General features: G+C 40.8%; 3 protein-coding genes and 1 long non-coding RNA gene across 10 annotated transcripts; 1 reads left to right on the forward strand and 3 right to left on the reverse strand.

The window, feature by feature from the left end:
* Positions 1-9,227: 9,227 nt before the first annotated feature.
* Positions 9,228-19,522, reverse strand: LOC133979233 (retinoblastoma-like protein 2). Its single transcript, XM_062417722.1, has 14 exons — positions 19,431-19,522; positions 15,451-15,573; positions 14,865-14,962; positions 14,437-14,540; positions 14,140-14,277; positions 13,470-13,634; positions 13,062-13,119; positions 12,535-12,614; positions 12,072-12,248; positions 11,791-11,862; positions 11,473-11,536; positions 10,667-10,827; positions 10,356-10,520; positions 9,228-10,236 (listed from the first exon to the last, which is right to left on the reverse strand). Exons 2-14 carry the CDS (start codon positions 15,522-15,524, stop codon positions 10,024-10,026), a joined length of 1,569 nt encoding a protein of 522 aa, XP_062273706.1. The 5' UTR covers positions 15,525-15,573; positions 19,431-19,522; the 3' UTR covers positions 9,228-10,023.
* Positions 19,523-21,392: 1,870 nt separating this feature from the next.
* Positions 21,393-97,242, reverse strand: chd9 (chromodomain helicase DNA binding protein 9). Of its 6 annotated transcripts, none has more exons than XM_062420199.1 (39): positions 97,202-97,242; positions 90,648-92,378; positions 69,135-69,544; positions 57,604-57,712; positions 54,087-54,233; positions 53,362-53,430; positions 53,084-53,139; positions 52,159-52,276; positions 51,694-51,780; positions 51,285-51,422; positions 50,304-50,425; positions 47,947-48,190; positions 45,770-45,946; positions 45,327-45,470; positions 44,027-44,282; positions 43,402-43,612; positions 40,030-40,225; positions 39,643-39,825; positions 38,292-38,480; positions 37,711-37,821; positions 37,372-37,571; positions 36,747-36,946; positions 36,386-36,545; positions 33,626-33,715; positions 32,663-32,766; positions 32,398-32,515; positions 32,200-32,257; positions 31,975-32,023; positions 31,368-31,632; positions 31,019-31,224; positions 29,388-30,263; positions 28,995-29,164; positions 28,659-28,838; positions 27,474-27,648; positions 27,046-27,194; positions 26,633-26,863; positions 26,359-26,508; positions 25,801-25,905; positions 21,393-25,523 (listed from the first exon to the last, which is right to left on the reverse strand). In XM_062420199.1, the coding sequence occupies exons 2-39, from the start codon at positions 92,268-92,270 to the stop codon at positions 24,543-24,545; spliced, it is 9,057 nt and encodes a 3,018-aa protein (XP_062276183.1). In that variant the 5' UTR covers positions 92,271-92,378; positions 97,202-97,242; the 3' UTR covers positions 21,393-24,542. The 6 variants fall into 6 exon arrangements, with proteins under 6 accessions (XP_062276183.1, XP_062276172.1, XP_062276163.1 ...); XM_062420188.1 differs by having other exon boundaries at positions 27,474-27,651; XM_062420179.1 differs by having other exon boundaries at positions 28,608-28,838.
* On the forward strand, positions 72,063-74,011 carry LOC133981497 (uncharacterized). Its single transcript, XR_009925303.1, has 2 exons — positions 72,063-73,420; positions 73,509-74,011. It is a non-coding gene; the product is annotated as an uncharacterized LOC133981497 (long non-coding RNA).
* Positions 97,243-98,768: 1,526 nt separating the features above from the next.
* Positions 98,769-105,013, reverse strand: aktip (akt interacting protein). 2 transcript variants are annotated; one of them, XM_062420247.1, is made up of 10 exons: positions 104,877-105,013; positions 104,053-104,176; positions 102,377-102,585; positions 102,117-102,181; positions 101,808-101,908; positions 101,372-101,460; positions 100,774-100,872; positions 100,017-100,124; positions 99,824-99,884; positions 98,769-99,632 (listed from the first exon to the last, which is right to left on the reverse strand). In XM_062420247.1, the coding sequence occupies exons 2-10, from the start codon at positions 104,098-104,100 to the stop codon at positions 99,528-99,530; spliced, it is 885 nt and encodes a 294-aa protein (XP_062276231.1). In that variant the 5' UTR covers positions 104,101-104,176; positions 104,877-105,013; the 3' UTR covers positions 98,769-99,527. The 2 variants fall into 2 exon arrangements, with proteins under 2 accessions (XP_062276231.1, XP_062276223.1); XM_062420239.1 differs by having other exon boundaries at positions 102,377-102,588.
* Positions 105,014-144,179: the final 39,166 nt, after the last annotated feature.

Consider the following 144,179-nt stretch of genomic DNA (forward strand, 5'->3'; position numbering starts at 1 on the left):
ATTTGACATAACTACCCAGAATGCATTGCGACTAGGGATGTCTGATATTATCGGCCCTCCGATATTATCAGCTGATATTTACTTAAAAATGTAATATCGGGGAGTATCGGTATCGGGTTTTTATAACCGATATTTGTTCTGTAGGCTTCAGCATTTCCAAGCCTGCATGAACCCAGCATGGGACGTTTACCGGCGCGCTTGACGTATAACAACAACAACAACACGCTAGACTCGTGGGTTGCTAACCATGGCTAACAAGTTCATAGCGTCCACCGCCATGTACACGAACACACAAACAGAAATGAGGTTTACCTCCTCGTTGGCATTTTCTCTGTTATGCTTTTGGTCTTAACAGCTGAGAGGAGCAAGTGAGAGGACGCTCCTATAAAAGGTCCCGCCTCCAGAAACGGGGCTTATGTCTGTGGTTTGGAACTATTTCCAGTATTTAAGTGTGTCCTATGGATAGTAAATTTGTAATTTGCAATTACTGCAAAGCAGCATAATAAATATGGCAGTGCTGTTGAAGTTGTTTTCTTATTTTGCACAGACAGTATTTACATGTGGAAAGCCATGTTGCATTTATGTATGTGTAGCCAGTCTGGCCTATACCTCGGTCTGCTACACTCTCTGCGTTGTGTTTGTGTGTTGAGGAATGAGATGCTGACAACAGCTGGTCTGCTTGGCTGGGCCGAATTTATTTCCTGTGTAAAACACATAAAAGTCAGTACAGCGACCTCTTATGACCAGTCTCGAAATGCACACCTCTCCTCTCCAGGGCTAAAAGCCAAGTGAGTCATAGCATTTACTATGTTCAGTTACATTAAATCAATAAAACAAAATACAATCAATTGTGCAATCACAGAAATATTTTTCCACCCACCAGCAGCAGTTTTTTATATTTTGTAAATTAACAACATGACAAAATAACAAAAAGGGGAACTCACATACCTGTGTAAAACACATAAAAGTCAGAACAGCGACCTCTTATGACCAGTCTCGAAATGCACACCTTTAAAAAGAAAGGTACATAACAACAAACTGCATCAGAACGGTCTCCACGCTCTGGTAGCCTAGCTTAAAAACAGCGACCTAACCCGCTACTCTGAAGTGCTGTACATGACAAATAAAATAAACATACACACTAGAGCAAACATTATACTAATAAAATATAACATATGTGACCCATACAAAATATAATTTGTACTTATATTTAGCGTTTTTACATTTTTACACACTATTAACAAGAACACTCGTACAGTCTTACCTTTCCTCTCCAGGGCTAAAAGCCAAGTGAGGAAAAGTACCGCGAAACAACAGGAAGTGACGTCGCCGAAATGTCAAAGGTCACACAATAAAAAAATAAAACTAACAAAATTAAATCTCCCCAAAAGAAATACAAAAACATTTACATGAAAACTAACCGCAAAACGTGAACAGAAATACAAAATTGGCTTCTTATTTATACATCGGTTACATATGCATCCAGTGGGGCATCACAGTAAAATTAGGCATAATGTGTTAATGCAACAGTAGGAGATATGTTATGTTGTTACCTAATAGTTTTGGTGTAAAAAGCCTGCATATATCGGTATCGGGTGATATCGGTATCGGAAATGAAGAGTTGGGGAATATCGGAATATCGGATATCGGTAGAAAAGTCAATATCGAGCATCCCTAATTGCGACAATGGCGACCTACAAGTGAAAGGATGTTTTTCCAATTTTATGAAAAATTAATAAAGCCTACAAGTCGCAATAGTTGGGGTTGCTCTTAACAGTTTTTAATATTTGCAGTCATGTGAGTGCAAATATTATTATATTATAATTGCAGTCTGTCTCCAGTATAGACAGTATTAGGAAGCAGCATCAAGTTTACAAGTTAGTGTGGTGCCCAAATCACATGCGTTTTTAACAGCTCTTCTTCAAAATGACTGGTCACATTAAAAATTCCAAGACTGATTTGGTCATGTGTTTTTAGGACTGATGTACAGTGCATTCAGGAAGTATTAAGACCCCTTGAAATTGTATTGTTACAGAATGGGAGGAAAAAAATGTAAAACCTTATTAAATATTTATTATACTCTCTTTACTTATCATACTTTCCATATGCTTTTGTTATGTAGGATATAGAACAGAAGGAAATGTGTTTCAAGGGACTTGAACTTGGAATACTCAGAGTTGTTGAAGAGCTTTACTGTTCATATTTTCATACAGTATGCTTCAGTTTTATAAAAGATGTGAGGACGAGGAATAATAGATGAGTTTGGTGAATGAGATTGGCGGCGCTGAAATTTGAACGTACTCAAACCAAATAAAGTGCAGGACAGAACCGAAAAAATGCACACTGCTTCAATGTGTGGTGAAGTGCAAATCATGACAGACCTACCGTGCTTACAGTTGCTAAGCTGTGATTGGACAGTTTAGCAAACAGTCAAAATGGCAAATTGTATACAACATTACCCTTTTTGCATTTGGCTTTGTTGGTGATTTGGTTTTGAAGTAAGTAAGCTCTATTGTTGTTCAAGTTATGCCACACAATCGGTGTCATGTATTCATTGTAATCTAATGAACACAACAACAGTACCTATAGTACATAATGATACTCTTCCAATATAGATAACACAGTCACATCTGAACCCATACTGGGCATACAGTGGTCACCATCCCATGTTTGCTTTTTTTCTTATCAAATTTGATATTTTACAGAGCCCACCCATCCACCTTCATAATAGGAAGAGCTGATTCTGCTGAAGGTCACACCGACATCCGAACTGAATGAATGACATTTAGAGTACAATTTCCTATTTTTCACCATCTTCTTTGAAAGGCGTTACTCTACATCAACGTACCATGCACACATCCACACCTGCACACGACCATACAGAAGGCTTTTGCCTGCCACTAAGCTTCCGTATTTTAATGCAGTGAATTATTCAGTAATGACATGGCAGGTCTTACAGTCACTCTCCTCACACTTTGGAACACGAGATACAGAAACAATCTCTGTGACCTGGATTGGCTCCTTAAACATTTACAGTTTCGAAAGGGATAGAGTTATACATTTTTTGACATTAAAACAAATTGCAATAGAAAAAACTTCAGTACTTAATTATACATTTAGACCATAGCCCAATGAGTCTTTTCAGTCAGTGAAATTTCAAAAATACACAGACACGTTCTGTTGTAAGTAATTTTTTAAATAAAATTTTTTCCTGGCCCTTATGCTCTTGTTGTGAAGAGAATGATGTTTTTTTTCCCTAACCCTGTTGTAAAAGGACATGTCTCTTTGTGCTCCCATCCAGGATAATCAAGTCATCCTTGTCCACATGCCTCCCTGTATCTTTCCTCCAGCGCCCTGACCTTTATCTCCAGCTAAATCTTATTTGCCTTCAGGACTTTATAGGGTTTTCCACTCATTCATAATCTATTTGCAGTGTCCTACAGACTTTTCATTGCTATGACATTTGACAAAAAACGTAATGGTAAAATATTTCAGGCCCTGTATTCATTTGCGTTTGACTTTGAGTGAATCTGCTTGGAAGCGGTGGGTAGATGGATTGTGAGCAACTTTGCTCAAAGGACATTTTCCCCATAGTTCAAGGAGATTACTTTTTTGGATGTGTGCTCCATTAAGCAGCTCATCAAGTCTTGGAAATACTGTAGTCCCCAAAAAATTGGTGGATTTTCTATTGTTTACTGTCCAGTAAAAGGAAAGTCTAATGGACTACATACAAACTGCCTTTAAATGTCAGAATGACTGTGATTCATTCATTCACAGCAGAAAAGCAATGATGGAGAGGAACACAGAATCACATATTCATATAAAGTTGAATCTATATGTAGCCTGCTGGAAATGTCTTCTATACACTACTAACAATGTATTGCGCAGTCCTTGTATTGTGCTCTGCTAGTATACCAGTCCCCCCAGAGATTGAACTTTAACTCTTCTGAAAAATTTCTATACAATTTGCAATGTTCTATGTGTTCTTTTTTGCAGAAATGGGGAAAGATTGCAAGCAAAGAAAATTAATGTGAAAGTTATATATAATCACTTCATGCACACGATACCAAGATATGAAAGGTGACAATTGGTTCAAATCACATGCATATGCAGAAAAGTTGTAGCAATTTAGCAAAATTTAAAGCATTTGTGTCAATTATTGCAATTGTGATCACAATTTCCTGAAGGGACTGTGTCCTGGAAAATCTTCAATTAAAAAAAGTTAATCCAGGCTTCTGAATTGATTACATTTGCATGGGAAGCAAGACATTATAAGCTTTAAATAATGCATGATCAGTAACTTAGGTCAGTTGGTTAGTGGATTTCTACCACAACTGCCAATATTTGTCGTAAAATTGTCTCCAAACCATTGTTCTGTATACTTCTTATTTTTCAATCGTATGTATCTATACAGTATATATTGCATTGATGAGATATAGTACTAAGTAATTATTCATTGAGCCCCTCCCTGCTTATGTTACTGTTGTATCTGTCTACTTTGCATTATGACACGGCACACATGCCGTTTACAATGGCAATAGTAGCTGATTTAACATTTGAAATTAACAAAGCAAGCTTCTTGATAGTCAATTTTGGATTCCATAGTTGTTGGCCGAAAGGACGAATGTTTTATCAGCTGTTAGCTAGTGCTAATGCGTATGCAAAAAAAGGCTACTCCTGACTTTTTTGGGGTTTTTTTTTTCCAGATTATTTGTTTTAAAATGAAAATTGGACTAAATGCACATTTTGGCTACTGTATTCATACATGTTATAATGCTAAAAGACCAAGGCTAAATGTCCCAAAAAGTTGCAAAAAGTGGAAATAACTTCATGTAGCAGTGAAGAGCTAATCATACTGCATCCTAACTATATTATTATATTAAACATAAACATTGTTTCTGACATATGCTCTAACCTTACATAATAGTGCCACATATGGTTAGCTAATAAGTTGTGACTGCCTGTGCAAGTATCAGTTACAACTATAGTTAGCTTGACATGCTAATGTTTGCATCTTACATAAGAGCAGAGCACACTGTTTAATCCATCATTTACACTTTTGCTCTTGTGTTTATGCTTTTGGACAGTTACTGTAAATAAGACAACAGCCTCCAAATTCTTTAGCTACTGAGTATCAATAAAGCATCTGGTTGACAGCCTGCCGTGCCTACAATGGATGTTAAGTTATGATTGAACTACTGCTATCCAGGGGCAAGTTTAGCTAATGATCAACTGCTGTTAGACTTTGATGAACAGTACTTCCTTCTTGTCTTCTGTCTGGAGAAGATGATACATGCTGGAAAGCAAATATGTGTTTTTATTACAGACATAATGAAAAAAACTGCTAAACATTTTCTATGACTGCATCAATACTGACCAGCTTGTAGATAGAAGAAAAGATGTCTTTGTACAAATTGCCTGACATTCAGAAACAATATTTTCCAGAAGGGTCAGCAAAACTAATTTCAAAGAGGTTAGTTCATTGAGGGAGTCTGTGCTATTTGTATTCAATCAAAAGTTTATGGTCCAGCACTCCAAAGGCCTTAGTGACACTTCAGGATCAGATGGTTTGTAACAAGTTTGTTTCAATCTCTGGTGATTTTTTTATACCTCAAAATAAAGACAGCAATGCCCCTCTAAACAATCAGAGATGTGTTCCTGCACAGCAGTGTGAATAGGACGGTCTCTGTAGCCTGCAGTTGTGGGGGTGGTTGACGGGGGTAGGGTGGTTGGAATCAGTGACATTCTTCAAGGCCAGTGTAAGATTAAAGACCAAGGCTGTCGTGCCTCTGATCATATATTCACAAAAGATACCCTGTGAAGAACACATCTTTAAAGAGAGGCTGGCTGAAAATAAGACCACTACTTGTGAATATTTGTGGCAGCCCATTATACATATCATATAAATGGTCCATTACTGAGTAAGGAGATTACACCCCGGGGAGTTTTTTTTAGTTGCCCTTCTCATTTTCTGTTTGCCCTCTTTTTTGGCACAATCCTGTGAGCAGCTGCCTCCAGTGGCACGAGTTTGTCCTCTGTGATGTTTTATATGTGGAAAAGTCATGGATCCTAGGTTTGGATTCAGCCGAGAGAGCTCTATCTCTCTTTTTGATCATACAGAATCACTCCAACGTTATAGCATTGTGGCATTGAGCTCAAAGAGCACTGATATAAAAAAAATAATAAAAACTAACAGCCTTGGGCATAATGTGCAACCAGGAGCATTTATGCAGAAATGAAAAATGTCAATAGTGCTTCCTTCCATAATATTGCCTATTTCACTGGCACATAACACTGGCCTGTGACTCATGAACATAAATTCAGTGCACACACAGTACAGTAAACCGAATAATGATTAATATAACTTTCATCTTGGGTTTGCTTCACTTGGTGTGGCCTTGGGTACTTTAATAGTCATGGCACAGTGGAAAAATTTAATAGCTTGCTACTCTGCATGTCCTTCAAATAAAGTGTTTCCATAATGAATTCTCATTGGTAGATATATACATATACTGCACTATAAGCTATGCGCTATGCCCTTTTTGTATCTTTCATAAGATAGTTCATCAAAAAAAACTGTCAGATCACAGGATTACAGTCCCTCAAAAAAGGGACAGCAAATGGCTAAGCTCCTGAGAAGTATTAATACAATAATCAAGTGTTTCAGGTTGCTCTTAATTCAATTGTCTCTCTTAACATTTCCCGGCTATGTCAATCAATGTGCCTGCCTTGTCTTTAAAGCAACAGAGGAGTTATCCATTCCAGCACCATTAAAACATCAATGTCTCATTTCTGCTAAATGGCAGAGGAAAGATAATTGGCATGTGTGCATGCATATTAATTAACTGATAATGAGACGATAAGGCTCCCTCTCTATCTGCAGGTGTGGAACCACTAATCAATTGGCAGTGAAATGGGGTAAAAATGCGCTTTTATCCCACTACTGAAATTAAAAACCTATTTAGTACCACGTTTTCCAACAAAGTGCTTTTCATTTATCTTCTCCAGCACATTATTCAATCACACTTTCCATTTGTATAATGGTAATATTTTCATGTAATTTCCCACTGCCTCTGAGATGGGTATTTTTGATATGGCTTTGTGAAATGGCTATTCCATTCCAGCTCCATTCACTGGCTGGTAATAAACTTACAACCTATATTTCAGATTAAATGTCTTCAGCAAATGGAGCCAGCCTCAGATGTCCCCTAGCAGACTGGAAAGACCACTTCTGCTCCCTGGTGGTGGCAGGGTGAACTGCTTCAGTGTTTGTCTGTGCCCCCTGGTGGCAAAGACTGAGAAGGACTGGAACATTGTTGTAACCCACATCTTGGCATCGTTTCACTATTTGCTGTGTAAAGCTCTCCCGGTCTCTGACTGTCCAAATGAACAGCACTAGCAGTCTTCTGATATGCAGAGCATGCTATCTAGCTGGAGAGCTGCAAGGTATCCACAGCTGAAACATAAGCTGACTATCTTAAAGGGTCCCTGCTTTAGCCTGCAGCACAATTGGAAGCATTTGAAAGAGTGTGTTGTAACTATCAGCCCTGACCAGAGGTGTGTGAGCGGTTTAGAGGAGGAGGAGAGGAGAGTGAACGTATAACAGCTGTGAAAGGCAAACAAAGGTGATGCAAAGTATGCCGCAGGGGGCTCTGAAGAGATCTAAATGAAGACTGAAAAAGAATATAAAGCCAACACAGGTACACAGTATTTGAATCTGTATATTTATCACAAAATAGTTTTGTTAACATAAGAGCTGTATTTCTGGAGAGGGTTGTGTGTGTGTGTGTGTGTGTGTGTGTGTGTGTGTGTGTGTGTGTGTGTGTGTGTGTGTGTGTGTGTGTGTGTGAGTGGCCGGATCAGATGACACGGAGGTTGATGGACAGTAGTGCAGCGTAGCCTCCTCCTGCTGACAGGCCCTCCTTCACCCTGGACAGGCCAATCTGTACACACACTGACACAGACACACACAGCCCATCTCAGTCACCACACAGCCCATTTGTCATGTCAAATAGCCTCAGAGAGACACAGCGGTCAAGTTATAGAGGTGATTGTATCAAAGTGACCCCAATGTGTTGGTCATAAATTGCCAGCTTTATGATGAGTGGTACCAGTCAAAAGTTTGGACACGCTTTCTTATTCAAGTAAATGGGAATGGGAAACCTTTCACTGGTACTGCATATCCTTGCTCCACTGATATAATTGAGTGAGTGAAGGGATAGTCAACTAAAGAGTAAAATAGAAAAACAATTTTCATGCAGACTGTGAATAAAATTAGATATTTCATGAAAAGTGAAATGATAAATAGCCTCTAGGTTATTTGTCAAATGTCTTACTTTGAGTATGGTGTATGATGAGGGGTAAAGATGACACTCAGCTGGAACTGTCTGCTTTTTCATCTTTGTCTTTCTCTGTTGTTCCATTGGCTTCCTCCGCAGGCGCCTCCTTGGTTGAAGTGGCTGTCTTCGGCCTTTCCTCTGGCTTTTCAGAAGGGTCCACAACCGTGGTGCCCCGGCTTGTGTTGCAGCCCATGATTTAGCAAAATCCAACAGCCTACTGTGCCCTGGTTACCTGAAGAGAGTCCAGAGGTGTGTAGAGTGTTAATACACTTTTCATAACCTTAAAACCTCCAGGTTGTTGTGGGCTCAGGTGCCTTTGTTCTCTATGGCAACCTTGAGACTTCCTGTTGTGCTGAGTTTGGGTACCTGGCTGTGTGCTTTTCTCTCAGGGTTTTATTTTACAGACCTTTGTTCCGCTGCTGTGCTGACTTTCTGTAATCACCTGCCAAGCAACATTGGTTGACAATTAACTCAGTAACGTGCCACTACATGGTTACTGATAAACACTGAGGGGGATTGTGTGTCAATCAAAGGGCAGCTATGGTTACCAATTTTTTAACAATGGTTAGTTATGTGTTGGGAGTTTCCATTGACATATTAAAGCTAGAGGAATTTATTAATTTTATTTGTCACCAGTCACACCACCATATCATAGCAGATTCTTGTTTACAGGTCTAATGGTATCTGAAGGTACACAATAAAAACTGTAGATAGTTTGGTATATACACATCTTTGTGGATTCAATGTAATCCAACCACCTTTGCTGATAATCACTGACATTCTAATTATATATAGGATGATCTAATTTAATAATAGCATAACAAAGAGACACAAAGACAAGACATATTAACAAATGTATATTTATTGTTTATATTACACTAACTGCTTTTCAAATACTGAAGCGTACATAGAAAGCATTATCGTTCACAAATAACATTGGAATATTTGATGATTGTGTGTGCATTATTCAGGCAGATTTAGATTTCTCAAATCTGTCTAGATACTTCATGTGCTGTTGACTTAACTTCCATGGTGGTCTCAATTCTGCTCTTTCCCTTCATTCCTGTGAGAAAGTGAAAATGCTGTCTTCGCAATGTTTTCAACATAGCTCATCTTTTAAAATCTTTAAACATGTTTTTTTAAGCTTCAGTGCAAGATAAAAACATGAGAAATGCATTAAAAATTGGTTTATAGTGACTCCCTGTAAACTTTGGATTGTCCCTCAATTATTTACATGAAATATCCTGGTGAAGTTTGACTCATGTCTCCATTAAATACTGTAAGTGGCTGACTAGTTTGTCCCAGTTTAACTGCAGTTCAGACTTATTTAAAACATTTTTTAATTAAAGAAAAGTCAACCAAGTACGTTCCAGCCATGCCCTACAACAAATATATACACCACCATACACTTGCACCAGGCAAATGCCCAGTATGTTTACAGTCCTGTAATACTGACCACTGAGCTTCTTCAATGACACCTGAGCATTTAGTGTCAAAGAAGTGAAGAGCAAAAGAGCAAAAAGGAGTTTTAGCTCAGACTGAGGACAATACTTTTAGCAAAGACTTTGGCCCAAAGGAACACTTAACAGATAATTGATAACTGTGAAGGAGGACGAGACTCAGTGCTTTCCCCTAACACCTGACATTGCTGGAGCAGAGTGAGATTTCATGCTTCTGGTGCAGGTTAGAGTGGATAGGGATGGTTCCCTCTGTTAGCGCGATCGTCCACCACGTTCCTCAGTCGCCTCTGCAAGACTGACTGATCGTCCAACCTGAGCCTCTTGGCTGAAGGGCCATCTTCTCCCTCCTCCTCCTCCTCTTCATCCAATGTTATCTCACGGCATCGCCTGGTGGGTGACCTGCTCATCTTGATCATTTTGTTGATCTCCCGCAGACGCTGTGGATGAAATTTATAACAATATTCCACTAAATCAGGATGAAATCAATACTTTAGCTGTACTAAAAGTTCTCAGTAAGTAAGTAAATGAAAATGTATATCCAATATCTTCAGTCTACCTCTGAGGGGCTGGAGCTGAAAAAGTAGCTAAGTCCAGGTGTATGGGAGGAAGAGGTTTCTGGGTTGAGTGGTGAAATGAAGATGAGGTGGCTGCTGGAGAGCCTGCATCTGCGAGGAGATGAATTCGGCTGCCTGGGGAATGGGGACAGAGGAGGAGTGTCTCCCTGCACAAGAAATACACAGCATGGGTTAGAAAAAATCCCATCTAATATATGTTATTACAACATTTCACATTTTTACGTATTGGCTTTTTGAGCTTCTCGTCTTTCAAATTCCAGAAAAATTCAGACACTTAAAATGGCTCACTTACCCCAGAGTTCAAGGCAAACTGCTTGGCAAAGTACTGCATCTTTGTTGTGTAGATCTGGTTGTAAAAACAGATAAGATTGCCCCTCTCCTCTTGAGAAGGTCCTGGATAATGTGTGGATGGTGTGTTGGGGGTAGGGATGCTGTCCCTGTGTGCTCCATTATCTGTAATCAACAATATAATAAATGATCACACCTCATGCTGGAAATAGTGTTTCTCCTTATGTTGCTGATATGGTCATAAAATGTAAGTTACTGTGGTTGCTTCATGTGTTATAATTCTTCAAACAATGAGGCATTGCTTTTATGTAGCTGTGCAGCATAATGCTTGACTTGTGGCTGGCCCTGGATACACTGTATAAACTTGGAATATGGTGGAGGAGCAAAATTGTAGCCAAAGGAAATGAAATATGGGGGAAAAGGAATTAAGGAATACTGTTGTTTATGTGGCAATGTATGTTTTAATTATGAGTTTAATTAATTAACTCATCTTTGGCTGTGGAAGTGTTTCTTCCAGACAAGCGGGGTATGTCATTGCCATGCCAACAGCAGGGTCAAAGCATGTGTAATCTTTTATTAAATTAGTATTGCTTTAGCAACAGTGAGTATCTAAAAAATCGATTAAATCGGCTAAATAAACAGGCATAATTACATAAACACAGATGAATATGGGGGGAGTTAATATATATTCATAAACATTCATACACTGTGTATGTTGTGATGTAGTTGTGCAGGTAATCCAATGAGGTCCTAATTCCACTCATTTACATCATCTTAAAACACACATAAGTGAGAGTGTTTCCTTCTTACTGTTGTTGTTTCCAATGGGATAATTTTCTGTCTCTCCTTGTGAAAGCAGCACATGTTTGCAGACCTGAGGACAGAAAACAGCCTGTGTTCATAACTATATTTTTGAAAAATTGTACCCCTGACATACCTGTAAAAAAAAAACTGTATGTTAATTGCAATTCATCTGTCCATGTGGCCACACAGTTTGAAATTTTACTAATTCCATAATAAGATAAATAAGATACATTTAAAGTCGCACATTTGAATTATCCTATTTTTAAGCAAATCAACTTCCTGATATGTACTTTATTTCAGGTCTCTGTATCAATCAAAACTTACACTTTTGCTGGCATATGGCTGAGACTTGTAGCAGTTCATTATACGCTTGAAGGGTATATTAACCATGGTAACCTGTGAAAATAATGCAAATTATTCACATCTGACACATCAGTTTGATTTTATTAGCAGGTTGTCTGTCTTCATCACTCACAGTGGTAAAAGTGGACAATAAACATGAATTCTTGCAAAAAAACAACAAAAATATATATCTGACACTGTTTCTCTTGTCTGTGGGGAAGGAACCGATTCAACACATGGCCATTACAGATGTAAAAGCCCACCTTTGCAATAATGTAGATGGGACACATGAGCAGTTGGTCCAGGTGTCGGTCAATCATGAGGTCAGAGAAGTGCACCAGAGAGTGCTCGAAGCACGTCCAGATCTTTAACCGCAGCTCCTCAGGAATGTCCAGTGGGGTGCACAGCTCCCTCAGACGCTTGGCCATCAAGATGTAAACCTGAGGCAAAGAGAAAATATGACCACACTAAACATGTCATCTCCAAATATTCACCACAACTACCCCAGAGAAATGATTAAATCCCCATAGTGGTCTCATGTTGAATACTGTACGTACATCTAAAATTATATGGTATTCCGCATCACCAAGGGGAGAAGTGGGAGTAAAAAATCCAGTCCAAGAACTAACGAGAGTATAAATAACAGAGCATACATACATGTGTAGTGCTGAATTTTTGTCATTTTGGCCAGAATGACTTATGTCAAAGCGTGGTAGATCAGCTGACCTTGCGAACAAACACATGGAAGGAGCTGCTTCTCTGAAGCCTGTTTACATCTGATGTGGAATGCTGGTCCGTGAGATCCACTGAGAGAGACAGGATTGATTAGTCAGGACATAATAACTATACTATAGAGAGGTGTCATATATTACAGAAAAATAATGCAATAGGATGTAATGAACAAGAAACTTTTGTAAATTGCAGTTATTGTTAAAAAACACATCTGATTATAGGCATTGTGAACATATGATAAGATATTTTCAGTGCAAAAATGCACCGATTTTTGGCATAGAATTATTGCTGTTACCTTAATGTATACATTGCAATGCTTTGGGTTAGTTAAAGTCTTGTTTCCCCTTTTCAAATAAATATAAATGGATTGATAGAAATGGGTCATATAAACATAAACTGGTAAGATTTTAACATATCAAAAAAGTGAGAAAGAAAAACTGGTTAAAGTTACATTTCTTAATGAGTACTATGAAGCAGTTTGTGTTAATACTGTTAGGTGAAATGCAGTACTCTGTTCATACCTCTTGGTTGGTGCAAGTCTGTATTCTTTGGATCTTCAAGCTGTTCAGGAGACATCACCTGCACATGACAAAAATCCCTCATTAAAGCTCAGCCTGTGAGAAAAAATATACAAGCACTTTTTAACTCTTTGATAAATATCCACCCACTCAGCCATGCTGCTCAACAGAAAGACACATTTTAGTTGGACTTTTAATTCAGTATCTCTCAGAAATGTCACCAGGTAAATCTCATGTTGCTTCACCTTGGAAAAACCTTGAGTCTATAATCTTAGATAACTCCTGTTGCCAGGCTTATTGTGTGTGTGTGTGTGTGTGTGTGTGTGTGTGTGTGTGTGTGTGTGTGTGTGTGTGTGTGTGTGTGTGTGTGTGTGTGTGTGTGTGTGTGTGTGTGTGTGTGTTATTGCCAACCTGTTGGCAGGTAGGCAGAAGGCCCCCGTTGGCTCTGATTTCTTGCCACAACGGCGAGTCCCTGGTCCAGGCTGAGCTCTCCAGAATTTTCTCTTCCACTGTTTGGAGGTGCTTGACTGCAGTGTGAGGCAGCCCTATTTCAGCCCGTAACACCAGCTCAATCACCTGTTAGAACACAGAAAAACCAGACAGAGGATGAGAGTTAGAAATGGTTCAAATCTCAGATCAGACGGGAATCTATCTGGGAAAATGATGCGAGTGCCAGTCAGTAGTGTGTTGATGTTTAGTGTAACTCCAATTTTCTGCCGTCAATCTTTTCTCAAAATAGATCTTATAAAGTATATGTTTGAACCCTTTCTGTCCCCTGTTAACCCCATAAAGTCAAAAAGTGAGTGTCCCACAGAGGACATTTAGTTTGAGTGTTGATTATTTTGAATTGAGAACTGTTGATTTGATTTTCACCCCAAGGGCACATGTGATGCTGAAGCAGCTTTTCAAAACCGTAAGCTCATACAGAGTGATATAGATTTGATGGTTAAATCAATAACAGGACAATATAAGCCATAAACTCCTGGATAGTGTACATTTTCTGCATCTTTCATTAAATATCACAGAGAGAGCCACACATACAATAATGTCCACATGCACACAGACAACTTTGCAAACACACCTTCCAAAAGTGGTATGCTGCTAGTTTGAAGATCTGAAGGACCGGAGGGAAGTTGCATGGTAGAATATTTGAGGTTATGGCAACCTCCAGACAGCAGATCACCATGCAGCAATGAAAAAGATCATTCTCCAGGCTGCCCTGCATCAAACACATCACAATCACAACTGCTTTATTATATCTAACACAATCTGTATCACTACCCTTCTACAGTCATACAGTGCCCCTAGTGGACCCAAAAGGTTTTCATGAGACTGAGCAGCAGTACCATTTGTGGCCACAGGAGGGCAGTTTACTCACTGAGATGTCTCTGATGCCAGGCCTTTTCTTCTCTTGATTGACAAGGACCTCCAGTATCCTGTAATACCAGATCCCAGCCTCACAGCAACACTTGGCTGCCAACTCTGTGAGTAACATCACACAGGTGATGAGTGACACATATCAACAACATGTGCTTTACTCCAGAATGTCAAACCTGTTGTTAAAACAATCATATAGGGATTTAACTTGCTGTAGAGGAGTAGATAGTGGTCCCCTGCCTTGCTTAAATAAATAGTGTTGTTTTCAGTCATGGTGTATCTCTAATGACCTATTTCTAATGAGTTATTGCCATTAATATTGGACATACTGTTTTAATTGGAGTAAAATCTTTCATATATTTACCACCAACATGCAAGTTAATCTAACAATTCTTTGTCTATGTTAAATCACTGGTCGTGTTAGCATACCGTTGGTCTTCTCATTGCCTTTGTGGTGTTGAAAAAATGTGTGGAACATACGACTCAGTCTTGCTTTAATCGCCTCGGTTGGATCTCTGCTGCACTGCCTGAATTAGAGTAATCAAAGTAGTAATGTGATCAGGTAAACAAAAAAGTAGGAAAAGGCAAGGAAACAGTAATCTTTCATATTTATGAATTGGAGTTGGTTGGATGGAAAACATCTGAGAAGTGCATAAAAAACCACACAAACTCTCACTACGACAGTAAATATAATTAATATGAGAGAACACAGACCTCCTAAACTGACCATAATGTTTACAGGCCTTTGTTTCAATGCAAACCACACCGTCTGTGCCTTTTACCAATACACCAGTGATGCAGTAACTAGCTCTTGTTATATTTATGGAATGTTGTAAAGTCTGAAATCACACACACACACACACACACACACACACACACACACACACACACACACACACACACACACACACACACACACACACACACACACACACACACACACACACACACACACACACACACACACACAATGGTAACAATGGTATGAGCAACACTGTGTGACTGTAGCTCTTACTTGAACACAGCGATCAGCCTCTCACTGGGGCCAAACCTTAGCTTTCCCATATTGCCCTGAGGCTTGGTTGCCATGGTGACCTCCACACTCACACAGGATGCAAGTGAGAGCAGGAATGGGTACCTAAAACAAGGAAAAGAACACAATAAAAACTGTGAGGCAATTAGCGCACATGAAACCCTGGAGTACAGTAAAATCAACCACTTAGAAAATAAATAAAAAATAAATGAATGCAGTAAACCATTTATGTATCTTTATGTAGCTTTCATTAGTCTGATTCTATATTTTATAAGACACTAGTCATCATAAAAACAGTCATATAGCTACTGTAATAGAAATAAATTTTGTCTGTATTTTCTGATCACAACAGCTGATTCTTAACAGTCACAAACATCTCTGAGAGGAAATCTTCCCCAGACATAACAGATAACTGTGATGTATGATTAACAAGTTTGTTTATTTAGCCAGTTAAAGAATGTCGACCTGAGTTCTCATGCTCATCAGCAGTAATCATGTGTCACTCTGGATGCCAGAGAAGAGCGTTGACTAGGATTATGAACAAATACTAAGCTTCTTGTGACACGTCGCACATTCAGCCAGGACTCAACACACAACCACAGCAATAAATGGACCTGGCAAACAAGATGGTTTCAGGCTTCACTGTCACTGCGGATGTAAGTTTTTTCTCAAGAGTTTATATATGTGCAGCGTACTTATGATCACCATATTTGTGATTTTTGTCAGCTTCCTTTGAAGTTTATATTTCAAGCTGTATGATGTGATAAATGACTGCAGGTGATGTGGCTCCTTTTTAAAACGTTTAAGTCACTATGGAACCAGTGGAACTAAGACAGGTATTGGAGATTTATGAAAGGTAGAGAGAAAAAACTCATCTTATCTGTGTGTGTGTGTGACTTAAATCACTTTCAGGGACGCACACTAGACATAAGACCAGTTAACTGGGGTCGGCTTGTGCAGTTGGGGAGAAAAGTCGTTTCCCCAGTTGGTAAAACACTGATTTTTGGGTCGGTGGTTAAGGCTAGGGTTATGTTAAGGTTAGGTTAAGGGTTAGGTTCAGGCAAGTAGTGGTAATGCTTAGGGTTATGGAAAGTCTCCACAAAATTAATGTACCACTTCCCAAAAGTGAACTAGGTCAACGTATGTGTGTGTGTGTGTGTGTGTGTGTGTGGTTCCTCCTCTGTCCCGCCTGAATGGAGACTCTGTTCATCTAATGATTCACACATGTGCTGTTTATCATTCCGGGTTACTGTCCTCACAGAGTCAGGCAGACCTCAGTCTCCGGTGTCTGCAGACGACATGTGGTGATGTGTGTGTGTGTGTGTGTGTGAGAGAGAGAGAGAGAACTGTGATTTTGTTTCTTCGTTTGAGAAGTATGCTGGGTTTTTTAGTTTAGTTAGTTTTTATTTTATTTTGTTATATATTATCATATTATATTTTATTATATTTATATTATATAGAGCTGCAACAATTGATCAACTAGTTGCCAACTATTAATATAATCACCAACTATTGTTTTTATAGAAAATGCAGATGACTTGTGTGATGTGTGTGTGTGTGTGTGTGTGTTGCCCAGAATCTAAGTCTCTCTCTGTCACTCTCTATAAGGGACATTTAAGGACATCTAAGTAAACCAATCTGAATCAAATCAAACATTATTGAAATTATTATTATTAGAAGGTCAAAATGTTGTGAATTTAGACATTTTTTTAATAGCAATTCCCCTGATATTTCTACTTAATGTCATCATCATCATCATCATCCTATACTCTAATTTCATCAGAATTAGTAGAAAAATAAAATAATCTTCTTAACAGTTGGTCTCTTTCTTATGGAGCTACTTCAACAGTTACAGCCGGTCAACAGATTGCAAACAGCTGTCTACACTCTCCTTCCTGAAACGTTTCACAGTCCACCTTTGCATATTTTAATTATACTGTAGCTGCAGTTGAAAATAATTTGGTCCGCTTCATAGTGAAGATGAAGAGAAGAATAAGAACACAGAGAGAAAATTATTGTCTTCCCATTACATTTTATCAGATCATTTCAGGGGGCAAAATTTTATTTGATCTATTCATTTATTTATTTATTCAGTGTTGCTTAGTTTTTAATTACAATTTATTCATTATAATGTAGACACACAAATTCAACTGAGAACAAATTAGAAACAACAACAACAAACTGACAGACAAAGGTGAGGGTGTCTACAATACAGATACAAAGTGATCCATTTATGGCTGGTACGTCTCAAGAAAAAGGTTACTATAGTCATACAGTGCATCTATACACTGTCTAGTTGAATTAAAGGAAACATCTGAATAAAAGAGTGCAGAAACATATTAAATGCAGATGCTTCCATGCACCAGAGCTCAGTGAATGGTTTGATGAGTATGAAAATGGTGTGAATAACAAACAAAGGGCAGTCACCAGATTTCAACCCAACTGATCACCTACGGAAAATTTTGGACAAACGTGTAAAACTATATTATCTGACAATATATAATATATCAAATCAATGTTCATCTTCCAAACTATTTAGCGTTGTCTGTGATTGTCTCTGATGCCATACGTCCCTTTTATTATGTCTGGTAAGAGATCTTGAATTAAAACGTATTAAATGAAGGTTGTGTAATATATAAATGAGGGAATATCTTCTGTTCATTAGTTCCACAGACTTGGCAAGGAGCACTGAAGCTGTTGTGGAAGCTCACAGTGTCCTGACTCCATACTAAAACACTTCATGTTAGTTTTCCTTTAATTTCTGTATTATTTTATGTATCTATATTTTTCTATGAGAAGAAAAATACTGTAAAAACACAAAAAAGTAATAATGGATAGTCCACAATTACACACTTTAACAAATTAAATTAGTTCAAACTGTGAGGTAATTATTTACTTTAACTTTAAAAATTCATATTTTGAAATGCTCATTTTATGCCTGCTTTTTATGTACAATGTTAACTAAGTGACTGCAATAAGAATCCGTGGAAGGCACAGAGAGGACAAACACGGGCAGAATCACTGGAATGACTCATCTCCACAGCTGCCGCTTTGAGACCATATGTTGCCAGAATACACCTACAACTAATCCAGATAAATAAGATTTCTGGAATCACTCACACATATGAATCAGAGCCTGTTGTGTTTAGTTTGAGCTTCCAGACCCTGACCATGCACTATTGATTAAAATACACCCTTAAATGTCAAGAAATCTTCTGCTACCACTACTGTCTCTGGTTTGTTTGTCCTGCTTTGACCCCGGAGTGAAAGTCCCACAAAGTAACAAGCACAGGAAAGCCAGTCAGCAGCACAAAACACTGGAAATAACCTAAACTCAGAGGGGATTCATTCAAATCTGTCATGCGTCATTATCTATCTGTCTTTTATCTTTATTACATCCAGCAACTTTATTACACCAGAGGAAAATTGTTACAGGGCTTCTGTGTTGCTTTCGACTTCATCGTAGATCATAGGGGGTTTTATTTTTCTGGTAACAACAAATCACTTTACACTTGAAGGTCTGCTTAATCTGTTGTTTGTGTCTTTAGCTCACGCCCATTTCCTGTTCCCCCCTCCCCACAGGCCCTCAGTGACATCAAAACAGGCCTTGCTTTCACTTTCAGACATGTGCTTCCACATTTAAAAATTTAAATGGTGCTCAGGCTAACTGCACAACACATTTTGTGTTGGATTATCAATAAAACTTTATCTATCAGTGCATAAAGGCCTGGCTGTTATAAAGTTATTTAAAATAGTCACTTATTAACTGTTGAGGGTGGGGGGGGGGGGGGGGTTGGTCTTTCCTGCAGCATGTAGGCACTCATCACTCATACAGAAGTGGATGATGGCAGTCGATACATTATGTGTCAAACTATCTTTCCATTAGTCAGCTGATTTTTAGCTTTGCACAGCACAAGAAACAAAACTCGTTTAAAAGTTCAAACTCGGCAGAAGTCACTTACCAGTGTTGCAGACCCTTGTTGCTTTGGTCGAGGGTTTCCTGTTTTAATGGTGAGAGGGACAGTGCAGTCAACCTGCTGCTGTGTGCAGGCTGAGGAAGTTCAGCCCACTGGCCTCTCACTGCAGACAAGCCCCAACTTGTTTCTGAAGACTATCTGGTTGCACAGCAGCAGTGGAGGTGATTTACACTGGCCACTGAGCGCCACCAAGAGGAGGAGAGGAAGACCTATGAACACTGCACAATTCAAGCATGTACTTACTGAACAGTGAAGTGTTTCCATGAACAATTTGGAAGTTTAATGGAAATTTTTCCTCCAACAACAAATTCTAAAAATTCTATCATTTAGTAGACTTGAATATGGCATTACAATAATTATAGCTATCACACACAGAACTCTGCAGAGCTTCTTTTTGCTACTTGCACTCTGAATATTGGGGCCATGTTAGTAAACTGTGTTTTTTCTGCTGTGTTTTTATTTTAATAAACACATTACATAATAGGAGGGAGAGAGAATCTACAGACGGGTGACAAATTACAGGAAAAAAGTGTCTTAGCAAGGTGCAATGTGCTGCCAAAAAACAGATTTGGTGCATCTTGGCATTGATTCTACAAGTATGTGAACTCTACTGGAGGGATGAACAACGCAATTTCAAAAGATATTCCATCATTTGGTGTTGTGACGATGGTGGTGGAGAGCACTGTCTAACACGTTGGTCCAAAATCTCTCAGTTTGGTTGAGATCTGGTGACTGTGAAGGCCAGAGCATATGATTCACATCATTTTCATACTTATCAAAGCATTCAGTGACCCCTCGTGTCCTTTGGATGGGGGTATTGTCATCCTGGAAGAGACCACTCCCATCAGGGTCCATTAAGATAAAGGTGACCACTTAGAACTAATTTGGATTGATTTGCAGTGACCCTTCTCTGTAAGGGGACAAGTGGACCATGCCAGCAAAATCCCCCTCACAGCATAATGGAGACACCACATCCCCTCATTATAGAGGTCAAGCATTCAGACCTATACTTGTTTAATTAATTCACCTGTCTGCATATCATATTAACAACTTAACCTGCTATGGTTAAGGGTTCAGTTATCTTAATTCAAGAAAGTGCAGTCTCTTTCCAGGAGCTGACAGGTTCTCTATGGTAAAGTTTCATTCTAAGAAATGTTAACTGTCTAAGCACACAGGTAAATAGTCTTTCCTTTGTTGCCTCCTGCTGATCTAAACACTGAGTGAATGTCATTTTAGAAAACTGAGCTTTATAAATATAACAATGTCTACAAAAGCGTCTTTAATTTATCCAAAATGCAGCAGCTAGAATCAGCACCTGATCCAAGAAGTCTGATCACATCTCTGCTAATCTGATGTCTTTACATTGGCTGCCAATACGAGCCAATTTCAAAATCCTCCTCCTGACCTACAAGACCTTAATCGGATTGACTCTCTGCTACACATCCAGCCTCATTGCTCCATATACTCCATCATGTCCTCTATGCTCTAACTGGCCCTAGATTCAAGAAAATATTGCTTGCTCACAAAGACCCCTGCTGTGGAATAAGCTCCCAGTGCAAGTTCGGGAGGCAGGTTCTGTGGAGATTTTTAAATCCTGGCTTAAAGCTCATGATTTTTATCTGTGCTTTGGTCCCTTCAAGTTTTACTGTTTATGTAATGATCCAATTGCTTTCTACCTGAAACTGGTATCCCTGCTTCCCTGTGTGTGTGTGTGTGTGTGTGTGTGTTTGATATCTATACTGTAGGTTGTTCAGTATTATGTCTGTTTTATTCAACCTGTAAAATGTGGTGAGACTCACTGTCTGAGTGATGTTGCATTTGAAGCTGAAGTTAAAAAGTGAGAGAGGAGACAGATTTGAGGAGGAAAAGTGCCAAAAAATGTTCCTGATACTAATGCTTTCTTGAATAAAGTGTCAGACAAAGTAACAAGCAAAGGCACACTTGATGGATAGTCAGAAGAATATGTTTAATAAAAATAATTAAACCTCAGTTTCCTCTATAGAACTTCATAGAAAGTAATCCAATAAATTACAAATGACTTTTAAGATGCTTTTTCCTGCACTACATAAAGAATTATTTGACTACACAGACCACAACTTGCAAATATTACAACTGTCCAATGTAAAATAAAACAATAAGACAAAACTGACCAGAGTGACATTTAGGATATTATCAAGCTTGAAATAAAAATACAAAACCAAATGCTGCTAGTTTTGTCATCTCAGTGAATACATGTATGAAAACTGAAAGAGAACCTCCCTGTACAGCAGTAGTGTATGTTGTCGTTCTCCTTGCATATTGGTCATTGTTTACTTGTGTCTGTGTTGAACGCAGGTTTAACACTGCTTCTAGTTGCTATAGCACTAGCAGTGCATTGGGAATCCTTGTACAGTACAATTTAAGAAAAAAAAATAATAAAATTAAATCACAGAAAAAGCAAAGAAAAGCAAACGAAAGCAAAATATCCAATCTTATGTCTACCTTTTTTTTTGAAAAATCCCATCATTTGTCCCCCCAAGAGGCTCAGCACAGTTATCAATCCATCAAACCCAGCGCTGTGGGGCAACAAAAAGTAGCAACAGTTTTGAGATCAATCATCTACAGCAGAAGTAGCGATGGCTGGGTGTTTGCATAAGGGCACTACAAGTTTAAAGAGAGCAGAGGTGCAGATATACAAAATGACAGTGGCATGTTTAAGTTCATTGCTGACATAGAAAAATACCATACTGTTAGTAATAATATTACAAAAAAATGCAATTGCATTGCAAGCAAAACCCATGAGGAGGTCTATATAACAGGCATACAAGAAAACCACTTTAAAGCAACATTAGAAATCAGATGCGTCTTCAGTCTTTGTGTTTTTAGACCACAGGGTTGTTCATGGTTCACCCACTAGAGAACGATGCTACAGCAAATACTTCAGAACTTAACAGACTGAGATAAGTCAGTGGGGTTTTCTCCAGCACAGAGGAAACCTGCTGGGGCGCCGCCCCCCTCCCCCCAGTCCAAACAAGAGCCCCTGCCTCACCTCAGAGGATAACTCTGAATCTAACAGTCCACTGTGTAACAGCAGTCCTAGAGCGAGCACTGCTGCGCTAGAGAAAATTATAAAAAGGTACTTCGGCTTGAGTGAATTCCAGTGTTTTTATGTGTATCCCCAGCTTAAAATGAACACACGTGCAGAGGTGATGGACAACACGCACAAGCATGGACACTGAGCACTGCAGACGGCTCTGAGCAAGACAGATGTCGAATGAGAGTGAGGTACGGGATAAGGGCACTTCTACATCTAGCTGAGGCTCCGTTCATCAGCGGAACAGAGTCGAGGACTATGTGAAACACACACACACACATGCACACACACACACACACAACAAGCTGCAAACTCCCAGCAACACAAGCTGCGATATTGAGCCCTTCCTTGCGCTAGCCCGTCTGGCACTGTGTAGAATTGAATACTCAAAGACAATGACAATTACTACAATCTTAGCCACAATTTGAACTAGTTTGTGCTTGTGCCATGTGTCTTCTGTAAGACTTTGGTAAACAGGTGGTCATGCAATCCAAAATCCAAGGGACTCCAATTTGCAACAGATTAGCAATGAGACGTGTCTGAAGGTCAAAAACACTTGTAATTAGACTAGTAATGTAGTTTCTACTAGTCATAGCTTGCAAGGGCCCCTTCTTAATACACAAAACTGAGACTGGAACGTTATGGAAGCAGTAGATACCAGGTGAGAGGAGCAGTTCAGCCAAACAAAACACAACACAGTGGAAGCTCTCAGTGAACAAAACAAAATAATGGCCTCTGACACACACATTCTAGCAGGGGACGAGGACAATATGAACATGGACACAGAGAAACACTCCCATGCACATTTGCACAGTGAAGCCAATCCATTTAACACAGCTGAGGTAAGATGCAGTCAAATACGCCGGGGCTGTGGTAATAATATCCATGTCATCAAGAGTCCTGAACTCTTCCTCTACACAGAGACCACAAAACTCTGTCAGGACCTCAAAGGGTCAAAGGGCAGTTTTTGGCACACAGTAAAAGGTTGTTTTTTCTGTCTCCACAGCTGGAGGAGTTTATTAGACTCTGACACCGGAGTCAAAATCAACAGATGTGCAAGTGAAGGTGTATGCCTACTGTGGGTAGCTAAAGTGCACCTTGGGCATGTTGTGGCATGTTTGTAAGGTGATGGTGAGGTTTCAAAATGAGATACCCACGTGAAATCGTATAAATAAATAGAATCACAGCAGAGGATTAAATTATGATCCATTAAAGAAGGAATTTAAGCTTATTTGTTTGATTTACAAAAATAATACTTATACAGAATTTCCCCCAAATTGAAGCCATGTTGAAGAGGGAGCTTCAGGTTAATTCTGTTCCCAGAATGGATGCGGTGAACTGAGAATGTGGGAATGAACTCTTCAACATGATATGAAGGTAAATGACAGGTACAACAGGTGAGGCTGCGTGAGTTGTGCACTGGGGTGGAACATGGCAGACAGAGAATCTACAGCTTCAGTGACATTCATTAGCTGCCCAAGTTATTGCTGACATATCCAACGTATGATCTGCAAAGCATAAGTGTCAAAGAACCTGTAAAAGTATTGACTATTTACAAGAGAAAAGTGTTTGTCAAGTGTCATTCCCCAACCCCCAACAATCAAAATATATTAATAGTACAGCTCAACGAGCATGTTGATGTAGTTTCACTTTTTTAATAAAATTAAATCCTGACATAATTACAATAATGCCTTTTGTTGTTGCAATTGTACATAATTGTGTGGCACAAGTTCACAGAGTTCAGAAATCTACTAAAGTCTGACATGCAAAATGTCTCAAAACAAGACTGTACCTTGTGAACAAACACTGAAATTTTATTTCAGTTCCTTTTAGGTCAGTTTTTTTGCTGTTTTTTTGTTTTTTTGTGTTGTTTTTGTAATCTTTATTACACAACATTTTAGTTAGTTCTTGTATGTACATGTAAAGAAATCGCAACATAAGTGCTGGAAAATCCATATATATGTGAATATATGTATACATTTCTAGGCGATACATAAATAAATTTGTAATTATATATTCATAGATCAGTCCTCGTCACTGGAGTCTGAATTGTCTGAGGATGAAGACGAGCTCCCAGACTCTGATGAAGATGACTCTGCTTTTCGCAAACCTTCAGGACCACTGTTCTCTTTTTGTTCTGCTGACTCCTCATCATCATCATCATCATCATCATCTTCTTCTTCCAAAGCCTCGTCATCCTCGTCTTCCTCTCCGTCTTTCTCTGCTGCTGGCTGCTGTGTCTCCAGTGGCGATGACTGGGAGAAAGCAGGAGGGGTGGGGTCACTGTTTGAGCTCTGCGGCTGTGTGGCAGACACAGGAAGGTTAAGGCCTGGAGTGAGAAGCATCCCTGGGTAAATCATACTGGAGAGTAACAAGGGGTTAAGAGACAGTGGGTGACTGGAGGCTGCCGAGGCAGCTGAAGCACTTTGTGGGGCGGTGGCAGAGGAAGTCACGCTGTAAGTGGAGGAAGGAGTTGTGTTCAAGCCCTCGGTCCTTTCTCCTTTGGTGTCTGAGGTGTTAGAGGGGGCTTTAGAGGCAGACGCCTCTCCTGTTCCACCGCTGGCAGTTCCCTTCACCTTGTCCTCAGATCCCGCTGCACCTTCCTGAGCAGGCTTCCCAAGCAAGCTGTTCATGTTAAGCAGGTTCGGCAATCCTGCCATACCAGACAGCATCATGGGAAACATGGCAGCTAAGTTACTTGCGGCCAAGTTGCTTGCATCGGATGGAAGCCCCATAAGTCCTGCGGTGAGCTGCAGGGACTGTAAACTCTGCAGGTTTTGCTGGAAGGCTTGCAGGCTGGTTAGGTCCATTCCGGAGAGAAGGCCGTTGGCCAACAGGGGGTTCAGGCCCAGGGCAGAGGCTGCTGGGTTCGGTGCTGCTGCTGCTGTTGCTGCTGCCGCCGCCTTGGCCAGAGGGTTCTTAGGTCGCCGTCCACGCCGGCTCACCTCCTCAGGAACAATAGGTCCTGTCAGGATCCTGTCAAACATGCTCTCTGGGAGGTAACCCTGAAAAATGATGCATGCAGGGTTAGCAGAGCCAAAAAAGTCAATAACAGTGTCACATGTTTAAACACACATTCTCATAGCTAGTTGATTCTGTACATTAAACTAAAACTAAGGCAATGCATGAAAGTAATCATGTTCAGTTTTGTTGACACATTAGTTTTCACTGATACAACATTTCAAACTCAACTACAACAATTAAAGTAATAACATTCTTCAGTCTTGATGTGACAGACCCAGTGAAAGTTTTAGTCTAATGGATGCAATATTAGTGACTCACCGACTGCTTGACAACATCTGCCCATTCAGGTGGGACTCCGTACTCTGGGTTCTCCTGAAGGAACCGGCACAGATCCTTCAGGGGAGGAGCAAAGGCTCCACCGACCTACGGGCAAGAGTACAGGCAACATGAACCAACAAACATCATACATATTTTACATTTGGAAAGCACACAGGTACGTAAATTACACTTAATGAAAATATTAGTATTGAAAATATTACATCCTTTACATTCTTGTTCGTAAAAGACATAACAGACCTTTTATTTTATTGGATTATTATTTTTCAATATGTACTGTGTGTACATGCACACAGTATCTCATTTCCATTATAGTTAAGAAATATAAATCAATTGGACAATGTGAAAGCTACCGCAATGCACAACAGAGGTAAAACTGTATTATGCTCTAATGCCAGCATTGGATTATTTCATTATGATCATGTTTTTAAATTAATTTTACATTTTGAATGAAGAAAAAGAAGTAACTGTCTCTTGTCAATATATAATGTTTTCAAAAGTATCTATTTTTTGAAGACTCAATTCCACACACAAACACACCTTGCGTGCGTTTCTCCTGTTGATGATCTGGACTCTTTCCTCTCCTGTCAGGCTGTTCACATCGATCTTGTTGGGGTTCCTACAGCGGTGCCTCTTCTGCTTAGGCCGGCCATCCTGGAAATGGAACTGCATTTGCATCTTATTTACCCCCTGCACATGAAATAGAAAACAACTCGTATAACAAAATGTCAACTGCAGGAAACCTTCTGTCTTTTTTGGGTAACTTCACTGTGACACTACAGAAACATTGTAGAGACAGTAAATAAGGACTCACAGGGATAAAGGCTCCGGTGTCTGCCACAAAGCCGGGGTGCTCTTTCAGCCATTGTTCTAGATCTTTCCTCTTGGGAGCGTCGTCCCCAGCAAGCCGGGTGCCATCTTTGAGGTTGATGACAGGGACCCTCATCTCTGTGTCTGCGGGGCTCTGACTTGAGCTCTGGCTGAAGCCCGGCACAGCGGCTGCAGCCATGCCAACCTGGCCAATACCACCCCAACCTGGAGGCACCTGGAGATACATTGTGCACATTACAGCTAAGCATTATACAGCACAATCAATGTAGTCTTAACAAATTTAGCATCATAATTTGTATAAATAAGCATTAACAACAATCTATTTTTATTTCAAGCTGAACATTTGTACTATTTTCTCATTTCTAGGTAGAAAATCACTGTATTAACACAGCTTACCTGATCAGGGACAGCAGGGACACGACTCTTGTTCATGAAGAGGAGGTCCATCCCCTCCACATTCTTCCTCCTTCCCCTTCGCCTCTTTACCACTGGCTGACCGTCCGCTATTCCATTCAGCCTCATCTGACCAGCAACACCTGGGGGCACTGCAGAGGAACCATACATTCATTTTCTGACTTTAATGAACTGACTATTGTTTTTTTGAAAGGTGTTTCATGAAGTCCATATAATTACATTTCACACCAAATACACACAAATATCTGTAAGCATTACAAATTACAAACCCAGGTGGAAAGACAAGGCTCCCAACTGAAGTCAAAATATATTTACATCACCAAAACTATACTTTGCTGCCATCTAGTGGTGGTACAGGAAAACAGAATGGCTCCATCTTTGGATATTTTCTGTATTTTAAATAAACCCACCGCTCTGGAAGCTGCAGTGTGGCTTGGTGATGTCTGCCAGGCCTGTGTCCGAGGCACTCTGCAGCTCTTGAAGCCGGGCCAGGTACTGCTGCTGCGCCTGGGGACCCTCCTCTGTCTCCAGGGGCCTCTTTAGAGGGAGACCCTGTTTCTGGAAGGTTAACTTCAGACCTCCTTCCTGCTACACATATACAGACAAGAGTCACAAGTCTAGGAAGATGAATAGTCACATACAGAGCTAACATACATTACTATAAACAAGGATAAATGCTATTTTCTCAGACGACTAATGTTGATCACATACTGTATGTTAGCATTTATGTTTGTCTCCCCAGTGATTTCAAGATCACAAAGTAAATGTGTCTTGTGTTATTTTCAACTCTAATGTTATATACTGGTAGGTTTATTGAATTTACATTTAAGTAATAAAATAGTAAAAGATTTTATTAAAAAAAAAATAATAACAGCAAATATTTGTATTTTCTTGTTAGTAGTACTGGGACACGTGACACAATAGGTATTGGCTGGTAGGGCAGTGGGTAAATCTACTGATAGTTTAGATTGTAATGGGAAGCCATGCCAAAGGGAAAGCTGTTGTCAGCATAAAAAAAATCCAGATTTTTATAAATAAACAAGCAGCAGGTGTTTGTGATGAAAACCATACAATTTGGGAAAAGATCATCGCCAAAAAAGCAAGACAAAAGCGAGGGATAGATTAAAGCAGGTCTTTAAGTCTGCCAAGTTAATAGCCACATTGCCTAGAAGCATATTAGAGAACACCCACAGCCGAGGTCTCCATTTCAATCAGATTATAAGTAAGACCCCTCAGTCTAGAGAGGCTTCAGACTGAACCTTATTATATTCTCATGACTGAGTGATTTGTGCTTGTGTAATCACAGCCTCAGAGCCCAATTCAAATTGAGTGTGTGGGAAAAAGAGAGGAAGGCTGCTCTTCAATTAATCTTTCCTCCTGCCAGGCAGTCAAAACCACTAATCATACCCAGAGGAAAGAAAGGAGAAAACCAGAGAAACATGCTGAACACGGCAACTAACACCGGTCATGGCAGCAGAAGTGGAAGGGTCCTAGGATTAGGGTGAAGCAGAGGGAGGAGGGGAGGAAGGGAGAAATCAACATACATCGTTCAGTTTTACTGAGAACTCCTTGTTTTCTGCAACATGCTTGGTCACCTTTGACCCCTTTGGCGAGGCAGAGGGGTCCTCGCACAGGCTGTTGGCGTTGTCCAGCAGCTTGGTGGTGTAGAAGGAGGCCACTGCACCTCCAGGCTCGTAGACCCGGCGTGTTCCTGGCCACTTGCCCTTTAGCACTGCCTGGCAGATGCTGTCCAGGCGGTTGATTATCACTCGATCCTACATTAACAACAGCACAGAAGATCAGCACACTCAAACTGATGACTATCTACTTCTAGTGATGTCTACATAGGATAAACTTGGATATACTGTATGAAGTGTCATTATATATCAATTATAGTGACTGGGTTACACATGTACAGTACAGTGGGTCACCTTTGGCCAGTAAGATGCAGCGAGTATGTACCCTCCTCCCTGGAAAGAATGCGAGGAGTTGTTGGTGATGCCGTTCTCAGCCACGTGGGTGTCTTGTGTTTCATCCTGTGTAGTGCTCAGAGATGCCACACTGTCCTCATCAAAGCCCTTTACAATTGTTGCTACAGGCACTGAGAACATGACAAGACACAGAATGAGACATTAGAGACACATCTGACCCTAACCCTAACTTTTTAGTGTCAAAGACTTCTCATATAGTGCTCAGCTAAACAAAAGTGTCAAAGAGCAGCAGAAAAACACAGAGGAATCTAATTCACATGATATACTTGACAAGACAACAACAACAGTTTAGTTGGTGTTTCTTATATATTAAAAAGGGTTAGAGGTACTCACCTTTCTTCTTTCCTTCCTCTCGCTCACTTTCACTGTCATCAGAAGATGATGAGGAAGAAGAGGATGAGGATGAAGAGCCAGAGGAGCAAGACGATGAAGAAGAGGAAGAACTGGACCCAGAATGTGATGAGGAAGAAGATGAAGATGATGAAGAGGAAGAGGAGCGTGATGAAGAGCTTGAGGAGGAGCCATCTGAGTCGGACTCTGAGCCACGCCTGGCCTCCCTGCGGCCCCTCTTGCTGGCCTTCTTGGGCTTCCTCTCTGAGGAATTGGGAGTGAGAGGTTTCGTTCTTGCTGCTACCATCTGCCTCTCACTGTCCATCCCGTCAGAAATAGGCTTCTCCTCCAGACCTGTAGGAGTAGCTGGCGCTCTAGGAGGACTCCAACTCTCCCCTTGCTTCTCCCTGCTTTCCTCCCCCTCTGAGGCTGGTTCCACTTTGGGTACAACTCCACAGGGCTCTGGGTCTCTCGGGGCAGGCGGAGGCAGTGGAGAGCCTGTCAACGCTGAGCTGGTGGCCTGGTACTGAGGGTGTAGGAGCGGTGTGGATGTGCGTGATTGCTGCTGTGCAGCTTTCGTTTGGCTGTAGTTGCGCTGGGCAGCCATGAAGCAAAGCTCAGGGTCTCGGAGAATGTGGTAATCTGTGCGGCTGACGCCATGCTTGGCAGCACCAATTAGCAGGTCACGGTCATGGGTACCAGCTTCCCACCACACAGGTAAGTCAGAGCTCATCTGGCACAGTGACAGGCGCTCATAGAGTAATGGTTGACGAAGGACCTGCTCTCTCACCTGGCGAAGCAACTCTACTCTGTACAGTGTGCGAGACGCTCGCTCCTCAGTGATGGGCTGGATGGTGAGAGACGGGTCCACTGCGGAGTCTGGAACAAAGACCAAGAGAAGAAGCAGATGTCAGAGAAAGTGTGTGAGAGGAAATAAAGACTACTCTACATGTACAACCCAAAGATGTGTTTGTGCCTGGAGTTTAAACATCACACTGTTTGTCTTTCCACAAATTATTAACCTTATCAGCTCCTCTGCCTCAGTACTGCTGAGCCAGCTTGTTTACAAAGGTGCTACCGACTTCTCACCAGAATAAAACCAATTTCAGCCAGAAATGAGTAAACATGATTTTAAATGTTATAATGGTTGTAAACCAAATATTAAAATGTGTCTGTATAGACCACTGGAACATATTTTATTGATTTAGTTTCCTCTACCACCTGTAAGGTCACAGTTAATCATTTTTTCCCCACCAGTTTGGTTTTCTCTTCCGGTTCATGTTTTTAGTTGTTATGTCTGCTCTCGTCTATCTTGAGTATAAAAGCTGGTGACTCATTTTGAGAAAAGTCTTTGTGTAGCAACAGACCAAGATATTATGCAGTGTTCTGACAGCACAAGTATTCTGATCTCATTTCTTTGTCAGTGACATAAAAAAGTAACTGGACAAGCACATAGTTTCTTGTCATGATCATACTGTCTAGCAGGCTGAAATAATTTGTGTAGGCAACTGTAAATGTCAAAGAAAAATGTTCATGTGGTCCCCTGAGTATCCTTATCTCTTCCCTTTAGTATATAAATAATGATTTGTTTGCATGTGCGTGTTCATGTGTGAATAAGCAAGTAGGCTTCTAACCTCCTTCCTTGGGTGGCAGGCGACACACCTGCCTGCACATGGCGGTGAAAGCACAAAGGTATTTCTGCAGGCTCTCGTCAGTCTTCTTGTGCAGCCGAGCCATGGCCCTGAACTTGGTCCAGTCAAACCGGCCGAGGTCTGGGTCAAAAACAACACCAAAAGTGGAGACCACCCGATAGAAGTCGGCCTCTTCTCGCCTGGTCCATCTGTGGACAATGGAAAATGTACACTTTAATAACAATTTACATGTACCGTATCACATCCATAATCTGACTTTATACTATATCACAGAAACATCAAAGAAAATATTTCTCTCTCAACCAATCATCAATCTGCTCTGTGCACTAACCTTTGTTGGCGTTCGATCTTAGCAGCCATCTTGGGGTTAATGGTGTCGTTGAGTGTGGGGGGCAGCGGGCAGAGCGGAGCAGACATTATCATGGTCTGCTGAGATTGAGACTGAGACTGAGACTGAGACTGGTGGATGTGGAGAATCTGCCGGCTCTTGGTGAAGCGCTGGGAAGCTGTGATCAGACGCCTCAGCCTGGCTGTCAGTATCGAGGAAGAGGGCCAGTAGACACTTTGACTTTGACCATCCGTCACTGGAACTGCATCTGGATAGGAGTAAGTTCAAGAATATTTTTTATAATTCTATTTTCAGCGAGTAACAACACTGCTATAAAGATTTGTCACTGTTAATTTCAGTAAGAGTAATTAAATTTGCAGCCAAATCTGACACCTCATTAATAACAAATATGAGATAGGGTCCAATTTTGTGACAAAGTGCCATCATTTCTATTTTTACAATGTGCCAATTTCATCTTTACTCCAGACCTGAAAAATATTTCTCTAAAAAGTTTAGTGACTTTTCCAGATTGCTGCTGTCTGTGGGAAGCTTGTATTTAACAATTATAATGATGATAATCCTCTGTGGATTACAAGCATCTAATACTCACCTCCAGCGTTGTCAGTGACAACCAAGTCTCCAGGAGAAGAAGCATCATCCTGCATGAGAGGACAGTGTGCATTTATCACATCATATGCAAAGGAGAAATATACAAGATTGTGATGGATTGCATGCTAAATCACATATAGGTTCAAATGTACAGAGGAAATCATTTCTGAGTGTTAACAGGCTTCATCAGAGGGCCAACGTTCCCTTTTATTTCCTGTGGTTTTACCTCCATTTCGTCCTTCAGCAAGGCTGGAGCAGGTTTGTATTCTGGATCATCTACATCGCTGCACATGCAGATAAAATTAGTTTAATTTTTGCAGTTGACAACTTAATGATGACAGTTAAAATAGTATTTAAACTTTAGCCAAGCAAAAATAAAATAAGACCATGTAATGTTTTTCAGAACCAGGTTATATATACCCACCCATCCATGAAATCATTGCCTCTCTGTTCGGCAGCGATGGCCTTCTCATCTGGTCGTCCCACACGGTCTAGGAAGCACAGGGTAGGGTCTGCACGGATAGTGTTGTACTTTTCATAACCTGAGAGTGCACAAGAGGACAGGTAAACACCAGAGTTAGCGAAGGATAATGTAGATGACACTTTAGTTTTATATAATAAGGTAAGAAATAGGACATAAGGACATAGGAAATAAGACATAAGTCAGAGTAAGCACTTAGTTTACTTACCATGCTTGTAGATACCCAGCAGCAGACACTTGTCAGAGATGGTATCCCACCACAAGGTTGGCAGATCAGAATGGTCAGGCTCTGGCACCCAGATCTTTATGTCACTGAGAAGGAGATTCAGACAGGCATGATCGGGAGACCTTTCATACACTTTAAAACACTGCAGTTCAGACTTAGACACAGTTCCTTTATTGCAACATGCTTTGCGAGAGTCAATTATGTGAATCTATCTCTGAGCCCAGAGCTCTGCATATTTTTATCCCACTTTTGGCTGATACAGGCAAATAATGTACACTGGTCCTCTTAAAATAACTTGCTTTTTGATCATGAAATCACTTCTGGCTGTTCAGGAGGCCAACACACATCTTCTCTGGAAGGTTTTTTGTAGTTGTTGTAAAACAACAACATAATAACTGTGAAACAATAAAAGCCCTCTGTAACCTTGCGTGGCGCTTTCCTTGTGAATAGTTTCGATAAAGCATTTTCAACAGTACTGTTAAGAAACAAGAAAAATGCTCATCTTTCACCAGCAGGTGGAGCTCTGTAGCTTTCTTATACATTTGGCTGATCAGCTGTTTTCTTCCTTCAACAGGTTGATACCATATGCTAATGACCACACTCACACTTAAAGAAGAAAACTATGAGGCAGCTATTTCACCTTGATATTGAAACACTATGATTGAGAGTAGACAGCTCAGTCCTGGTCTATAGTGTTATAATAATGCTGCTAAATTTATCTTACCATCTATGTAGATCAAGAATTCCATTCCTGACCGGCAATAAGTTGCCGTCTACTGTTTAATGTGTGACTAGCAAATATATTCTTTGAGCTGTATTGTGTTAGCTGTTTGAAGTGATTCTGCTCCAACCAATAAAAGTTGGAGAATAACCCTACAATAATAAAGCATAGGGAAAGTGTATGTAAGGTAATGTAGCACCTGAGTTTGTCAGAGTTGAGCTCACCTTGCTTCCACGCCGTCTAGTACCTGCTGGGCCTGGCTTCCTATCACCTCCTGTTTCAGGTAGTAGAGCATTCTGACCCTGAGCAGCACCCTGCACACAGAAAGCACACTGGTCAAAAAAAAGTCCTGACCATGCACAAACGCTGAGCGAGCAGAACCCACACACACACACACATACATTCCCAGAGTCACACAGCAACCTGATTAACACAATGCACGTGAATGAAATGAGTAACAAACAGGATTATACAGTGTCGTCCTATCATTTCATTACCGTAACATTAACAGAACACATTACAGTTGATCTGCCTGCATGGTTTTTCTATGAACAGTGTACCGTTATAAATCATTATCTGTACAGGCCTTCCACAGAGCAAGACACACTACATGAGTCACATGACTAATGCATACTGATCATGCCTGATCAATTAACTATCACTGAAGTTGACACTATTTGATCGACCATGCAGGGAGTGGTGAGGGGCTCTGTGGCGAGGCTCTGAGGACTGAATGAACAAGACAGCAGTCTCTCTCTTCCTCTCTCCAGTCATCATGTGGTCGTGCTCTGGCAGTAGATGAAGGCTGGGAAGTCGAGGCTGACAAGGTAGAGAGAGGCTGACTCACAGGGGAGACATTAGCTCTGTGATGCACAGCCAGCAGGCTTTGAGCAGAGACAGAGTGAAGTGGTGGGAATGGCAGTGCGGTGGTTTGCCACGCTGTAACGTCTGGTGTAGCTTGAAATGTTGCTCAATGTAGAAAGCGTTTGGAGTTAACATTTTGTTTAAATACAAAACCGTTTTTTAATCCACTGTGTCATGTCTGTCTGCTGCGGCCCTCAAGTTTTGCTGACATGAAAGCAAAATTTTCTGTGGCCATTGCTGTTTTATTAGCTGTCTTACAATTATTATTTTCTGCTACATCTCAGAGGATGTACTCCTCTGCCATTTTCAAATGAGCACGGCAATTTAGGCAATAGAGTTTTACCTTAAATATGTTTTATAGTTGCAGGTGTCCAGCCCCTGTTGCCAAACTACTCAGTCTGCACACTGAGTTTGGTGTGCTTCGCTCAACAGCAGTGAACGAACTGTGGAATGTCGTTTTGAAATACAGCATGCCAGGAATTCCATCTTTCTCACACTGTAACTCAACTAAATATTGTTATAAATGAGCCCAAAATCCTTCCCTGATTCACTGACAGGACCGAGAAAAACTGCAGTGCTGAGGTCTGTCGGTGTGTCTGAGTGATGGATGTCTGTGGTGACCAGTCTGGACTTGGAGCTCAGCTAAAATCAAAGTCTTGAACTTCCTCCCTTCTCCTTCCTCCACCCTCCTGTGTGACTGGACCCGCCCAGGAGCAGCTGCTGCTTCCTCTGCCTGTCAGCACAGCCCTTCATCACTCCCCTTCCAAGTCCTTTCTTTGTGTGTGTGTGTGTGTGTGTGTGTGTGTGTGTGTGTGTGTGTGTGTGTGTGTGTTGGGTTTTACTCAGAGCGCAGTCATACACAGTCTTTCGGGAGCAAATGAGCAAAGAATGCATGTCATGAGCGTCATACAAAGAATCCCTCATGGTCTGCTCACAGGAAACAATCCGCTGAAAGCCAGCGGAACAGGGAGATGCTGCCTCACTGATGTAATGCAAAGCACCATGACATTGTTTAATTTGCTTTCTCAAAATCCTATCATACATGCTCTAGAGGATTTATCAATAACAATTTCACATCTTTATCACAGTGTGCACTAAAGGTAGTCCTTGAATTACTATATAGCACCAACAAAGTGCTTGAGGCAGAAGAAATTCACAACAGGATTCAGTTTTCTCATTTTCTCTTGGTCTTCCAGATTATTCAAGACTTTTGAAAACTGTCAAAATCATTGCCCACTGCTTTCTAGACTTTCTAGTCCTGTGTAGGAACTCTGTCCTACATTTATGATCCAGTTAAGGAAACCAGTGAACCCCCCCACCCCCAACCTCAGCAGTCACATTCCAGGTCCTCAGAGTGAAAATGCACAAGTCAGCAAACCCTGCTCACTGTGTGTCCCCATTTGCCCGTTGTCACGTATCAGACAATCCCTGGATTCAGCACTACTGGACGAGGAAACAATGGGGAACTTTCTATGGACGCTGCAGTGCTCTGTGTCCAAAGCCCTATGGACACAAGCCCCCCTTTTAAAAAGAAGCAGCTATCTATTTGGCTTTATATCTCAACGGCCTATCTTTCCCCCTCTGTCTGTAAATAAGAGAGATCTGTAACGGCCATTAGCTGGCCTGAAGTCTCATTAAGATTTGGATCAGTCAGCTGGTCTCCATGTGATGCGCGTCCGTTAATGAATCAGTAGAGTGTCGGCTCCAATAGATGTATTAGTGCTTCCTAATTACTGTTGCTTGGAGATTCCGCAGTTAAAATCTGAACCACATGCAAATTGTACTTTCATACACTTAGGCTTCATTCTATTTAAATAAACTGATAAAATCTGTGCTAGACGAGAATAATGACCACCTGCCAGTTGCTATAATAGGATAAAGGTTTAAACACAGACACACACACACTCTCACCCACAACAGATAAAATATCCCAGTGGTAGACTGTTAGCCACCATGTGTGCTGTGAAGTGAGTCAAATCCTGAAAAATACATGACATTCTAACTCTCTTTGTCTCTTTCATCTATTAACATAATTTCTGGTAGCCTATAATATTTATCCTGTGTATTGTGGTTACTACTACTGGTCTTTAATAACCAGCTGGTCATGAGAAAACACCTACTTGTTGCAGTGATGTTTAAGGTGTTTCTTGTAGCCATCATCCTGAAGCATGTGCTCTGGGTTGTGTTTTCTTAGCCACTCTGCCTTGTGGATGTCAAAAGAGCTGGACTGTGTCTTCATCTTCTTACCCTTTCTGCCTCGAGGGACTGGAGCAGACAAACCTAATGGAGGAGGAAAGAGGTCAAATGTCACAGCCCACTTAGAACAACCTCTCCACGTGTGTCGATCTTATCACCTCTCCTTGTACTGCAACAACTTTTCTTATGATTCATCATCTGCAGCCTCACAGTGGCACATTGGTTTTTACTACTATCTGTTTTATGTAGGACAGCTAAATGAAGTTTAAACGTCCTGAGACTAACCCAGGTGATTCTGCAGCTCCTTAGTGCGTCCGTCTTCAGTAGGAGCAATGAGGTCCCACATGAAGCTTTTGATTTTGTCGTCCCCACGATAATGAACCAGACAGTAGGACAGCAGGGCCCTGCAGATGGCCTCCACATCCCACTCTGTCAGCTGCTTCTTAAAACGCCCATGGTTGAGAATATCCTTCCAACGACCCCAGCTGGACGGCAAAAAGGAAAATTTAATTTTGTTAAATGTCTTATTTATACAGGGATTAAATCAAGAAATCATTTGTGAGCCTGGAAAGTTGTGCAGGAAGAAATGTGTACAAAGTATTGAATTAAGTATTTTATTAATTTAAAACTGATCTATGCCTGAAATCAAGCCCTGTTTACAGCATTCACATAGTTTTACAATTAAACTGATGATAACTTTATTCATTTACAGAAAACTGGCATGAACCATTTACAGTGTGAGGAAACATTACTGACTGTTGATGATTTATCTGTCCTGCATTGTATTACAAGTTTTTCATTCAGGTTTTCTGCTTCTGTTTTAAAAAAAATTAGTTCAGTCCTATTCTTGGCCATGGTCAGCACAATTGCTGTGGGTTGATGCTGGTTTAACCAATTTGAATCATCTTACCCATATACAAGCAGGTTTTTCTCTACTCTGAAGCACTCTGTGCGTCCGTAGCTGTTGAGGCGATCGTGGTTTCGCCTGAGTTTAGGTTTGGTCTCATCGTTGTCGCTTTCACCTTCAGAAAGCTCTGCCAGCTCATCCTTGGTGGCGCTGAAGGGCCGCGTCTGCTTTCTGACACGGGGAGTGTCAATAACCAAGCTGTTCTGTAGAGGAGGGACAATCAAAATTTCAGTACAGGGATTTCAGGTTGTATAAAACATGAACTGGAGCATCATTCCACTTCTGCACTGTCCTAATTATCCTTTACTCTGTGTATACTATCATTTGTGGTGCAGTACTTACTCTGCCATTGACCATATCCACATCAATGTCAGCCTTTTTGGCCCACTTGTCCCAGAAGTTGGGGTCATCCAGAGAGATGTCTGTGCGGTTTCCGGACGCCACAAAACTGGCCTGAAAGCAGACATCATGATCAAAACAATTCATGATGATAGTCATTGTCTGTATGTCTAACTATGAGCTGCTCTAGGTTGGCAATCAAAAACAGCCAGTGACCTGTAAAATATATGTATACCAAGTCCTCCCAGATTACGTGCTGAAAACTGGTTGTAAGATTTTCTATTCACATGACTTTCAAAAGACATTGTTGAATTATACAAAACAGATTTATAGTCAAAGAGAGTGAGAGTGAAAAAGCCAAGGCATAGTAATGTTGTGGCACACAGTGCAGTTAAGCTATAATAGATTCTACTGCACTTCATGGTGCAAAATGGAATCAAATGCAATTTCTACTGAGGACCTTTGCATATCTAGATATATACATTTTAAATGCCCTGGTTTTCCATAATATTTACAAACTCACTCATATTTTACATGATATAAAGTGTGAGGGCGTGAAGGTGTGTGGGCGTGTGTTGCGCCACCTTTGCAAAGGTGGATCCTCGTCCCTCAGACTCAATGGTGATGGTTTTTGTCCTGCGCTGGAGGATCTGGTCAATGTCCTCCTCACAGAATTTGGCCCCTTCATCCTCCTCATCCATGATGGCCCCATAGGCACCACGTCGCAACAGATCCTCGATCTCCTTCTTAGATAGCTGCTGCTGCTGCACCGCCTGCGAGGTAAGGACAATATTTAGATGTTAGAGGAAAGAAATTACAGCGGCAAAGTAAAAATAAGTGATATTAACCAATGATATTGCAAAAAATGAACAGTAAGGTATATGTTATATACAAGCTTGACAAAACCGTTAACAGCTAAAAAAAAAGTAGACAGTGTTCTCAGAAATAGCCTGCTAAATACCCAGCACACAAACACACGTTGGATTATTAAAATAATAGTAGCTGCTCTGTATCTAACCCCAACAGCTGTTAAGTATGCAAATGTGTTGAGTCAAACCAGATGTGGCGACCTGCAAACAGCTAACAACCCCCTTATAGTTCAGATAAAACTCAGAGTCACCGACCGCAGCTAAACATCCACCTACACACTTCACACACTGTTTGACACACTCCCTCAGAAAGAGATTAGACTCTAATAGGATCGGTTACACTTGAAGTGGAAATTTTAAGAGTGAGCTCCAAGTTTATGAATGTTTTAACTGTTTGTTTTCTTTACTTAGCAACTTCTTGCTGTCTGAGTTATGTTATATATGAGCTTCTCTGATGTCATTCGGGACTGATGATATCGTAAAGTGTCGACTTTTATTAATGTTGAAAAGACAATCAGAAGAAATTAAATATCTTATTTCTACAACTTCACTGACGCGATGACAGCAGAATAATTTGACTTTAAGAAACATGAGATGTTTTCATTCTGTATGACATGACACAGTAAATGTGTCTGTGAGGACTTTAGTTAAACAAGAGTCGTTCTTAATTTCCTATCCAGATTTTCAATATGATGATAAAAGTAGCTGCGGAAGAGGGTGGAAGAGAAAAGAATTTTAAAATATATTGTAAAATGAGTTTGGTGGGTATGGCAGAGGTATGTTTGGAAAATACAGATAAAGAGGATGACACTGAAGCTGAATTTTGATAAAATAAATCATAGTGTAGCGATCATAATATAAATGATTTCAGTGCCATGTCAGCCTCTCACTGCTTGATGATGATATAGGTAAACTGAAAAATGCCATGTTTAGCCAAGATCAGTTTGTGAAATTGGATTTTATAATTACAAACACTATGTGAAAACAAACACCTCTCTTTGGAAATGAACTGAACATAATTTAAATGACTCCAGACCATTTGGACTGGAGTCATTCTCAAACTTACCCCTCCCCCGGTACCTCCTCCCAGGCTGTTATCTCGGCCACTCATGCTCTGCAGCACTGCTTTGTCCAAGCCCAGCTTGAGGCTGGCACGATCAAACATTTCCCGCTCATACGAGTTCCTGGTGATCAGACGGTACACCTTCACTGCCTTGTTCTGACCGATCCGATGGCAGCGAGCCTGGGCCTGGGAAAACCAGAAAGAATAGTGCAATACACAGGGAAATACATTTTATTTTCGATATCTGCAGTTTAATCTATTTGACACCTGCTCTTAAATAACTGATCAAAATGAAAAATGTTAATTTCTTCATGTAAAAGTCTAACTTAAATAATAATTTAACATTTTGAACATGTATATTTGATTGGACAGAGTGTGTGTGTGTCCTACCTGCAGGTCGTTCTGCGGGTTCCAGTCAGAGTCAAAGATGATGCAGGTGTCTGCTGCTGTGAGGTTGATGCCCAGGCCTCCAGCTCTTGTACACAGGAGGAAAACGAAGCGGTCTGAGTCAGGCTTGCTGAAGCGATCGATGGCAGCCTGCCGCAGGTTCCCACGAACACGACCATCAATCCGCTCATACAAGTACCTGAGAGACAAAAAAAAAAAACGCTGTAACTCCTGCAATACATGGCTTATTTGAAAGATAATTCATTTTAATACTAAACATAAAAATTTGCTCATGTTTGTGTTTTCCTGAGGAGTTTGATTTACTGAATTAAGCTTTTAAAAATGATCTTGACCTGTCATAACTCAAACAGTACTGGACTTGGCCTGGACCTAGTTTTACACCTAAAAAATGGCATCATCAAAGGTAAAACTCTTTCCTGATGTGGTGATCCTCTTTCATCGTTTCTCATCCCCTCCCACAGTCTGACCCCAACCTCCCTGGGGTAATCCACTTCCAGCCAGCAGACACTCCTGCTTGTCTAATGTGGTGAAGTCCTGAGGGCTTCTGTAACCTGCTGCTGAACCTTGTCTAGGTCTGTGCTGTGCTGCACCTCACATGTTTACAATAGTTTAGGGCGTGCTCTGGCTGCTGGAGCGAAGCCAGAAGAAAGAGCAGGAGAAGCACAAACAGAGACATAAAAGCACCAAAAAGAAGAGATACACAAAGACCCAAAAGGGAAAGAAAAGTGAAACAGAAAAGGAGGAGTGAAAAATGAATAGAAATAAAAGGTAAAGATGAGAACCAGAGACCCTCAGCTGTAAATATGAAATTCCTAAATGTTATTAAATCCTAAACCTCCCCCTTACCGTCCATTAGGATTTGGGCCTTGACTGAAACACTGCTGACACAGACAAAACCAGACACACGCAGCAAGGTGAGTGAGCTCACAATATCTGTGTCAAAGCAATGTTGTACTTGAGTTGTAAAGTAGGTTTATGGCCATGATATAAGTGCAAATGTTGTCCATCATTGTTATCAGTTGCTACAACAGGAGTGAATTAAAGCTTTTCATTCACTCCCATTCCAATCCAAAATCAAATATTTAGCACAAACAAAAACAGGAAAAAGACTGATTTCACCTGAATCAACAATGCACAAACATGTAAATTAAAGAAAATCCTGTTAGAATTATTTAGATAGTGAGATTTCTCTATTTATTACCCTGTGATCCTTGAAAATGAACCTTTCGTAGTGGAGCCCAGATTAAATCAGTATGCCAATGCATCTGTGAAAAGGACTGATTTTTTAATGCTTTGGCAAAATAATTTGAGTTTTGGGATCTGTTTAGCTATACATTGGGAGTTAAAGAGGAGAGAAGAAAATACTGCTCGCTGTTTCCCCTGTGGAGCAACTGCTTAATATTCAAAGATATGCAGGAAAGTGAACTGGATACTTCAAATTATCCACATGAGTGAGGATATAAAGGGGTTTGTCTGTATATGTGTGTCGCCTGTGTGTACACACACTTTTTGCCCAGTGCATGCTGGGATAGGTTCCAGCTCCCTGTGACTCAGAACAGGACAAATGGTTGCAGATAATGGATGGATGGATGTGTTGTTTTGAGACTCCATACCTCGAATTGCTAATGCTGCTGGTGTCTGCTATTGCTGCTGCCAACTGCTCTCATTGGCCATTGGCTGTCATGTATTACATGCTAGAACATACTGCTATAGAAATAGAGATATCATGTTCCTAACTATTTGCAGCCATGAGTTATATGATGCTACAACATGTTAAAAGAAATGGAGGGTTCACTGTACAAGTGAACTGTACTTTTTGCAATACATGATTTCTTTTGCAGACACAGTCTTTAATTAAAGCCGCAAGCGGCGATGGCGGGCCCTAGCTCACCCATGCCACCGCGGGGCCTGAGGCATGGCGGGGCTGTGGCGTGAAGCAGAAAGTGAGAAAAAACCTGGAAGGAGACCAAAAATGCAATGTTTCGTTCATCCAGTAGGGGTCAGTCACAGGTAGTTACACATAATGTCTGGTGCGTTCAGGGGCGGCCCCTCATCACTCATGTGAAGTTTGGAGTGAATCGGACAAAGCATGAGGGAGTTATGAGCATTTGATGGTTCATCCACCAGGGGGCAGTAATGGGATGCGTGCAGGTGTGTTCAGGGTCAGTCCCTCATCACACATGTGAAGTTTCGTGGAAATGGGACAAAGCATGAGGGAGTTATGAGCAGTTGATGGTTCATCCACCAGGGGGCAGTAATGGGATGCATGCAGGTGTGTTCAGGGTCAGTCCCTCATCACACATGTGAAGTTTTGTGGTAATCGGACAATGTTGATGCAAAAAATGGCACTTCCTGTTTCCACTAGGGGGCGACATGAGCGACACCCCTATCAGATGGAAGAGGTCTCCACCCTGGACCTGTGTATCAATTTTCATGATGATACGTGTTCAATAAAGCCATCAAAAAGCCAAACGTATTTTCATGGCGAGGAATTGATGGTAGCCACGCCCCCACAGGGACGCCATTACTCGTAGCTTCACAGTGTTCATAATGTAGCTTCACCAACTGGTTCTGCATGTTTTAGAAGTGGAATGAAGTTGATGGGGTCAACTATGTATTTTTCATGAATTTAAGTTCACTTCCTGTTACCACCGGGGGGCGCTATGAGTTACGTGGGAAGTTAATATATCGGGACGTTCAGGGCGGAGCCATCATCATGTCCAGCAAGTTTGAAGCTGATTGGATGAAGTATGTGGGCGTGAGAGCCACTCGTATGTACATGGCGAGCACGCCAAAGTTAGTTGAGCCCTGGCAGACACGCCCTTTGACCTACGGATGCGCAGAGCACAACTTAAGCTCAGCTAGGTCTGGAGATGTTGCGTACCTAATTTGAACTTGATCGGGCGAACGCTGTGGGAGGAGTTAATTTTAGGCGGGAAAAATCAAAACCAAAATGGCCGACTTCTTATTGGGTTGAGGTCATGAGGTCAAGAGGCTTTTTTGCATATGTGGGTATGATACGTATGTGTACCGAATTTTGTGAGCATAGGACAAAGTTAGCAAAATTCCCTATGGGCATTTTTTGACTTTGTAGGGGGCGCTATTCCGCCATTCTGCGTCGACCATGTGCGACCACCCAAAAATATCGAATTTCGGATGAGGCCGGACGTCCGTGCAAAAGTATAAGCATTTTCGCATTTGGGAAAGGGGCGAAATTGGGGCACGAAATGTCGGAAGAATAATAATAATAATAATAATAATAATAATAATAATAATAAACATTACAATTTCAATAGGGCTTTCGCCAGGCGACTTGCAGTCGCCGCTCGTGCCCTAATTATCTGTCTCCATTACCTTCTCTGAATGAGGTAGTCTTCCAAGATGTCCAGGCAGCGCACCATTTGGGAGAAGATGAGCACCTTGTGCCCTCCGGCCTTCATCTTAGGCAACAGTTTGTCAATAAGGACCAGCTTCCCAGCAGACTGCACCATAGCCTGCAGGTGAAAGTCGATGGCAATAGGGCTATACACCTCCCTGAAGTCCTCTAGGATCTTCTCTTCTGCTCCTGAAGTTGCAAAGAAATTGATTCATTAGCATTACTGTATCTTTGTGCTTTCCAGTGTGCACTCAGAAAGATATATATATAGCATGCATTTTAGGAGTATTTGCTTTTAGTGGGATCCTACAGATTTGATACTGGTGACTAATGCTAAGCTGATTCAGTGCAGATGCAGATATCCTCATGTCTTTCTTATGCCAACATCACCAGTATGCTTGATCTGATGCAACAATCCCTTGAGGCATCAAATTATAGTGATCACCATAATCTGCTGAAGTGTGTCACCAGCTCCTCCAAAAGACTAAACAGGAAATTGTGGAATAGAAGGCCTTCTGCAGCTGTGCCTGCCAACATCTCAACTATGTATTTCATGTATCATATTTAAAAATAAAAACAGTCACTTGGAAAGTACCGTCTTACCTTTGATGAGGTAGGGGTGGTTGCAGCACTTGCGCAGCTCCATCATTGTGTTGACCAGGTTGGGCATATTTGCCTGGCCAGCTCCTTTAGCCAGGAAAGAGAAGTTCTTTTCTAGGATGGCACGGTAGTATTTTTTCTGAATGTTGGTGAGCTCGACTTCTATGATGGTTTCTTCTTTAGGGGCCAACTTCTTCTCCACGTCCTCCTTCAACCGGCGCAGCATCATGGGCTTTAAGATACCCTGAAGCTTTTGTACCTGTGGGCCAAAAAGATGAAAGTTTAAGTTAAATAATTCACTAACTGCTACACTTGACTTAGTTTAGATCAGGGATACAAATGGGCTGAAACAAGCTGTGTCACACATGCCATGACAAAGGTTTTCATGTGTTCCACTAAGCTTTCCATTGTACAGCTGAGAAAAATGTTGTATATATATTTATTATTATACTCAGAATTTGATTGAAGCATTTTAGTTAATGTAATGGATAACGCAGAGGCAAATAACAACTAAAAACACATGTAATCTGATTGGAGTAACCAGATACTGAACCACTTATTGCATTTTATATCCAAGCTGTTACATCATTTTATGCATATTATTGATATCTGGCTATAGACTTAATACATTTCTTTATTCCGTTTGTATATCAAGCTTTAAAACCAGTGTATAACACACACACATAACACATCAGTTATGTTGGAATGTGAAAAAGAACCTCTTAACACCAATAGTTTTCTCTATGAAAAGGACTTCACATTCCCACTGACACTAAGAGCTTCTAGTTTTAATATCAATTGCAGAGTTAGCAAATATTTAAACTTTCAGTCTGAGAAACACACTTCAAACTGTTGCAATGCTTTCTTCAGCCTTCCCTTCCTTGTTACTGACTGAAAATGAAATGCCAAATACCAGCAATATGTAGAGGAAAGGTAAATGGCATTTTTCTTGTGAGCAACCGCGTCATTACATGGTCTAACAATAAGTAGCATAATACCCCATTATTTCTTACCATTATCCACCATATGTTGTGTGTGTGTGTGCTGTACAAAATGTCACTGTGGCCTAGTTAGAAAAAGCTCCACTTCGAGGGTTCCATCTGTACCAACAGGATCTTTGTATAACACAAAAAACTGTCTTTCCTTGAAATAATTATAAACCTTAAAGTGACAGACATGGTAACAGAAGCTAAAACTACAGTATTTGATTATTTCTTTTTAAAAAAAATATATATTATATGTTTACTCCGATATCTGCTGCATGAAATGTTAGGGCATGTTCTCCATGAATCTGCAGGCTCACCTGCTCCTCAGTCTTGAGGTCTCCAAACTCCTGCATGAAGGTGTTTTCTGAGGGGAAACGTGCAGGCTCCAGGAAGTGGAGCAGGCTGAAAAGCTCCTCCACTGTGTTTTGGAGTGGAGTGCCCGTCAGCAGGACCTTGTGCTCCTGAAATACGACAAGAGGAGAATGTTTGAGGAGAAAGTGTTTACAATGAGTCATTTGTCAAAAGCACTCCTGAAACAAACTTTTTTCAATTATTGCTTTATTAATGATAATTTCTAACATGTTGTATCAAGGCTTGTGTACTTAATTAAACAGCAAGGGCCAGAGATAATGTTTTGAGCACATCATTCAAGTCAAAACGGATCAGATTAGTTTTTAAACTACAGAATGAAACTCTGCACAACACTGTTATTTGAAATGACTTAATTCCCATTTTCCCTCTAAGGTAATGCTTTACATACCAGACTCATGAGCTTGAAGCCTTCTAGCAGCTTGCAGTTCTTGTTCTTGAGGCGGTGGGCCTCATCGATGATAACACAGCGCCAATCTATGGCGTTGAGCTCAGGGCAGCCTCCCAAGATCATCTCAAACGTGGTGATGAGAGCCTGGAACTTGTAGGCACCTCGTATCACGCGGCCCTTAAGTCAAAAAGGGGAGACAGACTTTGTCAGACTGATTTATAAAACTCAACATATTTAGGGAGGTAATTTTTTGTGTTATGATGCAGCAGCAATAGTGTCTGTTTTACAGGTGAAGGTAAGTAAAATTTCATTTGTATTCAAAAACTGTATTCTGATGACTATGATAATAATTCAGTTGTAAAATACAGAAGAGTTCAGATAGAAATGCTGCAAACACATGCATATTTGTAGAACACATGCCTTACTTCAATTTCAGATTTCATGAGCAATGTAAGAACACACCTCACTGTTGGGAAGCTACAGCACAGTATAACCAGGACACGAGGACACAACCACCAGTCATTATCCTGTTTGTTTATTTGTTTGTTTGTCTGTCTGGCGTGCCATTGCCTCACCCTGCCCCTCCATTTGTATCTATTACCTTGACAACAGTCCTCTTGGGATACTCAGCTATTCAGTAAGACCCTCCCACAGCCAGCCAGCCAACAGACTGCTGTAGAGGAGCCTCTCCCTCTGATACGCCTGAGCAGCACTGACAGAGACTTCCCCTTGGGGGCTGCTATGACATCACAGGCTGCCTGGGAGACAGTCTGGTGGCAGCTCCGCTCTGTTCTACTCTCGCTCGAGTTCATTCCTCTTACGGATCGTCTGAATACTAAGAACTCCTAACTGCCTGTTGCGACACATCACATGGCCTGCCAACCACAGAGAGCCCCTGCCTAAGGCTCACTAACTACCTACCAGCCTACTTATTACTGGCAGGCATGTGCCCCTCTTTGAATCTTTTGTTATATGTGACGTTACACTACAAACCCCTTATTCAGAAAACGTTCTCATGCCCTACATTTTAAGCAGTAATAGGCTTTATAAACAATTAACCTTGATTTCAAAATCTGACTGAATATGAATGTGAAATGAATTATTTTTTCAGCTTTCTTTAAATTAATGTAGCAAGACCCACATTTGGACTATTTAGAAATTATTGTCTGTATGTTGAGCAAAGTTTGGTGATTTGGTGACATGAATGACAGAATCAGATAAGTCACACAAGATATACCTTCCCTAAATGTCTCTCATAATGCTCTGTACATATAATCAACATAGACTTTCTGTCTTACCCGGAATACTCCATCCAATACCACTGTTTTTTCCCTAAGAATGACCGAAGGACCTCTGTAGTGGCTTTATGGCCCTTTGACCAATTAATGCCTGTCCAAAACGTATAAGATATACCTTTCCTGTGCTATATATGAATTTGCTACAATAGTTACTGAGTCTTAGTGTATCTGGCCTTTGTGTTAAACATGGTAATCACGTTCTGCCTGGCTATTCAATATCCGACTCCTGTTGTTTTATGCAGGCCTCCTGTTTTTAAACATATCATTAGATTGCTCACAGGACTTCATGTTGCTGACACTGTGCTGCTGTTTTCTACACAGCACTGTGATTATTTTAATCGAAGTGAATCACTGCCTTTCTTAATAAAAGGATAGATTAGGTATGTTGACATAAACTAAAAGGCCTCTCAAACCTCACAGTTCCATTTGTATTAGATACAGGAAACAAGCTGGAGGCCAAGCTGTGTCTACAACTGATTCTTGTCCTGCTCCTTGAGGAAAATATATGACGGGATAAAGTAAAACAGAAATTCACTGGCTACAACAAGACATGCGCCCTGAGCCTGGAGAGGACACATTGCCAATAAAACAAAGCATAGACACTTTCCACTGGTGTTTGATTGTATTTTTTTCAGAGGGACAAACTGAGAATTGTATTTGATATAATGTATGTGCTGCATTTACCCCTGTGCAGTATGTTTGAGGTTCTACACAACAATTACTCTTATTATATAACACCCTGCTCACACATATTTACACAGGGAGGAGTGAAAGGAGGTGCCTCCACATTAGTGAATAAATCATGCTTGAAAAGCTACCTCCTCTGCTGCACTTTGAAAGTTGTAAGCAAAAAGATCTCTGTGCTTTGGGCTCATTTACCTGTGCATCCCTGAAATACATCTCATACTGCTGGAGCATCTGCCTGCTGACCATGCTCCCGTGATAGACGATGACATTGAGATGGGTCCAAGTATGGAACTCGCGCTCCCAGTTGGCGATGGTGGAGAGTGGGGCAATGATGAGGAATGGCCGCTTGATGCCTGCGCGATAGATTTCTTCTAGGAATGTGATGGACTGGATGGTCTTTCCCAGGCCCATCTCGTCGGCCAGGATGCAGTTCCGTCTGAAAGATATAAATAAAAAGAGTTACACGGGAAGAGGAAGTGACATAACAGCAAGAGAACAAGAATGAGAAGGTAAAAGTGGGGGAGACATTTACAAATCAATGTAAACTGTGTAAAAATTTAACGATTATATTCCTTCTGTGCCATAATATTGTACAGAATATGTTTTAAAGTTGGACCATACTCCTGTATGAGTTATTATGTCTCCATACCACCAGAACATAGTAGTATTCATGGTGAGCATTTCTATTGCGTGTTACAGTTCTTGTACTAGTTAAAATAACACAAACATTGTGTGTTAGAAGAAAAAAGGGGGTGATAAAGATTAAGAAATAGAGGAAGAGGAAAAGGAAACGAGGGAAAATGCACAAAGCACTGATATTAAAAGAATAAAGAGAGAACAACGAAGGAGAAAAAGACCTCATCAGCAGTAATAAAAGGACAAAGAGATGAGATACAACATAATAGCGAATGCAACTGCCTCTGCTGCGTGGTGTACTCCAGCAAACCATTTATTCAGCTGTCCAGTGGGTGGGGGTATTATGTCTTGATGCTAATTGCAACGTGCAGATATTCCCACTGGCCTCTTAAGCAGCTCTCTACTTTTGATGAATCTCTGTGCGTAGGCATACACAAACTCCTGCATGCTCACACATAACAAAGCCGATTCCCAGGGTTAATGCAAGCACACTGACACTGTGTACTCCAAATGTACTCCGCTTTGCTTCTTTTGTGATCGTGGGCGAAGAAAAAGCAATTGTTGTTGCAACAATGTGCACCTTGACAGGAAATTTGACTGTCCTTGCAGGCCCAACCAAATAGTGTGAACACAGCCAAGTCACAGCATGGTCCCACACTCACACTCACACACACTCATTATATCCTTTTGAGGACACTCCTTGACATAATGTATTAACTAGCTCCTTACCTAACCTTAACCATCACATACCAACTACACCAACTACATGCCTAAACCCAACCCTGACACTGAACTGAACCCAAACCCAAGTCTAATCTTAACTTTAAAACCAAGTCTTAACCCTTAAGTTGCCCTTTGATTTTGAGGAATGATCAAGATGTCCTCACAATGCTGGTTTTCAACTGAAATTGGTTCTTTCAAACATAGAAAGATATGTGCAGACACACAAAAACAGGAAAAAGTGATGCATTATTCAATAATGATGGTCCTGATGCAGGGAGAAAAAATTCTCTTGCAATACAAAGCAGCGCATGCAATATAATTCAATCAATTAATATAATGTAGTGTTTTAGCAGCATGGGATTACTGAAAGCAAATATGTAGAGAGACACCTTACATTTTGCTTGAGGTATAAGGTACTGTGTACTAATTGTACTATGTGTTAGGGGTATAACACAAAACCACACCAGTATATCTGTCAGTTTGTCACAGAAACACTTGTATTCATATCTGTATACAAATTTATACCGGAAGTGGGCATTGCATATACCTGATGTTATTAGAAACTGTCTAGTCTGCTTCATTTTTCTTCTTTTACTGCCATTTATAATCTCATCTATACATCTTTAAGTTAACTGCCAACGAAATAACATAATATTTTAACCATGTGCCAATTAATAAAACACTCCTGCAAGAAGCTGCAGTCTATCAAGACCAAAACTTCACACCACAGGTACATTTTCTTTCCGACTGCAGTTGTGTTCATCAACCAAGTCTGAGACCCCCAACAACACTACACTAAAGTACACGTTACATTTACGTATAATCTTATTATTTGCACATCTGTGAACACATACACATCAAAAAAACATCAAACACATGACATGAATGCAAATTCTGTTTTATCATTCCTCACATATTGCATATACTCTTCTACTATGAGCATTTGCACACCGCTGGTCATTTTATGTACTTCATCTTCATACTTATCTGTGCAACATCTCTTTTCATTTTAGAATATCTTTTGCAAATTTGCTATTGTAAATTTCAGGGTTAAGGATTTCAGACACTGGTCTCTGGTACTTTTCACAATGAACAATTCACACCAGTGGCAAACAGTTTTTCCCTGTGTTTGTAGGTGAGAGAGGGCTGTAGGTATGTGCAGGTATACATATGCAGCATTCATAACTGACCTGTTGTACCAGTTGAAGAGGAGCCAGTTGACCCCCTCAAGTTGGTAGTCCCTGAGGCTGTTGCTATTCCTGTATTCCCTCGACTGCTCCCTCTTTTTCCACAGATTGGCCGGGGGTCGCTCCTAAGTAACACATTTTATGATGAGAATTCATGCAGCAGTTTGGAAATTAACTGTGTATTTAAATTTGACATGAAAACATTTCTATGGAAAGCAAAGAAGTGGTATAATATACTTATTAAAGGTAATGCAAGATGAACTCCAACATTTAATGAAAGGCAAAGTAAGAGACAATGAAATAACCTCTAATAAAAAACAAAGTAATATTTGAATTTTTCCAGCTGAAACATTATTCACTGCTCTTGACTGAAGGTGTTTGTGTTTCTCTTAGGTTTGTCCACTTGGCTGCGTGGAGTTTCATGTTTGGCTAATGATACCTATTCATTTGACGAATCAATATGTTATATGGGTTCAGTATAAACTGTGTTTTATCAGTGAGTCCTCCTGAATCAAATTAAGTAACATAAAAGAAACATTAATTTAAAAAAAGTTAATTTTATAAATGTAAGTAATTTTATAAAAGTAAACTCCCTAATTAACAATTCTAACTAAAATGCAAAGAGCCTCCGTCTGTATGTATGTAGTCTCTGACTGGCTGTATGTACGAATGTCTGTCAATTTTCTTGACAACCGTTCATCCAATCTACGTCACACTTGGCATGTGTATTGCTGAGGACCCTTGGAAGTTCAGTGTTGACTTTTAAGTTGTTTGAATGAGCGGTTCTCGAGAAAGCTGCGAGCAGCAATACTGCCGGCCAAGCAATCACCACTTGTGAACAGGCACATTTTGAATAGGCACTGCACTTCTTCCAGCAATTCTAAATCCTATGCCAAAAGCAAAACAAAATATATACAGTATGAGAGTAGCAGAGGAAGATGGAAATCAGATGATATGTGAGGAATGTAGGTGGGCACGGCTCACCACTCTGCATGAGTCTGGCCTGGCTGCCTGCAGCTGCTCAAACTCTTCAATCTTGCTCTGATCTACGTCGTCCTTCAGCTCCCAGGTGCTGTCTTCATAAGGCAGAGAGCACCACTTCACCAGGTAGTACACCACCTCCTACAGCAGGCAGAAATGAATTAGTGCTGAAAAAGACTAGAGCAAGGCCAAGCTCTGCTTTTATAATATTAACAAAGGCTGCAAGGGAGCCTATTAGGATGGCCTTGGGGCACTTCTGAAATACAAAGACATCTCTAGCGTGGAGAATAAAACTGAACGGAATAAAACCACAAAAAAACTGAAAAGGAGTAAAACATGTTCAGGCATGTAGACACAAATAAATACACACTTTAAACAGATGTGATTACCAAATGAAAAGTGTTCAGTTTACCTCCCCCGTGTCTTTGTCCTCACAGTACGACACCTCCAGCACTCTGTCCACCTCTACGTAGTCAGGGTTAAAAGGGTCCTCCTCCATCTGAGAGAGACAGAAAGAAAGATGGGATGGATAGAAAGAGAAAGAAAATGAGAGAGTAACCGTAAGTGCCCACCCACCATCTGGAATCTGAGACAAGTATCAGTACTGTATCAGCTGAGTGAGTAAAGAGATTCAAATATATGCACACAGATGTGCCTTCATACACAAACCAACCAAAAAAAAAATGTTATGTTCACACACACATACAGACACACACACACACACACACACACACACCGTATACACTATACACGCACACATTCCCTAACAGACGCCAAATAAACACCCACCTGTACATACCAAATGCCCACATACTGTAAGCGTATCCACACAAAGATAGTATACAGTATGTCCACAAACACAAACACACAGCCTTACATCTGCGAAGAAGAGTGCCCTCTGTGCTTGTTTCATCTTGAAGCGTTTGATCTTCTGCGGAATCCTCTTGTCCTTCTCCAGCTGCTGCTCTGTGGCCCACTCACAGTGTAGATAGGAGCTGACACCCGCACACACACACAAACACACACAGAAAGACACACACAAATACATAATCAGACCAGGTGGAGAAACCCGGAAAAACAAACTTCTTAACATCATTTGGGGCAACTGCTAAGGCCACCAGGTGTGATCACAGATTGCAAATGTGATCACAGAGGCTTTAATTGACATGTTGATCACAAAGTCGCTGATCTGTATAAAACATCAAATATGGCATGCCATCCTCTTCCTCATCGACCTGAAATAATAATGAACGTGATCAGGCTGATGGCACATTATCTGTCATGTGAAAAGAAATTATTTCTCTGGGAGGCTGAAGCTGTAGACCTGATTCATAAATCCTGATTTTCCACTTTATAATCTCAAATGATAATTTGCTTTAGGAAGGAGTTAGAAATGTTAATAATGTTCCTGAGTTAAAAGAACAGAAGACTGTTTCAAAATGTGATGATTACATACATGGTGATGCTGAAAGATGTCCTAAGGATGACTGAAATGTCTGTATGCATAGTCCTTATTCAGCATTCTTTGATAAAGGACATCTGTTTTCCATTTTAATGTAACTTTAGTTCAAGACTTTCTTTCAAATGTAGGTAGTAGATACGAACAATGTCTGGAACAGTGTTTATAAATGTGTCACGCACATTTAAAATGGAGTTATTACAGGCACTCAACTTGTTTCTAATATTTCATGAATTTAGTTTTATCCAATCTCAACCACTGGTGAAAAATACATTCAATAAAGAAAAATAATACCTGAAATATCATAAAAACAGTTGTAGATGTAAGTGAACGATGTACTTACTAGTTTTTGTATTTTACAAAAAACTCCTCCCCTTCAACCACCACTCCTGGAGAAACCTACAGAGGTTTAAAGTAAAAGAGGAATATAATAATTAGAGACAAACTCAAAAGTAGTTCTTTTAATTTGTTGATTGTGCACATGTCGAAGATCTTAATAAAAAATACACATATCAGGTCAAATAATGTACTGACAATATTTATCTTGCAAAAATGGAAACTTCCATCATGGTTGTGCAGCTTTTAAATATACTAAAAAAGGGAAACAAGAACAGTTATTACCTCCTTCTTGACGATACGAGAGGACATGATTTTGTCAACAATAGCGGCATCCTCCTCAGTAGGATTTTCCTACAAATACAGTAAAAATGCAACAAAAACATTTAATGTCAAGTGTTATTACATGGTCTCCTGGAGCACAAATCTGCATAAACTTCAGGACATTTCATAATGCAAAAACTCAATTGTTCACAACAATAACATAAAACTACACAGTCTGCTCGTCTGAGGCTTCACTTTCCCACTTAGGTTTTTTTTTTACTATCTCAAATTAATGATCAAAGGTTAAGAACTTTTAGGAACTTGCAGACATTACTTTTCTTTAAAATGTTGAGTTCAGCCATCATCACATTACTTCCATCCCAATTTCTCTGCTGTTGCAGCTAAATTTTTAAAAATGGGCAATGAATATGTATTTTCTCTTGTTGTACAGTCATACTGCAGGGGTTCTGGTTTATACGTCACAATTTGGGGATGAAAGGAACAGGCTGTGCTGAAGTTCACTCATCACTTATTCCTGTTGTTCTTCCACAAAATGTGGTTTTGTTTGTCAGTATTGGGGGGAAGCTCCTTTTCCATATTTATATGAATCATTGCCACAAAAGAACAATCCATTGCATGTATAATTGTTTTTAAGCCAACAAATGCTTTTCTTAATAACTGATATGATTCATCAGTAATGGAAATAATGTTGCTCTTTTACCTACCACAGAGCAGCAAGTACTTACTACAAAGAGTTGAACAGCAGGCTGCTTGGATGCTGCCGTGTTGGTTTTCTTGGCTTTGACAATAACCTTGACTTCCTCATCTGACAGGCGGGCCTCCAGCTCTTCAGCATACTTCTTCCTTTTCACCTGGCGATTAGATCGTCTCTTCTACACAAAAAACGGACATGGAGGGAGAAGTTCAGCAGTTATATTTGAATATTTTCAACTGTTTCTTGATTACTTCATACAGTAACTTTGAAACTGAAAAAAACCCACAAAAAACTAACTAACTGACAGTCAGGACCAAAGTTCTGACCACATCATCTGGTACATGCAACATTATATGGATACATATTCTGTACAGACCTTCTGTAGATCAGCAAAAGCTCCCATGTTACACTGTTCATTTAAGTAGTTTGCTTAGACCATCAAGGTTATATCGGCAACATTTTTTTTCATTACTTTTTCAATAATTTTCATTCTGCTAGTATTACACACATACGCAACATATTGTCATGTTTTTAATATATCAACTCATAAGTTGAAATCTTGAGCAGGAAATTACAGGCAGCACAGTACACAATGTTCCCTCAATCATGATTCATGACAGATTTATTATCAAGGTTCTCAGTGTGAGACTACTTCCTGCTTAGCTTAAGCTTCACTTAGATACGTTAAATTATCTGCCGTGCTATTTCTGCAGTTTTCCCAGAATGATACTGGATTTTGAAGGCCAATATCAATATTTGGGAGTCAGATAACAGTATCAGCTAATTTGTTTGATGTTAACACGTAAAACAAAAAATATTCATAATGATCCCTTAAAATGTCCTCACTAAGAATAGAGAACATACAAAATAAAAATAAACCCCTCTGCTGTCTTGTGGACAAACTATAAATAACCTCAAACCTAGTTTGTAATTTCTGTATAGCTATTTCATCAGCCGACACACTGAAAGGATGTATGTGCAATAAGCAGATATCAGCCTGGACAACTTATCAGCCAAAACAGAAGGCTCAGCAACATGTTGCAAAGACATTGTAGTAAAGGTAATGCTACTGAATCAATAGTATTGATCAAACCTTTAATCATCTTAATTCATTCATTGCCCTTATGAATTTGTGAAATTGTGATATAGCACATCACTAGCTATATATTTTATTAACATAATATCTTATGTTGAGAAAATGACATTAGCATAAGTCTCCTGTCTACATTCAAATATCTTTCTTCCAACAACATTGCATTAGTAGCCTCAATGTTGCATCATCAAAACATGAATCACTAAAAACGGTATTTTTAAAATTACTCAACATTTTCGTCACACTAACCCATATTGAAAATGACAACATGAACAGGTCATCATGAACAACCATGACAATGAATAACATTTCAATAAACTATGAAAGAAATCCAGAAGAACAGCATACTCCACAAAAAGGGATTTAAAGGGTTCTTTAAAATCCAGCTTCTTTCTATTCCTTCCTGTCAAGCCTTTGTAATTATCATTTGCGTGGGCTGCTGTATCCTGCATCAATACCCAAGCCCCTCCAAATGATAATATGTAGTTAATTAGGAATAAATGCCACTGAGCCAAAGTTAATTAGGTGTGCAATATAATATCCCCATGGAGATGTAACCTCACATCCCCGAACCCAAGCTGACCAGAAACTGCAGAGTCAAACCTGCCACATGCCATGACACTAGAGCTGAACCCCTGAGGGGGCCATGCTTCTCTCTCAGCTCTCGGCCACGCTACTTTGACTTCTTTTACAGGATCATCCTAAATGAGTCATCAACAGACTGTTTTAATTAAGGCCAGGGGCGCCATTTAACGTAATTATATCATAGCCAACAGTCCGGATAGGACACAGAAGTAGAGAGAGAGAGAGAGAGAGAGAGAGAGAGAGAGAGAGAGAGAGAGAGAGAGAGAGAGAGAGAGAGAGAGAGAGAGAGAAATAGATGGTGGTAGTGAGGAGGAGGAGACAAAGTCACAAGTCATACCCATTCATTCAGACAAGTCCCTCTCTACAAATAAAATGCAAATATCTGTTATGACTTAGTAGAGAGCAAAAGAGCACACAAGACAGAACTGTGTTTGGGATGAAAGACAAACTCAGATGTCACTTACTTTAATTGTCATTACTGACCAGGTCACATTTCATATAGAATAATACAGCAATATTATTGCTCTGTGGGTTTGGTTTGGTCAGACATTAATTGTCCTGTTTTAATGTATATGAATATGAGGGTTTGGCTTGACTTGGACTATAAGTGAGCTCAGAATTATGCAGGTGAAACCTTTTTCTTCACGAGACCACAAGAACATTTTTATCTGACTGTCTACAGTGAAGTATTCCCATAAGAAATGAAAAAAAAAACTGATTGTCTTTTATCTTTAATTATCAAGCATCTGACATGAGACCACACCACATTTATATATATTATGTACACTGTTTTACTTAATATAAATTATATTTTCACTCCCTCATCATTCACATGTAAAATTAAATTTTCCTTTACTTAAATACTAATATGAAAAAAATGTTCCCAGCTTTTATTATTTGCTTCAATTTCTCAGTAATATAATTTTCAGCTCATATCTTTTACACAACTCGTATATTTAACATCATTTAAATTGTTGTATATTGTACATCTTGGAGAATGTCATTGGGATGTACAAGACACATTCTCCTGGCATTTTTTCCCCGCCGTACAAAAATCTCAACTTCAGGTGAGCAATCATTCCTTTTTCCACAATAGTGCCATATATTTAGTGGAAAATAGAACGTGGTGTTTCTTACTCTTGAAAAAAAATGGAGCTAATTTAATTTCTTCAGGTGTTATATTATCAAACAAACACATCCCTGGAGTATTTTAATCTCACAGGCTGCTGTAGCAACAGAAAATGAGAAAAACCAGCAGCATTAAAATACATTTAAAATCTAGCTGCATGCTCACATTTCTTTTCAATACAGTTTTTAAATACATCTAAGATCCACATAAACATTGTCATAATTAGTACATCAGTTTTTTTCTACTTGTTTGAACTTGCATGTGAACTTCATGTTTTCACCTAAATATAAAATAATGCCTCTCTGCTGTCCATTGACTCTATTGTCAATAGAGATAAGAGGGTGTATTTGAGATAGTCACCCACTGCATGACCTCCACCTGAACCACAGAGTCAAGCCAAAGCTGTGAAACGTTCCCCTCTGCTCATCAGCAGTGTAAAGACTCAGACAGACCACACCACTTCACTCATTGCCTTGTACCGGAATGGCAACAGAAACAGGGCCGGACTTTCTCTTTGTTTTCGTCTTTTAGAAGTTTGTTACCACAGAAAATAACACTAAAACCACATCTGAATGAAGTGAGGTATTTAAAAAAACAGCAAAACATAGCTCAATTCCCACTGAAAGTCCAAGTTTTGTGTCAGTTTATTTGCAAAATGAAACTAAATCACTGTCACTGTACTGCATGTTTGTGTGTTTGTTTTGTTTATTTGTGAGTGTATGTACATGTGATGAATCTTACCGAGTCGTTGTCTTTAGAAGTATGCCGAGGTGGACGGTCTTCATCAGACTCCTCCTCTGAAGACGGTGGCTTTCTTTTCTTTTTCTTCCCAATCTTGATGACAATTTTCCTGAGGGAGGGAAAACAGAGTGAACACAATGAAATCCTGTATGTAAAGTTTACTGTCCTGTTGTTTATATAAGTACTGTGTGGTGACTAATGCCTTAAAAGATACTGCTCACAGCTACCTACTAATCACCTGAAGCGACTGACCAGTATATGCATGAAATCTAATCTGTTCTGGGGGCTTGTTTGAACACAAATGAGGTATATATAACTCCAGTCTTTGAAACCTCAAATAAAATCAATGTCCATATCAAAAGCTCTAAAATAGCTGTGACAATGAACACATATTTTTCATCTGGTGGGGTGAAAAAAAACAGGATATAACAATGTGCTCACTGTATCAAATTCAACATACTGCATGTGGATATGAACTTGTTAATTTGTTCGGCTATTCTGCAGGTATTGATCAGCCAGGTGATAATGGCTCACATTAAGCCACTTCTCAAACACTATTTTATAATCCAACTTAAAGAACAATGCTCAGAATCATAGTGACAAAGTTCTGCTTCAGAGAAGTAAGAATGAAAACAATTGTAAATGTTCCTACAAACTAAGCAACTTTTGTAAAATCCTGTCATAGTAACGTAAGGTAAAGTCTAATAATACAATTACATAAAATTGATAATTCTGGTACAACTGGCATTTATTTCAAAATAGAATGTCATTTTGACTGGTAGTAGTTTAGTGTAGGCTAGATGAAACGAAATATACATGTGGACATTTTAACTGCTTTTTATTTAGCTAACAAGGGAACTGGTTGGGTGAAAGTCTGTCTGTACAGGATTAGAAGAGAAGGATGAGTCTGTGTCATCAAAGCCATACATAGACATTACAAAGAGGCTTACATTGCGAGACAGTGGCAGACAAACCAATAGGCAGTGTGTCATCAAAGTCAAACATGTCTTGCAAAAGAAAGAAACCATTCAAACCCATCTGATTGTTTGACAGGAGACTCCAATTAAACAGCCTACTGCAGGTTTGCACCGTAATGCAAGATAGGGCAGTACAAATAGATTTGCTTTTGTTCAACACATTAGTAGCCTAAGTCTATATTCCATAAGAATCTGTGACTGTACATTTGTCAGCATGGAGTTGTTAACCCCAACATACATACAGCAACAGCTTGGGAGGCAGCTGAAGGATACAAGGAAATCGTTTCACATCAAAACATGCTGACAATGGGAGTTGCTGAGGTTTATTCGATTCAGGAATGTTGTGCTTTGCTAAAGCTCTTACTTTGTCTATACATAATGTTAATGCAGTTATCTGTTGTGATAACGACCTGATGCTCCTCACACATGCAGCCAATGCCTCTTTCAAGCCCAGGGCTATGTTGTTGCCGGTTCGATCCTCGGGTCTGGATCATTTTCTGAAATCCCTCTTTGCTAACCGAGTACAGGAGTATCATGTCTACATTTCCACCTGGTCTGTGGTCTGCACACCGGCAAGTCATGTGACCATGCACTGACTACACAGAGACTGAGTGCAGTCTGTGAAGTATCTCTACTCACGGTGCATAGATGACCAAATGTTTTCACACACGTATTTAAATTGAATTAAATTTAGATGTCTCTTTTGTGGTTATATAATTGAACAGGCTGACATCGCGATTGTGATTGGAATTAGATTAATCGTGCAGCAGTAACACCAACACTATTTGCTCGTAATTTGGCCGAAATGTTGTGCATTAAGCTGCCATTGCTACTTTGTGAGTGATAAAATTCCCATTGTGGCTTTATGTACAATTGTAGTACCAAGACAAACTGCTGGGGTGTTTTGGATATCCGGAGCATAGATAGCAACAGATTGCACAATAAATGAACACACGCTTCTACTTTTCACCAGTGCCTCTTCCCCCCCCCCAATTCTGTGTTCGTACCTTTAATACAGAACAGAGGCAGAATAATAGAATGAAAAATCCCTACTTTAAACAGGCTGAGTGAAACAAGCTATAATATATGTTAGCCAACTCAGACACTGTCACATGAACAAAGATTCCCACACTAGCCAATACCTTCTCCTGTTAGCCAACAAGACATTCTGTTTGACAGCAAGTAGGCCCTATATTTGGTGTCTAAAGGTCAGACACTCAGCAGTGTCTGACAGGAAATCAGCCCTACTGAACAACAACTCAGCTTATTAAACAAATCAACCTGACTATTTTTGATCATTTCCACTTCCTAATTTTACATATTAAAACAGTTTTTAAAAAATCTCTCTTTAGTTCAGCTTTCAACTGCGCTGATTGTAGATACTGGTTCTCCAATCAACCCAAATATGGAGAACATGAATAGCCCTGAAGCAGTTATAGTCTGCATGCACCCTCACTCCAGTGCCAGAGGACATGTAAGTAGATCAGAGACCGACACAATACAAAAATGTGGAACAGCGTGTACACTTTTACTGCCACTCTACAACTTTCTGTATAATACAAACATTTCCTTTAAAAAAAAAATTTGCTGACATTCTTCAGACTTGATAAGCTGGTCTAGCTGATCGGTTATGACATTAGCAGCAACACCTGGTCAACACTGATTAGAGTTACTAAACCAAAAAGCCTAACTAGGAAAAACATAAAGAGCTGATACAGACTATAATCTCTATTAAAGACATTTCTGGACACACAAATGCCTACAGTATTGCACTGGATACAGCACATTCCTCCAGCAGCACGGTGCTAAAGAACTGTCCCTTCTTTCTGGTGTCCCTACCCCCTCTGGATGATATTACATTTCACAAATCCTCTTGACAATGACACTTTATGGTTGCCATGCAACGTGCCCTTGGGAGTGTTATTTGGCAATGTGGGCTGCAATGTTCACGGTGACATCACTTCCTGTGAAAAACAACACCAGTGCATGTTCACTGATACTATGAATGGCTGACAAGGGTGCCAAGTGAGAGTGACACAATGAAAAAGAAAATAAAAAATTAACCAGCTGTGACACCCAGAAGAATAGAGAGAAAAACATCATAAAAGCAGCCGAATGGGACAGAACACAATGTTCTTACTCCACCAAATAAAAGCTGGCTAGGATACGGGCCTGGCAGAATAACAGTGTCACATCACCAGGCAGCAGCTCAGCAGCTAACAGCATATAACAGGGCTAAAGCTTCTCTCTGATCCCCATATGGGTAAACCTGAACTGTGAAACGAGATATTTGAGGGCTGTGAAATCATCAATTGAGCCAGTACAGACAGAAAACATGGATGGTGAGGTGGCACCTTGCCTACTGTATTGTAAAGCACGGCATTCACAAGGGCAACATGACAGAGTGAGAATTTCATATGATGAAAACTATATTTTCTACACACACATACAGAGTGAGAAAGAGAGAATAAGAGAGAGAGTGACACAGAGAGGGAAAAAAAACACCAAAAGCACAAGCCACATCTTAGTGATGGTTACAGCCTGTTCCACCCTGCTGCGGGTAACACACAGGACCACCCAGGGGTTTACTAACACCAGTGCATACCCTCCCTTTGAGTCAAATGCTGCCCAACAAGCTGACATACAGTATATTAACACAAATGATAGAGGAGGAAACTCAAATCAGTCTCTTACTGAGAATCTGAAAGCAGTCAGTTTAACTCTTCTATCGCTCCATGTAGTCATATAAACATTTGAAAGAGAATAACACATTGGACAAGCTCACAGGCATATATTCCCCACAACTAAACATGTCTTACAAGATAAAAAAGCTGGTTCTATCACAGTATAGTGCAGAAGAATTATGCATTACAAACTAACCCAGGTCATTTGAAATTAAACCTTTTCATTCATTTCAACACTGTTCACTTGCAGAATAGGTCTCCTTTTACAATCTTATTAACCAGCAACATAGCAGAAAACCTACACCGCATAGTTAGATAGCAGTGTCTGTCAACCAAATGAACATATGACACGTGACTCTGTAAGGGTTCACAAAAAATGACTAAACCGTGTTTGAAGAATTACAGTAATGTAGTGTACTCAGGGTGAATCATGGGATGACAGCAACACATTCAGAGCCTCAAATGTTTTGCAATACACATTGACAAAGAAAAACACACATGGTTTTATGTTACTCAGAATTTCACCCCACGCAGTCCACAGTGCAATGAGCTCTGCACAAGAGTAAGAGGCACATTTCTTTGTCAGAATGGTTATTTTATTTGATGGAAGCCTGCTTTTAAAAAAAGATTTTGGGCCCCATTAAGGCCTGTAAGCAAATGTCAAAGCATTTTGCAGGGAGCTTTGTGAACAACTACCACATCATTTATATTGAACCAAATTAATAAAAGGAACAGAAAGGAATGCAATCAGTCTATCCTCAGTCGTCTGATTAAGTAGTACAACAGTAAAAAAAAATTAAATATGTAAACTATACTATACTATAAATGTTCCACTAGTAATAGTGGAAGAGCAGTCCTACTTTTAAACAACACTACTGGTGTATTAAATGTCATTTAGACATTTCTTCAGGTTGTGTTGGACTTCTTCTTGACAACCATTTAAATGATAAAATATCTAAAAAAAAAAAAAAACTACTCCTAAATTACTCACGATGATCCAAAACTTTTCATCTCTATGATTGATTAAGGCTAACTTCAGTTGTATTTTGTGATAGTTGCTTTGTTTATTCTGACTTAAGGAGGCAATGAAGTGATTGCTTCTCTAAAATTCAAACAGGAAATAACAAAAGGAGATTTGAGTGTTGACAGCACTTGGGTATGAGAGGGAAACTTTGCTTGATTTATGTTTAATTATTTTGAAGCAAGAAATAAAAACAAACGTTTCATTTCAAAATCTCAATGCTCAAAACATATTTCATTTCATTTTCTGTCTGTTTTGTTTTTTTACATGCCATTACTTCAATTATTTCCTCATTAAGAATGTACTGATGCAGACACAAAACTAATATCCTCTGAGAACTTTATCTAATTTCACATCCACACACCATCTTGTTTCATATTTACACTTTTAGTTGCATTTCCACTACTGGCTGCTGTTACTGGAGGAGGAGAAGGTGATTCATTTGCCTCCCCATCAGGATTTAAAGAGGGCATCCAGACATAAGCTTGCATCTCTAATTAGACTACAGCTGGCCCTGATCTGACATTAGAGTGATCCCTGATGATAGGCTACCAGTAGCTCTTTCCTGAGAGTGATAGGCTAGTTGCTGTTCAAGGCTTACTTGGCTCCCATCCTCCTATTGTGCCAAATAACCTCCATCCCTTGTCCCCCAGTGTTGTCCTGCCCTACTTGGCATGCTGCCACTGGGAGTGTATGTGTGAGGGTTTGATTTTAATAGAATCAAGATATGATGAGCGCTTTGCAGGCCAGGACTGCAATGTGATTCTTAAGAATCTCAGAAAGGCCTTCTCCCTCATAGATGATCTACCTCCAAAATACAGATTGTGTGTGACTGATTTGTCTTTGAAACTGCTGTCAAGTGTATGGTGTGTGTGTGTGTGTGTGTGTGTGTGTGTGTGTGTGTCTGCGTGTGTCTCATCCTGAGGGGCTTATTGAGACAGTAGCGCTGGTCCTTGTCAGGAAATCCCCCTTCTTATGAATGGAAGGCTATAATCTCAGTGCCACACAGCAGCATACAACTGGAAACAGTAGTAACAGTACAATCAAGCCCCCTCTCAAAGACAAATAGTGTATCAGCGTAGTGCACATGGCCACACAGGGGATTTCTGCTTTATTCAGCAAATATTTTAAAAAACGGGCAACGCTAACACACTCACAAGAAAAACAAACACACACACACACTCACAAACACACACACACACACCTACATTAGCATAACTTTCAACATTAAGACATGCAACACAAGCCCACAAACATGTTTATATATCACACACAGGCACACATGTGAACACACACACACACACACACACACACACACACACACACACACACACACACACACACACACACACACACACACACACACACACACACACACACACACACACACACACACACACACACACACACACACACACACACACACACACACACACACACACTGCAAGGGATTAACTAGGAAAACAATTAAAAAACAGCTTTGGCTTTTCCTAATGAAAAACTGGAGGAGAAGAGATTAGACAGCTAGCAGGCGAGCACTGAAATATGAACAGCTATACGCTGTGGCATATAGGCTAGACTTAAACCTCCATTTTCTATCATGTAATTGATCTCATGAGCACCATTTTGTTTGATATTTTCCTGCTACCCTGCTGCTTTGTAGTATCAGCATATTTAGAACATGCCTGCTCACAGGAAACATTGGATCCTCTGCTTCGAGCACGCTGGAAGAACCACATTTATATTAGGGAAAAAATGTAAAGGGAGGAGGGGGAGGGAGAAACAAAAAAGGGAATGAGCGGCACAGTGCTTTCATCTGCTGATTATATTAGGTTATTTTTCAGCAGGTAGGCTGCCTTGAAAAGCTAATTCCAGCCTGCAGAGAGCCAAGCCGGGCCTGTAAAATAACCCTTGCCTCACCAAAGGATAAATCCTGTGATACACAAAAAGTACCCTGTAAAGCAGCTTCACACCACAACTAAAAATCTACCAGTGTATTTATTTAATATATTAAACACATGATGATGTTATGCTCAGCATAAATTATTGTCTGCTAGAAATCGACACCACAACTCACAGCAATATTTTCTTTTCCAAAGATAAATGCTCAACACTGCAGTCTGTCTTTTAATGCAAGGAAACTTCAAACCTTGTAAAGACATTTCTAAAAAAAGGACTTTTCTTCATATCAGAACACAATAGTTAAAAAAAGCAGATCACTGACAAAAATGTAACATTTATCTTGAACATGTTTCGAGTCCACCTGTCAAAGCGGCTGGTGCAACCATATTTTATTCGGCTGCTTTCATTCATGTTTCTCATCAGTGAAACAGATTTTACACATAATGAGATGACCCCTAATTCACTTTGCAAGCAGCTTGAAGAGTAAACTACGTAATCTAGGAGGCTCTGATTACCATTTAAATGGAACTGATGATTCTAGTAGAAACCAGGGTGGTCATGACAGTGTGGTGGTCTCAGAGAAACACACCTTTAACTACACAGACAATTAGGATAATAGTCTTATCTCAGGCCCCATTCTCTGCTTAAACAACAATCAAATTCAATGGAGGTGAGAGTCTATACTCAAACCCCAAACACACACACAAGTTTTCTGAAAACAAGCCTGCACGCATCCTCATCCTTTAGCAGAGGCTGTAGTAATGACTTTAGTGGAAGGTTATTACCTCTGCAGCTGAGATGCATTAATATTTCATGGGGAGACCCTGGGTGGTGCATGCATATGAACAGGACTCTACTCCAGTATGAATCTTTCCCTGGAGCTTCTCACCCCACATTAACAACAGAACAACTTTTCCGTCTCGGTAGGTGAGTAGGCACAAGCACCAATGAAAAAAGAGGAACGCCCAAACACTTGACTCGAAAGCCACAATTTTTATTTTAAAAAGATTTTTACCTGATGAAGGTCCAACTTGGATCCAAACGTTGTCCTTTTGAATGTATTTAAATTGTGGCTTTGGATTAAGTGTGCAGTCCATTGGCGCTGTCTTTTAATAGCACTGCACTTATGTGATGTGCGTTATAATTGCAACCGCTTCTGCATAGACACACACAGGCGAGCAAACACACCAGGTCTCATTTAGAGGTTCATCTTTTTGAAAAACACACTTTTAAAACACGAATGTCATTACAAATTCACAACAACAGCTATTCCCTTCTGACTGAAGTGAGCTATGCTGAGACTTGTCACAGTGTTATTTGTTACACCTGTTACGACAAAGTCGTGTTGTATTACGGGTACAATGTTTGTTCCGTTAGGCTAGCGAGCTTCCTCTTGTTTATCTTGTGTCCACATGTACTGACTAGTACCAGTGTAAGATGTTTAATAATGTATGACTTGTGTCTAGAAAGCCCAGTTTCATTTACAGGTATTATCTACTTTTTCTTGGAATTTGCTGTACTTTCATTTAAAACAATACTTTTGGATTATTGTAAACACAATTTATTTGCCTACTTTGTTCTCTTAGCTTCCAGAATAAGTCCAAAGGCAAATGTTGAAAAAGAGGAAGTATGATCTGGTCATTTGGCATTCAGGGCAAAACAGTTGTATTTATGTTTTAGTTTTCCTGTTTACATTACATTGTCATGAACTTGTGACTGATCATGTTCTGAATTCTCATGATTCAAGGCCTGGAAACTGCCTGCCTCAATCAAACTGAACTTGCTGTTTTTGCCACTGACCTTTTTGGAACAGAGGGAGGTTTATTAGCTTAACTTTGTCATAATTGATAAGTAAAGATAAGACTTTCCAATCCTACGTATATTTTTTCCACATCACCGTGGTTATCACATCCATGCTGCTCAGAGTAAGCTTCATCATTACATACAGCTCTTTGGAAAAAATCTACTGCAAATTGTCTGTTCTTTATTATGCCGTTTCTAATTAGTGGGAAGGTAAACACTCAATTAGCACAAGCATTTACTAACTATGAATCTTCACACCTCATATGAAATATTCACACACTCCCACAAGCTTCTTGTCATATACAGACTGAACTTCTTTTCTCAGTTAAAACAAAAAGACCAGTATACAGCTAGACTGCATATAAAACACTAGAAGGCTTTTGATTTGAAAATGGATACAGGAAGTGGCGCCATTCGGCTGACCAATGGTGTAACTTCATCACTCAGTCAGGGACAGACATTAGCGTCTGTCCCTGAAAAAAAAGGGGGAAAAACCCATAGTAAGAGCTACAACAGTAAACCATCACTACAGCCAAAGCCAGAAGACATTATAGGCTGTGAATTCTATAATGAATCCTGTGAAAAGATTTCATCATAACACACATATGTAACCACTGCAGATTTAAGCCACAATATCACAGCATTCAGATTTGACTAGGCAGGACAAACTCTAGGGTCACAATCAGACTTGTCTTGCCTCCTTTGTAAACATCATGCATGTTTGATGCAATTGTGACAATTCTGACTGAAGCTCATTGATGACAATGTGCACCTACAGTCTGCGGTGACCTACCCTGTTTTACACAGACTGGAGCATCAGTGGTCACAGCAAAATGAGGAGTAGTAAGTGAACTTTAAAAGCTTTGCAGTACACTTCCTCTCACTACAAACTGAGAGCATTTTGCTGTGTTGGAGAATTCTAATGAACAAATCACAAAAACTATTTCTCAAGCAAGTATCAAAGGTAATGGCCTATATAGAATTTTCTGTAGGATTGTGCTAGTCTGTCATCTGACCTGAGTGAATTAGTTTGATGTCAAAATGGCTGGAATGCAATGATGTAATGAGGGCTATAAAAAGGATGACTGAAACAATATTAGGCTCCGTAAGCAGGCTATGCTGCAAGCATCCTGATCTGATGCACCTTCCTCATGTAGGCCAAGTAAGGTTACACTGAATAAAAATGGGTTATACAGCTCATTACCTTGTAACAACAAGGATTGTTATCAGTGGTGTGTTTGAATGACTGAATGTAGACCAACTGTCAACCGCTACTCAAAACTAACAAGTTTAAGATTACATTTGATTAAATGCTGATGGTTTCATAAACTGTGTCTCCACGACGGCAAGGTGGTTAGGAGCGGAAAAGATGTGGGTCTACACAGACCGACAAACAAAGGTAGAGTTAAGCTTTCTGATCTCAGAAGTGCTTTGCCTCCAAGTTAAACTACGTGATCAAACAGAGCTTTAATTAAATGATCAAAACTGAGCTTGATGCTACCAGATTAACAACTCTTTAGTTAATGGAAAAGCTCAGAGGCCTGAGTTACTTTGTGCATCACCAAACAAATAAATCCAACCAAAGCTGCAAAGCTAGCGGGACTGTACCACCATGACTGATCCATTCATCATCTCACTGTTCTCCCAAACACTGCCACAACTTTCTCATTAGCTCATCTAATTAATTATGAACGCAGCATCCAGCTAGATATTCTTGCTGACCATTGTCAATTGCTCTCACGGCTGAGTATTCTCAAATACACATTCTTTTTCAGCTGCACAATTTGACATTACCGTGTCTTTACATTCCTATTTTCCTCCTGCTGTCTGCCTCAGCCCTCCCACATCTGCACAAGCTGATATTTCAATAGCTTGCGTTGGGTGTGGCTTATAGCTACACACTGCTTAAAGCCGTTAAATGTGGGGATGGGAGGCGGATTATACTATCTATACATCAACACTGCTTTCCTGAATGCACAAGCCTGCACTGTCTCACTGCATGTAAATGTAGCCTTTGTTTGCTCCTCCCATGTGTATGCTGATCACTTAGGCTGGTTTATTGCTATGGTGTGCTGTAAATTCTGTTGAACTTTGAGCTTCCATCTTGTTCCCCACAGGCAGAAAATGTACGCTAGTAAAAATGCACCAGGAAAATCACCTAGTATCATGAGCTAAATCAGTACAATACTCCACTGCTGCTCTATATTTTTCTATAGATAGATATGTATGTATGTATATGCATGACTCGTGTCACCTTCCTTACATCCAAAAATTCTTAACCATCACTTAAAATCCCTCAGACTTGATGGAATCAGGTTATATTTTATTTTTCAGTTTTCTCCCCTAAGTCAGAGCAATTAAGACAAGTGTGCTAACGCTGCACATCTGCATGTTGGTTTGCCTGTACTTCGTGACATTTTACAGCTTGCCCTTGGTTATGCATATTAACTATAAAGAACGGATGCAAATGAAGAGGCTTCAAGAGAATTTGCTGAGTCCTTAAAGAAGGGAAAGTCTGCACTACACATTTTGTTTAGGTATGGATAAAATGATGGTCAGTAGTGCTAAAAGTATGTTGATCTGTAGAAAAATAAAATGAACTCATTTTAATGTTTTAAATAATCTTATTCTTTCAATTATAACCAACATTTGCTGATAACAGCTTTGCACTGTGTGACATGCTACTTTTCCCTCTATCACACTGATAAATGATATTTACATGTATCATTGTGTCAATTTAAGTATCAACATATGAGAGTGGTCTTATGTAACCTGTTATGTTCATTTTGTTATTATTTACATATTACTAAATAAACTAAGAATCAATATAGAAAATTGTTAATAGATTTACTGGTTATGAAAAGAGATATCATTGCAGCCCTATCTTTGAGCCGAATATGCAAAAAAACAAACAAAAAAACCCTGCTAAGATATGGTAGTACAATGGGGAGTCTAGCTCCTGCAGTGGCACATGTCACTTGTCAGTAGGGCTCATTAAAAGCTGCAGGTCCAGGCTCGCCTCAGGTTAAAAGAAATGCCACGTTTCTTTGGGTAGGGTAGAACTTACTCAACTTACTGGATTCTTTTTTGACAAATGACAATACACTTATGTTTTACAGCAGTGATGGCTGCATGACTACATACCCGATCTTGGCCTTCTGCTTGGTCTTGGAGGAAGGTACAATGCAGGCCTTCCTACAGGCCTTCTCTTTTGGCCTTGCCTTGCCATTTCCTTTATGCTCGCGGTCCCGGTGGGTCTTGTGCTGAGAGGAAGAGCTGGGGAAGCTCTCAGGGCTCATGACCCGGGGGATATTCTTCTCACCACGCTGACGAGCTTTTGCAATTGCCTCTGATATTATCCTATTGGCCTTTTCCTGCTTTTCCAACTGCATTGACTCCATCTGATGATGTGTCCTCCGCGAGGTCCTCTTCTCCGACGAGGAGCTGGATGAGGATGAAGATGATGAGGAAGAGGAGGAGGACGATGAGCTGCTCTTCATTGGGGGACTGAGGACCCGTACCTGGCTACCAGGACCATTAGTGTTCTTTCGAGGCTGAAGAGAGAGGAAGAAAAATCAGAATGATAATTAGCATTATTTTATAGTCTTTAAGTATAAGTGCTAATCAGAGACCTATTGACACAAAAACCTATGGAAGATGACATTTGACCTTTGAAGTACAGTGGAGTGCTTGGGAATGATGTTTTACCACTCACAAAGGAGGACATAGCTTTGACCATCCTTGCACTGACTGTGTTCATTCAAACACATGATGGATTTTGACACAAAGCAGGTGCTACATGAGCATAGATTACCATCACAAATCACCTAATCATGCATTTCTCCACATAAAGATCTATCAAGGAAGATATTTTCAGTCGGGTTTCACAAGAAATTCATCCCACCTCTTAGGTTACTTTTCTGTATAAAAAGATCAGCACACAGGATCGTTCAAAACATGTGTCCATACATTCAACACACAAGCGATGACGTTATTACAGAGAGCATGAGTCTATTCCAAAGTCATGTAGCTCAGCTAATAGATAACTAATACAAGAAAACCGTTTTCTTAAATTACAGAAAAGGGTACCAGCAGTTGTTGTTAAAGTAAGCAGAGAAAAATGTGATTATCAAATATGAAAGACAGGCTTGGTGAAAAAAAAAAAGCAAAACTGCAATGTTGCTGCGGTGTGACCGTTGCATGTATCACTCATTCAGAAAAACACAACCTTCTGATGACTGTGTGAACAACTCAGACAGCAGAGCTTGTTGCTGTCCCCGTCTCAGATGCTGGGGGTGGGGGGTGTACCTGTGTGTCTCAGCATGATGCTCACTTTCACTGCCAGCCTCTTATCTAGCTCTACAAGCAGTCGTTAAGCATGTGAACGGCAGGCGGTTTTTCCAAAGAATTCATTTAGATCGGGTAGGAAGGATTCAAACTCTGAAACCGTGTGACAGAAAACTCTCCGAGCCTGATACGCATGAAATTCTTTGAGGTGGAATAAGCTATTCAAAAAAAAAAAAGGTAGAGTAAACACTGGCTTGGCGTAGCAGGTTACAGTGAGTCTTGCAGACATAAATAATCCAGCTTGCCTGATACGTGATAATATGTGAATAATAGATGGCGTGACTGCAGTTATGCCTACACAAGCGCCTTGTGGTGGGCCTTGAGCCCAAAGGAGAGGGAACCCATAAATGGATGACCTAATCTAAAAATGAGTTGCGTATGCCTACATGGCCCAGGCGCGGCCAGTTGCTTTTTTTTCTCCACACTGCTAGCTAAATAAAGAGAATTAAGCTCACCAACAAAGTGGGGGTGCAGGGGGGGGGGGGTTGAATAACTAGCATTTGAAAAGAAAGGAGAGTAAACACACACACAAACATATACATACAAGAGCTGCATTATGATGTTCACATGTGCAACGCTGCTCAGGCTATTAGGAAGAAATTTACTGGATCATGCTGGAATGTTCTCATTCAAGTTAATGGTTAAAAAAAAGAGGGGGAGGGGTTGAAAGTAATGCTTAAGAGCGGAAGAACATGAGGGCAAATAAAAGAAGCAGTGAGAGGAAGGGAAAAAATATATACGAAAACAGGCTTCTATCAGAGAGGGGGGAGAGCAGTGAGAGGAGAGGGAGAGAAAAGATAAAATGCACCAAAACTGAGAGCACTGCAGCTGTGTAATACATCTATAAATAACTGAAATTACAGCCTGCCAGCACTGCAGTGATTTCAATCTCTCTAGCAGCACGTAGTCCCATGAAAACGGTGGGGACAATTACAGCCCCATGAAAAGGTAGAGTAAAGCTCCATTTGGGCCAGCCAGCTTTTCCCTCGCTCTCGCCCCCTCCTTCCCCTCCCTCCCTTCATTTCCACATGTAGTGTAGCTCTCTGGTGACTGACAGGCTCAACTCATGGAAGACACACACCTCATATACTGTACATAAACTAACAGTGCAGGCCAGCATGGAGAGAGGCACAAAGCTAGGACTGGAAAAGCGATGTATGGTGGTGAACAGGCAGTTGGGGGGGGGGGGGGGCAGAACATACCGTAACTCTAGTGTGCCTTGATAAGGTCTAACACAGCATGCAAATGAGTATGAGGGGAGGGAGGGAAAAAAAGCAGCAATGAGTTCAAGATGGCGGCAGTGCAGCATGAGCCAGTAGCAGAGGAGGTTGTTCAGTTCCTGCCGGGCCCCTCCTCCTCCTCCTCCTCCCCCTTGTCCCTCCTCCTCCCTCCCGGCTCTCAGAGCAGCTCACTTACCCTTCCTCTTGGCCTCTTCACTGTAGACATGGTGTTTTTTTTCTTCCTCTTTCCTCCCCCTCTCCAACCGGCTAACAAAAGCCTTGCCCTTTCGCCGGGTTTTTTTTCTCTCTCTCTCTCCGTTGCTCGTTCAAGCTTTCTCTTACAAAACGCGCTCACTCTTTCCCTTTCAACAGTCGGTTTTTTCTCTCGCTCTTCCTTGAGCGGTGTGTGTATCCCCCCCCCTCCCCTCTCCTCTCCTCTCCCTCACTCTCTCTCCTCGTTGGCCTCCCCTCCTCCTCCTCCTCCCCGGTCAGCTCTTCTTCTCGGGCAGTGTGAGAGCGCTGGAGCCGTTCGTCTCCTCCTCCCCCAGCGGGCAGGGCTCAAGAGGAGCGCATGGGAGCTCTCTCTCTCACTCACTCTCTCTCGCCCTCGTTTGTCTCTTCACAGGGTGATGAGGGAGCAGCGCTGTGGGCGGTAGAGGAGGTGCGTGGCAGTCCAGGAAGCTCTCATTCTGCCACTGCGTGCTGCTCCGCCGACGTCCGGCTTCACCGAAGTCTCCCCTCGCTCTCTCTCTCTCTCTCTCAGTGCGTGTGTGTGTCAGAGTTGCCTTCCCCCTGCCTCCTCTCTCCTCCCCTCTCATTGATTCCTCTTTCCGACTGCCTTTCGCGTGCGCTTCTCTGTGCCTCTCTGAGCTTCTCCCCTCTTTATGAATCGTCCTTTCTTGCTCTTTCTGCTTTACCGTTTCCCTTTTTGGCGTCTCTCCTCGTCCTCTTCACCAGCCCAGTATAAAAAAGGTAGGTTACTCCTTTTTATTACACACCCGAAAAAAGGCTTTTTGTGTTAGCTTGCCTACTTGTTTGGCCGGTTGTTTTTTTCCTCCTTTTTCACCCACTTGTCTTCTTTTCCTCGTCCTCCCCTCGCTGCCCTCCCCTCTCCCTGGCTGGGGCGTGTGTGGCGAGCGCGAGACTCTGGCAGGCAGAGCGGCGGAAAATGAAAGCACAAAGCAGCAAAATGCATCAGCATGAATATTAGAGATGTCGTTAAAACCCAGACTCGTTTTTTCTCTCTCTCTCTCTCTCTCTCTCTCTCGCTCGCTCACTCACACACACACACACTCTCTCTCTCTTTGTAAGGAAGTAGGCCAGCAGATGGTGCTAGCAGTTATTACATTAACTTTCACAACTTAACCCCCAAAGTACTGGATTTCTCCCACACCACAGATTGTCAACATTGTAGCTTTTTTTTTTTGGGTGCTCATGTAGATTACTGCCAGCAATGTTCTGATTTATTTATGGAACAGCATCATCCAGAAGTACATGATGAACAAACAGATGAACACATTCCCAAAGGCTAAAAATATATTCCTGATACAAACAGCACACCAATGTTTAAATATTAGAGATGAATTCAATCTTTCAATACAAGACACTGTAGCCTTACACTGCGCTGAGTCACCAGTGGTGAATTCAAGCACTTGTGGGGTCAAGACCTGGTCATCCTGCTGTGACTCCTCAGAAAAAATGTGGGATGTGCCCAGTACATGCAGCTCTTCCTGTGCGACAGAAGCTATCTTGGAAGAGAGCAGGCCTTTCAGAGGACTCCTGACTGCCTGCTACAGGGGCCATGTGCAACGGCTGGCACATGGTATTGGGAATTATGCAGACACACGGCTGGCCTGAAGCCAGGTACAGTACACAGCACTACTGGGTCAGGCCTGAGTTACCAACAGATACACCTCCCCCACTCCATCAGCTTTTCAATCTTTATTTACAGGGCAGAATCAGCTGAGCATTCCTGTTGTCCAGCCAACAACCTGCTTCACTTTTCATGCAGCTGTACACATCGGGCATATGGGAGTTGTGCGGTTCAACCAGATCTGCTGCCCACACACCAGGGAGTAGGAAGGGGGCATGCTTTTGAAGCCAAGTCTTAACAGAGGTTGGAATTGGGGCACTGATTGCCAAATGCAATACATGCAAAATATTAAATGCTGGCAAAAGCACAAACTGTTTGTTGTGTTCATTTATATATCTATGTAATATGATACAATGACCTCATTCAATTTCCTATATACAATTATTTTGTATTGATTATTGTTGCATAATTTATCATATTGTTCCATTCTGATTCCTCTTACCTGCAAAGCAATAATTTGTTGTGAGTGTATTGTTCAGTTTATTTAAGTGTGTTGTGAAATCTGTGGTTAAGTGTGTGTTGGCTACAACACAATATGACTTAACATTGTGTTTACAACCTAAATAAACCTATGGAACTGACCAACTGGACTCATGTGGACAGCCTTTTTAAAAATATGTGTATGTGTGTAAGTAGACAAGGGGGTGACCACTGTAAAAACACAGATATGATACTGGCGTTGGGAATTCTATCACTATATTGCTGTGTTTTGAGTAGTTTTACATTTTACAGTTGTATATCACTTACAAGGAAAGACGTTTACGATGTGTGTTTGACAATCGCTTTGCTTTCAAAAACGTGCATAGCAGCTGCTGCAGCAGCAGGCATCAGATCCACCTACCAGCCCAGGCCTTGGAGTTTGGACTTTAAAGCAGACCACATGCTTACAGGGAGCTGAGCACTAGCGTCCTCTCCAAACTAAACAAATCCACCATCAGATAATGCCCACCAGGGTACAGCGCTTTGACTAATCACACAGAAACACTGTAGCCGGCGTTGAGTCATATAGGTAGGAATTTAGCTCTTTTCAAATTGACAATTAAAAAAAAAGTCTCGACTCAACGCTCTTCAACGATTGAAATGAAAACAAAACCACGTCCTTCACTATTGAGTCTGCAGTTGGTGTGCAATGATTGTGCATACTCTTGTACTTGCAAAAGCACACGGTGGCCTTCCCACTGTAAAGGTGGAGAGCAATGCTTAGAGAAGCATCAAGTGTCAATTGACACCTACGATACATACAGCTACAACAGACCATTTGATGAAAGGCAAGAAGTGACAAACATTCACAGAGTCTGAGTGGCATTGATAAAGCATTTTCTCTTCGCTGTGTTTGTGTGTCACAACAAGCACAAAGAAAAAAAGCTACTGTCAACAACATACACATGCTTCCAACGGTCACATGGCATGAAGCTATAGCTCCTTGGCAACTGAACAGTTAATATGCAAACAAGCCTGGCAGCTCTGTATGAGAGGGAGTGGCTTCCTTTAAAGAGAGATGAGGGAGGGGAGAGGAAGAGAAGGGGAGGGGAGAAGCAGAGCTGGTGGGTGAAAGAAAGCGAATGGGAAAAAAATGTGTTGGTGTGTGTGTGTGTATTTGCGCATGCAGAGAGATAGGGTGGCTGCAGAGGCACAGGTGTCTGGCTCTGAACACTCCATTACTTCCTCATCAAAGGACCCGTATTAGTGCGCCACCGTTCTCATTTCTTGCCTGTACCACCGTGAGAGTCCCCGCTAACTCACCATTAGGGAAATGAGAGAAGAGAGCTAGCAATGTACTGAAAATGACAAGATACCCAACACCCATCGGTGCTTCAGAGTCTGCAGCAGCATGCTATTCTCATACACAGATGAAATCCAGAGCCAAATGGCTTCTAATGTCACCCAGCGTTAATGGCCACATTATCCACGGTGCAGTGGATGAGAAAAAAATGAGGTATTTTGATCGATTACACACTGCTGTAGACAATACACAGGTTTGGTATGGTTATTGCTCATTTCAACTTTTAAATACTATGCAAAAAAGCAGTAAAACAATACTTGGTTTGAGTAATGCTACTTAAATTGGTGGTTAGAAAAACATTCAGGACTCAGTTTCAAGCTCAGTGTAATCATATACACAAGTGTACCAAAGGCATCATAAACAATATACAATATCCTCGAGGCATCAAACACACACAAAATTATGGGCTACTGTTCTGTAGCTGAACCCTCATCACAGACTTGTAATTTGTGTTACAAGTCTCCAATTTTATCAGCTGATAACATCTGATCTAAAAATATCCCAAAACCTAAGAGAAAATACTTGGTTTGCTTATTTCGTTTGATCATCCTCAAAATCATCAAAAGTGTCCCTGATACATTTCCTGTTAATTAACTAATCATTTAAAATGGACAAAGATCTCCTACACTGACTCTTCCTAGTGTGGGATCAATAATAGAAAAATAACAACCAGCCCTTGCAACAAAGTAGTGCAGCATAATTGCACGTCCATCAGACAGCAACCAGTGTTTCCCTGAGGTTCAGAATTGATTTGTGGTGGTCTGATATCCAATACTTGAGAGTCTGTTTGCAACACAGACTGACAGCTGATTAGCAAAGGCATTTTTCAGGCATGTATAAGACTGACTGAATACATGAATGCTGCAGTCTGGTAGCAATTTGTTGAATCCTCGTCTTAAAATGCAGTTCCTAAGAGAGGAGGAAGTACAAAATATATTTTTAGGGGTTGAGGTTGCTGGCAGATCTATTTGGCCGGGTGTTCAAACATTTATGTGGGAAACACTGTAGCAACACACATCTGTGATTAGGGGATAAGTGATGAAGTCTGAGTTAGTCAACAGGAGAAGCTGCCTTCTTCTACAACTCTGTACAAAACAACAGAATGTCTGATGCCATTACCTCACTTTTCAGATATCCTTTAAAACATTTCTTGGTACTGTTTCATAAGAAAAGGTTTGGGGCCTTCTTATTTCTCCCAGAGATAAAAATATCAGAGATGCCTCATCAACCGTAAGAAGATCTCATACCTATGGCTTGGCTAATAACACGGATTGCACTGTTAAGTTTAAGTGTGATTAGGCCCAACTAATTAGGCCTGAGGCTGGCGGCCAGTTCACAGCTGGGTTGGAGTGTGAGGCAACAGCACGATTGATATATGAAAGGAGACATTACACGCAGCGATGCTTCCTCAACCAATTAATATAGAACCATGTATTAATGAGAGATACAGTAGCTGAGGCCGAGCATGGTGCCCTCTAAAGAAGCTGCTGAGAGTCTATGAGCATTATTATTTGTCTGGGCCTGTTCAATCTGGCCTGCTGTACTGTGACCATGCATGTAATGTCATATTATGCACATTGTGCAGTAGTGGGAACAAATAATAATGATTGCTCTTCAAACTCCAACAGGTACAGGCCAGAATTGTAATGGAAAAAACATTTTGTACTGTCTCAGCCAGTACCACACTTGTGAAAAGATTAAATTTAAGTTTACCACAACGTCTTGTCTCATGCTGCCTGCGCTTCACTGAAGTGGGTTTCCCGCCCTTGCAGCTACGTAACAAGCAGCGCCTCTAAAGTGTAACAGATGAAAGAGGTTTAATCAGGTGACAGAAGTGAAACCGCCCAAGTGGCTAGACGACGAGTGTAACAGACTATTAGGAAACATTACACTTTCTTTTACTTCTTTACTGTGAACAGTTTCCTGACGACGCTAAACCACCACCATTATACTGTCACTACACTACCATTGACAGCTGACTGCTGGTTAACTGCCCTGCCATGCTCAAAAGCACCCGGTCAGCAGTTTTTGAGCTCAGTAAGCAGGTACCTCATTCTCATTCTCATTCTCATTCACCTTCACACACACACACACACACACACACACAACCTGTGATGCTGTTGTGCAGTTTCTTGGCTACAATAACCAATTCAAACAAATACTTTAAGAAAAAAAGAAGACAATTTAAGCCATCAAATACCATCAACAGACAACTCCTAAAATTACTTTTCTTTGGTTTTAAGGTTCTAAGCAGTGACTATTAGTCATATGGGAACTGTGAGCCTATTTCAAAACACACAGCACAGCACAGGCAGTGATATTGCTGCATCCTTTGGGTTAACTTTGCAATAAGCCCAAAATGTAAAAAAGTGAGGTAAGCAAAGTTCAAGTCTAACAACTGTATTGGTCCCAAAAGACACAACAATGCCAACAGACTACCATTCCTTAAGCGCGCGCGTGTGTGTGTGTGTGTGTGTGTGTGTGTGTGTGTGTGCACAAGCCTGCGTCTGCTATATTTATAAAATACAAGCGTAAAGCTCTGAGGTCCATTATCACAAAGAAAAAAACGTAAATACATACAAACAGCTTTTTTCTTTCCATCCTTCCTTTCACACATATTCTCTCTCTCCCTCACACACACACACTCTAATCTTGACACCAGGTTAATTCTATGCCAATACAAATAACTAACTTGTCCCAGTGTAGCAGGGATGTGCCTCACCACTACAGCCCTGCTGCACTCCCAAGCTACTCCAGTCTAACGAGCTTTAACAAAGACAGCCTATTAGCTTTCTATTATGCCATCAGCTAATTGACTCCATTATTTAATCAAATTCAGCACAGACGGCTATCCCTGTTGCTGATAAGAGGGTTTATGAGTGCAGGCGGATCCAAGTGTTGCAGATACAGGTTGTAGGACCGAGTCATCAGGCTAGGACAGAAGTGAACACTAGGGGGGGACTGTGAGGAGAGAGAGCCAATGCAAGGTAAAAAGAAAAGAGGTCTGCCATCACCTTCAATCTCTATCAGTCCATACAAGATTTTATCCTTTTTAGAAAAAAACAAAGGGGTAGTTGGGAAGAGACAACCCACAATGCTGTGTGAAAACCTTACTGTGTGATATATCAACCAGTCTTAAGGAATGTATTAAAATAATTCCACATGCAATAAACTACAATAGACAGCCAATATGACAAATCTGATATCATTCATTTATATTACCAGAAAGTCCGATTGAGATCAAAAATCCACATTAAAACAGAACAGCTATTCAAACACAGTTGCCTTTCCTCAAAAAACAACTACATTGCTCCATCACCACATTCTTCATGATGCCCTTAAATTCTTCAATGGATGTAAATGTTTCTAATTTTAGATCTTTTTCCAGGTTATTCCATGCCCAAGGTGCATGGTAGGAAAAAGCAGTTTTCCACAGACCAATTGGAGGAGTACTTTTCTTCGTACAAGGACACTCTTTCAATGAGCTGAGACCGAGAAGGGTACACAGGTAAGACGTTTACTGAGTATCACTTAATATATATAAAAATATACCAGTGTTGTTGTCTGCAAGTGGTCAATGATGCCCAAGGCACCAAATTATAAAGGTTTCAATGATGAGAAAGGGACTTTTTTAACATTTGCTACATGCAAGATGAGCAGTATGTACACTAAATAAAAGCTTGTCATCTATCCATACACTCAAATACTTGTGCGAGGACAACCTTTTTCGATTTACCATCGACCGTGAATATACTAGATCATTAAGCAACTGTGAGCAAGCCCTTGTGAAGATCATGAACTTGGTTTTCTGAGCATTGAAGAGGTTTCCAGACTGACAAATCTTTCTCACCCCGCTTAAAAACTGGCAAGACCTTCCTAATTGAAAGTCATTTCATTTTCATAATTGGCAACTTAATTACAAATGTATTGAACTGAAGTGGCCTCTTTGCATTTTAGCATTTAAACAGCCAAAAGTGTTTCTGAAATCACTACAGTGTGATTAAAATATGAGAGATGTGGATGGGCGTTGGCCTCCAAAACTCAGATTGACCAAATCAGTGGAGGCCTTTCAAACCTCATCTTAATGGAGGGTTTCTACTGAATAAAAACCACACAGACAAGAGTTAAACTCAGAGACGTGATCTCTGTATCTTAGTTTAGCATTGTCATGACACCTTTTAATTCACTGATAGCTGTGAGAAGCTGCCGTGGCTTGGGTTCGCGTGTTGTGCAGAGTACCAACTCGGACTGGATCTGCCTCAATCAAGCCTGGTGACTGAGAAGAAAACGGAGTGATTCTAACTAGGGCATGTGCCCTTCTTGTTTCTTTAAGTGTCAGCTCAGAGGGCAGTCGCTCAGCAAGATTTAAGATGATATTTTAAGGGCTAGCGCTGTGTGCGTGCGCTGGGTGAGCATGAGCTAAAGTGAAAGCAGAAGGCCATCTATCCACAGAGGGACACCCTTTACAAAAAGTAGCTGACTTCTGAATTTTACACGGCAGCAGTGCCATTGTAGATCCATTCCTATTCAAACACTTTTCATCACTCTGAATGCAGGCCTCTTTCATGCTCAATAAAATAATATACTTAAATCTGTTCTGAGGAAGTCAAAGTACAGCAATAGTACTCATGTTCTCACATTATTTATTGACTTTTGTTGAACTGCAACAAAACATCAGTAGCAACGTGCAAGTTCCCTTTAAAGAGTGATGTGAAATTTATTCTAGGGCATTTTGGAAAAGGTCTTAAAAGTTTCAGATTTATTACAACTTTAATTTTATTTTAGTAGTAAGCACACCAGTAATGTTGGTACTAATCCTTCATTGCAAAGACAAACAGAGTGATAGGTTAAAGATAAACCTGCAGCTAATTAGATTACACTTCGGCTTTGTTTCAAATGTGAACTGGAAAAGCGGAGGTATTTGATTATTACTGAAATGAGACAAGGACTTGAAAGCGGTTGCAGGTGTTGTTTTGCATATTGAACAGCACAAGGCTTTCGTTTACTTAACATGACGCGTCACAAACCAACACTGTGAACGTCCAGGCTGTTCTGTAACGGCGGTTGTTCTGAGTCATGAGGTGGTTCTCTTTGAATCAGAGATGGCACCGCAGGTCAGACACCAGGCAGCGAAGTGAAGCTCGACTGTGCAAAACAAGCAAGCCGTATGATGCCATTCATTAATGGGAACATCTGTGCAAACTGAAGAGTGGAGCTGAGAGGAGGTCCCTTAGGATGCGATAGAGAGAGAGAGTGAAAGAGAGAGAGAGACAGACAGAGGGGGAGGGAGGGATGAGGTGGAGGGGGAATTCAGCAAGGGGCTTACTGCCAGACCTTTACAACTCCTTCATTATTGAAGCACTGCAAGGGGAGAGCGGGGCCAATGCCTGCGTAGAGAAGCGCACGCACACACACACACACACACACACAAGCATGAACATCCGCGCACAAAAGAAGAAAGACAGAGCGGGAGGAGAATCAACCAGCAGCCTTCAGGATTTGACGAAGTAAGGATTTTTTTTCCCCTTGCTCTAAATTCCACAGGGGGGAAATCTTGCGAAGTGCAAGGCAAGTGTCTGTGGAATGAATCCCCGCAGGAATTGTAGAGGTCAGGCACACAGGCTCTCTTCCAGAAACAGAAAGGACATGATGAATTGGATCTGTTATAGTACTAGTGTTCAGATTCATGTTTTCTGTCGAAGTCAAAACTATTTATTACGAATAATTATTTGTTTCAAGCTGATATCCAGAGTGCAACTGATCACAAAACTCATGGTTCAGATTGACCAGTTCAAACAAAAAAAAAAAAAAAAATATATATATATATATATATATATATATATATATATATATATATATATATATATAACTTTGCTTTCCATTTATTCTGTAAAACACTGCTAGGAACGGTTGCCCATGGTCTTAAATGAAAACCACATTCAGGATTTCAAATGATGTTTAAATAAAATCTTGTTAAATTAAAGTGCACTATGAGGCATGATACCTTCTTCCTTTAAACATGGTAGCAAAATGAAAAAAAGTACACGTCCACATCATCAGAACTTGATGATAACTCAACATGAACACAACAAACAACAACACACGTCTTGTCCTGCAGCTTAACTTGTTGAACGAGCCACCAAACAAACTGCACCAATAACGTCAGTTAGGGTAGATAGATAAACAGCATGTAAACATACCTGCAAATGTTACTTCGGACCTTCTAGTTGCTGGTTTGGTTGTGGTTCTTTAAAATTCTCTGTTAGTAACTTGCTGTTTGACCATGACTTGTAGCTATAGCAGTTTGTTTACTTTGTCTCCAATGAGACATTCAATTTTACAGTTCATCTGTGGTTCACATATGTGCCGGACCGTGGGGGTAATTAGTACGGATCACAGATCTATGTTCGGTTATACCACTACTGTGCGCCAATATATGTTCATATACTTCTTCAACTACTACTACTAATACATCTGAAGCAAAACGGTTTCATCAATGGAACCGAAAACGTAGGACTCGCCATTTGCAATTTAATGTCTAAAAGCAGAATAGGCTTTTCTGCTCTTTGCTGGCCCCTTGTGCCATGAATGAGATTATCATGAATATGCTTTGATTCTGTTTTGGAAAGATATGTCTGGAGGAGAAAATAAAGCTTAAATCATGATTATTTTGTGTTGTGTGGGTTTTGTGTACTACTTTACTTTCAAATCACACACAGCCTATTCAGGCCTGCCAACTGACTGCATTGCACATTGAAACTGAGGAAAATGCATTTGAGGCAAATTTATAGTCGATGCAAGGAGTTAATGGGAACCCCAATGTGTAGCTTCATTTTTATAGCGGCGCATGTCAGCTGAATCTAAGTAAGTAACCCTGGAGCCTATACAAGTTGCTGGTATAGATATGGTAACCCTTTTATGTACAAGTATAAATCCACCCTCACACTACACCACTTTAAGAGGTTGGTATAAGACTGATTACTCTGTGGACAGACACTCAACACTATTTGAACTCAGAGAGAGTGGGCTGTCAGAGGTAAGCTGGACTGTTTTACCATCCTTTCATTGCTGCATCTCATCCAATTGTGGCCATGTATATATAGTACATAACTCATTTCAGCGCAGCCAATCACTGTGACAATCAGAGTGATTGCCAGGCTCTGAAACAGGGCAAAAAGAGAGCAGCAAATGCAATCTTAATAATAATGATAATATAACAGAAGTTAATAGAGATGTCCTGAGTGGTTCCTAAAGGTAGGTATCAGAGACGGATGTGGCTGTTTTATTAAGGGATTGGTACTGGTTAAAGTAACACCTATCAAATGACTATCCTTTCATCACTATACTCTACTGTGTTTGTCCACCTCACACTATTGGTTGCAGCGCTGCTCTCCTTTACAACAGCCTGCAGTGCAAGCATTTGGCTTGTAAATTCCACTGAAAATTAGTGTGTGATTGTAAAAAACTACTTAGGCACACCAGTGCGAGTGACCCGAAATTCTGACATCTTCATTGACCAAATACATGGATTCACTATAGGGCCAATTCCACTCGCGCCTGTCTCCATAGCAGGAACTGCCCCTGAAGGACAATCTCCCAGAACTTTTACAGGTTTACAAAACGAGTCCCTGCCTCGGGGTATGTACTCCATGCGGCCCCGAAAAATTCCTGGGTGGGGCTCGAGTTTGACTCGGTGCTGATTGGGTAAACTCAAAGCACTTTTGGTGCGTCGCCTCGGTGACGTCAGAATCAAAACTGTTGCACAACCGATTATCTGACGATCGAAACTGTTGCAGAATGATTACGTCGCCTCCAAAGTCCGGTGAGTCCTATTAAGGTCCTACTCTGCAATGGAGACACAACGGCTGTGAGATGACGTTCCTGTAAAGTTCCCACCTTCTAAATTTTAATGGAAACAGGACTAATGTTGTTAATTACAGTCCCAGTGAAACGGAAGTTAGAGCGTCTAATCTCTGTACTTTGATGTATTTCCCAGTGTAACAGAATATTTGAGAGGTATACACGCGATACATGTTACAAAGGACTATTGTCTCCACACCCACACCTCCTCACCTGTTATTAAATCAGCAAGAGGACGAGGCACAGATGAATGACTTAGACCTCAGCAGCCACATTGTTTTAGAAATGCAAAGTTTGGGTCAGCTGCTATCCAAACACACGTCTCTTCCTATCTCTCTCCATATTGTTCTGTTAACTACTTCAACCCAAAAACAGTAAAGTGACCGTCATTTGATTGAATGAACTTTTGTTAATTCTGAGCGCAACTTTATGACATGCAAAAATTAAACTAACAACTAACAAATTGTTGTTGGGTTTGTGTGCTTTCTGCAAGCTGTACTGGGCCAAAGATCATTTGTGAGGGAGAAATTTCCATTCTGTGACGCTGTTGTTCAGTTACCAGTGGATTGGGTGTTTCTGTGGTTTCAACACCTCCAACTCAGTGATACATCTTTTCGTTAACAAAGTCTATTTCAGGAGTCACATTCTTCAGTTAAACTTTAATTCATATCACATCAGTAATTTAAGCTCAATTTAATAGTTTGAACCACAATCTTCATTATTTGGATTAAGTAACTCAAGACAAATGTGCTTCAAAATCAACAGGCTGCACCTATTGATTCAATTTGTGCAAATTGAATTTACATTGCATATCTCCTGCTAGAATCCAGGTATCATATCTGACTCGGTATTGGCAGATATTCAATATTTAAGGCTTAGGATCAGGGTTAGGCCAGAAAAACTTGATATGGACATCCCTACAAGTTAATGCTCTACATAACAGCAACGGTACTGACTATTAAAACAATATTTAAAAACATGAGCAGAACAAACAGGCTGATTTCTGTCACTGATTGGGTGAAGTCAGTAAATTAAGAGTGACAAATAAGAGGCTGGATTAAACCCCAAACATTACACAGGAGAAACTTTTTCTTCCTAAAACTGACCTGACAAATGAAAAATAGTGGTATAACAGAATTTAATTGATCCATGATCCGTACTCATCGCCCCCAACAGTTTGGCACACATGAACTCTGGATTAAGTACAAATTTTTTTTTAAAGATTTTTTCGGCAGTAACAGTAGACAGACAGGAAACAGGAGAGAGAAGGGGGTGTGACATGCAACAAAGGACCTCCGGCTGGGATTCGAACCGGGGTCGGCTGCATATGTGGCATGCGTTTTAACCACTCAACCACCTGCGCGCCATCGCATTAAAAACAAAGTAAACAAACTGCTGTAGCTCCAAGTCATAGACAGACAGAGAGTCGCTTACAGAGATTTTAAAGAGCAACGACCAAACCAGTATCTAACAGATCCAAAGCAACATTTACAGGTATGTTTACATGCTGTTTATCCATCTAGCTGCTTACTGACATTCATGGTGAACTTTTCCCTGGTGAATGTTTGTGGGGTGACTCATTTGACAAGTTAAGCTGCAGGATAAGATGTGTGTTCTTGTTTGTAAGTTATCATCAAGTTCTAAAGTCACTAAGGTCACAATTTATTGCACACAGTAAAGCTATGCCAATAATAATAATAATAATAATAATAATAATAATAATGATATTACAGTGAGCACTGGTACAGGACACACTTTGGGCAGAATTTGGTTTACATCCATAGTATTTTGTCTCCATTTTATATGGGTTTATTTGTGAATTTGGTCCAAAAAAATAATTGGAAAAACATTAAAATTGTGTCGGCTTTTGCTTTAGAGAAATATACAGTATAAAAATTCTCCCAAGGGGTACTATGGTAAAATAGTTAAATAAAATCTGCAAGTCCAATTTTTATGTAGAATTTCCCAGGCAGCAGAGTGGAAGCACTTTGAACTGCAGACATACTTGCGTAATACAGCCACATCAAGGCAGCAGCGACTACAATGGCAGAAGCGCTGGTGTGTGGTATAGGTATATGGGAGTCTTGCCACATTTTACTAGACCAACCCGGGGAAAGTGCACATTAACAGGAACACCAAGGTGGGCTCTGCACACTGACTGCTGTAAAAGTCTGCTGTGTGACTCAAAGCTGCAATTTTGACATCCAATGAAATATGTCAATAGTGACCAGGTGAATTAAACCAAAATGATTCACTTTTAAGTTGACCTGTTTTGTGAAACTAGATGATAGTAGCCTGACTCACTACATACCGAGTGATGATCAATGATGACGTGCCATTGCCAACAGTGAACTTTTTTCTTTAAAAAGTAAACTTGAGTGAGTGAAATGTCTCGTCATCAGAAACTGGTGTAAAGTACAAGCATAACACTCAATAAACAGTTTTGACTTACAACACGTGCGTCCATGGCAACTGGCTAATGACTTCCTGCGGATGCAAACCTTTCTGCTGAAGTTACCAATCAGTAACCAGTAAGCCAACTGCCAGCTCTTTGGACAATGTGACATTAAGCTCTTTCAAAGTCAAACTGTGTGTTACAGAAAAAAACATTCACCATCTGCTAAAAGAATGAGAAAGTTATTGCAGATACTCTAACTTGAACTAGCTTTACTCTAACTAACCTTTTTTGGATTTTACTTGATATTAAGACGTTTTCGTCAATGAGTTTTTTTTCATACAGTCTCCCTCTCACACTATAAGACGACAACCATTGTTTCAGTAATAAACACAAGGGCAAAGGGGTCATTACCCCTTCATGCCTTTCTTGTTTCCTCTGTTGCAGTCTACACTGAGGCCAATTTCCAAATGATTTTCATGCTCTCTTCCTCAAACTGAATCTTTTTATATCCAGAGGAACTGCTCTAACCACCAAGCTTTCTCCTCTTCAACAGTCAAAGGTTAACCCGAGTTCAAGGAGGTTGCCTCACGTCACAACCAAAGAGCCTCACATTCCAGTCACACACACACAAAAACACAACTCAACATTTGACCGCCGAGAATACACACACAAACACACACAGCCACCAGAAAATATTCAAAGCCATTTTAATCCCTTGAGAAGAAGGCAAAGTGAGAGAAGGGAAGGAGAGAAAAGCAGAATAAAAGAGCATACTTTAAATTCAGACCTACTGTGCAGTTTGGGCTGGCTGAGTTCCCACATGCTCCTAACACACTCAGTCCAAGTACGACTCCCTCCCTCCCTCCCTCCCTCCCTCTCCTCCCCCGGCTCCTCCCGGCCTTCCCCCCCTGCAGCCCCACCCCTTCCGCCTGCAGCAAAGACCGCCTGACTTCCTGTTTACCTCTGACCCCTAGTTATCCCCCGCCCCCACCCTTATCTGGCAGGCCTCCAAGCAGACAGGCTGATGAGGCCGGATGCAAACAGACAGAACACTTGACAGAGCGAGCAGGCGAGAGCGGGCGAGGGGGGGGGGGGGGGGTGAACAGAGAAAGCATGAATGAGACGACCTATCACCATGTGGCCACAGAAGCGACAGGTTTCTCAGAGGTGTGCGTTTGTGTGCAAAGTCTTCATGTGTTTGCGAGCGCGTGTGTGTATGTGTGGCTCATGTGGGTGGCAGGGTGAGGGCCGGGGTGTTGCATGGTGTCATGTTTCAGGGCTGATTATGGAATTGCCGTCCCAGTCTGGTCGGCTGGTTGGCTAGGAGTTATATAAACCTCAGTGAGGTCAGGAAGTAACAAAGCTAGGATGACACACATACGAGAGCCAACCCTACTTGCCAGCGCACAAACACGCACACACAGACGCACGCACGCCCCCTCAGTTGCTTATTGAGCGAAGCAGCTCAGAGGCCAAGGCAGGGTGAGCAGCAACACCCGGTCAGATGAACAAATCTAAACCAGCAGTGCAGACAGGGAGGAGGCACCTGCTCCGTGTCACTGCCAGGGGGCCTACTAGTGGCTACAGCAGCCCAGACTAGCAATGTCCACTCCCATCTCTGCTCCTCCTTTATTCAGCAAGGGAGCCATATAACACTTACATTTACATCCTCAGGTCTGACAAAAATGACAAAACTGCAGAGTGCAATAACAAGGCAAAAAAAAGCTACAGGACAAATCAGTAAATATTGAATAAAACATAGAAGCTATACAACAATGACCCACTGATTTAACATTGCAATCAGCTGACAGTATAAAAGAAAGAAGAAGAAAAAAGCAGGACTTTTTCATTCCTCTTCCTTGTCAAAACCTGGCACCTACATTACCCACAATGCAACATGATTCACTCAACTGTACAAATTCGGATGTGTTATGTTAGTAGCGGCTAGCCTCGAGCCAGCAGAAATGAAGAGCAGGCTACAGAGGTCTGGGTGAGCTCACTTCTCTCTAACTCCACACTTGTAGTCTTCAGTCCTGACTGTTTATTACACTTCATGTAGCTCCCTCTGAAGCCACAAATGGCTTTATACTACTTTTTCACTACTTTGTCACCTGCATAAAATCAGTGAAGTTCCCCTTTAGGCTAAATGTACCCAAGTCTGGACTCGTTTAAAAAAAGATTTATCAACTCATTGAAAATACACTTTAGCAGCAGCAAATCAGGTCAGACGTTTTAAAATATGCTAATATCAGTTCAAAAATATGGTAGCGGGGAAGGAGCAAAAAATGATTAAAAGACCAGCTGCTGACAGATTTAAAAGATTTAAGTAGCAATGTTGGGGACTAAAATCACAGTGGCAAACATCTTTCAGTTTGAGTTGGCAGGAAAGGGTGGTTTACATTGCTACTGTTGCCCAACGCATCTCTCATAACCAACCACACCCAGTAAGTGTATCAAAGCAAAATTAATATAAATTAAGGTTGGGCTCAAGAAAACAAAAAGAAGAATACACTTAAAATGAGCCACAAATGTAGGTCCAAAAAAGAAAGTAAAAAATCACATGTTCACAATTTAAAAATCAAGATAATCAAGCTGTCCAACTATGCCTCAGTGTACTGAGCTGAGCAACAGTTTGCCAGCTTACCCACTGTCAGTAAGGGTGGGAAATAGTTCAATATGTCATTTTATATTGTGATAATGACGTCTGACACAGTAGATCTTCTTGAAACTGTTTACTATGTAGATAAAATATCCAGAACTCTGATTTTGGCTGATCAAATGAATCAAAAACAATGATCACATTGATGTGAAAATCCCATACTGAAACAACTCAGTCATTTTCATTGAATTGCAACATAGTTTCCAACAACCTACACACGTTAAATCTCACAATTATTCCATCTCCCATTTTAACATGCTCAGAGATCTCAAGATATCAGTTCTCTCAGTCACGGCATCATGACCGACTGCTTACTCACATGAGTACACATAAGCATAAAAAACTGGCACCCGGCACAGAAGGGTCTCACTTGAGTGCTTGATGTCTGTGAGTTTGAACTATCATTTCATAGAAAGCCCCTGGCGGTCCAGTTCAGCTGAGTGTTGCTGAAATGACTGGCCAAAAGTTCTACACACATCTGTTCATTTGAATTCAGATCTGTTGTAACAAGGTCGAAGACATTATTTATATTCAATTTAACCTCTGAATACAGCAGCCTGCGACAATGGTTCAATCTTCAACCCCAAGTGCTCGTCGCAGCTGCGGCTGACCATTACAACCATTGAAAATCCTAATTAGCCGCATTCACTGCGGGGGAGTGAAGAGTGGGCAGCTATCCCCTGATGCCTTGCCTGTTCAGCAAACACACTATCAGCAGGCTCTTCACACATCAGTGCACATGAATAGCACAGTCAGCCTGTAAGCATCAACACAGGGCTGGATGTTGACACAGACAGGGAGAGGCTCGTTTGTACGGCTGCGGTTCATGGCCCCATTTCAATCAAGGACCTTTGCAGATGGGCAAATGGCCTGTGTGGATGAGCTCTGGTTTAGACAGGCCACCAGTTTTGTAGTCGCCTGCTGCCTATTGTGGGATAGCTGAGGCAGTGCTCAACACACAGGTTGTGTCTTGGCACATGGTATCGGCATGATTTGGTTTTCAGAGATGGGGGGTGGGGTGGGGTGGGGTGAATAATGCCAATGAGTCTGCTTCCAGGAAGAGGACACTGTTCAGAGAGATTTAAATGAGTCACAAAACTGTAAAAGTGCTGTCATTCAAGTGTTTACTACACTAAGATATGTGCAAATACAGAAAAGGTGGAGTAGGTAAGATAATGTCAAACAACACTTATGTGTTGTCAGTGGTATTGAGTCAGTAGAGGGCTGTGGAAAACCCAAGTGCTCTTATTAAAATGTGTGAATTTCCAACATGTGCACTGTCTAGTTTCCGCTATTTAATATAATATGCTATTGTAATTGTTGGTAACACATATGTTGTTTTTGTCACAACATCACTGAAATCTAACACAAACCTCATCAAAAAAAGAACATTAATGTGTTTATGTCTTTGTTTAAGAGCACAGACCATGATGAAGCGTCTGTTGCTTGTGGTGCTGGACATGTGTCACTTGTGGGCCAGCAGTCTCTGTGGATGCTACTAAGTTACCAGCCAACTGAGGTCCAGGAACTGCCTCAAGCCTGTTACAGCCAGCTAATGCATTCTCTCAGCCTCCCCCTCCGCGACTCCTCTCCCTCTCGTGCTCTTCCTCTCTGTCTCATTCCCTCCCTTTCTTTCCTAAGCTGTCCGTCTTTTTCCATGAGCTACTGCTCTCTCCATCTCCCATACCCCCTCCCCCTCCCTCGAGTGCTAACCACTCTCCTTCACCATGCTCTTTTCCTCCCGCCTGCTCTCTCATACGTGCACATGCACTTGCACACACACACAGACACAGACACAGAAACTGTGGCAGCTACCACAACAGTGTGCAACCTCCCCCACACTCCAGCGAGGCTGTGTGCAAGTGCTTCTGGCTTGCCCTGACCCACATCTTGATATAGCCCTAAGTATGCTTACAGCTAAGTCCTGAAGACACTCCTGCCACTCTTAGCCTAATCAGGCCTGACCTGCTGTCGGCGTACTGGGCAGATAGACAGGCCAGGCTGGACAGACCATTATCATTTTCGGAAGGCTTTCAGGCAGCCTGAGGTACCGCCTCTCCACCTTCCCCCACTCCACCACTGATTGCAGGTTTCCTACTAGACAAACACATGTTCTATCTGGGAAAGTTAGTTAAACATTACAGGACTGGTTGGATTTTGTGCCATGATAAACGGTTAAAAACACAAAATAATATCTTTATGTCAGCAAAGAAATGTTTTCTGTTAGTAAAGAAGAGATAATGCACTTAAAACATCACATTTTTTAATTAATTTCAATTTATCAACCCTCAGTTTCTCTCAGTAATCTATGTATACCAAAAGGAAATCAGGATAAACGATCAAGCATAATATTCCTAAATTATTCTAACATGGATGTATCTTAAAATAACAACAAGTGTGTAACTTGTAGTGAAAATGACAGAAATCAGTGAGTTTGGTGAGAGAGCTCACCTAATAGTTTTGTATGTTTAAAACCAATAATTAAAACAAACATGTTGGTTTGTAACATTATATTACCTTTTCATCCTTGTTCTCAACAGGTGGTGACTTTCTGTGCTCGGGTCCTCTCTCCTGGCTGGAATCAGCCCACGAACAGTTGGATCCATCATGTTGGCTGAGAGCTGCCTCCAGCTGGGGCAGTAAGTCAGGCAGGAGGTCAGGAGGTTCCAACCCCTCCAAGTCCCCATCCTGAGCCCCTGATGGCAGGAGACTGTCTCCCAAAGCTTGAAATCCATTAGTGTTGATGGCCCCGCAACTCTGTGGCTGCTCAGAGGGCAGGTGACTGGCTATGCTGGCGTAGCAGCTCATAGATTCACCAAACATCTCAGAAGACTTGCAGCTTCCCTGGGTTTCTCCAGAACAGCGTAAAGCACGGAAAGGACATTCTTCTGCCTGGCTGACCGGGGTCCTAGCGTGCTGCTGACCCATAACTGAAGTGGATGGAAACTGACATACCGTCCCTGAGAGCTCAGGCACTGTAGAAGTGAGAGGAGCAGCAGTGGTGGTGGGCCTAGACACAGATGCTGATGACAAAGACTGCTGACTAAGACTGGCTATTTCTGGTTCTCCAGGGTAGGCAGGGTACTGCGCCGGTTGGTAGTTGCTGGTAGAACTGACTGAGTATGTGGGCATGGAGTGAACCACAGACGATGAATGCATGGGGAAGGGCAGGTTACGGTCTTCCAGGCCTGATCCAGAGAAGGCTTGACCTCCCCTGTTCAACTGGTAGCTACCCTGCTGCTGCTGCTGCTGCTGCTGCTGCTGCTGCTGTAAGCAAGTGCCGGACAGAGAAGCATTTTGACTATCCAGATAGGTCTTAGTTGGCAGAGCCCTTGAATGAAACCTTGGTCCTCCTACACTTAGCTGGTGCGGAACCTGCTGTTGACTATGGTGAACTTGTTGTTGGCTCTGAGTTTGACTTCCCTGGTGAAAGGAGAAATTATGATGCTGCTGTTGCTGCAGGGACATAGTCTGTGTGTTCAATTGTTGGTGCTGGCGCTGGTTTAGCAGCTGTTGCTGATGACTTTGCTGCTGTTGCATCTGCTGCCGTATTCTGTGCTGCTGTTGCTGTTGCTGATGACAGGGGTGGTGTTGCTGCTGTGTTTGCTGTTGTCTTACATGAATTTGCTGGTTGTGCAATTGCTGCTGCTGCTGCTGCTGCTGCTGCTGCTGATGGCAAAGCTGTTGCTGCTGTTGAGATAAGGGGTGGTACATGTTCCCATTCTGGTCCTGGTTGCCCCACATTGGACTGCTACTGTTACAGAACAGCCCATTTGATTGAGGTACTTGAGTGATGGTGGCATTATGGTACTGGCCATGTTGCTCTGCAATTATACCACCATCTCCACCACCTGTGCCCCCTTGAACAGGAAATGCCTGCCCCATAGGATTCTGTGCCTTCAAGCCAATGTAGTGGTCCATCTGATGACTGTAAGTGGGCATGGCTTGTTGAGCAGATGTGGAAGAAACTGTCGGTATCATGTCTTGGTGCTTCCCCGTCCCTAGAGGCTCCACTTGGAGGGGCTCAAAGTCAGCACTGAGATTTAGCTCATCCACAAGTGACGGTGCTGAGGGGAAACCTTCTTCATCCAGCCCGTCCAAACCTCCAACAAAGAGGTTAGGGTCATCAAAGAAGTCCATGGCAGAGCTCGGAGGGTAACTGGAACCTTTGGAACTCTACTGGATCCAAGCTGGTCCCAATGAGCCTCACTCTCTACAAACCTACAACATGTCCTTTATATTGTGTCCCTGTTCAAAAAAGGAGAGAAAAAAAAAGTTAAAATACAACTTTAATGTGGGAAGATATGGACTGTTGAGTTTACTAACTAATGTACAGTACAGCTGAGGTCTGGATCACAGCTTTCAAACTAACTACAAGCTACTTTATCAAAAATCATAAAAACGTTGCAGATCATTTTCAATCTGAAATGACATGACAACTTATGAAGAATGTGTCCCCACAACATCTATTTTTATCATACATTTCATCATCAGTGATACATGCTTGTAGGTTAGTAGAACTGCACAAATGCCCATCCAGTGTTGAGAAAAAGCTTTGAAAAGCCAGGTAATGGCTAGGTTGGAAGGGTCTGGAAGAAATTTGGTACTGTCAATTATCTATCAGCAGTGCCTTTCATGTGTGTAGCAAAGCAGCTGGTGCAAACCAACACCCCGCCACCAGCAGGTGCCTCTTCCTGTACCCCCTCCCCTTCCACACACACCAACACCTCAACCTCCCCCCCAATCCCCATAACCAATGAAGCTGCCTGTCATGCTACTGCAGAATGTGTGGGAGGTGCAGACAGCTGAATTTCAACAGCTAGGGACAGAGGCAGATGAGGTCCTTTGTGGGTGTGTGTGCGTGCGTGCGTGTGTGTGTGTGTGTATATGTGTTCTGCAACCGCAGACCAGCGGAAGATGACTGACTTACCCGGGTCAGTCATTATGCTGACTTGCACACATGCACAAATAAGCACAGACATTTCTCTACTATCTTAGTATAACTTGTAGATACTTGTATTGCTTTTATTGGCTGATACATTTCAAATGACTGATAGACTAAACACTGAATTTAAGAACCAACTGGTATCATCTTTGTAGCATACCTCTAAATACACTAGTTGCTGTTCATGGGTTTGTTTTTTTCTGTCCACAACCTCGGCAACTGCTGCAGGTGAGATTTAAAATATTAGGTCAAAAGCCAGCAATACATGAGTACACACATAGCTGTGAATCTGAGGTCAGAATTGTTTGTTTTTGTGAGTTGAATCAGGAAGTTTGTGAACCAATTCATTATTTCTACTCTCACAATTACTCAACACTAATCATAATTTTCCACACCTGTTGTAGTTCAGGGGTCTGGACTAACTTCAGGTTTAACTCTTGAGTTTTCAGGTTTACGTCCGTGGGGTACATCACCATGGTAACTAATGCTAAACAGCTAATGTAGCATCTTCAGAGCATCATGTCACAACCTGTCAACACCCTGACCACTGACAAATCATATCACTGGGAAAAAACAAAAGCATCATCATTCCTACTGGATGCCGACATGGACAAAAGTTCTGATTTTAGAATAAAGTGATAAGTAAAAAAAAGCAATGTGTATTTTTATAAGTCAGTGTAAACCGTTTGTTGTTCCAGACTCTCTATTTCCACTCTGGATTTAAAACAGAGCTTCTAGCAAAGAGAGAAATCATTTACGACGCTAAAAGACATAATGAAGATTTTAGCTGAATTTTAATCGTGCAAAGTGACAGCTGACAGTATGGATGATTTTACACTCTGATTCCATCACTGCAGCTCAGAATAACAAACATAAGACAACTGTGTGATGATAACTGGAAATAAAAACTAAAGATTATCTTTGATTAGAAAAATAGCCCACACACTGTTATGATTATAAATGCAACATTTGACTGAGATAGACTTCATCAGTCACTAACTCATTTTTACTACAGTAGCAGAAACAGTCTGGGATTACTTTTTAAGCTTTTGTAACATATTCAGAATGGCTTCTTCATCATCCAACTACATGGTAAAAAAGTTATTTTATAGTTAAGTCATATATAATAATTCCTACATGTATTTTAAGCCTAAGACTACATCTCATTATGTTGCATATTTACAAGCTGTTCATTGAATGACTTTTTTCTGCCTCTAAAACAGAGGTTCTTCCGCAGATACTTGGTGTCACCATTTCATCTCATATTAAGTACCTAATTTATGGTTCTGATATCATTCAAAATCATCAACCCCACCTCTTTCACATGAAGGTGGACAGGAAAACCTAGAGTTGACTGCTACTTATTTTAACCCAATCATTAACACTATGAATCATTTCAGGTGTCATACAGGAAGAATCCTACGAAAAATACAATTATACATTTCTTATCAGTAGTTCTGTTGAGGACCAAGACCAGGCTGTAAAATGCCACTGGATAAATATGAGCACTACACTTGACACTTGATTCACCCCTGACACCAATTAATTTGCAGCACTACATTCTATTTCCATCGGTCTAGTCTCTCAATACCAGACAATCGGAGATCTTAGCCCACCAAAGTCTGGGGATTTCTAATTGCACAGTGGTTGCTCGAACAGCGGCGAGAATGGCTGCTAACAACCTACAACAAAATGATGCTCTCTCCCATTCTTCTCCGTAGTGTAACCACCCCCAATTTGAAGGGCCGCACTTTGGATTGATTCTGCAATGTAGGGTTGTTGGGTTTTTTTTAACTCTGTAATTGTTTCCCCCCAGTTTTAACAATAAAACCTGCGACATTGTCCTCAGAGTCTATGAGTAACTAACTTGGGAGTCTACCAGCAGTCCATTCAGAATATAGCAAAGAACTTTAAATCATTTGAAACATGAAGCCTAACAAAACTTAACACACATTCTGCATGTAATTCCTGGTAATACTCGCTGTCATGCAACCAGGCCAGGACCATATAATATCAATATCCCCACAACTAGCTCCCAAGGAAAAAAAAAAGTTCACACAGGCATGAAGCCACTCCTGTTTTTAGTTTGGGTTGTGCTTCCAGCTTAATGGTTCTCTTTTAGTGCTTTGTTTACCAAAATCCGTTTTAATTGGGGAATCACGTGACTTACTCTAAATGTGATATTCCCACTTACTAATATGTTTTTTTAGCCTTTTTGGACACTGATATTAATAGGCATCATACTGTTGATCTGTCAACACACAAACCAGGGTGCATGTGCTTACTACATAAGAGACAGACAATTCTGAAGAATTAAGATGGAACAACTGTGCATCATTGCCACAGAAATTTAAGGACCGTCTCAATTGATAATTTAACCATTTCTAAACCTTGTAGAGGGGTTTTCAAGTACTTAAAGAGTTGTATCTTTGCCTTGGGATTATGGAAAATAATGGTAGCCATTGATCAATGGTAATCATTTAGCAAGCAACATTTGGGTGTGTGCCAAACATAAGGCAACCTATCAAATGTTTCACTTGGAACACTTAATGAACAAAAAATGTATGTCATGGAAATTTGTCTTATTTGAAATTATTTCCAACACCTGATTGGCAAATATTCACTGTTGGTGACATTCACAGCAAATCTGAGACAGAGCCAAACCCAGGTTGAAAGCTACAGGTGAAGCAAACAGTCCATTCCAGTTACCAGTAAAGTGCTGATAAAACAGCAGGTAGCACATAAAAACTAAATGTAAGGTGTGTGTGGGGCGTTTTTTAAATAACACACGCTCAGCTACGCAATCTTTCCCATGTGCCCTGAATCAGTGCTGCATATCCGTGAGCCTGCCAACCAACCAAGCCACTGCTAACCTTTAAATATCCCTCTGTGGCCCAGAGGCACAGACCAGTCCTCCCCCCACACCCACCCCAACCCCACAGCCTGTCGACTTCCAGCTGTTTCCTTCATAATCGTGACGCTGTAAGCACCATCCAGGCACGTGTAGTTTACCTCGTGCCTAATATCAACAAGAATTGTGTACATAAACTGTCCCGATCGAGGTCGCCATTAAATCCAGGACACATGGCCACTTTGTGCGCACCTCAGTCAAACAGCATCAAAACAACAAGTAGTAGCAAGGTTGATGTAGGAAAAAAAAAAAAGTGGTAGCTATTACTAAACGCAATTTTTAAAACGCGTAAAGTTAACCAAAGTATTTCTCTCACTGGTAGTGCGTTCCTTTTCCTTCAAAGACTCATTCGTCGTGTTTTCAACCCTTTTTAAGGAGTCTTTCTTTCATCCTGGCCAGACACCGGGCTCACCTCTGAAGTCAGTAGCATGCTCTTCTTCATCTTCGCCCAGCAATGGCTTCAGCTGGCTGCGAGTGGCGGCGTTTGATGAAGCGGCGAGCCGGGCCGGGCTATGTGTTGCGCTCCTTTCTGCAACGGCTGCTCGCCAAAGTGGGAACAAAATGAACCCACGTGGGACATTTGGGTTTGAGATTAAACGTGAGACCCCGGGGATGTTTGAGTTGAGAGCGGTCTAGTTTGGGAAGCGGGATTCAAAAAAGGTGTCGTGACGCTTCCTCACTGAAGAAGAGGAGGGAGGGAAGGAGGGGAGGGAGGGATGTGAGGGCGGAGAAGGATGGAGAGGTCGACATTGATGATATCCGTGATAATATAAGTAGTTTGGGTTTTATTACTGAACGACTCCCGGTGTCGTTTTTTAATCTACAGCTAACGTATTCCCTGGTGCGGTGCTGACTGAGCCCCGGTTGGTTGCTGTCAGTTCAGGACCACCATATGACCACCACCAACGACTACTTGAAAAGCCACGCGCGTCGTCTCTTGCCCAGCAAACAGTGAGAAAGTACGCTGACATTGGCTGTAATATATACTGCGAACTGCGGACAAACTAATATAGACAAGTTTGGCAAGTCGACAGTCTTGTTTCCATCGGGAAGATACACAGTCAGCAAGGCGGTGTGTCATCAGACAGCTGAGGCTCGCCTCACTCACTGACTTGACTGTCAGAAATTTGACAGCTCCTCGCTTGAATGAAACACAATCTCTAAAGAGCAAAATACCTCTCCGAAAAAATCACTTACACGAGTGTCGTTTCTTACCTGAAAGGAACCCCAAATGAGCAAAGTGTTATCGGCGAAGTTGTGACTGTGTTGTTAGTTGTACTCCTGCTGGCGACCTCGGCACAGCGGCTCTGGCGCTGCTGCTGACGTGACTGTGATAACAACGCATTTGCATATTAGTGACCTCCTCTCTGATTGGACCTCTGACAATTTGCCTCAATGTAGCCTTTCCATGTCGCATTCAAAGCCCGCTCTCCCAGTACGTGTGTTACAGTGTCGCCCCCCCAACCAGCACTGGTCAGCGGCTGATTCAATCATGGTTTTAATGTCTGAAGTCCCTGTGTTGACAGAGTGCATAAGATGGCCGCGTCTAAGCCAGAGCCAATCCGGAGAGGTTTTACTTTCGCACATGGAGTGGAGTCTCTCCTCAGAGCACATATGACAGCAGCCAGAGAGCTGCTCTCCACTGTGGGTGCATGTCGACCTCTAGTGGCTAAGCAACATACTGCAGTATCTGTGTGCTCATTATGACTTTGAGAGGCACTTACGGCACAAAGGTATTCTGAAATGACTCATTGAGGTCTCTCCTTTGAATATTTGCTACACCAGTACAATATTGCTATATTAGTACACGCTCATCTATGTGACATGTTTGTAATGTCCTCCTGTTTTGTATACAATGGGTTTTTTTTACTATAAAGAAATATGGATTCTGGGTTAACATAATACCAGTATACAAATATGAGTGATATTTCCACCATTGTAGACCCCCGATGTATTAAATGAAAGTATCCATTACTGCTTTTCCTCACAGTCATTGGCAGATTCATTTCAACATTTTTTAGACCTATAACCTGTCGCAAGTCAGTAAAGCCATTTCTGGCAAACCCAAGTGCAAAAACAGAAAAACAACATATGACTTGGCTTTCAATGGTTTTATTGATTTCAGAGAAAAGCATTTAAATTTCATGTCATCTACACAGTAAATGTCATTCATAAACTGTAGCAGAAATGGGTCCAAACAGAACACATTGAAACCTCACTCGTTTGAAGTTGCCAACAGCCCAAACAGCAGTATGTGAAGTACACTAAGGTTTTGTTACATCTTTGCTTTTCACAGCAACTATAAATAGATCCAACAGGTTTCAGCACCATATCTGTTATTCTCATGTAGTAATTTATTTATGGGGTTCCCACACACTTTAAAAATGCAATCCTATTTCCACACCCTAAGTTTAACAAGTATTGCATATTGAAAGTGACCGGGCAACATTACTATCAGGCCAGATAACTACAGATATGCATCAAATACAAACTGAGATTGGCCTGGAACTACAGAAAATGTGTAGTCTTGTAGTCTGACTAATTCTCTAGTATATTACCATCTGTTGTGTGCTGTTCAGACAGTAGTGAAGAACTAAAACTTATCAAAATACATTTCTTCAGAGCTATGTAGGAATCCTGCAACTTATTTGACATGTGCAGAAAAGATATGTAAGGGAACTTAAGTAACATTTGCAAAGAAAGCAAATAAAAACCAAAATATTACTTAGAAAATCCAAGCAGACACAGACAACTTTTGGAAGTCAAACCTTAGCACAGCATCCATTATTTACACATCAAACCTTTAATAACCGATAGCTAAGATTACATAAAACATTCAAAATGATTTAAAATCAGACAAAATAAAACACAAGCTTTCTTAGCATCTCATTTAAAACCATACCTGTGAGCTCTGCATTTTATATATATATATTTATATTTATATATTATGAACTGTGTAAGACAATAGTTTACACAGGAAAAATAAATCACTGTCCAATAAGAGACAAATATAAAACATGTCCTGTGTATCTAATCGGGCATTGGGATGGGTGAAGATTAAGATATCACACGGCTGTGACTGACAGCTTCCCAGTCTGACAAATAAACAGTCCTGAGCCAATTTCAACAAGTGGTTTAGATCATGTAGTCCACTATACTTACCGTATGAATGCAAATTGCTTTGCTCATACTTTTCATCTCCTTTTGGGACAGTATCTCATCACCTAGCCCAACATGTGCATGGATCCGAAAATATGAATGAGAAAGCTCTTTGATTGCATCACAGCCTAAATGATGTTGCTGAGACATCCATTTGTCATCGTCGATTTTACATATGATACAAACTTTGTTTCCTTACTCTAAAGCGGTTTGAGGAGACGCCTACAAAGTTTTTAAAGCCAAGCAATAACTGTGGAGAGTTAATTTAAAAGTTCTCCCAACTGTTTCAAGGATCCAGTTCGCAAACAGCTGAGGTGAGCCAGAGGCGTGGCATCTGATGCGTGTGCCTCCCTCTAGTGGCTGCTGCGGCGACCGTTCAGGTTCACTGGGGAGGACCGTCGTCTTTGCTGAAGGGCTGCGTTGATCCAGGCTTCACCCAAGACAGCCCTGACACATGCGTTCCCTTGTGGTGATCCTCAGGTCGTCTCTGGAACAACAAAGATAAAACAGTCATATAACAGAGACAGCTCGACCAATCACAGGGCTCATAGCTCACACTCTAGCCTAATAAAACCCCATGGGTTTTAAAACTGGGGGGTGGGTTGATATCACTCTCCAGCTCACACACAACCACAGAGCTCTGAGATTAATAAGCTGCGGTAGTTTTGTCAAACTTACTTTATATGTGAACATTCTCTCTTTTGCTTCCTCGTGAACAGCTGGGTTCCATGGAGAAAAACTGTAACAAATGGATCAGAGAGGGAAAGTTTAGTGTGAAACCAACATCAACATTTTTCACAGGATGTACAGAATGTATTTTCTTGTAGTGGTGACGGTTGTTAAATGTCAAAAATTAGGACAGTCCACCAACCTTATTGCGTAGGGATCGTCTATCTTGGGCTGGTCAAAAAGGTGACTGTTGCATAGTTTCACACTATCCACCACTTTGCTTTTGAACAAATGCACATCCTTTTCATATCTAAGAGGGGGGAAAAAACAGTAATGCCTTGTAAAATGTGAGACATGAGTTGCAACTTAAGTTGTTTTTTTTGGTAACTGTGGAGGAGGTTATAAGATTGTAGAGAAGCTCCTGATATTCTAATTATCAGGAGAAAATAAGGCTTCATTATTAAAAAAGAAAGAAAAAAAAAAGCAGGCAGGCAGCTGTGAAAAATCCTCTGAATATTTACAGTAGTAAAAATCACAAGTTTAATTAATGACTACATTCCAATCAAATAGAACTGAGCCTTTGTTAGTTTTATTCATTATATCTGTGAAGTGACTGCAACAAGTCAAAATGTCTTCTGCAGAGGCATCTACTCAACAACTGTTTAAGAGGAGGCAAGCAGTTCACAGATACAAACCATGTTCTGGTTAAATCATTTAAGTGATTTACATTTGTAACAATAGAACCATTTAGCCAAAATCTAATATTTCATACAGTTATTCTTTGTGCTCAGTGGATAAAAAAACTCAAGTTACTGAGTCAAGATTTGCAATTTCTTCCTATTTAGCCTACTGTCATCAGGGTCCTTAATTTATCTTTGTGTATAACATGTCAGAGAATGCTAATATTGTAAAATAATTTTGTTTTTAAATGAAGGCAATATTCTTATTCAAACACTCACAACACAGCAGCCTCTGGGTTGAGTGGTTCTGTGGTGTTGATCTTGTAGAAAATTGTGCGTGCGTACATCAGGACTTGCCAGATGTGGTTGTGATTCCGTCTACAAATACAAAACAAAAAGGAGGTTGACAACATAATTCATCTTTTGCCAGAATAATGAGTGCATGAAGTAACTGGATTGAGATATTTTTGATCTAAGAAAACAAACACAATATAAAAGTTGTACATATTCTTTTTTTCGTCATCCACTACCAAAAAAAGTAAACACCCCAACATCATAGAACTGTAATTACTATCATAAGTGAGTGATGGAATTTGCTGCAATATGAAATTACAGACATATGCATTTTGAATTATTACTGATATTTGTTTTGATAATTTTGTTCTTTCAGACTAGTTGTCTTTAGTGTAGAAGACGACTTTGCAGAGAATGTTCAGCTGAGTAAACAGTCCAGGAGAAGGACTGACTGGGCTGGACTGGCTCGGGGCGTGTTAGGTGGGGGTGACATTGAGTACAAACAATTAATTATTCAGTTTTCATTCAAGTATGTATTTGGAAGAAGAAAATAGAAGAATAAATTGCATGAGCCTATAAGTACCTCCATTTGGTGAAAGCTCTTCTGACATCAAGCTCTCCAGACACAGGGTCGACAAGTGGATGGAAGACGGGGATGTCAAACACTAGTTTCTGAAATGAGGCAAAGGGAAGAAATAGTCGAGGGTTTTGCTGTTACGTAACACAAAACTTAGTTTCCAGAATCATTATCTAAATGTTTTTGTTGATGGCTCTCAAGAGTACTTTTATTATTTACTCATGATTTTCATCTTTCTGTGTGTACTTAACAGTTTACATAAGACTGTGAACACATTTCCAGTCATGATGCTTCCAGATGTTTAAGATACTCAATCTTCCTAAACTTTTGCAGACTTGGAGAAATCATTTTAACGGTAAGATTTTATATGTTGTCTTGGACCATCAGCAAAAATACTACATGACTGGGTGCATGTTTTAATTCTCTGTGTATGTCTACTCACAGGACACTCTCCATCTGGATAGTTATCTGGAATATACACAGTGAATTTGAAGACTCCATCCTGGTACAAGCCATGTCTGATGAATATGACCCCAAACCACACTAAACAGAGGAACACAGTTTGGAATTGTTACTTTTATCAATACAAGTTAGACTCCAGATTAACGCCAAGCAGTAAATATGTGCAGAAATGTTTCAAGTTTGAAATAACAAAGCTCTTAAAGATTTCAGATAGAATCCAAGAGTGTATACGTTTAATTGGTGTGTATGTGAAAGATTCATTGCACAAACTTTAAAGAGAGGCCCTTACTTAGTGCCGACTTGTAGGATGGCTGGACATAAATTCCAGGGAGTTTCTGCTTAATCACTAGTGTGCTGCAAATCACATGACAAGTCAGATCAATACACACTTATACACACAAAAAAAAGGAGAAAAACATATGTAACCCATTTTTATTTATGCACCAAATGAAATGGACAACAACTATGCAAACTGATTTAAAGGCTAAGTGCAAGTGCAGCCAACACAGTAGTATAAACATAGAAAAATCACATGTGACCACTACTTACAACTCAGCCAGCAGAGAGTACTCCAAGTAAAAGGGGCCATAGGAGGCGTGCGTGCCATTGGCTGACTGGGCTGGGGTGCTCATTGCTGTAGGCTTGGTAATGGGGGCTGCATTCTTAGGAATGGCTGGAAGTTGCTTCTTGCCAAAGGGCAGTCGGGCGGGGCTGGCTCTCTGATCCCCATGCCCACTCTGTTCCTCGTTGTCAGGTCTCTGCTGTTTCGGACGAGAAATACAACAGGAATCTCAACACATCTGCTCTAACACATTTCCTATCTATGTTATAAAAACAGACAGAAGAGACTTATTGAGACCCTGGTTAAAGAAGACTTCTGTTTATGAGCCACTATGTGCAGTCAATGAGTAGAGCAACAGTGTGGTGACCATGTGCTGTGACCAATCTCTCAGGTTACACTGCCCATCTGGTTTGCGGCCTATCAGTCAGTAACAGTGTCTAGACCAGAGCAAGCACTTGTAAGTACAACTAACTTCTCTTGCTCATGCTGTAAAGAATGAGCAGAACAGTTCCAGTGTTACAGTGCATTTCAAGCACACAGCAGCAGGATGTCAGGAATGTATCAGGAAGGTACAACCCACACTGCTGATGACTACAACAAGTATGCCAGGAATGTGTATTGTGAATTGGGCATTAATGCTTCAGATCTAGCATGGACATTCATTGAGATCAGGCTTGACGACTGAATGCTTTTGAAATATTCTTTTGACTAGTCAGGGAAAAATGAAGTCACGCCCATGCTCAAGGTACATCGTGTTCCTCCTCCCTTCCTCATCGTAGTCACACTAACATGCCAAGATTTACCTCCACTCCCATTTGTTGGTACAAGCCTAGTCTAGTACAAACTACCTGGACTAAGTAATAGTAATAGACTTTATTTGAAAACAAAAAGTAATTGTCAAAAGTCAGACCACACCCTCAGCTTTAGTATAAACAATACAGAGATTCCTACGAAAATGAAAACAAGTGGGAACAGGTGCAGGATTGATGACCTCACTTGATTTTCTGATCAAACCATCTGTGGAGGTGATCAACATAAACAGGACATAGTGTCAAACTCATAGAAACTCAGTGATTATCATCTACAACCTGCAATGAAGTTATCACTCCTGAGTACAAGTTTGTACTCAACTCATTTTACAGAGTGCTGGTGACATTTCTTTAGAATGTCACAACTCCACGACAAAAGTCAGTTTACCCTGGTCTGTTTTTTCTACAAAAATACCAACTTAAACACTATATAAAGGAAGCCTTTAAAAGTCTACGTTTATACAATCAAATTCATTTAAAATGAAAGTATGATCTGTCATGTTTTTAAAAAAATGAAAATATAATAAATGACTAGTCCTATAAACATCAAGTACCATTACTTTCAAAATGTACTGTACATCATGTTTGGTTCTGTAAAACACATGATTGCCATGCCCTGTATATTACTGAGATAAAACTTACATAATATGTAAGAAGAAAACTTATATTAAATGATAGTGTGCAAACATAATATGTTTGCACACTATCATTTAATGTAAGTTTTCAGTCATAGCAAAATCAAATTACTGTTAGCTTGGATGATACATTAATTTAAATAAAAAAGTAGTTAAATGGAGGTTGATTAGTTTCCAGTTCTATTAGCCAATATTAAAGTGAAATGTGTTTAACTTTACCTTGCGACTTGTATTGGCAGACATGCTCCAAAAGGGGTTTAGGTTCATTACTCATACAGAGGTTCAGGTTGATGTCCCTCTTTTCTTAAGTAGGTCCCACGACAAGTGCTGTCCGTGCCATCCGCTGCAGCGATGGAAAGAAAACATGGAACAACTAATGAGCTGCTGCAGCTGAGGTCAAACAAACATACAACTAGGAAAAACACACACAGCCAAGCACGTAAGACTGATCTAATGACATTTAGATAACACCCTAGCATCATCTTAACAGCTTTACGGTGAACTTTACAAATATCTTAAAATTAAGTGTAGGCAGAGTACAAGGTGAGAAACGTTACTACGGACTGATTTAAACTTAGGTCAGGGTTTGTTTGGATAACCTAGCTTAGCGTTGAGCTAACTTGGCTGTCGGCAAATAAAGTATGCTGGCTAGCTGTTATAGTGTTATCGGTGTAGGGTGGCAGTAACGTTGCAGAGCCGTGTTATCATTTCAATAAAGCTAGCTGATAGTGTAGAAGCATTTCTAATAGGACATTGTGTTATTGTGTTACAGTGCTAGGTTAGCAAGCGTTGTGAAGCAACGTAACTTTACTTAAACTTGATGTCATTTTAAACGACAGCTGAACAGACAGCATGGCCACATACTTAGTAGAACAATAAGAATATATAATGTCGATTTGATATACTGATGCTTACTTACCTGTTTTCCTTGATTCACTAAACGATATCTATAGCATTAGCTTATGAAGATAGCTTTGGCCGCTGCTAACAACTTGACTGTCCCTTTAATTTTACACGTAGACAGGCGTATTAATGCAACTCACCGTATTTGCTAGAGATCTGTAAAAGATTCCTTCAATAGAGATTAAAACCTGTGTGTCTCGGTCTAATTTCCACAGAAACTGCTCAGCTGTTGATGATTTGTAAAGGTTTCATTCCGGCTAACGCGTTAGCTGCTAGCTGAATTATATGAAACCGGAGTTCAATCTAACTTAATGAGGGGCGTTTCCGGGCATGAATGCGTATTGTCATTGGTCTATCGGGTGAGCCGTTTCCGCATTTGATTTGCTGGCGCTTAGTCACGTGGAAGGGAAAGTGGTTTTAATTTGTTTGACTTTATCATGATTGGTATTATTTATTTTGTGTGTTTATTTTTTTGTTTTTACAATGGACTTTATTGAGAGCGAAAAGCCAAAGAAACAGTGGCTTGCTCTCAATCAAGCGATAAATAAACTCCTTGCTAATTAGATAACCAGTGGTGGCCTTCCTGTCATGTTGATAATGTTTTAATGCTGACATATAATTTGTGGTATTTGTAAAATAAATTAAATTAATTTATAATAGGTAATTCATTTTCCCAATCACTATTAATGGGCATTTTATTGACCAATGTAATCTTGTGCTTTGTTTTGTTTTGTTGTATAAAACCACATACTCAGCTGCAGTCTATTTAGCATGGTAAATGTTCACTTTGTATCATCCATGTGGGTTACCTCAAAAATTAAATAAATATTAATACAACAACAAATTTTGGTTATGATAAACCAAGCATAATATTTACAGTTTAAAACATTGGATTAAATTAATTAAGGATTATTTTTAGCACACTTTCGTGTTCATACTTGTTAAAAAAAAATATTGATACTACAGCATTTGTTACCAGGATCAAGTGCTCTGCAAATATTTTTTAAAAACTGTCTTTCTTGAAATTTTACTTACTTTGTTACTTGCACTTCCTGTATTTTTTTGTATCTTCTCATTCTATCAATATGTTCATTTTCCACACAAATTAACAAAAAGTCCCCAAAAAAGTGCTTTGGGGCACAAATGATACACACTTTCCATTTCTGTTGCCTTCATTGTAATGTTTCGGTGTACTGCACAGCAAAAGTCCCTGGAGGGTAGCGCACATCCAAGCCATCTGTGTCACACATTTCTTTAGCTTTTGACCACGCTTCATTGGCAGTTCACTCTGTTGATTGATTGATTTCCTAACAATTACCCCTAATTATTTTTCTTGGTGAGAAAAAAAAACTAATTTAATGGATGAGTGGTTGCATTAATTGGGAGAAATGACATTGTCCAAGTTTCAGAGTAAATACAAATTATTGACTCCATTATTGTTATCTGATTGTATATTGTCCCAAGTACACTTCACTGACAAAGGTAATTAGTGTCCTGTTTCTTTATTGGGGCAGCCAAGGAGGCAAGGTCACAAGCACTCTTTTGACACGTACAAATCAAAGACCACCTCAAAACAAATACGTTTATGCCTGTTTTGCCTTCATCGACATTGAGATAAAGTGTCTGACACAAACAAGGGTGCAAATATCCACACCATTGCTTTTGTAATGAGTTTTGTGTCTTTGCCATTGATTCTTCATCTAATCAGCTATAGTGACCTTGTTTGGTCAAACAAATATACTAATGAATGTAATTAAGGTGGGGAGATTGGATTAACTAATTGAACGTGTGACCTATAGGAACTGGATTTTATTTTTATACTAGAACATTTTCTATCAACTGCATTTATACTTTAAATTAAAATATATATGACTGTTAAAGAGTTGTAAAGTCGCTCTGTGCTGTTTAGTGCTAAGGCACATTTTTACTCTACAGCCAACTTATTGCACACTTTTGAACAGAAAGCATCATAGCAACATGAGATCGTTTCATATATTTCATGTTGGTCAAAATGTACTGTCTTTGGGATATTTTGCTGTCTGATTGTTCTTGACTCAAAATGTACATATTGTTGTTTCAGCAGCATTTTCCAGCTACAGAACTTCAGCCACAATTCAAATTTGAGATGAAATATGTTCCCTCCTGTCAGTCTATTCCTTCAGAGAATTTTAGGCCCGCTGATTCAGATCTACAATTTAGTTTAAATGACAGTTCAAAATTACAATTGGCATCCCTGGTGAAACCTGTCTTGACAGCAAGGGCATAAAAAAGTGAAAACTGATGACTCCACATCCAGATAATATGTAATAACAATGTTAGTTTGAATAAAGAAAGCCAGATCTAGATTCAAATGTAATATTCGTTTTAGAAATATGAACAACTGGGGAGTAAGGGTTAAAAAAAACATCAGCCAAATCCGTCATATAGCAATAGTCTTTCCTTATCCCTGAGGCTACGGCCTGGCTAAAACCTCAATGCGGCAATTATTTGCTGTAATGACTGCAGTTCAAATAAGCCTGGAGATTTTATTAAACCAAATGAGAGAATCATCTGTGTATTATCACCTTGTGATTGACAGTGACAAGTGTTGGGCAGGCTCGGATGTGAGCATGATGAAGAAGCTCTCAGCAAAGCTCTTGATAATGTTACCCCTGATAAAGTTGCCTGGAAAACCTCAGCCAACAAATAGAGAGGGAAGGCTCCACGCATATTAATTCCAATTGTCAGATCCCTCCAGTGGGGGAGGGGGGTAATCTGGCAGGCAGCCCCGGCTGCCCCTCCATTCACTGACTGGCATTTTACACAACTAATGAAAAAGAAATCCATTGTACTGATCATATGCATAGATTTCACTCTATAATAATGATGAAATAGAAATATTCATAATAAAAGTAAAGGTCACTCGCTGCTGCAGCTAAGCTTCCTAAGCTGCAACCTTTGCAAGAGCAGTTGTCAGGTTCCAGTGATAAAATAGGAAAAAGAGAGAGGCGTCAAGTTTTAACCCTGGAGGGGCCAAGAGGTGAGACACTACAGCCAGGCTACTGCTATGAACTGTAACTGTAGCTCTTGCATCATTTGTTTATCTTTGTCATAACTCAGACAGTGCTAATGTCAGTTCTGTGATGGATCCAACAGGTCAGTCTTCTCCAGTGTCCACCTTAAAGGCTAAGAGGTCAGGCACACAGTTGTGATTTACATAGTCCTCTCTGTGACATACAGCATCAGTGCTAGTGTGTACATTCTTCGGGGATTTGTCTTGTCTAGTTAATAAAATACTGGGAAATATGAACAGCCGCCTCTCCTCTCTTCTCTTCAACACTTCCATCCGGCCTGTCGCTGTATGTAGGTCACCTGGGCTTCTTCAAGCATATGAGCCGTGCAGAACGGGTGGAGAGAGGCATGTCGCACCTCTGAAGGACATTCACAGCATTATTATTGCCCGCCGCGACTTCCACGCTGAGCCCCGTCTTCATATGCATCATACATTGGCATTTATTAGTGCCATGCACTAAGTACAGGCCATGTTATTGAATTTGAATATCAGCTCCTAGCCACATTCGCGGGCCCAGGAAATATATTATATTAAGATGAAGCAATCTCATTTAATAACACCCAAACTAATAAAAGGAGAGCAGATTGGAAATTAAATTTATGAATATTGCTTGGCAGGAGGAGTGATCCAAAAAAGCCCAGCTTTGTCCGTCATATGCAGATATTTCTGGAGCTGCAAGCCCAGGTGCTGAAGATATTTCTCCCCTTAAGTATCATGTTGAGATAGCAGCAGGTATGTTTCGGTCCTTTTGTGTATGTCTTTGTTCTTATTTTCAAAAGTAGCCGGCCATGCTGTTGGCTACCTCAGTCAAACAGGACAGAAGGCTTTTGACAAAATTAAAACATTAATTGTGTGATTATCTTGCTCTGTGCAGCACATTAAAAGCATCCGGCCAAAGGCAAGATGGGGCTGTGATAATTAGCAGTGTAATATTTTGATGCTTATTACTGTATGTGTGATTATTCAGCGGTAACCATATTGCTGCTCAGTTTTGGTCGTCATCATTTTTCCCCCCCTTGAGCTGAAGGTGTATGTCCTGTGGATACAGGATAGAAAAAAAAACTCTAACACCAAGTTATTTGAAGCAGCTGACAACATTTTTTTAAAATTACGTGGCTATCAATTTGAAAAGGCGTTTCCCCTTTTTTTTCCCCCAAATTTTGAAACACTGGCTTTCTGAAGCGTCATTCATCCAACAGCAGCCATATCTGTCTGTGCCAGAGCTTAGCAGCTCAAATTATGGAATGCCACTTCTTCACTTTACCGACTATGCTTCACACAAGCCCGTAATTTTCCCTCTTGTGTCGTTGATGGACAACATTCTGTCGGTCAGTGTTTCAGTGTTGTGTGTGCGCGTGTGTATACAGCAGCCTTTTGCCAAGACATCCGACGGGCCCGGTCCATCTGTGTGTAAATGTTTACTCCCAGTGGAGCTGTGACTGTCACTCACTGCCCAGCCAGCCTAGTGCCAGGCATTGATCGCTACATATATCTTGCTCTGTACTTCCCAAACCTTCATCAACACATGCGGCTGCAGAATTGATTAGCAGCAAGTCAATGACCAAATCTCTTTGGAAACATTTTTATTTATGTGTGTGTTTATGTGGATAGCTTAGAGGGCCATTAGCGGGATTACCTTTGAGGCTTGGCTGAACAACAGATGTTCAAGGACAACTCAATCAATTTGACTTACAAGAGGCTGTAGTTGCTGGAAACAAGTGATAAGTCTGAGAGGGGGGGAAGAGGGGTTAAATAAAAACAGCCTGATAATATACAGGTACAGTAGAATTAGGCCTACAGTAGGCCCATTATTTAGAATTAGCTCAGTGACACGTTCCCCATAAAGAGACCACCCAGATAATGAATTGAAATGTTCTTGATGTTTATAAAATGATATGAAGATTTAGTGGTACCGTTTTAACTATTGGCAGCTTTAACTCCCTTTAAGTTATTGCTTCAACAAGCCCAAGTTAATTATTCACTCACCTTGCATTTCTTATATATATATATGTAGAAATAAAGGTAATCATTTTTACTAAAACAAACAAACTCTGAAGAACGACATATCATATTTATGTGCTTTAGTGTCATTTTGCCAAGTCATATACAAACAAACTCAGTTTGGCCATTTAATATAACAAATACCTACAGTACAAAACATATTTATTAAATGGATTTTAGCCCAAGCAGAATCACATAAGCATAAGTAAAACATTTTCAATATAAGCAGCACCATTCTCCAGAAAGGCCCGTTTTAATTTGTGCAGAGTAGTGCATTCAATTATACAAGCATCTATATTGAATTCAAATGAATGTTTGATATGGATATTTTTTATTATATTTAAATAATCTCGATTCAGCACAAAATGTATTATTTCTCAGAGAAGATCATGTTCTTTCATTCTTTTCAATTTCCCCTTTTCCTCTCATGAATCGAATGGTGAATAAATGTGTTGCAGAGACTCACAATCTGCCTTTCAAGTCCATGCTTATGCTTTCTTATCTGCAAACTTATTAAAATTAAGTCAGAACACAAAATGGTATTTAAAAAGTTTAAGTGAAACAATTTGCATTGGGAGTGTGTGAAAATGCTAATGCATTCTTTCACTAAGCCTCACAATCACTGTCATCCATTTTGAGCTCTGATTGTTTTCCACATGGATGCCTTCATTCATTATTGCAAAATTATAAACATAAAGATATCTCTGTATTAATATTTCTGCTTTTTGTAAAAGCTCAATCAACCATAATGTCCTAATTTTTTCTCTGTGAACCTCATTTTATATTATCTCACTACTCAAGGAATGGATGTCCCAAAAGGGATTTATTTCATTTATCAGGATTATTGAATTAAATTAAACTAGACACTTACCGCAAGCTGAACAGAGGTACCTCATCCACTTAAAGGTAGGCCTGCTCTTCACTGCTATTTAGGCAAACACATTAGGCAGCAAATGCCTTTTGTTAGCTGAGCCTAGGTTACTGCATAATTCATTCATTCATTAAGGAAAAGCGTTAGAAGTGCTTGAGGTAAGTGGAAAAGGTCATGTATTGAATGGATCTTTAATTAAGCTACTTTACAACCACAGTTACACAACTGATGACATATGCATCATGTTTGTTTACAAGCAGAATTAGTGTGTGGAGAGACAATAAGTGAGAAATGATGGAAAACAGGGAGGCTAAGTTTATTCGACCCAGTTATTTGAAATGGAAAAAAAAAAAAAACTCGAAAAACTATAAAAGATGTTCATGTTAGTGCAGATAATGTGCATCTGAGTTTAGGATAATTTCACATGGTATCATTTAAGATTTTTAAACATAACAAACACTCCCACATGCAGATGTTGCATGTCTGTCATAAAATATTTGTCTCAAAAGCACAAACCTCTGAAAAACACAAGTCTGGAGAGATTTTAAAGAACCTGTCTGTTATTCTTGTGTCCGGCAGCAGATGGCAGGCTGTTTCCACTGATGAGCCATCTCTCGGCACAAGCACATGCTGAACTTCTGTACCCCGCTGCTGTGATGTTGGTTTCCCAGACCTCGCTGCTCTTGCCTGTGAAATGCATTCCCATTAAAAAGGCATTTTTAAAGCCAACACCAGTGCTATAACAATCATCTCCCCAAAGCCAAGCCTCCACACCCGGGAGCTCGGCACTGCCACACAGGCAGACATGTGGCGGCTGCCACAAACAAAGGCCCTGTGCTCTCCTCCCCATTCCTCTTCCCTAAGTCTCCACATGGTTACAGGCCAGCCTGCCAGTGACAATTACACCCACAGCCCAGTGTGAGGTCTCACAGAGACCCCAATCACCACTAACAAGATCAAGGCTAACTCTCTATCACATACAACACACATACACCTGCATATGTGTGTGTGCAAGCAGTTTGTCCCCTCTCCCTTAATCTAGCTTGTCTCTCTCTCTTTCCCCCTCCCTCTCTCCTTCTGGCACGCTCTGAAATTATAACACATTTTGAGTGGCTGTGGAAAGTATACAGCTTTTTTAAGAGCAACAAAAATAACAGGGTGACAATCACGCTGTCAGACGTGGCTGTCTCATTTCACTGTATGTCACCAAGTTCAGGGCTTTGTCTTGGTGACACTGCTGAAGACGTACAACAACATGTGCCATTGTTATATGTGAACAATATATTTATAAACGTGAAATGAAAAAGTCACATGACTAGCTTAAACCAAAAAAGACGGGATTATCTATGTAGACTAAGCCCAGTTTTGGCCGCACTTGCCTTTGAAGAAGTACGTGCAACATGCTAAATATTCCTCCCGTTTAGACTTCTGAAACATAGTTTTAATTGGAAAAAAGGCTAAATTACCACCAAGAACTGTCTTTAAAAAACTACTATTATTTGTTTAAACCCTGTGACATCAGTAGTCTGTATCACTTTTTCAAGCAGTGGAGGTATCTGATTGTGTAAGGACACATTTGTTTTATCCAAATTATTCACTGTTGCTAACACAGGTGTATATTTGACCCTGCTTATCAGGCAAAACTGATGCAGACAGGCTGAATGGTTGACCAGTGAGAGAAACCGTACCCCTGTACCCTGATACAGTCAACAATACCCATGAGGCCATGTGTCATGCGGCAAGCAGCCTGAGCAGAGGTTCACATGCCTCCTATGATACCTCAGTGAGAGCCCATGCTTCATGTCCTCACACCAAGCTCTGATGTGGCAGCTTGCTAAATAATTTGTGCTTCTTTACCAGGGTCATTGGATAGAGAATCTGGTCCTTGAATAATTAATAGAGACACAATCTAAGCAGCCGACTTCTGTTTCCTCTTCATTTCAGCCAGATTGTCTGCCGCTGTCCCCGCATTCATAGTGACTCGCTGTCTAATTCATCTGGATTGGAACCTCCATCACAATAATGCTGTAGGCGGACTGGTGTTAGGAGGAGCGTGTCCTGAGCATGACCCACAGGATCTAGAAAAAGAAAACCACACACAGCCACAGAATCTATTTCCATTTTGAGGATAAAAATAAAACAAAAGCCTATTACCGCCACGGCTTTGTTTAGCTACATAATTGCTTTTCATTATTCAGCACACAATTGATACCCACAGTGTAGGTTGAAAGAGGCGCAGTTGTTCGAGTGAGGCTGGAAATGAGATCTTTTATTGATACTGCTGTGTCTCAGATCTGATTCTTACAAGTGCTGAGTGATAAAACTGGAGCCTGATTGTCTGTCTGTCTCTGTGAATACTAATGCCACTCTTCAGGCTGTTAGATGGGCTCGCTGTAGCCTAGGAGCTTGGAGGAGCAGGCTTGTTACTGAAGGAGTTCCCACTCAGAGCATCACACTGGCTGCAAAATCTGGGGCAAGCAAAATGAACATGCAAATCCTAACACTCATGTAACTACCACTGATGTAATGTTTACAGGACTATCTATTCTCTACAGCAGGTGTAATTATATGAAACCAGGTTGCAATCATTCCCTGGATAATCATATCTAAAAAAATCTTTATGCAAAATGCTCTACTGTACCTTGAGTGAATAAGTGTGGAGCATGACTGGCCCCAGTGGGAATCTCACATCCAAATCTGTCAGTTTTAGTGGAATGCCAGTGGTATCATCACTGGGAAATCCGATACCAATAGCCAGACCCATGTCAACGAGGCTTAACTACATTATTTTGGCCTCCAGAACCAAGACTCTGATTCTTATGTGTGCAGTCCTCAAATACTTTCCCATCATTGCAAATCCCACCCACACTTAGCTGTCCTTGTGCTCATCATCGCTGATAACCATCCGCATGCATTTATATCCTCACACTGATTTATTCTCATATTTTGTTTGGAAGTGGTGTATGACCGGGGCCGGTACCTCAGGATAATACCCCAACATGTTTGTCAGGGTCCGTGTCCCTTCAGAGCAGGCATGAATGATAGGGCTATAAGACTGAGGTGCATGGTAAAAAGGACAGTAAGAAATAGAGCTCTATAAAAAAATACACCAAGACAGGAAGAATGACACTTAGCCCTTAATCATCTCTGTGTCTGCAGGGATCCCCTGTACTTTTGTGTCTATCGCAGATAATGGTCTTCCCTTACTTGACAGCATGTCTTTGCCGAGCCGGAGCTCTGTAACCAATGCTTAAGTGTATCAGGGTGACAAAGCGTTGCTAGATTCGGTGGTGTCACGGCTCATCATGTAGTGACATTGCTGACAGCTGTGGTGTTAAGACAGGGAGACTGTTGAATGGAGTTAGAATAGATTCTAGTGCAACAGACCCAACTTCCATAACAATGCTTTCCCTGAGGATCATGCTGCAATATGCAATCCAACAACACCAGCTGGAACCACTGGAAGACAGGGAGGGGAAGTAATGGAAATCTTGGAGTGAAAACCAAAATGCTGCTTCAGTTATTGGAACACATGGGTGCTTGTGTTGCAGGAGAAAAACCAGAGGCAAAAAGAGTACAAGAATGACAATGTTTTTTGTGGGATAGATCTCTCACGCGCTATAGTGGCTGGCAGGCTGTCCAAGTGTACTGGCTCCTTCCTCAGAGGGGAGGGACTGGGAGGGAAAAGTCCCAGCCATCAGTTATAACCGCACCATCTTGAATCGGTCCAATTCCATCAGTTCTCTTCTTTGAGCCTGTCTGAGGAGACATGTCCTTGCCAGGTCCTCTGCTAGTTTTAAGGGACTTCCTGTTTGTCGAAAACAGCACCGACAAATTGTATAATGACAAATGGTGGCCCAAACATCATGGGAGCGTGCCATCTCTGGACCTCAAACTCAGTTGCAACTAATTTTGCCTCAACCCCAAAACAAGCAGAACAACATGACAATGACCAGGCTTTGTCTGTTTCCACGCAAAATGGTCTCTGAGGCTTGGCTAGATGTAAAGGGAGCTATACTTGTAGTTATCCACTTTCTGCAGGGCTGTGAACAGTTTTTAGAATAATGATATGCACAGTGACTCAGAAATGCACATTTTATTCTATATTTTTTACATTTAGGTAATTTGTATAAGCTGAAACTGAAGGCAGAGCACTCACTTTGGCGCCATGATGTGTTTTAGAGACCTCACTACTAACTGGATTCTGGTGTTTATGCTGCTGATCAGAACCCTGGATTAGATTACTGTCATCTTCTATTAGAGTTTAAGATGGGAAGAAGTAATAATGTTTAAAAGTGATGTTCTCAGTCATTTTTCCATCCAGCTGTATCAAATGATACAGTTTTGCCTGGGCACTGCACTGTTGATATATCTGAATTTACAGTGAGTCTGTGGCTTTCCATTGCCTTTCACCTACTTATACTATGAGAGAACAAGGCCACTATGAAGGATATCATCCAAAAATGCTTTACAGTTTGCAATATATCAAAAATGTTATACTGATTAATGGTTGAATCTCTCATTTGCAAATTTTTTTACATACAGTTTACATACAGGGTACATTTGATGAAAAGTTATTTGCTTCCTTGAAGAGTGTTAGACGATTAAACCACTCTCATGTATGTGCTTTAAGTATGGAGCTGGAGACAGAAGGTAATTACTGTAGTTTAGCATAAAGACAGGAAGTTTGCCGGCTGTCAGGGTTAATATAAAGTTTGTCATAGTGACTCTCTTTTTTCTTGGCAAAAGGGCTAAAGTTGTGTGGAGGCAGTGAACTCCACCAAAAGAAGAGAAATATGGTAATTCCAAAGTTTGTACCGTCTGATGTGCTAGCTTGCTAAAGTTGGCCACCGCTAAGCCTATTTTTAAATATTACATGGGTTTGGTCTGAATCGAAGGGTGTGTGAATCGGTTTTGTGAGGGACAGGTGGGTGCTGTCATAGGTGGCCTGCCTCAGCTCAGCCCACGCTCTACCTCTTTGCCCTTTTTTTAGATTAGGCGAGAGAGGCGGAGTCTAGCACTGCCAAGATGATGTCAAGTTATGGCTAGAGCCACCACACAGGGCTGCAAAACGGCTCTTTAGGAAACCTATGGGTGATGTCGCAGAGGTTTTACGCATCATTTTTTACCATTAATTGTAAATCCATGAAAACCGCAGGCTGGCTGCTAGCTTGTTACAATGACTTATTAATTACAGAAGATGCAACAATAGGTTTGGCAGCTGTGGAGTTTCTAAAGGCACCTTTGACAGATATCGGCTATATGAGAAGTGGTATATTTTAATCCTAATTCTTGACAAGAAAGGAAAAAATCATACTATTTTTCAACTATACCTATTTCCTGAACTGGACATCATTGTCAAAATGCTGCATGTGATACTTCATTTTTATCAGTTTAAAGTTTAAGCTACATACCTGAAATGTAAATGCTCGTTAATGTTTTTTTCTTCATTTGAATGATCTGTGTCAAATCCAACCCAGACTTCTGACTGCTATATCTCAACCATACATCAGTACAGTATTATCTTCCTTCTTAGCCCACCACATCACGACCTCCATACCACAAATCGGCTGCTTTCAGAAGCTTTATGTATGTTTAAACAGGCCTCAATAATGATGCTGCTGACCATGTGCTTATATGCGGCTGCTCAACTTTGTCGCTGAACTGTAATGAATGTTGTGGTAATCTATTTCATCCCCCGACCATTAGCAGGCTGTGAATACTCTCTAATACCAGTGCGGGCCTCATTTTCCAGGCCTCTGATCGCACCGAGCAGTGGGCACCTAATTTGCTCAATGAAATGGGGCTCGCGATTACTGAGGCAGAGATTTAATATATCACGGAAAATTAGGTCGATTTTAATAAATTACCCATCCCACTGAATAGTCCACATATGCTTAAGGTGGAGGAGGGGCTGTTGTGCCGATGGGAAGGACTAGCTGCTTTAATATTAGAGTATTAGAGTGTGAGGACAAGTGGTGGAGGTGGTGGGGGGTTGACTGGGGCTACCAGCCGCTCAAATATGTCAGAACTTCCTAGTTTCTTAGTACTAGTTGTGTAGTACTTTGGAGTCCTTGAAAACAGGAGCAATTCGATTGTAAGCTTCATCATTTCAATGGACTTTACAGGCTGCTACCTTTACTTCAAAATAATCTATATTCATAGCTTCCTGGACCTCCCAAAAAGCCACTGGCCTTTCCAATGGCACACAGCAACTTGTCACACAATGCCTCAGTAAATAAAATATGAGTTAGTACATTTTCACCATGTAGCACAGGGTGTATTTTACTTTTACGGCAGCATATTTTGCTCATGATGGAGGGCGAGCGCGAGAGAAGTCAAAATGCCTCCATAAATCATTCCTCGCGTTCTACCTCAAAAATAGTACTCACATGATAAATGCGAGTTTACTGGAAGCATTTTAACTCTGAACAATGAGTCTGTGTGTGTGTGCATGTCTGCGTGTGACAAATCTGGAAGTATTTTATGGTCAGCCACAGAGGCCTCTGTGATTGGACAAGCTATGTCACTCCTGGTCTTAAAAGGCTTTGCACAACAGCGAGGGCATCCGCGAGTCATCCTGCCATTTGTGGGATGAGAAATTCCACAGGATTCACCACACAGTTTGTTTCTATCCAAACTGCTTATTCTATCTGCTGCCTGCTGCAGACACATGATTCAGCTCAGTAATTTGTGATTGTGGTGCATAATCAATATCCATGGCTTTCTGGAGCTTCACACTGACAAATCTGGAAATGGATTTGTTGGTGTTATAGTATAATAGCTCTGAATCACATCACTAACTCCCTGATGTGTGTGCATGAACGTAAGTCAGGCACTTGGGAACTACAGCATGTGAACTGTGAACTTCATCATTTTACTGTGTGAATGATTTGGACAAGATGCAGTATAGTCCTGTGGCAAAGGTTATACATCGGCTCTTTTTACTTCAGTGATAGCTGGATCCACAGTTGTATTATCTTTTATCCCCAGGACAGACCTTGATTTTACCTCTATTGGCCCCCTACTGACACTGTCCCAAGTCAATGTCTGGATTCTGTTTTCTTCTCTATTATCTCTTCAACTAATGTTGAAATAAACTTTTCTCTTCAGCAGTTGTTCATCTTGGACTACTTTCCAAAAATATAGTCTGATTTTCATTATCACTCATTTTCATTTTTCAATTTTAAATCTGCATCAGTTATTTTTTTTGGCCACTTGGAAGCTGTTAACACTGAATTCACATATTATAACCTTATACAATTGTTAGTTAACAGTTGTTGACTTGTGCATCTAACAGACACCAAAAACCAAAAAAATGCTAAAATATGCTAAAACAGTCCTTAGACCTGAAGGGAACTGCAAAGTAGTGAGAAATTTCTCAGTTGGTTTGTCACTATGCGTGACCCCTTTCACATAACATCAAATCAATCCATTGTTAATATAAAAATATTGATTAGAGAAGCTTAAGATATTCATGGTTATAACAGGAATATTATTCAGGGACAATGATTCAAGGAGATGATTATTTACCACAACAAAATGGAGTACATGTGAAGTCATACAAAGGATTATGTTGTGTATTTAGGTGATGCTGCAGCAGTCTTTAAAATTAAACCCAAAAAAGTATCCAACCTAATATCCTACTAAGCAAATTATAATTGTCTTAGTTTTTTTCCCCAACTACTGACGATTAAAGAAAGCAATACATTATAAAGGAATGCACTATTAATATATGTTTATGCAAGATAAAATAAAGAAGAAGAACAAAATAAGTAATATGTAAAGGTGTTTTAATCCAAAGCTTAATTTTCTGTATTTTTTTTATAGATACAGATACAGTTTTGGACTGAAAAACACTTCAGTTATATGTTTACATATTCTCTCCTGATAGTGGATGTTTGATTGTTTATTATAAGCTCTGTGAAAGGCATGCAGGTCTTCAAGAATTCCTCATTTCACCAGATTGCTCCGTCTGTATTTCACAAACCCACTCCAAACAACCTCCCCCTCTTTCCATTCAAGATAAATATGAAACCAAAAGGAGAAATTCATGCTTGAAGCAAGGGAACTAATCTCCCTCCTGCCTGTTTCACTCCTCTGTGTTTAATTGATAGAAATTGCACGCATCAAAGAAAACGCACACTGAGATTTAATGGGCATAAAATGGACATTAGCATTTTAAAGAGGTGGATTAACACATTAATCCGGGCAATTTTCATCCAGCACTTCCAATGAGATCGTCACAGCGCACAGGCTCCTAATGGGGCTTAACTGGCTTTCTGCTTTAGTGCTGCTCTCAGGGATAACACCAAACTTTTAGTTTTTGGAGAGGGGGAAAACGAAGGGGCTTAATTTGTGTGACGGCTCTTTCAGAAGTGAGCTTTTACCTCCAAGTGAACAGACGTTCACATGACACGTTACACAAGTTGCAACAGTGCCACGGGTGTACTCTGCGTTAGTGTAGAGCAGAGACAGCAAAGAGACATGGGTTTCAGAGTGTAAAATTGCCCGTGCCTGAAAAGCCGTAATCAAAGGAGCTCTTGTTGGATGAACATCATGGAGTTGACTTTTCATCCATGCTGAACATATGTGGTTTTGCTAGAAGAGGCACTCTGGCTTGTTTAGTGCAATCACTATCCATACAATAGACGTGAGTACATGATTTTACCATGATGCGGCGTGCTGGAGGGCCTACACAATGCTTGGTCTTGCTTTACGATCAAAGCACATCCGATATGCTCACCCTCCAGCCAGATGAAACTCATTTGGGCTGATTTTCTGAGGCTAAGATCTACAGATGCATGTTGATTTGAAACTCCCACAACCCAATCCCAAAGGTATAAGGACGATTCTGTTGCGCTGCTGTGGATTGTTCTTACACACAACTTGTCAAACCTGAGGAAGGAAGTAGCTGCCAGCAGGTACCAGAGAAGCTGTGAGCTCTGTTTCATGTGTGAGGGACAAACTCATAATAGACACATGTCCTGTATGTACATATTCACACGCATGCACATAAGACATGTTCATACACCAATCTTGCCAGCGCACGCCATCATCAGTAACACAAACTCTCAGTGGTGGTGTTTAGACTACATTGAGCTCTCTTGATGCGATGTGTCCCCTTCAGTGGTACACACTTTCATTTCCATCCCCGAACGGCTGCTCCTCCCTTTTGTTTCGAGTCATTTACACCGCAGTTTATGCACACACAACATGTAAGCCCGCTGTACCTCCATGCAAAGAGAATGTAATGTAGGTCATCAAACAGAGCCGACTGGAGAGAGTGCTGTTGTTTGTGAGCGGCGAGGCAGCCTCCAGAGTAAAGGACTGACGCGAAAGGAGGGGTGTAAAAAAACAACAGAGTTAAAAAAAAAAAACACACACACAATGGAACAAACAAAAGCTTCTTCGACAAACTGTTAAAACGTACTGTGCGTGTGTTTGGGGTGTTGTCACCGGTGGATAGAGGTACAGAAATACGTAAACACTGCTTTCTCTCACTCCCTCTCCTCCCATCTCATGCTCTCCGGTGAATAGTTTATGCTACGTACCTTCTATTCACCTCTCCTGTACTTTCCATCCCATTATCACTCCAACATGAGATTGCACTCAAGACAATGTTAGAATTTTTGATAACATGGATTGTGAAACTGAAACACTGTTTTGAATTAATAAACAACAAAGTCTGCAGCTTTTAGAGCGGAATCCACCCTTTTCCTGCCACTCGCCGTATTATTAGTAATATTATTTTTTCATCCTCTGCCCGCTGTCCGCTCCCATCTGAGTGATATTAGAGAAAGCTCTCAGCTTCCTGGTTGGGAATCAGAGATGGGTGTTTCCTGAAACATGCTCTGGCAGGGTGCTGTGATTTGAGTAACCCCTGCAATCTGCAACACAAATGACATCTGAAGAGACAGGCTACACTCAAAGCATGGTTTCCCCATTCTCTTCGCTACCTTTGTCTGAAAGCCTGCGACATCTCCGTACGCAGGTGCTTATGGCCTAAATCGGGAGCAGCGTGACTACACAGCTTTCTCATCCAGTAAAAGTAATCTTTCACTGCAGTGGACACAGAGAGAAAAGTCTCTTTTGCCAGACATAAATTTATTGCAGTTTTTTAAAGCTCTTGACACTCTGCCATAACCTCACACTTCCCCAACAAATTCTGTACAGTAACTCAATCGGCCTTCCATTTTCAGCGCATTTTTCCAGATAAAGAGAAAGAGACCCCCTCAACCTCCTCTGTGAGAGATAATGTTCACATTCCAATGGCAACCACTCTGTCATGGTCAGCTGTTTCTTGCCAGACAATAAAACACACAAACGCTGTACACTGTTTCAAAATATCAATAGCAACAAGAACCCCAACCACCATTCACCAAAATACAAACCTAACTTTGATGTGAACGATCCATTTTTCTTACCACCTTTCCATGAAGTTCAAATCAAAACCCTGCCTTTATAGCAAACACAACCTGATTTATGTTTCAATGGAAAATACAGAGGAAATTGTTAAGCTAAGAGATAACTTTGGCAAGTATTTGAAATAGTATCAAAGATCTAGTCTCTGTCCTTTGAGAGTAATTACACTTACTGTATCTGCTGCTCAGACTGATTCGTGTTAGCAGCTTGAGAGACAGCCAAGGCACTTGGACGAAAAGGACAGAAATTTATAGTGTAACGCTTGTCTTCTCATTTGCCTTGGCCAGGCTTTCGACAGCCTGAAAAAGCTGGTAAGCTCAGTCACTTTGAACCGTACGATAAGGATCAGCTCAAGTCAGACAGACGCTAGGCTAAGAAGAATCCAATTTTACATAAGGACTTTCAAAGAAGTGCGACATCCGTAATTGAATATAGAGTACCCTGATAAAGTGATCAAAGCGGGGAGCTTGCAAAGTTAATGAAAATAAATAAAGCTAAAAAGTGCATTTCTCTTTAGTGACAGAAGGGTTTAGAAGGATGCTGTTTTATCCTTAGTGCTGAGACCTGTCTTTTAATAAGGATCATAATGAGGAGTTTCCTTAAAAAATATCTAAAAAAAAATCACACGCCTGCAACAGGACAGAATTTGATTAGGACAGCCAGCTCTGTTCAATGTGTAAGTGTGCACGTGTATAAATGTGAGAGTGTGGAATAGATCCATCCATTCCTGATGTGACTCCCAGCAGTCGACAGCTCTGCCAACCGTTGTCATTTTCTGGCAGCCAGATTACTCTTGGGGTGGCATTTTCACAGTTGTCAAGTGAGGATTTAATGGCCAATTATCCTCAGATAAATATATCTCTGCTGAGGAGAGGGAGCCATCGTAGGAGTGGGAGACTATCACTTCTAATTGTGGGCTAAAGAAAGAGAAAAACATGTCTGGTCAAAGCCTCCAGAGACTGGCCGACTTCCTATGTCCCTGCACTGCCACTTCATCATCACCGAAGAAGGCAGTTGGATCCCTTAAAATAATTCCACTGTACTGTAAATCACGTGTTATGCTTACAGCACAAAGTACATGCCGTCGTTAAACAGGGTGTTGCCATCCTCACTTTGACCAGAACCATTCTGTTGATAGCTCCCCCCCCCCAACTGGTGTTCATGACAGGGAAGGAAATCGCTCACTGAGGAGCCTGTTTAGGCCAGCAGGATGAGTGAAACACAAGAATGACGGGATCACGGAACGGAAACATGGAAAACCAAATTTAGCTTCTTGCTGCTCCGATATAGCAGTGACGTCACGACAAACAACAGTCTATCATTAGTCTATGCTAAGAGGTTTTTTTAAGCATTACAGTTTTGTTGCTTGTTCTGTTACTTAATAATGTGAATATATATATATTATATTATATTATTATTATATTAATTATATTATATATATATATATATATATATATATATATATATATAATATTTTTACTGTACAGAGGCCATATTGGAAATCAAATGATCTTATTAACTTTTAAATTTACATCATGCATTTAGCTGGCACTTAAGCTACAGTACAAGGGTCAGCAAACCCTGAGAAAGATTTTGAAGACAACTATTTGATTATATTCAGTACAGTTGTCGACACAGGCAACATAATGGCTCACATTTCATTTGTGGTCTACATGCGTAGCTGTGACCCATGTCTGTGCTTCAAGTTATGTGTGTAACTTCAGAGATTGAGTGTTGGGCTCTGAGCCTTGCCAAAATGCCAGTAACCTATTCTTAATGCTGTGCCTGTACGTATATTTCTTAAATACTGACAGACGAGTGAAGCTGCTGCTGCTCTCCTAATGTGGTGCTTTTGCTACGCACCCAGACATTGTGTAACATACACTACTTGCAACTTCTAGTCTAGTGTTTGTTGCAAAATGCTGATTTGCAACACATGTCCTCAGGAGGTTCTTTAAAAAAAAGATAAAATAGAGCAAAGGGAAAAAAACAGCTAGTGAAGGAAAATAAAAGTATATCCACAACTACATAACAACAGAAAATAATAATCTGGTTTATACTGATTTTCACTCAGGAATGGAGTAAAGTTTTGCTCGAGAGATGGCAGTGACAGAAACAGCCATGGTTTCAGGTTCGAGAATTATACAGACATACATCTCTGTTGCTGGCAGGTTAGCAATGTGTAGATGTCAACAGGGATCGCGGCTAACAGTCTTAGCAGCCTGCACCAACGTCACCTCAGGTTAATGACAGTGACAGTCTCAATCGCTGGGGTGGTGGACAGGATTTAATGCTTCCCCTTTGCCACCAGGAAGTGCTGATAATGATGCCGGGTGGCATGGAGTGTGTCCCTTCTGACATCAGCAATGATTTAAACTCCTGCAATGGTGAGCAAGTTCACACACAAACACACACACATTCACACACAGAGTAGCAGACTGGTTTGTACAAATCACGTCTTACATAACCTATTGACGACTTCTACTACCTTTTACAAATACAGTACAGATTTATCAGCAGCCTGATCTAACCTGCAAGCTGGTTTCAACTAACTTGGGATACAATGGTAAAAACCATTCAAAGTCGCATACGGTGTGCCATAAAGAAACCATGCACGAACACAGTAATTCCCCTGAAGACAAATTAATTCTACTAACTGTGAACCACCACACTAAACACTTTCCAACACATCAACATTAATTATGTCAAATACTGCCTCTAAACTTAAATTTCAACCACTTTCCTTATACTCTAACCACAATAATGTCAAAAAAACAGATATTACAGAATAACACAGATACAATAGAAACTGTAGGCTAAGTGCATTTTGAAATTAGCAGGCTAAATGCCGTTAATAAATTGCATCTTGTATGTTATACACATTTTCAAACCAAACATGGTCTAAAAAGCTCTTTATATCATCTGAATTTTAATAGGCTACTTTGCAGCACAACTAGACTACGGACAGCACTTTACCCAATGCTAAGCTAGCCAGCTAGCTCTGACAAATTGTAGCATTCAAGCGGCGAGGTACAAACGTGACGGCTATTTTGGATAGATTTCAATGGGAGTAATTGGTTTTGTGACAGCAGTGTTCATTTTTTTGCGCAGCATTTTTAAGCTAACAAGCTACCTTGCTAACCAGATACAACCATGTGCAATGACCTGTGCCACACATGTCACAGTCTAAGCATGTCAAAGCAGGAGCCAGACATATTTTATGCACATAGCTCATTATTTCAGATTGTAATATACAATTCAATGGTATTTTTAAAAAGTCCAATTACAATTCAGCATAGGCTGTCACAATGCACACCAATAAGCTGCGAATGTAATTGACTTATTAAACTACTCTTTCTGTCAGTTACTGAACACTGCTGTTTTAGCTCAAATTAGCTTATTGTTACTATTGTGAAAGTTATATTCTTAATTTAAGATGATGTTATGAACTATTATGCTGTTGATTCATAATCTAATCACCAAAATATGACTTATTTGCTTTCTGGATGAGAAGAAGATGAAGATGAACTGTGTTTCTGTCATCCCAAAGACAGCCATCACCTGATGCTGAAATATTTGCTAAATCTTGTAAGCTAAATTGTTTCATAAGTGCACATGCTCACAATATTTCTGGTCTCTAAATTGAGGCTTTGTCTATCCTTCCCTGCTACCTTTCTCTCGCTCTGCCTTCCTGCCTCCACTCTTTATATTTACATTATCATCATTGACACTGTAATGATTGGTGTGATTATGCATGCGGACGGGGCTGTGAACGGGTGTGGTGACACGGTGTTGACAGGCTGGCGCGGTCACATCTCTTCCATTGTCTCAGGTGGGAGCTCTGGTTATGCACAGCCTTCATTTAGATTCGATTACAGTGATGCACGCCTTATGGGTGTCACTTCTCTTCCGCTTCACAATTTAGGTAGAGAGGATGGGCAGTAATTGTGCTACCTGGGTGCCGAAGCCCTGGTGGCAAATCAAGCAGCGGGTGCACAGTGGCATATCGTCTGGCTGCCTTTCCTCAGCTCATTTATTTGCCTCCAGTTGTCAAAGTGGGAATATCACTGTGTGCAAATTAGCTAGCTGGGCCTTCAAGGAGCCGCACTGCCTCTTCCCGCCCACCCCACCCAAGTGATGCCTGTTATGTCCAATTACACACCCAGTACCTGTGATTAGCATGTATAACTAGCAGTTCCAGCGTGAGCACCCATGCACATACACATACACACATGCATACAGGCACATACAAACACAGATACATACAACCTCATTCACATTTGCTTCATTACCTGTGATCCCCCTCTCTGCAGGTGTGGAGCAGTGACTCCTCTGGGTTTTGATCATCTCCTTTAAGCTTCCTAGGGCCTTCATTGTGCTCTGCAGTAGCTGATCGGCTAATAAGTGACAAGCTGCTGTATATATATATATAGTACACATTATATATATTTTATATCACATCTAAGACACATCATTTCTACTTAAAGGCAATGCAGGTGAGCATAGATATCACACTTACAAACAATACCATTATGTGACACATGCCATTATGACACATATTCCCAAAGTAAAAAATCTGCCGGGAACGGAAAGATCACAGTTTCTTCTTCTTCTTTTTCTAGTCAACAGAGTGAATTCTCATCTTGCCAGCTCCAAAGCCTTTGGGTATTGCATATTGCAAATAGCCTACAGCAGTGCAGTTATGTGGAACAGAATACAAAAGCATGCTGGTTTTGGTTGGTTAAAAATGAAATGTTAGATCTGTAGCGTTTACTGTCGTACAGTTGTTGTTATTTCAGTCTGAGGATATTTGTGGCGCGTCTCTCGACATGGTCCGACCAAAGAAGCAGCATTACTCAGGCTCTGGCCACATGTGAGCCGCACATTACGCCGAGCTGCACCGGCCTCTGACCACCCCTGCTCTTAAACTGCAGCGAAAACAAAAGGAGACAGAGTTCAAAGTGGTGTCTGTTTTGTGTGTAGTCATGGTGGCCTGCCGTCAGATGCTTTCATCATATCTCTCAGTGATGCCACAGTGCCCAGAGGGAGTGATGTCACAGCAAGGTCAATGTCAAATATGAAAGAGGGAGCCATGGCTGCCAAGGACTTGTGGGAAGAGACAAATTTAACCAGAAGTGTCCTGAGATGGAAGGCAAGAAGGCACCATGTGGCACATGCGCCAACACGCCTGCACATCAGGCCTGTGTACTGTCAGCCAACTGTAGGCCTCGGATGCAGATAGTCAACCACATGCTTCCGTTTATGTCTCTGTCACTCTTTGTCTCTTCTCTCAGTCTATCTGGAACACAGTCAAATGGACAAAGTGCTCTGTGAACAAAGGGAGCGTTTCTATCCTCAGTACGGCGCTTACTGCTCGCAGCAGCTGTGGAAATGTCAAACAGGGCTGAGATGAGAGAAGTGTCGCGAATCGGATGAAACTGCTGACACCTCATTTCCTTTCATTCCCAGTTCTGAAGCTACTTTTGTCTCAGAATGTTTTATATATGTGTAGGTCCTATCTCTCGTCACTTGTGCTTTTCACCCGACATCAACCGTAGAAACACAACACATGCTAGCACGCAAACGGCTTCTCGTGAGCCATTTGTTCTGCTGTGGTAGCGTGCTCTTTGTTTGAACCTATACCCTCTGTTTCTCCCCCAAACCCACTTTTGAGAGGGGGTACAGGGGGAGACACTGTTTTTCAGACTGGCTGAAGCTCCTCTGTGTGAGTGTGTTGTGATTGCTGTCTCTACTATCACTATTCTTTTCTTCCTGAAACGTAAATCTCATGTTTTAAAGATTCCTTTAATGGGAATCAAAGTCTAAATATTTCAATGCAGCTATTTTATTATTCAGTAGATTCACAGGCATTTCCAGCCATCTGACTGCAAGAAATCCATGTGCCTCACGTCTTAGCGGTGCAGGTACATGTCTTCAGCTGGCAATATTACAAGGATTAGCATGGCATATGAAATATTTAGTGGATTTCTTCTCCCCTCCCTCTAAAACCTAATAAATCAAATGACTGCCAAATGTCATTAAAGTGATGGTCTTTGACTGGGTAAGAGAAAGTCCCTTTTCATATTCAAATTTGGGGTGGAAGAAATGAAAGAGCGGAAAGGTTACTTGGTTTAGCTGACAACCCCCAGTGCCCCTACGCTGGTGGGTGAGGGCTTGAGGAAGGGCAGATGGAAAGAGGAAGAAGGAGTAGGGGGCTGCTGTGACAGAGAGGGTATTGTCTGACGTGCCAGCCGGGCATCCTCGTGGCATTGGTCTCCTGTTGGCGCAGGCAGGGTGTCTGGCCTGCTGTTTTGATTAGTCAAAGATGTTTTTTTCCCCACTTTCCTTTTCTTTTTTCGGGCGAGGTGTCACCTCACAGTGGATCACAGGCAGGGGCTAGTGGGACAACCAGCTGTCTCTGTCACCAACTGTCACCAGCATTGTCTCTCCTCTCTCACTGGCTGAACAGATGACGGACGTTTGAATGGCAGGCACCATTCTGCCTGCCCCCACCTCTTCCACCCCCAAACCCAGCATACAGAAGAATCATCGATATTCATCCCCTCGCCCACCTCCGGCCTCCTTTTCTGTGTTTTGAGTCATTCATATGTAAACGCAGAGATAAAACATATGGTGCTAATTTGCAACAAATCAACAGTGACCCAGGCTGACTTTCTACTGTGGATATTCATAGTGAGAGTTACTAGACGCCCGGCACCTGTCTGTGTTTGAAGCCTTGCCTTATTCATTACCAAAGTGTGCTGGCAAAGAGTGTCAACAAAGGCACAGCAGGCCTATGAATTTGCATTCCTCCTACAAGGTGACATAATGATGTAAATTATCAAAGAAAACTGATTTTTGTGTAAGACGCTGAGGTTGTTGTAATGCCATTGGCGTTGGTCTCATGAGACTATTTGAAAAGGAAATTATAATAGATACACAAGGCACTGTTTGTTACCTTAACTCCAAAGGGAAATCAGCTTCAAAATCATCTGAATGTGAACTCATTGAATGGCAGCTGTCCTCATGTCGACACCTCATCAGAAATGACAACATTGATCCAAGAGGGATACAATGAGCCAAACAAACTTTGATTTCATTCACTTACATCATTAGAACCACTCATAAGGTCACAGCACAAGGAATCAGCTTGAGGAACATCATGAAAAACATATCTGGATTAAAAGGAAACAGCGTTGACAAAGTTAATATCCATTATACATCAAATTGATAATGTTAATTTTGAACACGTCAAAGGTGTGAAATATTCATGTGGAGCTGTCCAAACTTTTTTTTTGTGACTCCTTTACTCTCCGCCTTCTTCTTCTCTTCACGTTGACTTGACTTTCTTCTCCATTAATTATCATGCCCAGGAGGTTTTTCAGGGAGAGGAGCAGCCATCAGGCTGAATCATCTTGACAAGGCGGCATGGCCCAATTACACCAGTGCTCCGCCGGGCTTTGATGTGGCGGAAAAGCAGAGAGATAGGGGCAAATTGCACAGCCATATTATGGTAATGATCTGATTTAATCCTGCCACTAAACTTTATGTAGCTTGTTTAAAGAAGATGCTAACGCTAATTACAGAGGTGCACAGAGGTGCTGGGTGGGATCGGGTGGAGAGGGCTGAACCGAGGGGCATGTGGCGGCGTTGCTGCCGCTGTGGCTGGTGGGAGTTTCGAGTCTACAAAGTGCAGCTCATAAATGTTGTAAATGAAAATGAGACAAAGTGGACTTATTTCCATTTAATTATACATCCAGCACAGGTGAAAAGGTCAGGGGTATAGGAGGGCATGTACGCAGGCTCAAAACCTGTTGGGCTTCCGTTGTTAATTAACACATCTGAGGATGGGAGGTAGAGCAGGTTTGAGAGAACGGGAAAGAGACTGAGACAGGAGGAAAGGGAGTCATGGGGAGGGGGGTTAGAGAGGGGTGTTACAAGGAACGCACGATAATATCAGCCTGTAATTAACTTGTCACTTCAATTACAGCCCCTCAGATTGGAATTGTATTGGGTTATGGCGCCGGGCCCTGTCTGTATGGTTAATTAGTCTGATGAGTAGCCACCATGCTCCTCTCCGCTCTCCACGGCGTCACGCCTGCAGCAACTTAGTTTATTGTTCTAGATGATTGACTAGCATGCAGCGCAGAGCAGATCAAACTCAAGAAAAGGAGCATAGCTGATCAGCCATCAGAGGTAAACTGACTCCATACTGTCCTCTATTATATTTTAATGGCTGTTGTGACTGAGAATGCATTGCTTGCTTTACTCAATCAATTATTAATGTCTTGCTAAAATGTATTATGATCCAGAAAGTACTTTAAATGAGCTTACGCTGATTTTTATCTTCAAACAGGAGGAGACAGACAGAATGGCAGCACCACCACCAATGGCTCGTGAAACCTGAAAGCTTAGCATTTAAAGAATTAATGGATCACTCAAGTTTAATAAGGGAAGTCAGGCTGGCTAGCTAACCTTGATGTGAACCCACTTGTGGACCATTTCAAACTGTTAGATCATTAATATAGGAGCAAAAAGAAAATAAATAGGGATGATGGAAAATAAACTCGAAACCAATAGTATAATTCATGCTGGAGTTTTCTCTGTGTTTTTCTTGTTTATGGGACCACAAGCTATTAGTGCCAGTGGAGATATGAAAGTGAATATAAATATCACGCTGACAAATTGCAGACTAGAGAGCAGTCACAAAGCCTCCTTGTAGGAACAGGCTTATCTTTGATACTGTCTGTTATATTCATAAGAAAAACTGTGTATATATCAATAGGCATATAAAAAGTAAACATAATTATCTGTTTGCATTATACTCAGAAGAAGATCAAAGGTATTAAGCATTCTTAGATAGGTTTTTAAACTTTTTAAATGCAAGTGAAGTGCTATAAATATACATTAGAGAGATAGTTGCAGTATCTGCTATGGTTTGTCCTCTGTGTTACCTCTCTCCGTGAAGATGAGGACATCTCCTGGGACGCTGAAGGCCTCTTTGTAAAGATTCATCACTTACACAGGCAGTTGTGTGTACTATCAGAGCTCTTGGTGTAACTCTTTGAAATCTCACTGTTATGCAGAACTTGCACTTGTGAAGGACTTGTGAAGATGTGTTGAGCATTTTGACACAGGTATAATCCGCACTGGGCCAGAGCAGATCAGTGTGTTTTCTCAGAGTCTCAGAGGAAACTCTGAGAATTCTCACTTCATCGAACACTGTTTAGATTCACAGCCTTTTACATTCATTTAGAGAAACACATAGAAATGTTTGCAAACTGGCAACTATTAAGATTCAACAGAAAGTACCAAGCTTTACTTGACATTCCAGCCACAATTCACTATTCCATGTCACTTTTGTAATTGAAAGGGTTGCTTTATTTTGCTGAATGGATTCTTGTTCATCTTTTGGGTGTAGTAAAGAGTCACAGCTTTCCCTATTCTGTGCTTGCTAGGGTAACCATATTTTCAAACCACCAAACTCCATTCTCTGCTGGGTACAAATCTCTATGTGGCCTACAAATAACTTTATAAGGTAGAACATAAAAAATAACTTCTATCGTAACAACGCTATACCACAAACTGGTCACGAGTTTCCAAAGATTAAATATCAAAACATTAAATTACAATTGTACCTCATTAATAGCAAAAACCAAGAAAGAGCCTTTAAAGAAAGTTAGTACTTTACACTTTGCTGTCTTTCTTTTTAGAGTTTCTTTTTTTGGAGCTCTCTGTTCTCAGAGGAGCCACCACTTATCTTTGACCATCTTAATATAATCTTTTATATCCACATTTTCACTGTACGCAAGTAGAAAAAGGTCTGCTGCAAGGTCTGGTCACTGTACTGCTAGCAGTGTGGCAGATGGCAATTGTTGACTGGTTGCTCAGTCCACCATTTTGGTCCAGACTAAACATCTCAACAACTTTTAAATGGATTGCAAAGAAATGTTGGACATATATTCATGGTGTATAGGGAATTAATCCTAATTAAATAACCCAGTGCTACCATGAAGTTCAGTTTGTGATTTGAGTAAAGGTATTTGGATTCTGGAGATCCCATAAGTTTTCAGTAAACACCATCAGCATGTCAAAATCTTCAGTTTGTCCAGTACTTTAGTTTATGACCAAATACATAGACAACTAATGCCCATCAGCCTCAGCTACTTCATATTTAGTGCTAACTAGCTAAGTACCTAAACTGGTCAACATGTTAAACATATCTGCAAAATAAAGGCGCATAACCTACCATAGGCATTATGAGCATGTTAGCATGCTGACATTAGCGTTTAGCTCAAAGCATTGTTGTACCTATGTACAACCTCACAGAGGTGCTCCTGTGGCCTCTTAGTCTTAGGAGGTGATTGGGGCATGATATTTACAGAGCAAATTATAAAACATTTCATTTTAGTTTGATTTGAAAACCTCCGTTTTGACTTAAAAAAACTATTGTGTGCATATTTTCACGGGTTTGAGAACGCTGCAAAACAAAGTCAAGAGAAGGTGCCTCGCTTGTTTTCTTGTAGGCTACAGTATTGGCTACATGATGAAAAAACAAAGGAAAACAAAAAACTTACATCAGCCAGGACTGCATTTTGAGGACCCTCAGCTAGCCTGTATTACTGCCACATTTATTTCAGACTAATAAGTTTAAAAAGGATATAAAGCGACAATCACTTACACATGTCAAGGTGTGCTACTCGAATACCTTTGTAATGCAGCAATTAAAGCTTTACTCTGATGGCCCATATGTATCTGTGCTGAAGTAATGGTAGCAACACTCAATTGACCACTAAAGGGATAACATTAATCTGTACATCTAATTCAAACAGGAGACATGAGGTTATGTATTTCACTATACTTCATCAGTCTAAACTTGCAGCCCAGATTTAGAAACTGATAGATTGTAATCACTGTGGAATTGCTGGTGATAAAAAAATAACTGTTACACCCTTGTATAAAACCATTGTTTTTCTGTGAGCGCCTGCCATCAGAATATGTCATCCACTTGAGGTTATGGTATCCTGGTCACTGAACAAGTCTTGGCTATGAGGACCAGGGGTGGTGATTGCACAAAGTCATGATGAGGCTTCCTCTCTGCCTTGTTCTCCTACATGTATCTGTCAGCTTGTGGCCTTCAGAACTCAAGCCCAGAAAGTCCTCTGGGACTCGTCTGACATTGTCATTACTGGACAACATACAAATGTTGTGGTTTACAAGATTGAAAACAAAAAGAAATTGTGTTTCTTTTTCTAATTTCAGGAAGGCAGCGTGATTGTGCACATATTTACTGGAAGCGAAATGATCCATGAAAAATGGCTGACCCATCAATCAAATCTGGCAACAGTAAGCAAATGAAGAAAGGCTTGTTGATTAGACTCAAACCCAAGAGAGGATTTATGATTCATCTGCCCGCCACACTGCACACTCTGTTTTTGAGTTCATAGTTTTTCTGTTTTTTATGATTTTCTTCCATATTTTGTTCTTTTTTTACTATTTGGTGCAGTTGAAAGAAAGCACAAGCCATCAGTTTGAGAGAGTGATAATTGTAAGACTGGTCTGGTTCTGATACAGTGGCAGTCATCCATATGAAATCTAACTCACCAGGAATGACAGCAGCAATGGGGAATGTACACCTCATGAATAAAACTGGCATGCAAAACTTCTGTTCCAAAAAGGCTAAATTCAAATGAGCTCTGTTATCAAGCTTCTCCATGGTGGCTTGCCAATGGCTGGACTGCAAGCATGGCCATTATCCAATAGCGCAAACCCTTTGATCAGTAATAACCAATAGTGTAGGAGCATCATGGGCCTAACTGAGGCTAATTCTATTCTTTTCCATTTTGCAACTTGTTTACAAGTTACTACGGAGCCTCCTCTCTCTTTCTGGCTGTCAATCTGTGTAATTGTCATTGACAGCGCAGTTTGGCCCCTGACACATGGGACATGCCCAGAGAATATGATGAAGACAAGGCTTTGGAAAAATCTGAATCTGCAAAGGAATTGGGTTAAAAGACAAAATTAGTCTGACGATTACTTTGCAACAGCGCTGTTAAGTCCATACACACACACACACACACACAAAAAGATATTGAACTGATTAAAGTGTTACTCTTTTTGTCTACTCCCTGGGAGGATCAAACATAGAGGTTCAGCCAACTTCTTTTAGTGCTGCCATAAAAGTGTCCCTTTCCTCACAGTCTTGATGTGAGAGCTGGAGATGTTCAATCACTCATATTGTTTGAAGATTACAATATCTTTATGTGCGTGTACCAAAAGTGCATGTGCAGTGCCAGAGCTGTAGCCTTTGCACTCACCTTCTGTGAATTTCTGTGAACACTTACTGTATGTTGGTGCTACTAAATTTTGAACTTTTATGCACCGTGTGAAAGCAAAACATTGTATTACAACAGGACAATATACAGTACTACAAAAATATTTTAAAACAAAAATCTTAATCTACTCCACAGTCCAGTCTATTCTTAGTTCTTTCTCATGCAATGGGGTAGTATGTTCCCATCAAAAAGTTATGCTAAAGAGAGTAAAATACAATCATAAAGTTGTCACAGTTCACAAACTGTGCAGAGCTGCTTTATGAGATGACGCCACAAATACCAAATCTGTCTGTTATTGCAAGTGACATTGTCATTATGCACTGACACAGCATCCCTGCTCTAGTGGGGCATAAAAATGTCCTACTAAACCGGCAACATAAACACGCTGATAAATTACATTTATATGCCATCAAGCTGCGACATTTGCTGACACCAAAAATGTTTCTCCAGATCTGCCGAGGCGATGGTTCTCATTATCTAGCTGAGGAGTGAGCGGCGCTGGGTTGTTAATGAAAAATACACAGACAGTGACCTTTGTAAAGTCTCCTTGCAAATGACAGAGTTAACAAACTCCACTGAGGGCACAGTGAAAGCTGGAACAGAGGGAGAGGGCCTCGCTGCCCAGGATACACTGGAAGAACTCAACGTTTTACCTGTCTGAATCCTCAGGCTGTCATGTTGGATGGACACTGACGGGGTTAGAAAGGTCACAGTGGTCGCCAACTCCTGTCTGTGCTCCAGAAATCACAGCTGCAGAGGGAGAAAACCTCGGGCCTGAGCTCTGCCCAGACACCAGGGGAGTTGGAACAAGTTAAAAGACTACGGTTTGACTCCGCAAAGAGTGTGGAGGAATTTCTATAATGGCTAATGTCTTAATTAGCCCATAAGAAATAATAGAGCCCAGGACTGAAACACAGCCTGCCAAATCATGACAAAATGGCAGTAATGGTTCACTTGGATTCCTAAAAAACATGCAACTCATTAAGCAGTGGGGTAACAGGCTAATTTCCTATTTTGCAGACAAGGTTTATGGGCAAAATCAAATGTACAATTTAATTAAACATAGGTGTGTCCAGCAGACAGCACATAAAAATGATATTTTGTTTCCTTTTATGTATCCAGATATGCAAGCTAGTATTCTTGTGGTATTATTGTACAACTGTAAAGGCGCATTGAAAAACAATTATAGGATTTACTGCCAAGTATGAAATTAAACCGCCTGTGACCTCTGGGTTCACACAGTCATTTTCATAAATCCATGCTTGGACTGATTTATTGAATGACCTTAAGACGGGTTACCAGACGAATTGTGAATTTGCTGAGTTGATGATGGCACCATGTTTTTATACCACAGCCTATTAGGCTCCTTTGGAGCTTAGCTGATCACTGCTGATGAAAGGGTCAACACAATGACAGTTGCTATATGAGATGCAATCAGCCCTAGGACCATTAATGCAGGGGTAATCATCCTTTATAGTGGTAGCCATTTGTAGAAGATGTACACAGCAATACTAATCTATGCAGAAGAGTTTTAGAAATAATTGTTGTGAATGTAATCAACTTCGACAACCCATGGATGCAGCTTATCACGTCAGGACAATTTAGATCCTGGGTAGTATCATAAATGTACATTCAAATCATCTTGTCACAGTCTAGTTTGATCATATCCATCCATCTGGATCTTCAAGAAAGTTAGGGGTCTAGAAATGATTTTCAGACACGACGAGTCTGTGCACTGAAAACTGTCAGAAGTTTTTGGGAAGTGTTTCGGCGCTTAGTTGAGCACTTTGCTCCATGGCAGGTGCCCTTTCTCACGCTCTCACTAAGACCATATGGGCCCGTCCAGCCTCGGCCTCAGCCTGCACCAGGCCCGCTGTCTGCCAAAGCCCTGTCACACCTGAGTAAAGAAGATCAAAGAGCCCTGCAGTGCCTACAACCACACAGCTGCTGCACGTGCCAAACTTCCCTTCCCTGCTCCACTTCCTTTGCTTTCAGCACATGTGTTTCCAAGGTTGACCACTAATCCTCCATTTATGTGCATTATCGCGTCTCTAGAACTGACTGGAGTGACAGCTTTGGAAACTCTCACCCATGTCGTTGTGTCTTTGGTGATGTTATCCTCTCTGGTTTGTTCAAGCTTTTGGTCTCTTTTTCTGTTTGTTTTTGTTTGTTTGTCTCCCTTTAACTGTGGAAAGCCACATTCAGAGTGAAGGAGCATGAAGAGAAGGCTTCTGCGATCTCACAGAGCCAAACCGTAACCAGTAAGGCATAATTGTCGTTGGGGTTTCCACTTGTAAAACAATGGCTTTGGCCTGCAAAAGAGGCGGCTTTTCATACCAGCCAGCTGAAGAGAAGAGTGTTTTCTGTTCAGCGCTGCATTAAAGCTCCAAATTGGGACTGTCATTAGAGAATTCCAGAGGGACTGCTAACGATGCAAAACGCTGACTCAAACCAAAGCAAGAGAAACCTCTGGGGCAAATAAATATTCTACGTACAGCCATGTATCAGAGCAACAAACAAACAAACAAATTAAAAATATCACTGTCTGATTAAACTGCAAAGAGAAGGGTATTGATTAACACTTGGCTTGCAAAATTTAAAAAAAAATGTTGTCTACCACTTAACAGAACAGACATTGGCGTGAGGGGGGACAACTTGAGATTAAGTTCATGTCTCCTGCATCTCAGTCCTCATCTAGCAAGCAGTCTTTAAGTGATCTTATTGACTTGTGCAGATGCACTCAATTTAAGTAAACTTTTTCTTAGCCAGAAATGATTTGGGGGGGGGGGGGCACTGGGGATCACCAGGGGTTCCTTTAATGTTCTAAGCCACATTAATTTCCACTGGGAAATCCATCATTGTCCTGTACATCAAGTGAAATGGGGATTTATTTGTACTTTGGTACGCTCTTACTGAATTCAACCAAGAATATTATCAAGTGTGTATGATTTATGTAGTTATACTGAATTGCATAGTATCGCAGTATATGTATGTACTGTTGCAGCTTTTCTTCTCACATGTTTGAAAGACGTAAAGTATATGATGAAATCCAAACAGATTAATTGCTAATCCTGACAATAGCAATGGTGTTTATGTAGCCGTGTAACTGAAAAATACAGCAATTATACTGATAATTTACTAATCAGCATCTGTAAAACATGGAAACCATGACAGAGCTCACTCAATCTGCGCCCAATATTTTGTATCAGATGCAGCTGTATGCTTTGAATAAACTATAATACCGTGAAAAAAAAGAAAAAAATTGCCTGCTCGCATAACTGATATTCACTGTACCATTACGGAGACGCAAGCAAGGCCACGCTTTTGTTTTATGATGCAGATGTTTATCAGAAATGAGTCACCGCTCCTTGGCACTAAAAAGCAGCACTGTGATGTACCGGCGTTATTGTCTGACTGCCAGATGCTGCCGTCTCAATTTAATGTTTTCATGACAACTGTTAAATCTCCACGAAAGCCACAGCGTTAGGATTTTCCCCAAGGTCAGATCTGGACCACCGATCCAAAGTTTTCCATACAAAGAGTCACGTTCAAGATGCTGCAGTTCCATCCTGAAATGAGATATCTCATATTTGAATGAAATGATGCCTAACCTTGATCTGCTCACCCACGGTCTCATAGGATGCATGGATGGGTTGTCTTGGCAAAGGAAGGATTCAAATAAAACATGAATGCAATGTGATAGATTAGCTGACTTTAATAAATAAAATACCACCAGTTTTTTTTACTATAACACTTATTTTTAAATATATGACATGAAAGAATAACTGTGTCTGAAATAAACGTTGTACTTAGCGATGACTATTTTTAAAAATCCTTTTTGTGACTTTGCTTCCAAATGTAATAGATTCCAGGTTAAGAGTATATATTTCTCACTGATTTACAACTTATCACTTCAAGACTTCAAAGAGAAGCTCTTCATCAGTTTTGAAAAATAACAGAAAAGCAGCATGGTCACTTTTCCAGGCTGCTATTGGCAAACTATACTATTCCCACTGATTCAAATGGTGTACTATAAATCTACTGGGTGAATGGATTCCAGGGAGCATATCAATTCAAATACCACAAACCTGGCTGACAGAAAGGATTTATAGAATTGTTTAGGGAGACGTTTTAATCAAAAGCAAAAACACAGTTGTGAGACATCAACTTAAGCGAGTTTGACCTTGCTTGTAAAAAGTGGAAATGAAGGAGCCATGTTTCTGTAGTACCTTAATTAAACATTATTGAGCAAAACTTAAAGCAATGCACCAAAAACCCGGAAAATTTAATAATGTACTTTAAATCCCATAAAATGGAAAAGACCTAAAAGTAGGAATATTTGGGGCCAACTTTTATGAGCTATAATAATATTTTATATAAACAATGTACATTGCAGTATTTAAGCCACAAACAGTTCTTGGAAGGGCTGGATGCGTGTCACCATGGGATAATTGGAAACTGCCACACTTAAAGCATTGTTTTCCAACTAGAGTACACAGTAACCTTTCCAAGGTAATAGGAATAGAAACCAAATAATCAATGAAAGTGCTGTTGGGAATATTAGCATATTAATTCATGTTAACATAAACTTTTTTTTTTATCATGTTGCTTGTGTTCTTAGAAGTTGTGGGTTGTCAACTAAGCTGTGAATGGATTGGATGTACAAATAGGAACCAGAAGGTTTAGGGGTCACTTGGAGAGCAGTGACAACATGCCACTCACCAAATCATCTCTAGTCTCTCTAAATGTAAAAATTAACCATCCCCTTTACGCCAACCACAGCGGATTTGAGAGTGGCTGTGCTACACCGTTGTGCAATGCTTCCTTCATAATTCAATAAGGATCGGTTTCACTACAGAGAGCGCTGGCGTCAGGGCAGGGAAATCTTTACAGCAACATGACGCAGAACCAAGCGCAAATGCTGAAGCTTGTCGAAAGGTTTCGATTTTGGTTGTCATGCGCTCTGTGTTAGACTGGGGTTGTGAGCATTTGGTCCGTCGGCTAATGTGTTCGTGTTGGCACTCGCCTTCTAACCAGAATGGGTGCCAGATGTCTTTCTTTTCTGAGCTGAGGACCTGAAGCACGGTGACTCGGAGGGCCCTCGTGCTGCTCCAAAAAACCACCAGCAATGTACACGCAAACTGGCACCATTTAATGAGTCACACAATTGCTTCAAAGTGAAATTACATCCATTTAAACCTGTCTTAAACGTCACCCAAAGAGTCGCAGAAAAAAGTGTCTACCTTCAATTTATAGACGAATGAAAACCGCAAAGACAAAAGTGGGACATGTGCAAGTTATTATGGATACACTCCATTCTCAGTGATGAGAGCAGCATGTATGAAATGGGGGGGAAAGGGAGGGGTGGCATAATCTCTGCCCGGCATATTTGTATGATACCAGACTTTGAAATGGAAAAATCAAAGGGAAGCTTTTTAGAACAAAATGTGAACTTTCTTGCCGTCTCCTCATGACCAGGCATGGTATATAATCATCATTTCAGCTGTTGTTTCAGGCCATCAAAGGCTCCGCACCCGATTACTATATCACAGGTGATCACAGGCAAGTCAGGAGACACGCTCAGTGAATAAAAGCAGCCCAAGAAAAGTACAGTCTGAGCTGCTGACAGAGTACAAAGAGGGCAGATTTTTTTGGCATGTTAAACCTATGCTCACATATATGTGAATATAGGGCTATAAAGCCTTAATACAGCACTTGGGAGTTATGGAAAAAAGTCAGTGCACGGCCTATAGTTAGAGACAGAGAGCCACCATGCCCTAACAGCTGTCCACAGCTGTGTGGGTGGTTGAAACAGTGGCGACAGAACCCACGCTGACATTGGATTTATCCAACGTGGTTGTCAGAGCCAGAACACAGAAGTATACAGCTACGGCACTGTCAATAGCCAACATGCTTGGGTGTGTGTGCGGTGGCAGGCCTTGTAACTGGTGTCAAAGACATTTCCCAGAGGCCCACAACATGCTGCGTGAATTTCTATTATTACCAACAGCAGAACTAACATGCAAGAACACCAGCTGGTACAAGAGACTCAATAAAATTGTATATTAAACACCAAAATGTACCAAAAATTTTAAAAAAAGACTACAGGTTGACAAAAAAATAGAAAGGTGTCATCTTTATTAGGGGTGGGAATCTCTTGGCACCTCACAATTGGATCAAACTCGATTCAGAGGGCTACGATTCGATTCTAAAACGATTATTGATGCATCTCAACGTATCACATCCTCATTTTTCTTTATTACTGCATGGCTAATTTTTCATTAATTGATACAAGAAGTCAGATATATATGAATTCCCTTTTTTATTTAGAAAGTACTTTAAAAATCTGAATCAACATTCAACATGCATGTTAAACATAAATGTAGTCACAGCCCTTAAATCTCAGCTGCCTATATATGAGTAACAAACTGAGGGCGGAGTGAAAAAGCTGCCCTCACAGTTTGGTCCCATCAAGATCAAGTTATTAAGTAATGTTTAGATAATCGATTCTTGACTTTTGTGAATCCATGCAGAGTCGTCCATGTCCACATCGCGATGCATCGTATAATTGAGAAACTTCCCCACCCCTAATCTTTATTGATAAAGAACCCCAACTCTGACACAAACAATGCTTATATGCTCCCAACAAGGCTATTTAAGTGGAAAAGGACTTTGTGGCCCCGTTTTGACACAGGAAGTGGCCTAATAAATGCACTGCTATGCTTTTGATACAACTTCTGGCTTTCATGTCAAGCAGCTGGGCAAATCAGTTGACTTTAAGACTGTAGCTGGGCCTTAATGCCTTCCATGCCTTTGGCCGGCAGTATCACCTTCATTGTCCTGGAAGAAGAGAAAGAGCTAGAGGAAGTAACACCTGGTTCCCCGGAGCCCCATTGAGGCCCCTGGACAGGAATAGTCTGTGCAATGCCACATTGAATGGCTCGGGCGGCGCTCAGCTGCAGCATGAAGTATGTTACCAGAACAACCAGCTGAGCAGATGATCTGAGGCAACAGGCACTTAGCAATGACATTTAAACATCTACATGAGAGGTGGGGCAATGTGGGGAAATGGGTTTATGTCCGTGTGTGTGTGAGAGAGAGAGTGAGTGAAAGAATGTGCTTTGATTGTGTGTCAGGACAAGCAGGGTGAAATCAGGTAACCTGTCACTAATAAATCTTTATGTCCCTAGCATATGCTTTACAGACAGCCCATCTTTCTCTGGCTGTTGCTGTAAAACTATCGTCCACCAGAAGAAAAGTCCAAAAACATTATCTGAAACACACACACACACACGTGCATGGATGACATGCAAGTTTAAATATTTGATCATGAAGGTGGTACCATAACACACACACACACACACACACACACATGCAAGCACATGCTGGACGTGGCACATCAACTTCACAGGCCGTGTTCCTCTCCCATTGCGTTTTAAGTGGAACCACACAGGGCTGCGGCCCCCGTCCACACATCTGGAGGCGCTGCTGCAGAAGGCCACAGTCCCCTCCTCCTTCTTCTCCACAGTCTTCATCATCTTCAGCCCCATTATAAATCCCATCTCACTGTGTCCGTAATTATTCCACACATGCTTATGCAACAAAGCAGTAGCCAAGCCAAATGACAAACAGACCAGAGCTATAAATTAAGACTTGTTTCTTACTTTAATGGCTTGCACTCTCATAATGTTTGCCACTAATTCTGTGCTGCAAAAAGTGGCAACAGTGCACTTTTCTTCCCCGTGCATCACTCTTATTAACACTAAGTATCTAAGCAACAAAGCAAATATGGCGTGTGTAGAAACGGCAAAAAACCATTAGTTTCCCTTTTGTAAATCACGCTGAGCAAAAGGATTAAATGATCCAACGGCTTTAAAGACACAGTTGCCCGTGCAATATTGTTATAATTAGTGCCGTGAATCTTCACACACAAATAACCAAAATCAGTCATCTTCTTTAAGATTAGCGTTTAGAAAACCAGCCAACAAAAAAAACATTTCTTTGGGTAAGAGGCGCCATAAATCCGTATCAAGTGTCAAGCACTTTCTCAATTATGTTCAATTACAGAGAACCGCATAAATCCTCCAAATCTCTCTATTATACCAGTTCTGTTCGTGTCATGACGTACACGTAGTGCTGTAAAAGAGAATTTTCTCCTGTCAAGCAAGCCTTTTGTCACTGTCTAACAGAGTGAGTCCCGACCTACGACCCTCACAGTCTCTCTTCTGAAGTAAAAATATATCAGGCCTCTTGACAATCTGCCCTCTTTATTACAAGGACTTGACATCACAGAGAGCAAAAAGGAATGGGATGAGGAGAGGAGAGGAGAGGAGAGGAGAGGAGAGGAGAGGAGAGGAGAGGAGAGGAGAGGAAAGGAGAGGAGAGTTCTTCTCCAGCCCGAGGCTTGTCACTCAGCCGTACCCAGCACTCACTTAATTAAGCAAGCATGTGGCATGGTGTGGCAACTGCCTGGGTGCATAAGTACATGTCTTGTGGTTTACGCTGGTTTAAGACAGGACGGATGTGGCACTAGTGGCAGCCTGTCTCAACTTGTTCCTGGTATGTTTATTTTGACAGTCAGCTAAGACCCCATGGGCAGGCCTTTTTCGTCCCGGCTGATCCAAAAACATAATACATTTGGTTTTCAGGGACAGAAATAGAAGCCACATTATCCTTCAAATATGGAAAGCTGTTGCCCAGAGAAACGTATAAAAAAAAAAGTCATTTAACTTGTTTTTATTTTTATTTTTTTTTATCTCCCAGCCTTCTGGCTTTGTAGAATAGAGCAGATATACTCACATACGGGCTAGCACACCATATGTATGAGCATTAATCAAATGTTCCTGGGCCTCGCCTTTAGTACCCAATTCACAATATAACAAATGTTCCTCCAAGCAGCACATCTGTAGAGGATGTCAATAAAGGACTTTGAAATGTACACCGACGCCAACACTTGGTAGACAAGAAAAAAAGGGCTTTGAAACAGCTCCCATCGGAGGTGCTCAATGAAAGAAAGACCAGCGGGGTATTGAAAAGATGTCCGTTTCCCCAACTTTCTCTATATGTAAATCCACGTTCCCTACGGGTTCCGTTTCTCAGTGAGGTATCTATATATGGAGCCACTTTATTACGGACAAATCCTCTTTAATGTTCTTGTCGGCGGAAGAACAGCTGGAGTGGAGATAAAAATGAGGAAGCAATCTGCACCAGCTGTTGAAGTATTAATACAAAAATTAACTACTGTGTGTTGGTTAATTGCTTTCTGCTTAATGTGCTTTCAAAAGCCTTGATTCCTCTTTTCTGTTACACAATCGCAACTGTGGTGGGATATCAAGAGGCCTGTGAAATTAAAGATTCCATTTAAAGGAGCAGCCCTCCTTCCCCCCCATTCTTCTCACGGCTCAGCGGTCATAATGGACTCATGTGTTGAATAACCAAAATGGTCACATTAGACACCTGCTACTGCGGTCTTGGTAGACACAGATAGGGAACTCTTTTAGACTACAGCAACACAAGTGCTGCTCATCCGTCAAGAGCTCATGCAAACATTTCCATAAGTGAGACTGTAAGTTTATCACGCTCGGCTCCGTCCCATTCCGGCAATCACACGCCTACACAACCGGCTGAGTGACGACAAGCGATTTCAAACAGCACAGCTGGTATATTCGCTTTAACTGCCATGCGTTTTATTTGCGTTATTATCTGTTGCCACCTCACTCCTTAGATCCACACTGACTGAGGCCACATGGAAGCAGTTAAGAACGACGTGTCCCTTTACAGAAAACAAAGAGAATTTTTTTTTCTCCTCTTAAGGAGTCACAGCTCTCCTCCTCTGGGGCCCATACATGCACGGGTCGTGTCTCCAGCACATTTAATTCCATGCTGTAAAAACATTAATCAGAGCCAGATGAAGTTGGAAGAATTCTAAGACATGTTTTTATGGATAATTTGAGGTTATTTATGCAGGATAAGTAAGAAAAAAAACGAGCCCCAGACAGCAGTGCAGAGGACACTTTTGGACATTCAGTCAGTGCAATTATTCCAATCTAGTACACTAATCTCTATAAACCCAATAAACCCTACAGTAGATAGATAGATAGATAGATAGATAGATAGATAGATAGATAGATAGATAGATAGATAGATAGATAGATAGATAGATAGATAGATAGATAGATAGATAGATAAATAGATAGATAGATAGATAGATAGATAGATAGATAGATAGATAGATAGATAGATAGATAGATAGATAGATAGATAGATAGATAGATAGATAGATAGTAAACCAAGCTTCATATCAAAATTGTTTCCATTGTTGTCCATTAGATGGCTTACTTGTGCTACAAACTCCCAGCATATCGGTGAGGTTGGGGTCTCACAGTTCATGATCAGGCCACGGTCTACATCTTCCAAGAAAACAATGCTGGATAAAGAGTGCTGTGTGACATATGAGAGGTCAGAGAAAGGGCTGCCACCGCAGAGCAAGAGCCAAAAGACAAGGAAGGGGGCAAGCAAATTTGACACACACACACTGTTCTCTCTTTCCCTCTCTCCCTCTCTCTCTCTCTCTCTCTCTCTCTCTCTCTCTCTCTCTCTCTCTCTCTCTCTCTCTCTCTCTCTCTCTCTCTCTCTCTCTCTCTCTCTCTCTCTCTCTCTCTCTCTCACTCTCTCTCTCTCACACACACCCACAACACACACACACTCACTCACTCACATGTTCAGCACTGTACAGCTGTGCAACTACAAGCACCATGAT

This window comes from Scomber scombrus, chromosome 1, assembly GCF_963691925.1.
Source record: "Scomber scombrus chromosome 1, fScoSco1.1, whole genome shotgun sequence".
NCBI classification, from domain to species: domain Eukaryota; kingdom Metazoa; phylum Chordata; class Actinopteri; order Scombriformes; family Scombridae; genus Scomber; species Scomber scombrus.

Excerpts from the sequence above, each read along its gene's own strand:
- chd9 (XM_062420171.1), bottom strand. The coding sequence starts at position 92,270 with ATGGACTTCTTTGATGACCCTAACCTCTTTGTTGGAGGTTTGGACGGG. Across the intron at positions 57,713-69,134 it reads AAGCAGAAGGCCAAGATCGG|GAAAATTGTCATCAAGATTG; the intron begins GTATGTAGTCAT and ends TCCCTCCCTCAG. Across the intron at positions 53,431-54,086 it reads CTGCTGTTCAACTCTTTGTA|GAAAATCCTACTGAGGAGGA; the intron begins GTAAGTACTTGC and ends CTGTATTTGTAG.
- LOC133979233 (XM_062417722.1), bottom strand. The coding sequence starts at position 15,524 with ATGGCAACCAAGCCTCAGGGCAATATGGGAAAGCTAAGGTTTGGCCCC. Across the intron at positions 12,615-13,061 it reads AGACTTGCACCAACCAAGAG|TGGATCTCACGGACCAGCAT; the intron begins GTATGAACAGAG and ends TGTCTCTCTCAG. Across the intron at positions 11,537-11,790 it reads AGCCATATGCCAGCAAAAGT|GTCTGCAAACATGTGCTGCT; the intron begins GTAAGTTTTGAT and ends TTCTGTCCTCAG.
- aktip (XM_062420239.1), bottom strand. The coding sequence starts at position 104,100 with ATGAACCTAAACCCCTTTTGGAGCATGTCTGCCAATACAAGTCGCAAG. Across the intron at positions 99,885-100,016 it reads GACGATCCCTACGCAATAAG|TTTTTCTCCATGGAACCCAG; the intron begins GTTGGTGGACTG and ends CATTTGTTACAG. Across the intron at positions 99,633-99,823 it reads AGAGAATGTTCACATATAAA|AGACGACCTGAGGATCACCA; the intron begins GTAAGTTTGACA and ends TTGTTGTTCCAG.